The sequence below is a fragment of the Erpetoichthys calabaricus genome, chromosome 8 (genome assembly GCF_900747795.2).
Source record: "Erpetoichthys calabaricus chromosome 8, fErpCal1.3, whole genome shotgun sequence".
Classification (NCBI taxonomy): Eukaryota; Metazoa; Chordata; class Cladistia; order Polypteriformes; family Polypteridae; genus Erpetoichthys; species Erpetoichthys calabaricus.
Window position 1 is genome coordinate 61108959 of NC_041401.2, and position 144179 is coordinate 61253137.

Consider the following 144179-nt stretch of genomic DNA (forward strand, 5'->3'; position numbering starts at 1 on the left):
ACTGGAGCACTGTAATCCTGTCACTACACCATAGTAGCTCTTGGGGATTCCTTCTACATCCCACAGATGTGTAGATAAAATGAAGTGGTAACTGTAAATTGCCCAAATTATGAGTAATTTATGTTAAGTAAAGTGTGACCCCCATTGTTACCAGGGGCCTCATGTATAAACGGTGCGTACGCACAGAAATGTTGCGTACGAACGTTTCCATGCTCAAATCGCGATGTATAAAACCTAAACTTGGCGTAAAGCCAAGCACTTTTCCACGGTACCTCATGCCCTGGCATACGCAATTTCTCCGCTCGGTTTTGCAGACTGGCGGCACACAGCGTCAAAGCAATGCTACTGTTCCTGTGTGGTCACCCTTTCTTTCTTAGATCCACATTCCTGACGCGGCTTTATAAATACACTGAAACTAACTGCATATTGTTTATTAGTATAATGCATCTGATTGTAATTAACCTGCGGCAATATAATGGTCCAGGGAATAGCCATAGTATTCCAAATACCATAACTGCTTTAGCGTTGTTACTCTCAATGCATCTTGTTCTTCTTTCAGCTGCTCCCGTTAAAGGTTGCCACAGCAGATCATCTTTTTCCGTATTACTCTCACTGCACCACTCGGAGTATTTATATCACTGTATCTGAGTGGGGAATCACAGCAGCAGCTGATCGGAAAGAGAATTATCGGTATACAGCATGAAGCAGACGCTGCCTCAGCCATGGCAAAACGTTTCAGAGACTTTCCTGTACGAACTTCGATCCCAAGAACTATAAACGCACTAAATCAGTGCATCAAGTGCTCCTTGTAGAACTGTTTGGACTTACAAGTACAATCACCTCACTGTAAACTTGGGATACAGTTATAATATTACACAACCTGCGCCACTTTATAAAGCGCGTATTTACATATTGATGATATCATTTTTAAGATGAAATGCAGCAAAATATGTTGATTATATTATACAGATAAAACTTTAACTTCATTTAAATAATCTGTATTGTTAATAATTAAACATGTGAGGACACGGTGCCGCAGCGCTCGCTAGTTCATGGATTGTTCCTGCATTGCGTTGTATTCTTGCTCGTGCTGACGTGACACTGGAAGGATAGACAGATAGAATAATTAAACATGTACTACGAAGATATTTCAATGTTCCTTAAAAGTTCTGAAGAATCAGCATTCTAAGCTTACAGATGGTTTCACGTCTATTACAGAGCTGATTGTGTGGCAATTGGGTATTTGGAGAAAGAAAAGTAAGGACAGGAATTGGAGGTTAGTACGTTTGAAAGAGACAGTACTGCTGCAATAAATTATTGCATGGCGCAGCAAGCCTCTTGCGTGAGACATGAACAATCACTGCGCGACTGTGTTCCCATGTTTAATAACATGCTTTCATTCCTATCATCATGAAAAAGATATCATGTATACATCTCAGTATTTTAATTATTCAGAGAGCTGTAATGTAATGAATTATGTGTCCTGTCGGAGAAAAAGAAAGCCCGTTTAAGAAGCAGGTAGTGATTCACACACATTGAAGATCAAATACAGAACAAAGCATTTAATGTGCTACTTTAGTTACAATGGGATTTGAGAAACTAGTAAATTAAATGATTTTAAGATGAAGTTTATGATGTTCTACTTTAATGGCAAAATAAACTACTTGATTAAAGTGGAAATTTCGAGATTAAAGTTGACATTTCGTGCTTTTTTCCCCACTGTGTGCCTATTTTTTTTGTCTGTACCCTAATAAGCTTTCATGTGACACTCAGACGGTGGGCTACGACTTGCCTTTTCACAGAGACTTTGATATGTGATTTCTTTTTTATTTCGGGCACTGTGCAACTTTGTGAACTTGAGCTTTCGAGTTTCTCCGACACTCTGTCACTCGATCAGCTTTCTTTTGTTGATTATACCACTGTTTAAACCAACAAATAGTACGTTTTTCCTTTGCCTCCACTTGGTATTGGCTGAAATTCTTATATTTCCCCCTGTGCTTTTCTCATTGTCTTTTCACAGAAGGCTATTTATATTGATTTGCATATTCAAAGAGGCGTAATTCTGGGAGGAGTTGGGGCGGGACAGAAGGCGCGTGCACGTGCATTACTTTTCACGCTGATCGGGATTTATGTAGTGGAAGAACGTGAAAGTTTGCTTGCACACAGATTCCTGCATCTGGATTTTTCTGTGCGTACGCACATTCCCGCTTTTGTGCTTACGCCATGTTATAGTATGAGTTCTACACACGGCGTTATACATGAGGCCCCAGATGTTGCTCACCTTTGTTCTATTGTCTTTTCTTTTCAGTATCCTGCTGTGTAGTATGACTTAGCTGTTACCCCAGCCAGAATGGTTAAAATGTTAAAGATCAAGAGTAACAACTACAAACACATTTCCAGATTGTTTTGTTTTGCTACATGTACTGTTTCTAGCATATAGATCCATTCATCAGGTATTAAACCTTCTTAATTTAGGCGTGTGTGGTGAATCCAGCAAATTTAGGATGTCCTGGAGGTTTTGGGGATTGCTGGGGCTGAGTTTAACTTTTCTATTTCTTTTTATATGGCCAGATCTTCTGTTAAATCATTACAGACATCATGCTCATCCTCTTTGTATTCTTCATTTAAAGTGAAATGTGCTTACGTCTGTATAAGTTGCATGGTTATTAACACTTGCTAATCTTTTATTTTTAAACCCGTACTCCGGCTACCTTAGCAGCACAGGGCATTGGCCCATCACAGAGCCCACTCATGCACACAGCTACACAAGCACAGGGCCACTTTAGAGCTTCCAGTTGATCAAACTTTTGGGTCTTTTGTGATGTGGAAGGAAAGTTGAAGTATGTGGAAGACACCCATGGAGATGTAGGGAGACTATACACTATCCAAACAGGCAGCAACTGGGTGCAGGACACAAAACCAGGTCACTAGGTCCATGAAGGGGGTGCCTTAAACACTTTGCTTGGCTTATTTTTGAAACATTCCCCTTAATGTGCTAACCAATTTTTATACATCCAGGACTGATACAACAGTTCTTTACTGGTTTATCCTTGACAAAATGTACCAATTTTAACTTTCTGAAGGCATTAACACCTAATTGTCCCAATGCTTATTTTTGCAAAAATGTCACTAGCCCCCACTGCAGGCAAAAACCATAAATAATAATATGCGCATTTGCCTTTAACAGGCACAGTGGGCAACAAGTCTTCCTGTAAGGCCAGCAGCAAGACTGTAAATTTACAGTCTCATGCTTTTAGCCACAAACCTAGTCACTTGTCACTAACGGGCAAAGTGTAAAGTGGTGACCAGGGGTTGTAGTGTGAGTCAGTGACTGAACTGGAATTTAAACTTGCAACATTTCCTTTAGTGTCTCAACCATGTGACCTCCATTAATACTGGGAAACTGCTTTAATTATGCCTGGGGGATTGAAACTGGGCCAGGGTACTCTCTTTATTGAGACCTTAACATAAGTGTTTCCTGCAAGAGAATAAATTAAATCCAAAATCCAATAATGTCTTACCAGTTGCAACTCATTAGTATTCTGATTATTTCCTCTCTCCCACCTTTCACCCATAACCCCCCCAAATTTATAAAACCATTAACAGTAACCCTTTCAGTCACAGAGGGACAGCTGCAGATTATCAGCAGCAAACATTTCCAGTCTTGCTGGATGTAATCTGGCTATCTTAATTAGCTTGTTTTGAGCACAGTTTCCTCTGTTAAATTCATTATGGTAATTATATACTTCTTGTGATTGCTGAATCATCCCAGTTTGGTCAAGCATCAGTTTAGACACTATTCCTGATCAACGGGTGAATCCAGGCAAGTCTGGGATGACCTGTTTTTGGTATAGTACCCTAAGGGTGTGAGTGATTAACTGTACTATAGTGTTATTTTTTAGTTCAAATGCAGTTTGCCTTTCCCTAATTTTAATATATTTTGGCCAGTGATTAGCACTGCTGTTTAGCATTTCCAGCAGCCTTTGTTTGAACCTTGAACCTAATTGTTGCTATCTGTGTGGATTCCCCCCCCCCCCCCCCCCCCCCACATTTCTAAAAGATGTGTGTTTATATTCTAAACTGGCTCTGTGTGAATGCAAGTGTTGATGTGTGAATGAGTGTGCCCTGTGATAGACTAATGCAATCTTAGGTTCTGATTCCTGCTTTGTGCCAAAAGCTTCCAAGCTAGTCTCCACCCCCCACGACACACCCAATTTTGGGTCAAGTATGTTTGAAAATATTGTTATATTATTTTAGTCTGTGAATTATATTTCAGATGGTATTGCTTCATCCCTCCTTCAGAATCCTTGATGCAGATCATTGTCAGTCTGGAGCTAGCATGCTTTCCTTGTGTCTACATGATATTTCCTATAGGTACTCTGAACTTTCCTCCTATATCTCAAAGACTAATGTGTTTTGTTAATTAGTGGCTATCATCTGACCCTGGATGTGAGTGTGACCTATCTAGGGCTGGGTGATGAAGAAACCCCCCAAAAAATAGTTGTCATTCTTTAATTTTGTGTATATTATTCCTCTAAAATCCAGATTGTGTGTATGTGTGGCCAAGAGTGTAGAGTTGACTTCACCTCTTAATAAGTGCATAAATATATTTTGCTGGGATGGATTGGTATTCTATCTACAGTGGATTCCTGTCTTTTGTTCAATGCTGTTCAGATAGGCTCCATCCCTCTTCACCCCTGACCTGGATTAAAACAGGTTTTTGACTGAGAATGTAGCACCTCCTGCCTTTGGTATACAAGTCTGAGGTTCATCCTAAACCAAAAAGGAAGGCCATTTTTTTTAGTGTTTACCTGAGATCAATAACAGGGTTTCTGGACAGCTACAACTTTGTTCTAAATCAATCAACAACGGCTCTAGTAACAATTGTCATATATTCAGTCATGAATTGACAGAGCTGTACTGTAAATGAAGTTGCTGCCTGTATGGTTTAGGTTAGTGTACATTTTCACAGAAAACAAAATTAAATTTATAAATGCTTGTGGATGCTAGAGGCGCTGTTGCCCTGTGAAACCCAACAGACAGACGTCCAAGATGCACATATAAAAGCACTAAGAAGAATTTTTAATATTTTCTTCAATAAAGTGCACAAAGCACCACACATGAAACAATTAACAATAAATCAATAATCACTATTCGACAATCTTCCACTCCCAGCAGCTTCATCACCCAACCTCCCAACTCCGGCCCCCTCGCTGGGTCTTCACCAGTCCTTTAAATAGTCCATGACCCGGAAGTGCTCCTTCTCTTTTTCCGGGTCAAATGCCACATCATCAGTTCTCAAGCATCCCGGAAGTACTGTGGGCTTCCGTCCTCGTGACTACGAAGTACTTCCGGGTTGTAGGGAAAATAGGAGTCCCCAGGTCTTTTATTAGCTCCTACTGGCGGCACCCACGGCACCCAGCAGGGCTGAGAAAATGGACTCCATGTCCCATGATGCCCTGAGGGAAACCGGGGCAGTTACCATCCAGGGGAGCTGCCACCTAGTGCCCTGGGGGAGGCAGTGTCCTAGAAAGGCTGCCCTTCTCCATTCTTCCCATTCTGGGACGTTCCGACCAGATTTAGCTGCCAGCCGTCTATCACATGCTATATTTTACTTTATTGAGGAGTTGCAGAAAGTTTCAAATATTTAGACCATCTTTCACAGTCAGGCCATAAAGTCTGTCTTATTAGCAGAATGGCAAATGCATCTGAGAAGAGGCCATGTGGTTTATACAGGGTCAGCCACTGATTAACCAGTTCAGTCCAACTGGGCATCCATCTGTTCACTATGGTATGGCAAGCACAGGAACAAAAGATAAAATCTAGTTAATCTGGGGGGAAAAAAAACAAACAAAAATATGTGAGCATCATTGAGCACAAAAAAGGACCCAATCCTGGACAGGTCATCAACTACACAAGCACAGGCAATTTAACATCAACTAATCTAAATAATCTAACTAACTCATACTGTGTGAGTGTGGTTTTATATATATATATAAAATGTGTGTGCGTGTGATGGAGTCTTTATGTGCTCATTATGTAATTACTAATTTGTAAAGTCTGTATTTGCATTTTTCATTAGAACTTATCACAGCACTCTGCACCAGCATTCAGTGAAAGTGTTATACAAAAATAAAAAAATCAATTGAATTGAATTGCAAACCAGTGTACCCATGAGAACAACCATAACAAAATGGGGAGAATGTGCCAGTGACCAGGCTTGAATCTGGAGTTGTGAGGCAGCAGTGCTGTCCCCGTGTTATCATGCAGCCCTTCAATAAATCTACCACTTTAAATGTTCCAAGCAAACCCATGTCCATTGTCAAGATGCAGGATTTTGGCATGGCTCCCAGTTTCCCAAATGAAAAACATGAAGATGCTATTTTATTTATACCTTTCATTTTGTGCTCTTTTTTCTAAAGCTATACAGGTTCAGTTTCTCCAGACTTTCATTTATGATCTTACCTTTAATCTACAGATCAGCGGTATTGCTCTGTTTAGGAAGACATTCAAGTGTAACCTGTTTTAATAATGAATACAGCAAATTTACTTCTGTAGTTTCAAGTTGGAAGAATATTCATTTATAATAATCTTTTTTCTCCTAATATCATTTATTATATGTTGTTCTTGGTTCTTTTTCATTGGTAGTATTATATTTTCACTTGAAACATTGCTTACTAAGACAGCTGATTTATTTCCTAAATAACAACATATTTTCATTAGCACGCGGGGGAGGGGTTTGGCTGCTTAAATTACTACATATGGGCCTCATAATATCCCACTAGATTTTTATGTTGGTTGCTCAGACAAGGTTTACTACCAACCCTGCCACTCTGCAGTTCTATTCTTAAGTGCACCTGTGAAATCCTCCTGTCACAACACTCAAGTTTTAAATGCTGCCACTGTGACATTTGATTTGCTTACTTTGCTTCATTCTAGGCTTTTGATGATTTTCAGTGCTGTATGTACTGTTTTAATCCCTATTGAATATACTTGATGAATTTAATAATTAACACTGAACATTTTTTAAATTTCCTTTTAGCACTGCTCACAATGGAAAATCCAACCTTTCCATTATGTTGCAGAACAAAGCCTAACTCAGTTAACACCAGGCCCAAAGCAGGATCCAGTCCAATGAAGTCAAAATAAAATTCATGTGACAAGGTAGTGTTGTGCTGTACATAACAGTGACCCCTTATAGTAATTATCCAATTATATATTCAAATATTTTCAGAATTAGCATAACCCAGTTGGACCCTGAAAGTGCAGCGTTGTTCATAATGGCACTCAGTTTTGTTTTAATTCTTTCCTTTGTTAATACCTCCAGGGGGTCCAGAGTACGTCCCATAGCTAATCCAGTCCATCCTGTCAGCACTGGACAGCAGTCAAGAAGCGTTTTATAGCTGGAGACACCAGAGGTGAGCAATAGCAAAGCTCATGAAGGAGCAGTTATCCAATGACTTTATTTTCGCTGTCATAATTTGTCTTTTTTTTCCTTAGTATCCTGTCAAACTCCTTAATGCCACTGTCTAAAGTATATGTCATTCTTGCTTGATTATTTAACAAAAATATAGCTATTTATTTAAGGGAAAATACGCTTCTAGCTTTTGCATTACTTATTTCAGAGCACTGTAGAGGGCTTCTGTTTACACTCAAATTACAAATGAAAAGCAAAACCTTCCCTTAATTTACAAATAAACAGTTGCCAGTAACAAAAACCTTGATCTTAGTACTGTAAGCAATTTAATAGTCAATAGCTTAGTGCTGCCTCTGTGCACACCTCCATGACTTCCTAAGCTTATATCTATATCTTGTATCTTTCCTCAAGAACCCACCTCTCTCACATCCTAATTATACTATTTCTTTAACATTAGTGAGACAGAAATATTGTCGTTGGAGCTTTGAAATAGTCTATACCATACTATTTAAGATAATTATGAATTAAAGTTTACAGTTAGTAAAGAATATCCCCCACCAATCAATTACATCAGCAATAAATTTATAGTACCAAAACCCAATAACAGATACCAAAAGCCACTTTTAATTTACAGTTCTGATTCATCTATGTCAGGCTAACTGAACTCCTTCAAAAAATGCCATCAAATGAGACTGATGAGGTTACAAGGTTTTAAGTAGGGGATTTCCCACCACATCTATAAATATTGTAAAACTTGTTCCAAACCCAATTGGCATTCATGCTAAACTGCGCCACTTTTCATACCTGTGGCACTGTGCAAAGGTCTTTATGTAGTGGTGGTAGTGGTGAGATCATAGAATAACTTCAGAAAACATTAATGAGAACTTCCATTCATATTATAAACTATCTGGAAGCAGTATTTGGAGAAAAGCAGAAACAATTCTGGAAATGAGGAACAGCCCAGAGCAGGATACAGTTAAACACAACATTTGCTTACTCATATCAGACCAGTGTTGTGTCACCAGATATGCTAAAATGTACATGTTTGGAATGTAACAGGAAATTTGACTTCCTGGAAAAAAAACACACAAAAGCCTAGAATGACAATGTGCAGACTTCACATGTCCTTATAAAATCATAAACACAAATCCTGCTCTCCCACAATGTGAATACCCATTTGTATTTCACACACAAATGGTGCTTAGTTGCATTTTTATGCATTAGTGAAATCCATCCATCCATCTTCTAACTCACTTTTCCAAGTCAGGGTCAGGGTGCTGGTATATGTCTCAGCAGCACTAGTTTCAAGATGAGAACTAACTGTGGATGGCATGCAAGCTCCACTCAGAAAACATTCACACAAACACCCACACTCACTCATATGGAACCAATTTAAAGTCACCAATTAAACTAACAGACATCTTTGGAATGTAGGAGGAAAACTATTTGCTAAATGTAATATTTGTCACGTGTCCCTCACTCTTCATGTGCATCCCGTTTTCTCCATTTTAGCTCATTTCAATAGCAATTTCTGGCTCGGTTTTTCTAGCTATAGATAGATATATTCACTCTTCCCAGACTCCTGCAACATGCTTATAATTGTCTCTTGCAAACATACTGTATTGGTATAGCATACCCTATATTTTAAAATGCACCCTGATAACCTGTTGTGGGTTGGTGCCCTGCCCGGGATTGGTTCCTGCCTTGCACCCAGTGCTGGCTGGGATTGGCTCCAGCAGACCCCCGTGACCCTGTGTTTGGATTCAGGAGGTTGAACATTGGATGGATGGATACTAGACAATTACATTGAAATCTATGACTACGTGTTATATTGTCAAATTTAGAAAAACTCCTTGTTTGCTGTCAGTTGTTATTCATGTGGTGTGGTTTCCCCAAAGATTGGATTGTTGCTGTTTCGATGACTGTAGGATTTCCTTTTGCCACATTTTGTGCTGCTGTGCCTATTATGTTTGGGTGTGTAAATACAGATATGATGATAACTGATTGATTTACCTTGACATTTGCTTAATGTATTCTCTTATTTTCTGCCATTCAGTTTCTTTACTTCATAAATATGCAGTATCAATAAATACTATGACACCGTGCCACTACATTCTCAAACAAAAACATGGTAATTAGTCGATCCTAATTTTGTATACTTCCTCCAAACTAACTAGCACTATCAGAGGGTGTTTTACAAAGCAACAATGAGTTTACTGTTCAAGGCTTAATATTGTGGTGCAAGTGTTTAAATTAGATTATTTAAACCCATCCATGTTTTTAATCTGTTTCTCACAGGGTTGGGTTTCCTTGCACATCCCAAAGGCATAATTGTAAGGTTCATTGATGGATCAAAATATGACTGAATCTCTTTGTGAGTGTACCTTGCAATGGATGGGCACATCATTGAGGATTTGATCATCTCCCTTTAACCCTATAAAAAAGTGGCCTTATGAAAAGATTTTTTTCTTGATCATGGTTTTTAGGCACTGATGCTTACCCTAGCAGTCAGTAGCTCCCCCATGGGATATGCCATTTTACATGTACCCAAAGGTCTATCTTTAAATATTATTCAGTAATATTAACTAGTGTTTGTAAGCCAGAGACATAATATGAATACATTTCACACATGCAGAGATGTAAATGGCACAATGCTGCTTCATTGCTTAAGGGTCCTGGGTTCAAATTTTGACTTGGATGCTGCCTGTAAGGAGTTTGCATTTTCAACCTGTGCCCACATGGGTTACTCTGGTTTTCTCCCACATTTTAAAAACCTGCATGCTAGATTCACATTGTGACATTTAATTAGCTCTTTAGGAGTCAGTGTGCCCTGGTTGATTCCTGTGTTGTTTTGGACGCTGCCAAGATAATTCTCTGAAGGAATTTGGAAAACTAATTCATGAATGTCACACTTACTCAAAAACACTGTGACAACTAAAATAAAGTCACAACGTGTTTGTCTATTACCAGACTCACCTGTTATATGCTTAAGTAGTGTTATTTGCGCACAGAATTTGGAGAAGTTAAGAGACACAAGTCAACTGTAAAAGTGATCTTATCTACACCAGAAATAGTTGGTGTTTATAGAGAAATCAGAGCCCAAGTAGTTTTAGGTTGCAGTACAATTTTCTATGTCATACTGTTCAATTAGATTAGCATACACTGCAAAAACACCTAGTGAGTAAGACTTTGCACTTTGAGCGCAAGATTATCAGATCAGTCCTCACATCTGAATCATGTTTTCGCATAAACTATATATAAACAATTATACAATGGCTATGGCTGGTTAAGATTCAAGCATAGGTCTTTGTTTTAGATGAGAGCAGTCTATATTATAATCTTAACTGATGAAACAGCAAGCTTCACACATTCTGTCATTGCGTGGCCATGCAAAGATTTCAAAGGAAGGAGGATTTAATGAATTAAACATTCAGTTTTTTTCTGTGTTGGAGCCAAAGGGTGTGGAGAAGGGCATGACTCTCAGCTAATAGGAGTCTACTGAATATCTTGAAGCAGTATTAGTGTTGTGATTCACTCCTTTGTAATTCTGTGGTGAGCATTAATATATGATTGTGCCATTTTTTTGTAGGTTCATCTTTCCATCCACCCTTTAGGCAAGAAAGAAATCACCATGGAAACGAAGAATTGCTATCAGAGGCAAGAAGGCTGGAAGCCCCTAACTTCCCAGGTAAAGTGGACCACTACACTTGATAGAGAATGGAAAGAATGTTTTTTGTTTGATCTGACATGTAGTAAACACCCATCTTCAAGGGGTCCTAGAAATATGCGCTACTGCACTTTTGCAAGTATGACCCTCTATAAGTTACTTATTTATACCCCTGAATTCCTAAATAACCATAGTTCAGTGTTCTAACCATCTTCTCAAAGGCTGAACCTCAAAAACCTTCAACCAGGTGGTGATTTGAAGAGTCAATAGTTTCAAACATTAAAAGAATATGTAATGGCACATTCACATACCTGCACTTAATGCTACTACATAGTGTCGGTCTTACCAGGCCACTTAACAGTTCCCAGATTTTTCTTTTTTGCTATACAGCATTTAGAATCTTTCTTTAAGCACAGTTGCATCTTCTCGATTACCAGTATGTGTTCTGTAAACACATGAAGGAATGAACTCCTACAACCATTGTGTGCTTGATAACTGTTTCCAGGAAAAGCATCACATCATATAAATTATATTGTGCTGCAAATACCAAATGTTCTTGGAACTATGAAAGAGTTTTTTTTATAAATATTGATATTCCAAACAATTTTTTAAAAACTACAAAAAAGTGAAAGTGTCTTTGTCATTAAAAAGTGAGTCATGGCAAACCTTATGGTGTAGTGGTCATTGCATCCACTTACATAGTTTAGGACTGTAAGGAGACAGTATCCATCCAGGCAACTATGGGGTCTGTATTTGTGAAGGGCAATAAACATGGAAAAGGTGCTCTATAAATTCATTTTATTGACTTAATCACATTAGACAGATTTAAAAATGGATGGATATGCAGTATATTATTATATCTAGGGTCCACTGCAAAACAACAAAGTTCTGAAACACAAAAACTTTTATTGGAAAACAATTTGACTTTAGCTACAGTTTGTTTCCATGGCCCCATTATATACACAATCATTTAACTACCAAGTGTAGATTGTTCAGTGGGAGTAAATTTGCATGTGTGTGTGACATTTTGATTGTGCAAGACATGGATCCGTGCCTGTAGCTGGCCAGATAGGCTATGGCTCCCTGCAAAGTTACATTGGAAACGAATGGATTAACTTTTAGACACTGGCAACATTTTTACTCCCTCATACCAAAACCACGCATCTGAGGTTAAATGGTGATGCTAAATTAGTCTGGCATGTGTGAGTGTGTGTGTGTGTGAGTGCCCTGGGATGGACTGATAATACATTAAGTGTTATTGTTTTAGACTTACATTGATACTGTCAAGGTAGACTGTCTCCATATCACTCTGTAATTGTAAAAGCTGGCACAGGAGATAAAGAGATTGATATGAAAGGCACTATATGATAAATAGCAAGCAAGCACTTTATTTGCCCCAAGGGAAAACTTGACTTTTTACAAAAACTCAATACGTAAAAAAATATTATATTGTGAAAAACAACAAGCCCCCTCTCAAATACAAACCCAGAATGACTAAAAAGAAAGAAAAACATCTGACCTAGCTAAAGACAGAAAAGGCAGTCAAAGTGAAATATTATAAAAGTGTGTTGCTGTCGGTATTAAGGAGCACCAATAGCATTTCTTTACACACTTCTAGACAGTGTGTCGAGAGTATCTCCCAAAACTGAGCCTGCCCTTTTAAATAGATAGACGAATGAGATTGGGTTTACCCAGAGAGCTCTACCTGACATTTGAGTCATTATGTAATCAAAAGCTATTTTTTCAGTGTTGCTTTACTTTGCATTGTAATACATTTTATATATTGTCTTTTGATGGTGGTTGCTGTGAAGAGTACTATATAAAATATAATAAATAGGTTTAAAATATTCTAATTAGGGTTTAATATACAAAGTAAGCTAAATGCCACAACATACCTGTCCTTCTAGACATGATAAAAACATAAAACTGAAAAAAGATGAACACTGCTTAATGGAGGAACTGTGCCAAATGAAATGGTCATACCTTCACTTGCCATGTCATTAGACCTTTGATTTAAATATTTAAGTCTTACATATCCTTGGAAATGCCTGTATTGCAGTACTTAAATATAAAAAGTAATACTTTCTACACTTGATTCTTAAGAGAGGACCTACAAGCAACACTTGGGACTGTAGAGTTGCTTTTGTCAGCACAGACTTTTGAGCTTGGATGGTTAGCATTAGTATCAAGCCTGCATACTTTGTCCCATGTGTGGAAGAGTTTTTCTTCAGCCACTTCAGTTTTCCTTCCATATCTCAAAGGCCTGTTTGTGGGTTAGTGACACTAAACTGGCCTTGTCTGAGTGTGCTGTGAGTGTGTGCCTGCGTGTGCCCTGTGAGGAATTGGCACTCCCTTTCAGGCTACTAGATTGTACCCATTGCTACCAGGCACTGATGTCCTTTAACCCTGAACTAGATAAGCAGGTAAATACACGAACAGTGAGATGGGAGTAGGTTTTTGGGGGAATTGGGGTTGGATTATGAGAGGTTACATGTATGGGTTCCTTTGTTACCTAGACTACCATTAGGGAAAAAAGCAGAGTGAGACTACAGTGTAATATCTTTATGATATAACCCCTCAAAAGTTAAAGAAAACTATAATCTGAGAGATTTTAATAATCAGCACAATGTTAATTGAAAATTTGAACTTCTTTTGATCTCACCGTGCAGACGTCAGCAGCCATTCAAGCTCTGTTTTGACCCTCCTTTTCCTCCAGCCTCGCGGACATCCCTTGGTGTGGTCAAACATTGTGATGCAAACAACTGACTCGTGTTTATAGCGATGGCAAAACAATGCACAGCAATTGCAGAAACGGAATTATCCTGTCGCAATGCACGAAAATTACAATAAACGATGTGAATAATATGGCAACAGTAAGATAGTTGAAGCAGAAAAAACGGATATGTACTAAAAAAATAGTTTAAGTTCCGTAGTTTTCTAAAAACTTAAATATACTGCTCATATTAAATATTCCTTCTGGATTAACCACTTTAACAAATTCAATTGTAGAACTGCCGTTAAACACCTGCGGAACGCAGGGACTTGGGTTCAAATAGGCAATTTGGGTTTTCTCCGAGCACCCTCTCATCATCAATTCCAGGAAAGTAAGTTAAAGATGAACTGGTGGTTCGTTTAAAGGGTTCTGGGTCTTGACCTGCTGTGCTCCTCAAACGGACTGTATTTAAATCTGGGCTATTTTCTAACTTTCTTCCGATATTGCCGCGATTAGCTCCGGCACCACAGTATCCTTTAATGGAAAAAGCAGCTACGGATATAGTCGGATAACGGCGTATGCCATGTGACTTTGGAAATTTGTATTTGAAATAAATCCCTCGCTGTTACTGGTAGTGAACTGAAGTGGCGAGCACATCAAACGAACAATGCACATCAAACAGATCTGAAGCTGCACTGCGCGTGTTCGATTGTCAAACTGCATTTTCATAAGTGTGTGTTTAATACGTCCACATAATCTGCATGCTCGCTTTATGTTTGTAAATTTTTTTTTTTTTTCCCGGCAGGACACTACTGTATCAAAGTGGCTTCTGAAAGTTCTGCTTTTGATGACTTTGACCACCATGTAGTACAGTTTTCTTCACACGTTCTAAAGATTTGAGTATTCTGCTAAATGGTGACCCTACATTAGCGCTGTGATATGTGGTGTTGCAAAGGTCCGGCGCTCTGTTTAGAGTTGATTGCCACCTTATGTCCAGTGCAGCAGGGACGAACTCCAGCAAGCCGCGTCTATGACCCGAATACACGGTTTAGAAAATGGACGGATGTGCTTATTTAATAGATTGATTTAGACATAGAGCTCCACTGCGATGTGTCTTAAAGTCATAATTACAATTCTAGCCCCGATCGCTGACTATCTGGAGTTTTCGCGTCCTCGCCCTTTTTTTTTTCTTCATTTGCCCTGTCACACCCCAAAGACGTGCGCGCTAAGATATTTACCAGCTTTTATTTGACTCATTGATTGATTCTGAAATTCTGCATTAGTGAGCTTGCACTAGACTGACTAATCCTGTCATACTCTGGTATTTAAACACACAAATTATTCTAGCATGAACACCTTAGGGAGGATCCATGTCACCAGTAGATGCAAGGCAGGCAGCACGTAAAACCACAGTACCATAGTTACGATTATTGCCCTTTTAATCGTGTTAACAATGAGTGGATTTCTCGCGACCCTTAAGCGAAGTAAGGGTGTTCAGGTTAATGAGTGAATGGGGAAGGTCAGGTCAGATTGGGGAGCATGCGCTGGTACAGCGCGTTGCTGCACCCACCACACGATCAAACAGCTAGGGATGCAGGTTGACAACCCCCCAGGAAGACACGAGGTCCAGTCTCACCCCATCTATCTGCCGCAGCCAGGTGTTAGGTGGGCGCCCCCTTGGCCTGGTCTAGCCGCTGGGGTCCTCGACAATGAGGATCACCTTAAGAGAATCGCGCCACATGGCCGTAAGTGACGCTCCCGCACAATGCAGGTAACTCGTGACTCATTCGACACAAAGTCAAATCAGTGGTAACTGGAAAAGGGATTAGTGAATATTCAATATCAGTAAATTAACAATGAACAAAGTATACATTTAATAATTAAACTACGAAGTTTCAAGTGTTAATTACATACTCGTACAGTATATGGATTCTAGAAATTAGGGCAGTGAAACTGGCTTCCAGGAAATATTGGGATTAAATTGGCTGATGCCTCGTAGTGCCCGTCTGTGCAACTTTTAGTTTGTTTAGTCCTTCACAGAAGTCGGAGTTAAATATATGCGCGCAAACCCCATACAATGCAATTGTAAATCGGTCCACGAGGGGGTAGTATTTCTTTGAAAGGTTATGATTATAGATTGTGATTATATGGTTCGCTTTGTTATTAAAATTAATCAATTTTAATGTGCCTGTGGCTTGTAATGAAAACAATTTAAAAAGTGCACAGAGAGACAGAACATTAATTGTCGATGGATTTTAGTCTAAGCATTTCCAAAGATAATAGGGGAATCAGTTTAGTCTGTAGTGTTTTACTTATTGTATCGTCAGCGCCGAGAGCCAGACTGGATGGATTCTCTGCTCTTTACGTGGCTCCTTGAGGTGGCTCGCTATCCTTAACAGGACCACTTGCCTTTTTCCGCACTAGTTGGAAAAAGCGTGTGCAGAGTTGCCGTTTTTATAGGCACTCCTGCTCGTGGTGATGTCATGCCAGCTCATTCTTTTGGTGATTCCAGGCTGGCTGATGTCACTTGTCCAGCGCCATTTTATTTATTATAGGTAACAAACTAACAATCTCTTGTCTTTCTCTCGGCATTCACTTTAAACTAATAAAACCTGTTTTAGCTAACACTACCTTTAAAAAGACAAATATTAACTAAGTTAAAAGATAAGAAAAATCAATATTGAGTTTCTATAATGTTACTGTAGCCTCACTTACATATTAATTCAGATATATTAACTGTTGGTCACATAGCCTCACCTCTCATTTTATTTTTTTGTTTTTTTTTTGGAAACGTTAATATAAAGAGATATATTTTTGGTATTACCAGCCCTGCATACTGTATCATTTTACAGCCACTGGTGTCACTACGCTTCTAAATCACAGCGCTCAAAAGAAATGCTTTCACATTGATAGTCAGCTCAGAGTTGGGCTTGCATGTCGTTATGTCCATGAATGTACTCAGTCCAATGGACTTGTTTAATCACAACCCAGTGCTAATGGGTACCATAAAACCGAACTTCGCTCTTGATGATCAAAGGACAATTAAACCGGGTCACTGTGCGGAGATTGCGTGTTCTTCCAGTGCTTCAGTGGAGGTTACTCCTGGTAATCGGAGTTTCCTCCCACATTACATGTTATATTATTTGGCTACTCCATTAGCTTTGGTCCATGGAACTAAGAGATGGGCTGGTTGGCACATTGGTATATGGATGAACATTACTAGCAGTCTTAAAATCAATGAATTATGTGCTGTTCTTTACCAGAGTTTCCCTAAATTGGTTTAGAAAATAGAATGATGGAGGGATGAATATTGTGTACATAAAACAAAAAAAAATCAAATATGTGTTTTAATGAAAGTTTTGGGTGCTGTGTTTTAGAGGGGCCATTGTCAGTAAATTGCCAGTTGTTAATTTGATGCCCAAGACACTGAGCCGAATTGTGTTATTTTATTTGTTTGTTTTGAAGCTTACTTTTGTCTGGAAATACAAACCATTAAATGTAGTTCGAACTTACATAATTAACGAATGTCATATTGCAAAAACAGGCAGTGGTTATGGGTTTGGACTCCAAAAACACTGAGGTTGTGGGTTCAAATCCCATCACCGACACTTTGTGACCCTGAGCAAGTCACTTCACCCACCTTTGCTCCAAATGAAAAGTAAAAGAATTGTAACCAATAGTATCTCAAATGTTGTAAGTCGCCAAATAAATTAATATAAAGTCATAAAAAACAAGGTAATTTGTGTTAGGCTGGGCAATTCTCCACCCCACTTTCCAACTTTCACTGCAGTCTTGAGCCCCGCCCTTCTGTCTGACTGTCTTGAACTAACGGCTCATCGTGTTAACCGGCTCTCTCTAGGACCTGGCGAAGTAACTGTACGTTCGTGCACGTGAGGAGGAGTCGCTAGTCTCTCGATGCTCTGCCTATTCGGTTTGGGACCGTAGAAGCAGCTTCTGGTTGAATTATTTTGCGCTTGTCTTCTGCTTTAGACTGCCAAGGAGAAAGCATCTCCCCCAAAGCTGGGTTACCCTAACGAGAAGTGACGCGCCTCCACAGCTCGTAGACACTGAGTCGGCGACGGCGCTTCTTTGTTCATTTCGACATTCACCTGAGTACCACATATTGGGATATTAAGGGATCAGGCACTAAACCCGGCGGATCCGCGTCCTGCTGCTGCTATGCCGGGATACGACTACAAGTTTTTGGAGAAACCCAAGAGGAGGTTCCAGTGCCCGCTGTGTAACAAAGCTATGCGGGAACCGGTTCAGGTGTCTACCTGCGGCCACCGGTTCTGTGATACCTGCCTGCAAGAGTTCCTCAGGTGAGCCTCTTGCTTTGCAGCTTCGTCCTACTTGTAAATCGTATCTGAAACAAGTGGGGGGCTGGGACATTTGCTTGCGGGTCGGGATTGTAGATCTACCCCATGAGAAATGACGGAGGTGGAGGGGTTCAGATCTTAAACTGGATGGAAACGGTACGTTTCATGCTTTTGAATATTGTTTTTGGTTTTAGCAAACGGAGGAAGTGGTCAATAGAGTGGGCTTGAAAGCTATATAACCAATTTTAATGTTTTCTCGTTAGTTACGATGGGACCTCTGTCCTCCGTATTGAAAAGGACGTCTTTTTAATGCTACCACAATTTACCAAAGTCCTTAACGCGTTCGGGGTACATTGGCCGCCCATTTATTCCGATCCCAAATAAATATAGCGTCTTTTAAAGATTTGACGTAATCACAAATTTAAACCATGACCTTTGCGGAGATCTGTTATAAACAATTTAAATTACCCCTCGTGCACCAATTCAACCTTGCAGTATCACGCAATATGTAAAGTTTTTTTTTTTTCTATGCACTTACTAGATACTATGCACAGTTTTACTTAGTAAGCTTTGAAACTGTGAGTTTGTTGCCGTTTGGAAGTTTAGAAGGAAGCATGTTTAAACCTAAAGTATGTATGCTTTGTAGTCTCCTTCAGGTATACCATATGAAGATTCCACCACACCCAAAGAATACTCCACAATCCAGACTTGTTACCACCAATATATCAGCTTATATTAACTTTTTAATTTTTACATATCGCCTTTCTAATAGGTGGGTACAAAAGGCACTATATCTGTCTGTGGTTTTTGCCTCTTTACCTGTGTGTTTATTTGGAAATAATATCAGGAAACAGTGCTACAACCAGTGCCCTAAAATCAAAACTCAAAAATAAACAGCAGTCAATACATCCAGTTCCAAGTTCATCACCTTTCTTTTCAATGCTTTGTTTCTTACTCCTGAAAAGACTAACATCTCTGGATTCCAACGTCCACTGTAATCTCGACAGTTTTTCTTCTGTTTAACATTGGGTGACTTGGTTTTCAGTCACGTTAACAGATGCCAAGGCAAAGGAGTATAAACTAATCTTTGCATTTTTTGTGTAGCCATGTTTAATAGTGATCTGAAAAATGCTGCAAGACAACCTAGCAGTGTATTGAGTCTTTCAAAAATTCAGTTGATTATTGAATATAAAATCTGTGATTTACATTCAGGTTTAGACCAATGATATGGCAGTCACAGGGCTCTTCTTACTGTGGCCAGTGGCATACTTATGTTGCATTATGCAGTGGGTTCAGTTTCAATGTAGAAGGTACCAATGAACACACTCTTGGATATTAGAAATGAAATTTTGACATGCATGTTTTCCTTGGTTTGCCTTTTATTATTTTTCCACTTTAAGACCATTCATGGCTCAGATTTCATTTGCTAACATGTTTAATGTTATTGTCCACTGTTTCCACTTGCATATAATTTTTATATACTTTGGAGGATTCTATAGCTATGCCAGTCTTACATTAACTTTTATGAAGTGCCCTAGACACTAGGTCTGAAGTGCAGAGTAAGGTGTATGTGTAAAGTTGGTTTATAATTTTGCAAAACATTTGTATCATTTTTAAGATTAAGCACAACATTCATTCAGAAGTCATATAGTTGTTACTACTACAGTATTTTGTGCTGTTAAAATTAAACAGTTGTTAGGAGCATTGGCAAATGCTGCTTTCACCCTTGTTAGTTTATTTTTATGTAGTGCTTGTCTGCATTGTCAACTTTTAAAGCTGCACAGCCTGTAGTCCAGCTGCTGTTAAAGTCTTTATACCCCATGGCTCTTGCACTTTATCAAATGTTTTTGTATAGAGTTTTCTAAATGACAGTCATTTAAATCTAGACAGAAATCGATATACTGTATGCATATACTGCATGATCCATTTATGTTGTGATAATTTAATCACTGTTTGTGTAGATCTCTGTAGTTAAACAAATACAAATTTGGGAGCTGAATGTGCATGCATTATTTGTATAACAATTATAGTTTCCTTGTGTTTGCACCTTTTGTACTGGTTTTTGTGGATATCCATAATCAAATTTTGTTGCTGCTGTTCACAGTATTTACAATATTGTTTTTTGGATTTTACATAACATGCTCAAACCTACTTAATCCTTTTCAGGACAGTGCAGGGGCTAAAGCCTATCATAGCAGTAATGAGTGCAGGGCAGGAACCAGCCCTGGACAGACAGGGTGCCAGGCCATCACAGAGCCTACTCATGCGCACAACCACACATACCCTCGCAGGGCAGTTTGGGAATACAAGAGTACACAAAGGCAAACTCGCATAGACATGAGTAGAATGTACAAACTCTACATGGGCAAGGGATTAAACCCAGGGTGCTGGATATTTCAAGTTATTATACAAGTTTCTTTCTTGAATTTTGCATAATGCTTCACTGGACAAGAAGCGCTGGTCGCATGCTTTAATAATGTGCTTGCTGCCGTTGATATTTTGCATCACAGAGATTAGGAGTGATATTATCCTAAAGAGGAGTTAAGCCAAGCACTTTAGCAGGGGGTGGGGTGGGGATGTATTGGATTGCATGATCTATGCATGCCTGTGCCAACTGTATTTTAGCCATTAAAATAGATAAAATAGACAATTTATCTTAGTAGTTTTGCTTCTCACCTTTCTTTTGTCGTAAAATTCACTTCCGTGTGTCTTGGAAGATGAAGGTGATAGATTTAAACAAGAGTTTTTTTTGAGGCAACTTCACTTTAGTTTAAAATATGTTCTTTTTTTGTTTTATAAAACACCTTTTGATGGTGTGGTATTTGAAGCAGGCTCTCAATAAATCAAGACTGATTGATCTTAAGCAAACAAAAAACAAAACTGGGATAGATGGTCTCGGGGAACTGGGACATTTTGTCTCACTCTTGAGGAGGAGCAAATGTTTAAACTAGGGTTTGGGTTGTTTTAATGTGCCATTTGTGATAAGGGGGCTTTTAAACTTTGTTGTATAGCAAAGGGCTCAGGATGTTTTGCATTTGGAAATCAGCTATAAAGGATAGGCATGGTGTGTTTAGTATACTAATTTCTAGTAATCTAATACAATCTTAGCTCAGGGTTGTGGTATTGGGAGAAGTCTAATTCTTATTTGTGGTGGGCATGTAGTGTAGTACAGAGATATTTGCTGCTATTGTCTAAACAGGCTGTTTCTGTCCTGTCTTTTTTCAGGTTCTGCTCCTCCCAATTTTTTGTGTTGCTTATTTAAACACTCAAGGAAAAGAATTTGAATTTGCATAAAGTTTCCATAGAAACCACACCAAACTAAAATGTAGCTCACCTGTGAATGGGCCTCCCCTAAGTGGAGGTGTCATGCAAATTAGATCCAAATCTAACACCTCTGTGCATTGGCTGATCTGTGTAGATAAATACACTTTTTGATAGTTTGTTTGTGCCCAAGGCCACCAGGATAAGTTAGTATTCTAAGCTCTTATTCAGTGTTTGTTTATTTATTTTATTTTATTTTATTTATTTATTAAGACGGTGAACAGGTTACCAGTCCACCACAAGACACATTTGGGCACAACCACATTCACTTCCATATGATGCTTTAGAATTGCTTCTTAATCCAATGTGAATATCTTTGGGGTGGATATAGGGACTTGAAAAGTAAGAGTATTTAAAGAAAAGTCCAATGTGCCAATGCCACATATGTAGTACACAAACCAGGACACTAACCAAGGAACTCTATACTGTATTTCTAACATTGGACCCACAGGCAGGTTAAGTGACTTGCTCACATTCCCCACTGTGTGGCCTGGCACAGTAACCTTGTGATTTACAATCTTCTGACTTGGACGCACCGTCTTTTAATCAAATAGTTAAAAGACAGCTTTGTGCTAAGCATTGCTGTCTTGTGTTTGGGGCTCTAAGTATATAGAGGCCTTTCTGTGTCGAGTTTCCTGTTTTTCCTCTATCCATGGCTCCACATGGTGGCTTAACATTCTTAAAAAGTGGTGTGCATCCTGCTGAGGCAGCAGTGACAGCAAACCCCACAAGTAGTGTCATTGACAGCATTTACAACTCTGTCAGTTTGCCAGTCTGATTTAATTTGCATCTCTACAGTTGGAAGAAGCAGCAGTGCTGTCTGTATGTTTGACTCTACTGAAAAGTTTGCTCCACATATGACCTCCTGACCAGAAGTCCTGGGTTCTTTTGAAATTTCTAATTCGAGATGATCAGCGATTAACTTGTTTGAAAAAGTGAATGAAATGTGGGAGGGATGCATCAATGTGTGCTGCTTTGTTTGGTGTTAATGTGCTGGGCCAGCTGCTCTCTGTCAGATGGGCTGCGCTTCCTGATCATGTTCCCTTGTATCTGATAAAAGCCTTGCCATGTTGCCAAAGCGCTCTGTTATGAATGACAAGGTGAAATACTAGGTTGGATTAGCTCTTAGTACGTTAAGTATGCTGGCAAGGCATGTTAGTATTTTTTTTGTGTGTGTAATTTCATTCACAACATGGACTTCCTCAGTTTTTATGCAGAATTGTGATACTCTGGCATTACCTTTTATCTATCTTACTAAACCACAGTTAATTTATGCACGGCGGACGCACCGAGGCGCATGCGTTCTGCCACCGAGGCGCATGCGTACTGCACCGTGGCGCCTGCCCCAGAGTCAAACGCAGCGGCTTCCCAGAGTCAGTAGATGGCGCCCAAACAACACAACCTGTAGGGTCAAGCGCAGCGGCTTCCCAAAACGTGGCGGATTCCCAGAGTCAGTGGGTGGCGCCCAAACAACACCACCTGTAAACTAGACTTAATGAACGAAGGCGCCCACACAAAGAAACCGCTTTAGTTCAAATAGGGTTATTCAATTAAATGGAAACTTTACCATGCCTACGACCTGTGAACTTAACCTGAGGTAACGCGTGCACACCAGGTTGTACAGCCGCCCGGACAATGAACGAGCGCACCCACTACGTACTTTTGACACAGCACAGGCAACGGAGGCACGTGTTCAAATGGAGGGAGCTCATCGATTAGTAGTACAAACACGAGCCCGTATGGATACATACAATGAACGAAGGCACCCACACAAAGAAACCGCTTTAGTTCAAATAGGGTTATTGAATTAAATGGAAATTTTACCATGCCTACGACCTGTGAACTAAACCTGAGGTAAAGCGTGCACGCCACGTTGTACAGCCGCCCGGACGCGACCGCCCACACCACCGCATATACCCTCCATGATATTTCATCACGCAGCAGCTTCCCACCGAGGCGCATATTGCGCCTTGCCGCACACCCCAGAGTCAAACGCAGCGGCTTCCCAGAGTCAGTAGGTGGCGCCCAAACAACACAACCTGTTCACTACACTTGCTCTAATCCACTATGCCAGTAATATAGATCACATAATGGTCACAGACTCAAACCCAGCGGCTTCCCCGACTCGGTGGCTGGCACATGAACGCCACAACCTGTAAACTACACTTGCTGTGCTCCACTCTGCCAGCAGTCGGTGTCAGCAAAGCCAACAGAATCACATCTCCACAAAACGAAACCGCTTTAGTACAGATATGCTTATTTAATTAAATGACATTTCCCCAGACGCACCCACCCTCCATGATATGTCATCCATCCAAATATCGGACGGAACAGAAACTGATTGCCATTCTTGGATTTCCGATTCGCTAGCGAATCGCGGGCTTACTTGTTACAGTTAAAGAGGAGTTTGAGTTGCAGTGTGATATACATATTACATTAGGATTCCAAATGTAACTATTTGAGAAATATTTTATATTTTCCCTGTCCCCATGTTTTCATTTTTTATAGATAGAATTTGACTGTTATTAAATCTGTAGTACTCTTAATGAATTAAAAAATGGTTTGCTGGTTCTCCGTGTAATGGAAAAAAAAGCCTTAATTGTAGAACACAGCTTGTCGTGAGCTCTTTGTTAGTTATGTGTACTAATAATAATTGTATTCTTTATTATATACTGTATCTGACTGGATCAGCTGTCATTCATGAAGAGAGGGCAAAGTTTCAAATATTTTGTTATTTTCCAAGCAAATGACTGTGCGGTGATGTTAAAGAGGCTTTGAACAGGTTTCTGGAGTCGGTCAGTGTTGCAGGCAGTAAAATGCCTCTATTCTTGCAAGTGGTGTTTGTTTCTCCCAGTCCCTTCCAGTTCCAGTCTTCAGGAACACTGGTTGGTATTTATCACGATCAGTTTAACCATTCATCCACTGAGAAATTTGCTTAATTGTGGCTAATGGGATATGCACAAAAGAAAATGTTTCTGGCTTGTATGCCAGTCCGTGCATGGCACTTTCACTAATGTTGGGCCAATTTAGTGTTGTAAATTTAAACTATCAGAACTTTAGGATGTGGAAAAAGACTACAAGAAGTAACATCTTGACCAAACCGCAAGCAATTTTCATCCCATTTTGCATTTTACTATATATGTTCCACCTGTTCTGTTGTTCTGACTGGGTAGCCACCGTCAATAGCATACAGAAAAATTATTAAAATGATTATTTGTCAGGAGTTAAATGATTTTTAGGGTCACTTTAATACATTTATTCGTTAAGAAATAGTGCATGGTTTTTAAAAATATTTCAATCTGCAAAAGAGCCCTGTTTGCATAGGTTTATAAAGTAGTAAAAATTAAAATGTACAGTAGTAGAAAATCCTGACAAATATAGCAGCACTAAGTTATTTGTCTGTTACAAATTATCTGTATTATTCTGATACAACATTTTAGTTGCATGTGTAAATGTTTGTCCGTTATCAGTTGCTTTGTGGAGCATACATGCTTTGTTATGCACATGTAGACTACTTGTCTCTAGTGTTTTGTAAACTATATTGGCAAATTTCACAGTGACATGCCCTTCATCACGTTAGAATGTGGTAGTTTCAGTGGTGCTTTAATGCCCTCAGGTATAACTCTGGGAGTTTCGCTTACTGAAGAGTCAACATCCTTATTTGGTTTTGTAGAGTGTTTTTCCATTTTGGCAATGAACTCCAGTTTAACTCTTTTATATTTAAGAGAGTTTTTTTCCATAAAATATTTATGTGCTTTTTAATTCATCCATTTGCCCATCCATTTTCTGAACCTGCTTATTCCATTAGAAGATCACAGGCAACTGTCCTCTTATCTTGGAAACAGTGGGTACAAGGCAGGAACCTTTACAGATATTGGGTGACAATTCACTTAATGCACTGTAAAATCATTTGTTTTGCAAGAGCTCTTTGGTTGTATTCACATTTTAAGGAGTTTGCTGATGATTGCATACTTCAGTGAACATAGAATGTTAACCTTCTAATTTACTGCAGTATGGTGGAAGATTTACCTCTTGGCAATACCACGTCACTGATCGTGCAGTGGAGGTTAGTATGTAAAAGAAAAGAGGACAATGGAGACCCAAATGTTGTCCCTGTCTAGCAGGTAGGGTAACCTTGAGGATTTAAACCTAAAGCCAGACATTTGCAAGTCTATTGGTATAACACTAAAACCAGCCAATGGGCCATTTGCAAAATATATGATGTAAGCAATTGTACTAAAGCTTTGTACTTTAAAAGCTGTTTGAGGTAGTGCTTATTATGCCATGTTAAATAGAGTTGGTTGCTGTTTTGTATATCATAATTTAAAAAAAAAAAAAAAGTGATTACAAGTAAATGTTCTCTTCTCCATCTCACAGTTGTTTTCTTTTATTGTATACTCGGGGTTCACTCCCTGCTGGCTTTGCTTGCCAACCCCCCTGGCCTGTGCTACGCGCCAGCTACTTCGCATCTTTGCCGCTCAAGTTGTGAAGCGGAGGGCTGAACACATCCCAAGGAGACGCAGTCGCTCCCCTGAAACCCTCTCTTAAACAGTGATACAGTGGGAACCAAATACAGCTTTTTTTACCTCCTCTTTACTCGATCTGCTGCTGATGCATTTCGCACGGCACTTCGAACATTTAAAAGCCTGTACAGCAGCTGTCCTACTCTTTGTCTTTTATTTCTGGCCCTGGGCATGGTTAAATCTCTTGGCACAAAGTCTTGTCTCGTGGGACATGAGTTCTTGATATTCTTTAGATTATAATTTAAAAACAGAATAAGAATCTGAAAATCTCACAACATCACATTAAAGTTTCATAAATTCTGAAAAGAATGATACTAAACATATACAGTATATGTAGGTTATAAAATAAGCCCGATTTAAAGCGTGACAAAAAATGTGACATAAAAACATCACATAAAATCATTGCACAAAATCTTTGCTCTTTTAGGTTTAGGAATATATATATAATTCATGGCATTCGTAGTCTGAATCACAATCTGATTGTATGGATGGTTACCTACCAGGTAACGCTTGTGGTTGGTCTGCAAGTCGGCAAACATCTGCCACGGTGCCCTATTCAATTGCAATATTCTATGATCTGCTTCTCGCAAAGTTTTACTGTTAAATAATGCAAAGAGTACGCGACATGCGTTTCACCCTAATTCTGGGCTCATCAGGCATACACACTCACTGCACCCCCTCTTGGGAATCGGACGTCAGCTTCAGAGGCGAAGCCTCTTATGTTGTGCCACGCCGTGTGGTTTGTTTATTTGACAGTATGTAGACCAAAATTCGGGGGAAACATGTGTTGTGTACTATTTGCATTATTTGACAGTAAAACTTTGCTATATATCTATCTATCTATATCTATATATATATATATATATATATATATATATATATATATAATAAATAAAATAGTAGATTTGACAGTCACTTTCATTAAGAAGGATTTACAAGATCAGATTATATTAGAGTCACACATCGTTTCAAAGGTGGAATTGTAATGGTAACTCCTTACTCACTACACGGGCTACAGAAATTGTCAATGACAAACTTAAGATAGCAGTGTCTGAAGTTGAGCTTAGCAAGAAAATTATAATGGGATTACTGTGTTGGTCTCTAAATAAGGCCTGGTGCAAGTAGGGGTTTTAACCCCTTGATACTTATGCCTGCTATCCGTTAAGCAGGACATGGAGTACTTATTAGATTTTTGTTTATTTAGCTGCATGTATCTGACATGATAAATATGGAAATTGACTCCTGTCCTATATAGAAGTGAAACCTTTGATTGAAGGCCAGGGCATTCTTTCAGGTGTTGCTTTAAATAAAGATAAGCTCCACCACGGCTGTATACAAGTTTCATGAAGAAGTGACTGGAGCCTGTTGATTCTGTTTCCAGCACCTAAACTTTAAAAACTAAGAGTGTTGTTTGCAGGGTGGCACGTTCAGGCATGCAGGAAGGTGTGTACCAGTTCCAGGTTGTTACATAGGATATTCTTTGACCCCTCATCTGCTTGAGGAAAAAAAAAAGAAAAGGAAAAACACCTTTGTCGTTTCTTAGGGCTACTTAAACTGAGAGGAAGCTGCAATCTAGTGTAGCCTACAGAAGCCTTCAGAAACAATAGTTAGAGCGAGGAATATTTTAAATCATACACAGTAAAAGATTAGTACTTTGTCCAGTTTTGTTGCATACATTGTTTTTAACACCATGTCATACTGCACCATTTTCATACAAGTGCTTCTAATATTTGTTTAGGCACACATATATATTTTTCTTTTTGATTTTAATCCAGGCCACCATGAATGTTCTTGTTTGTTGTTTGACTTTAGAGGCAGTGTCGACTTATGTGGAGACGTGTTGATTAGCACATGCAAATAAGAATTTCACTGTACCTTCTACCCATGACAGTAATGACACTATAAACCTATTTAAGTAGTCTAGTGACACATGACTTGAACCAATACTTTTTTGTAGGTTTGAATCCTATAAATGTTTTACTATATGGTTCAGAACAAGTCACTTAACCAACAGAAGAGTGTGCAGTTTGTAAATGTTTCCAGGATGAAGTGCTTTGGAATTGTTTACTGTGAAATAAAACTTTGTTGCTGTACCTAAATGTTGATGTCTATTCTCTGTAATTGCTTTGATAAGCGTTAGATATTGGGGCGTGAACCCCATGTTCTAGTGAGGAAGCTAATGATTAAGGTGATACGCCTTACCTTACGTATTACCTCTAGAATAAAGTTCTGCCTATCAGCATTTAGTTTAACCTCCGATGAAAAATCTGCCAAAGGCCTGGACATGCTTGCCATGACTTGTCCTGAAACTTGTTAGGAGCATTGACAACAAAATCTGTGAAGGTCTCGCATGATACAACGCTGTACCTGACAAGCTCAACCTGTTTAAAAACCCTTGGGCTAAGCAGAGTGTAAATCATGCTTGCAGGTGGAATGCGCCTGTCATCAGTTGTTATTGCCCTTGAATTGTTTACAGCTCTCCAGGTCCCCTGCGGTTCCTTAGAGATGGAGCATAGTTTCTCCATCCTTGTTATCCAAGTTTGAGGTGGTTAAATTGTTTTCCTCATTTTAATAAATGGGTAAATGTGCTGGTATATTTTTTTCTTATGTCTCTTTGTATAGTAATAAGTAGAATATACACCAACTAGTTTTGTTTTCTTAAAATTCAACACTTGAGCCTACATTATGAAATAGAAGTGAAACTTAAAACATTGTGAGTCTAGTACCTTGTTTATTTTACCACTTTTCTTACAGTACTAGGGGGCTCCGCCCCCTGCTCGCTTCGCTCGCCAACCCCATGTGTTGTGAATTTACAAAGAGCGTGATGTATGAATGAGATATAGCATAGTGTGAAGGTGTAGATGACGCATATAGGAAGCAAATAAAGTTGTCTATGTCCAAAAACGGGCTCAGAGAGGTAGATGCTAACTTTGTCTATGGTTTGTCCTTGTGATTTGTTGATGGTCATGGTCAAGGCAGGTCTAATGGGGAACTGTCGCCGTTTAAGTGTAAAAGGTAATTCCAGATCAGAAGTTGTAAGGTAATTGTAGGAATTAGAACAGTATTGTTAGCATGTGATTCTGTAAGAAGTTTTGCTTTAATAACATTGTGTGGCATGGTGTTGACGACTAAACGTGTACCATTGCATAAACCCTGTTTAGTGTTAAGGTTTCTTAATAGCATGATTATTGTTCCATTTTTAAGGCTAAGATTGTGTTGTGTTAATCCGGCTGGGTTAATAGTGTTCAAATATTCTAAGGGGAAATTAAGATGGTCATTGTCGTCATCAGAGTCAACTTTGTCAGAGCTTAGAAAGAGTTGTGCCACTCCAGGAAGTAATGAAATGACCTGGTTATTAATGTGATCAACATTAATATTTTTTGGACAGAATATAGTTCGTTGTGTTAAAAGGTGTATTTGGTGTAATGAGATTGTTGTTCCAAATATCTCTGTAACTCTTTTGAAAGCAATGCGAATTGTCTGCGTATTTTAAGGTGGACTGAAGAATAGCCGAGCGCATGACATGTGAAACAATAGTTAAGCACTGTGTAAAATCTCCTCCTAATAAAAGTACCTTTCCTCCAAAGGGAATATTATTAATCATCAACTTTTGTAGAAGTTTATCAATGGTGTTGAGTAAGTGAGTGGATGCCATTAGATGCAAAAGCAAATGAACTATTGTAGGATGTAATGCAGTTCATAAAGTTTTTACTTTCAGGTACCTCGTCAGTTAGAAGCTTCTGTAGATATGTAGGATTTGAATGTAAAGGAGGCAGTCAAATTTGACCCTTTTGACAATAACGTGTAAATTCATTACTTGTATTGCCAGTTGTTTCTTCAGGGAAGTTAAGTGAATGACAATGATTGCAAATGACATTCATTAATCCCAATGAATTTTCATGAATAGTGGACTCATTATTGAACGCGTTGTCAGCAAACTGGCGCAATCGTTTAGCAGGTGTCTGTCGTTGATGTCCTTGATGTGAATGTTTTGTCTGTGCCGTTTGAGAGGCGCGTCGTTGTATGTGCAGGAATTGGGACGTGCTATTCTTTTGCCGTAATCGATTTGCCTGTGCTGTGTGAGAAGCCCGTTGCATTTTACGGCGGTCATTGTTTGTGTTGAGCCTTGCCTGTTTTTGTATGTCGGTTAGTCGTCCGACATGTATTTTTTTTTTTCATGCGGGTTCGTGTGTTTGGTCCCGTCACTCGAGCCGTATCGTTTTGTACCTGTGAGCGTGAATTCATGACTTGTTTGTTCTTCAGCGTTAGAAATATGGATAAGTAATAAGGAGGATCGTACTCACTGTTAATATTGAGCCTTTTCTGTGGTTGAACGGTTAATAGTGCATCAGTGTAATGAGATCGACCAATGCTGCATAATTTGAATGTGTTCAGATGACGTATATTTAATACGGACGGTTCGTTCAGTAATGGGGCTTTGTGTCTCATTTCTTATTTATGTTAGTGTGGTCGTGGGTCCGAGCTGTGCCACTCCAGGAAGTAATGAAATGACCTGGTTATTAATGTGATCAACATTAATATTTTTTGGACAGAATATAGTTCGTTGTGTTAAAAGGGGTATTTGGTGTAATGAGATTGTTGTTCCAAATATCTCCGTAACTCTTTTGAAAGCAATGCCAATTGTCTGCGTATTTTAAGGTGGACTGAAGAATAGCCGAGCGCATGACATGTGAAACAATAGCTAAGCAGTGTGTAAAATCTCCTCCTAATAAAAGTACCTTTCCTCCAAAGGGAATATTATTAATCATCAACGTTTGTAGAAGTTTATCAATGGTGCTGAGTAAGTGAATGGATGCCATTAGATGCAAAAGCAAATGAACTATTGTAGGATGTAATGCAGTTCATAAAGTTTTTACTTTCAGGTACCTCGTCAGTTAGAAGCTTCTGTAGATATGTAGGATATGAATGTAAAGGAGGCAGTCAAATTTGACCCTTTTGACAATAACGTGTAAATTCATTACTTGTATTGCCAGTTGTTTCTTCAGGGAAGTTAAGTGAATGACAATGATTGCAAATGACATTCATTAATCCCAATGAATTTTCATGAATAGTGGACTCATTATTGAACGCGTTGTCAGCTAACTGGCGCAATCGTTTAGCAGGTGTCTGTCGTTGATGTCCTTGATGTGAATGTTTTGTCTGTGCCGTTTGAGAGGCGCGTCGTTGTATGTGCAGGAATTGGGACGTGCTATTCTGGAGCCGTAATCGATTTGCCTGTGCTGTGTGAGAAGCCCGTTGCATTTTACGGCGGTCATTGTTTGTATTGAGCCTTGCCCGTTTTTGTATGTCGGTTAGTCGACCGACATGTATTGTTTTTTTTCATGCGGGTTCGTGTGTTTGGTCCCGTCACTCGAGCCGTATCGTTTTGTACCCGTGAGCGTGAATTCATGACTTGTTTGTTCTTCAGCGTTATAAATATGGATAAGTAATAAGGAGGATCGCACTCACTGTTAATATTGAGCCTTTTCTGTGGTTGAACGGTTAATAGTGCATCAGTGTAATGAGATCGACCTATGCTGCATAATTTGAATGTGTTCAGATGACGTATATTTAATACGGATGGTTCGTTTAGTAATGTTGCTTTGTGTCTCATTTCTTATTTATGTTAATGTGGTCGTGGGTCCGAATCCTGCTTTTTGTGTATGTTTCATGTGCTATGTCCGTAGTCTGTCCCGTTTTGTGTCCAATGGGTTTGTGTGGCGCTCGCGTCTGACTTCTTTTTTTTTTTTGTGCTAGGGTGCGTTGCCTCATTTGTGTGTCGTGGGTCTCAATTCTCTTCTTTGTATGTGTTTCGTTTCGCGTCTGACTCCTTTTTTCTGTGTGCTATGGGCGCCTCATTTCTTATTTTACGTTGCTTTGCATCCGGTTTCCGTTGCTTGGAAGGAGGATTTTGTGGAGGCGCTTGCGCAGTATGTCTTTTGTGGCTACGGCCCATGGCCGGATGTCACTGCGTCCATCCGGTTTACCATTCTCGGTTAGTAATATGGATGTGTTTGCTTTCAATGTAAACATGGCATATATCTACCAAGAAGCTGGCTGAGGGGTAAGCAGGAAGTTTTTGTGCTCTTTTTTTGACATCCAACACAGAAACAAATACGGAGAGAAGGTGTAATTAGTGATCATTATTTTTTTTTTTTTTTTTTTTTTTTTTTTTTTTTGAAGGGCAGTATTTTTGGGAGTACAACATATAGACAGTGAGTAAAATGTGACTGTTTCTTGTACTCTCAATGGTGCCTAGCAACATTTTGAAACAATTATTGCACAGTTTTGAATGTTAGATATGCTTTCTCACATGTTATGCATAGCATTCAACATGCAAAATACATTTCTACTTGTTTTCTGAGCTGTATGCAACAGTGCTTGGACTTGTTCTGCTCACATAGCCTGTCATTTTGTGTTATCAGTATACACCAAGGATACTCAACTCCGGTCCTGGAGCTCCACGTTGGGTGCAGGTTTTCATTACAACCAGTTTCGTAATTAGAAGCCAGGCCTAACAAAAGAAAATGGTATTTAATTATATGGCTAGTTAGTACTTTTTATGTTTCTTAGAAAAATCTTTTATCAAATTTTTAGATTTTTCATTTTCTGAGAACGTTATCCATGTGTTTTGTGGTCCAGCACAGTAACCTTGTGGTCTTTCCCTTCTCTCCCATTTATTTGAAATCATTTTTTAAAGCAGATATTTCATTATTCATATACATGGTTTTAAATGAAAGCACATTAACTGGAGAGCTCATTAATAACTGATGGATGGTTAAGAAAGCAAAATAGCCAATAATGGGTTCTATAAATGTAACAAGCAAGTAAATTAGAAGTAAGCCAAAATAATATTGCTTAAGTAGTAAATAATGGGTTCTAATTAAAAACTTAGCTAAAGCAAAACCCCCTGTGATCCTCCAGGAACAGAGATGAGTTCCCCGGTATACAATATTCACTTGGACGTTTTAAATTTTGATTTCCTTTGAAATTCAGCATATTGAAAGTGTTTTCTAAGTTTGTGATAAAATAACATCTTGTGCCTAGTTGTAAAGTTGCACTCTTCTTTTAATGTCATTTTTTTTTCTCAAATTGACAAGTGGGGTTAACTTTACATTGGGTTTTCTCTTTATCATTTAAACCACATCTTAGGCAGCACTTGGTGTAAGGCAGGAGGAACAATCCTGGGTCGGAAGTCAGTCCATCTATATTTCATGTATAACTTGTGTATGATCGGATGTGCCTGGAGATTGATTACTATACAGTATGTCTATTAAATTTTGCCGCCCTATGAAAGGAGCAGAGACATTGCTTAGTTCATCCATTCATCCATTTTCCAACCCGCTGAATCCGAACACAGGGTCACGGGGGTCTGCTGGAGCCAATCCCAGCCAACACAGGGCACAAGGCAGGAACCAGTCCTGGGCAGGGTGCCAACCCACCGCAGCATTGCTTAGTTGAGTAATGTACTTTGCATATTTCATGTTTATTTTTGATCTGTCCTCTTAGTTCTCATTTGAATTTTTCAATTTTAGGAAAAGCACATGAGGCCCATACTACGTGATGAGTCCTGAACAAATTATTCAGCTAATCATATTTAAAGGAATTAGATACTTTACACATCCAGGATAAATGGTACTCTTTTTCACAAAGTATGCCAAATGGCAGTATGGTCACTACATAGTTGTCGGGGTTTGGGGGGCCCAAATTGAAAGAAAATAATCTAGCTTGGGCTTTAGGCAGTAAAGGCAAATTATACTGGATTTAGAGGCTTATATTGGGTTTACCGCAAAGTACACCTGTGGCCATTTGGCGTTTTCTTGTTGTCTACTCTACACCAAGGACTGCCGGAAGTAGCAAAGTTCGCTTTTATAAGCAGTACCTTTTGTGTGTGTGTATTTTATTTACTCTCCTGTGAATATTAACATGGGATAATATAGTATATCTGAATAAGGTTCAATGTTCAACTTGTCTTAAATGTCTAAGTGGTTGAAGACATAGATGAGAAAAAGCAGTGAAATCATCTTTAAAGAGGCAAAAATTAAAATGGTAAATGCACTGTGTATGCTTAATACATCTGTCTTTGCATTTTCTTGTGCGTTGTCATTCATTCTGGTCTTGATTCTTTGCAGAATGTATGTATAAATGCATTCAAAGATCTACCATTTTGTTGTTCAAAGGGACAGTTTTCAAAAAGAGAATTATAAGAAAAATTCTGCGCATACAACATTGTCATCTCCGTGTGCCTTCTCTGCTGAATCAGACTTCTCATTCTTCTTAATTTGGTTGCTGACAGACAGCAACCATGTATGCACTTTAATTAGGTCAATTGTAATACAATAGACCAATCTTGAGAGATGACAAGCCACAAAGTAAGGGCACTACACTTTTCAGTGGTTCTGTGGTGGTCTCTTGCTACCAGAATTTCACCCTTTGCATTCTGTTTACAACGTGTCACAATGTACAGCTGCATTTGAGCCGTGTTTTCTTCTGAACAGCTGGGGCGAGAGCAGTGAAAGGGATTGATCCTCAACAGGAGGCATGTCAAGAATTTGAATGCAGCCATGGTTGATTTGAGGGTTAAGGGTGTCTTGTATAGCAGGCCTGAATCCATAACAGGTGTCCAGAGCGCAAAGATATTTGCATATGCTAGACATCACCTGCTACGGACAATTTCACTTCATTCTATAGATAAGATTGCTGTTTTGCTTGTGGCTCCTGACCTCTGCTCTCACTAAAGTATGAGGATTTCTGGGAACCAAAAATAGTTTATAGTGTACTTTTTATATTCACTATTATTGGCCCACTGCTGCCTGTAATTCATGCACCACCAAAAACTGTGCCTGCTATATAATGCTCTGCACTGCTTTCTTGTTTTTATTATGTAACATCTTGTAAGATGTAAGGTAATTGCCGTCTAAAAAATTATATCAAACCCATAGTCTCTAATCCCAAGTCCAATTCTTCAAGCTCTAGAACCTTTGGGCCAATGTACCTATTTTCTCCATCTAATTTACCTCTCTTTCTTCATGAGTGCATTTTAATATGATTTACAGCTAATTAGAAGTGCTGCCTTCAGCTGATTTAAATATCTAGTACTGTATTTGTTTCCTTTCTTAAGCTTGAGATCATCCCAGTGAAAAACAGAGTACATTTTAATGGTTTTCTCAACCAAGAGTTTTTTGCTGATGTCTTCCTAACAAGGTGTGGAGTCACCATGTTAGAGGTTTTTGAAAGGATAATGTAAGATGTATACATCAAGAATAATCTGAATGACTTTTATTGGCATTGGATTATAAACATTGGAAATCAAAAGTGCAATGTAAACTAGTAGTTAAAAAACAACATACGTGCAACCTGAGAAGAAAAATTTTCAAGATGAAAAGTTTAGTCCAGTCCATGTGACTGCCTGTCACGCAGCATGTGTTTCAGTTGTTACATGCATCCTATGTGAATATGCCTAACTATATGTGTATGTACTGTTTGTATAATGTATACTCTAGCTGTGCTGTGAAGCCCAGGAATTGTATATGCTTTGAAGAAAAGGATATAAAATGACATATTCCTAAAAAATATACCCCAAAATATTTAATACTTTATATGTGGCACATTTGAAACACACCTTCAAAGAGAGAATTTGGACTTGTGTTGTGAAGTTGGAGTCCAAGTGTTTTGACATTCAGCAGAAAGTATCTTCTGCATTAGTTAACATACATCTTTGACAAGTGAATGCCAAGTCATGTTGCTAGAAAATAAATCGAGGTCAGTGAAGAGCGGGGGCCTCCTGAGATATAAAAGAATGTTTTTGAATCTGAAGTGATAAAGAAAAATCATCCCAGGGAAGACGCAGTCAGTGATTCATGAGAGATTCAAGCTGTAAAGGGTCCCTGACATTTGGGCAATGAGTAATGAGTGGCGGGGGCTCGGCATTGACGGAACTAGTGCCCTAGCATCTTTTATCGGGGGTTGAAAGATACTTACAATGCTGTCTTTCAGAGAGAAGATAAAAATTCTTCAATGAAAAAGACCTAAAACAAAGTGAGACAAGTACTGTAGATTGGTAGTACTTAGCTCAGTTATTATCAAAGCAGACTTTCTGAGATAATGGAAGAGCCTAGTAATGATTTCAGGCATTCATTTTTCCAGTGCTTTTGATTTTAATTTTTTTTTTGTAATTGTTTTAGATCATTTATATTATTAAAATATAATATTATAACTGGGGCAGCAAAGTTGCAAGATGGTTAGCATTGCTTCACAGCTCCAGGAAACTGCATTTATATCACTGCACACTCAGTTTCTTAAGTTTTTTCTTATTTTCCCTTGTCTGCATGCACTTGTCCAAATCCTAAACACATCTGTGTTAATTGGCAAGTCAAAAGTGACCCATTATGACATAAGTGTGAGACTATGTTGGTTCCTACTTTGTACAATATAAGCATCAGCTCCACAGAATGCTATATTGGATTAGGCAGGCTAAATGATGAATTCAACTTACAAACCTCTAGAATCGAGCTTGGCTCCTGCCTTGCACCTGAGGCTACTGCTGAGATATGTTGTGGCTTCCTATGGCTCTGGATTGTAATACATGGGCTCAAAAGTGGACGAAAGAATATTTGAGATCATGCCATGCTCTTGTGTACTTCATGTGTTGAGATGTGACAGTGAGATAATTTGGGGGAGTGTCACGGAGGGTAATGGACATGTACAATAATCCATTTTAGCTTTCCCCAGTTTCTTTGACTGGGTTACTAATGTTATCTGAGATAGTAATTTAAAGGAATGCTGCACCCAACAATGATCTTTTTTTGTCTTTTACCCTGTGTTTTTTGTAGTGACAGCTGAGAAGGCATATGTATTTATTTAACAGCCTTTTAGGAAAAAATACCTCTGGAAAATCTGAGTAGTGCTCAGAATAGAAGCACATGCAAACATGAATGAGTTTTGAATTGAAGACAGGAGTCTTAACAACTCAATGAAGTAAGAGGCTGGTGTTCCAAAAACTTGATCCTATATGAACGTGCGTCACTTTCAAGCATGTACTTTCCTGTAAGTGCATGTGTTTATAATGCTTCGAGTAAACAACTGGATATGTTGATTGTGCCTCAAGTAACTGGAGTGTTTTTTTCATAGACACCTCTGGCCCAGATTAAGGCCTGTTTTATCATATAACTTTATGTCAGTACACTCTGAAAACATGAGATCAAAACTTCTTTCCATTTGTCACTACAAAAATACAGGATCGGTAGCGTAAAATAATTTTCTTGTTCAACTAGAGTATTCCTTTAAACATGACTTGGCAACTTTTGATCAAAGGATCAAAGGGCAGAATTGAGTCACTGATTTGTCGTATATTTGCATTCTTTTCCAGTTCAAGGGTTTTCCATGTTAAATTATCTAATCTTTTATCTTGTAAAGAAAACATCTGCTTGAAAGCAATACAGTGAAAGTATTGATTTACAGAAACTTCAGGTCTAGCCTGTCAGGTTAAGCCTATGTCACATTAGACAAGTTTCCCAGCGAGTTTCAGTCATAACTTCAATTTACATAATCTTAGCTGGTTGGAAGCAGTTGATGTACTCCCCTGTAGCTGACTGTCTAATGTGACATGCTTAACGACTATGGCCAACTTGTCAGTGATTTGCTAGGATAACATCAAACAAACTTGATTTTCTCATTAGTCGGAGCAGGCGGTGTACGATGGACAGCTGACATCCAAATGAACCAATGAATGCTCATCCAGAAGTACAATGCATAGAATATAGTGACAAGGAGTAAGGAGCACATGTTTTGGACCTCACATACAGAAGAAAAGCTTGTCTGTCTGAATGGAAAAAGAATTAAGGGGTAAAGATTGCTGCAGAACTCCCTGCTGCTGTTAACCCTTTGTAAAGCACTACTCTGTCAGGCAGCATGCTATAGGCTGTCAGAAAATGGGGCACGTACCACTGCACTGTAAGAACGGTGCTCAGTTGTGACATGGGCTTGCATTTTGCAGTAGTGCAATTTGTCACGGAGCAGCGATGAGATCAGCGTCCGAGATCGGCAAATCTGACATGCCCCATAATAAAAAGTTGTGTAATGTCACATCAGCTTTAGTAATTTTGCCGCACTTGTTTAACTCTGTTCACTCTCAGCCTCTGCATTAGATTCCCTTGGAATATCGAGAGACAAATGTAATTTTTATGCTTGACTTGAGTTAAGCTATGAAGCCGCTGTATGACAAATGTCTGATAGAATGGAGATTCTTCAGTATTTGGTGACAATATTTTTGAAATGATATTCTGTCTATTCCAGTACTTCTTAATCTACTGTATTTCATTCAGAGGCTCTCTCCCTCTGAAGGAGAAATTGTTGTTGTTTAGATGACTAGAAGAACATGGCAGAATTCCCCTGGCCAGGAGGAATATGTTCATTCACTAGGTATTTTCATTATTGTGAAAATTGTGTACTTTCAGTATGGTTAAACAAAAAAAAGTTCCTATTTGCTTTACTTATTAGGTGGAATTCTGCTGGCTTGTCTACTGAAATACACTGGCAGCATTTGCTCTAGTTATGTGCCGGCACCAATGAGATATTACACAGCTGAACTCTTTGATAGTGTGGCCAAGCGGCTGAGGCACAGGGCTTAAAATCATAAGGTTGCTGATTTGAGGTTTATTCTGACAGTGCATGTATTGTAGTAATGTGTAAATAACCGTATCACAAGGTGTAACACTGCTGCTTTAAAGATCCTGGACACTGGGTCCAAATCCTTGGCCAGTCAGTATCCATGTGGAGGTTCCACATTCTCCCTGTGTACTTGTGGGTTTTTGTCTGTGTATTGGTTTGGCTTCTTACTCGGAAAGACATACATATTAGGTTATTTAGAAACTCTGAATTGGACTGGTATTGCTATGCCCTATGATGAATTAGCACCCTGTCCATGTTTGGTTTCTGTAGACGGCTGCTGGGGATAGACATTAACCCTCACAAACATGAACTGGATCAAATGCGTTTCAAATCAGAAAAATGGAGGTGCCATGTACTAGTGATATGTTTGATTTGAATATAATTCTTGGTGATTTGTTTTTGTCACTTTGCACTAATAAGGTCTCATAGATACTATAATATACTGTACATATAGGAATGGGCAAGCCTATAATTTTTGACTAGTATGCAAAATTGTCATTTAGAGTAGAATCAAAAAGTAATGTGCAAATCATTTACCAGTCTTTGGGGCAAAGTCCAACTCCTAGGGAAGATGCGAAAGATTCTGAAAAATCTCCCAGAACTGTGTGATAAAGGCGCTATATGAGCGCCAACCCGACACAGACTAACACCAGAGGCACACGTGACATAAATAAATCTTTTATTTTCTTCTTCTGTGGGCTACGTTTTCCCTGTACCCACAGACACAACACAGTCCCCACAAGCACAAAACAAACTTGAACACAAATCTATTCTTTGAATCCTCCACTCCTCTCTGGCAGCTTTGTCCCCTTCATCCCGACTCTGGCTCCTTGAGTGGTGGTTGCTGGTTCCCTTTACAGCCTTCCCAGAAGTGCTCCAGGTGTTTGTTGACCTGCATCCGGCTGCATGTGGCGGAAGAACCACCCATATGGGCTCAGGAAGCCATGCGGCTCCCCCTGGTGGTGGCCATGGAGCCCAACAGAGTTGAGTCCCGAAATCCCATGCCTGTTTCCCCGATACAACCCAGGGGGGCTGCCACCAAGCGTTCCAGGGAAGATGTTGTGTTGCCCATGGTTGTTCCCCCAGATCATGTACAGAATGGGCGTCCCAGCCGGGTGTGGGCCCTGGCCATCTGCCACAACTGTTACACAGCCAGGTTGTTTTTGGGGACTTTATTGTTGACCTATTGGGATTTTTTTGACCTCTGTAGACCCTATACACCACTTCATTAACTCCTACCCTAAGACAATTGAGCTTGGCCTGGTTGATGGGTATACCCTTTTGAACATTCACTCAAATTTATGCTTTACTGGTCTTTTGGCTCATAGTATCGTTTTAGCTGCTGAAAACAATGGTCTCGCTTTCTCAGTACTGTAGTTATGAGAGAGGTTTTGGGAAAATGACATATATGAGTGTATATATGTTTAACTAAATATTTAATTTCAACAAGGTTTTCATTGTGTATGTCAGAAAGGGGTGTTGTTTGGTTACTGCAGTGACAGCCAAGAGCAAGACAGCACTGAATTTATTTGTTAAAAAATGCAGGCAATACATCAGATAAGTGCAGGTGACATTAAAAGAAATGAAGGCCGTGAGCATGAACAGGAGGCAAGGGAATTTTTTATGAAAACAACTGAGACAACAGTTTACATGCTGTTAGTTTTCTTTGGGTGTTTTTAGAGGTGGGCAGCAAAGTTCCATGGGGTATATTTTGAAACTGATCTGTGATTCTAATTTGGCTAATAAATATATTTTTAGTCTAAAGGATTTCTCAAGTCTTCAGTTTTTAGTATTTTACATGCTAAGTATGGCAGAACATACACTGCTTTTCACTTCACCATATGTTCCATTCTGTGTCAGCAGCATCTTTTATCTCCTGCTGCAAATGGAGGAATTCCCTTAAAAACCCACAAAATATATGAAGTGTTACTCATACTAAATGCAGCTAATTGACATTCCTAATCTTTTTAGATAGCAGACTAGTGCATGAGAAGGAGATTACCTTAATCATGCTAAGTTCCCAATTTAAGCATCTTAGGGTTGGTGTCAGCCTCAGACGTTTGCAGTACAAGGTAACAATTACAACTATCCACTAAGACACAGTCATAAACCCCTACTGCAGAATGTGTATGCAAGAAAACCTTAAGCTGCACTTTAAAGTTAAGGTGGCAGTAAGACAGTTGGTTCTGGTTTTCTAGTGGATACTTAACAGACCAGCCTTGAATTTTTATTTAACAAACTGGTGCTGTTATATTACGCTGATCACTTAACTATCCATCCATCCATTATCCAATCCGCTATATCCTAACTACATGGTCACGGGGGTCTGCTGGAGCCAATCCCAGCCAACACAGTGCACAAGGCAGGAAACAAAACCCCGGGCAGGGCACCAGCCCACCGCTGGACACACACACACCCACACACCAAGCACAATTTAGGAATGCCAATCCACCTAACCTGCATGTCTTTGGACTGTGGGAGGAAACCCATGCAGACATGGGGAGAACATGCAAACTCCACACAGGAAGGACCCGGGAAGCAAACCCGGGTCTCCTAACTGTGAGGCAGCAGCGCTAGTGCCGCCCATCACTTAACTAAATATTCTAAATATTTAGTTGATGAGCTTTTCTTTGTAAATCTCCATCACAGGTTCCCATTATCTCAACACAGCCATTATTAGGTCTGCAGTCAGTGGGACACATTTAGGAAGCACCACCTAGGCTTTTTGTTAAACTGCAGTAACCAAGAGCAAAGTCAATGTGAAAAATGAAGAGGATTAATCTTGTTGGGACTTGTCCATGAGACACGAGGAGAAAAAGGACAGGAGTAACATATTTTGTTGACTCTGCAGAGACTGCAAGGATTTGTCCCAGATGTTGGGCGGAGGAAGGTTTTGTTAGGCGCGCTATGGTGCCCCAGGCTGTGGAATCTGGCATCAAGCCTCCAGCGAAGACATGTTGCTTAGCCGCCTGCTAATTAATGAGAGATGCCTCCATTGAGACTCTCCCCTTCTGTTTAACACATGTGACGCTCCCCTCTGCCGTATGTCTGGCTCCTGCCTCCATCAGCTTGGGGGGTCGTTTTGAGCTCAGCAGGTTACCTAATTCAAATCATGGGAGCATGGGGGTTGGGGGTTGTTTCCAGCAACTAGTGTACATATTAATCTTTCAAAAACAAGAATCATCAAGTCTCATTTCTCTCCCTTCTGCTTCAGTCTTTCATTGCTCAGTAAGGATAATGCTTTTAACATCTCCTCTACCACATGTTCTTGCAAAGTTCAAAGATCTGTTTAGGGCTGCTACACTTCATTCTACCTCCTACCTTTAAAATAAGCTTATGGAGTGCCATTCTCTTACAGAAAGTGCAGCATTTTTTAATGCACCTGACACACCTACTGAAGTTTAAATATCTTCTGCCACACAACTAACTCAAGCTGAAGTGTGACCTGTTTGTTTTTGTGAAAAGTATAAACCTTTGTAGATTTTTAAAAGTATCTGCATGTAATATTGAAACGGCTTAGCTATTCACTAACAAAACAAGCTTGGTGGACTGAGTGGTCACTTCTCATTTCTTCTTGTTTTTTTTCCCTGCCTCTCTTAAGGTGTTTGTCATATTTATTGTTAGGTGAGCTGAGCATGTACTGATAGCACATTGCCACACTCAACGAACGACAAACCTCCTGGATTGGGACCCGAGTGCAGCGGGTGACACCTCGCCACTTGTTAGATAAATGATTTATGAATATCCTTGCTGTGTGGTTAATTTTAGAGTTAAACCTAAGTTAATGGCGATTTTTAATACCTCAAACTGGTAACCCCTCTTTCAGAAATATACATTTCTTCAGGTTTTTTTACATTTTTATTGTATTTCTCAACCTGACATTTGTCTTTTATTTTTTCTCAATATCCATAAACACTAATTTCATAAACCATTTCAGACCTGTGTTCAAGTACACTGATGAGGTATGAGACTTACCAGGTTACTTCATTTGTTCAGTATTTTTTAATTATTTGAACACACATTTTAATGAAACACACTCAGCTGGAGAAATATGGGTTAGAGATGCTTCATAAACAATGCAAGAAGAGCTCAGAGTTTAACTAGTGGTTTCTGATCCAGCTCCTTAATCAGTAGACCATTCTGCCTGCGCAGTCTCACTGTGAGTGACATTTCACTTCTATGGCATTGCCACTTCTGTGGACAGTTAGTAACTGTTTGTCATTTTGCCATGTTGTATTTGTATTATACAACATCAATTTAAATACTAAATCGCATATCCGAGGACATTGGTGCAAATTAAGGGAAATTGCATTTAAAAGTGGAACCTACAGTAGGAAACACTTCTTCACACAAAAGATCATGGAAATCTATAACACACTATCAGTGGCAGAAATCTTGACAGCTTCTTCAATGTATCTGAATGAGGGATTGGGACAGCTATCTATTAGTTAACCAGTCCTCCTCAGTGCTTTAAATATTCTCATCCTCTTTGTCAAACTTTTTATGTAATTTGTTTATTGTATCTAAACGTTACTGGGACTCCTTCATACCTGTGCTTGTACGATGCTTCACTGTAACTGTTCTTATTGGTCAAGTCAAAAGTGTTTTTTTTTTTTTTTTTGTTTTTTTTTATGCAATTTGAGTGTGTTTGAAGGAGTGGTGGTTGTTTTTTATATATTCTATATTTTTTCTATAAAAGATAAGATTATTTTTTGGATAAATAAATCACTGTGTATGCATCCATCCATCTTTTTCAACCAATGTCTATAGCATAACCGTAATTTGGCTTTTTAGCTCTTTTCATTATTACCTTCAAACCATTTGATCACAGGTGGTTATGAAATCCTAGCTGATAATTATCTCTGATACGTTCTGTCACAGGCATGTCATTCTGTGCAGCTAATGGCTTGTCCAAAGTGCTTTGACACATAGGTCTTGACAAATGATAGATATCACACTTCCTCACTATTCCTTTCTGTTTAATGAGCTAGAAGAAGGTGTTAAGTGCAGCCGTAAAGTATCACTTCTCGGGCCAGGTGTTGAACCCTTCTCATCAATCTGTTCCTCCTTTGCCGTCCTTTCTTATTTTGTTAGGTAGCTGCTACTAAAGAAGCAAATCAGCAGCTGACTGACATCATTATTGTTATTCACAATAGAGCTGTGCTCTTTTTGGAAAAACACCGATCAGCTTTGCTACAGAGTTAGGCTGCACAGGATATTGCTTGTAATATGTGTTCTGGCTGTAGGTGATCTATTGATGCAACGTTTACCTTTGATCTGTTCAAAGCAGCATGAAGGTTGGTGGAAATGGTCTGCCCACTTTACTGCCATGGACCAAGAAGAATGTGTGCATGAGATTTAGCTGTGGAAATATTTAAGGCTTTGGAACAATATGTAGATTTAAGTGTTAACCTTTCAAAAGAGTAACATCCTGTCCCTGCCACCACCATTTTAAGTTTTAAAATAACTTTTTCACATAGATTTCTTTGCAGATGCTGGTGTACAGTGTGTTGTAAAAACTAGGACTAAAGCTTAAGCTTTATAACTGAAGCACCACCGGGTAATTTTTAGGGTACAAGTACCCTACCATGGATCAGATTAAAACTGTTAACTTGTATACAGCTAGTTCAAAAGTCGAACACAATTTCACCAAGAATGGGCCTGCGCCAGATTTAAAGTAAATAAATGGACAAGCCCAATAATGACAAAGGAATTTACTCCTCTCATTATCATTTGAAGTGCCTAAAAGTACATATTCCATGAAAACAAGAATTGACCACCTGATTCAAACCACATTTGGTCCTTGTTTTTGGCCTGATTCGGTGTGCTTACCACTGTCGGTAAGGTCAAAATGTTAGCATTCTTCTCTGAAAATGTTGGCAGCGAAATTTTTGTATTATGCCTTTTTAGCCCTAAAGCAGTATTTGTATATTTTATGTGAGATTTTCATTATTCTTCTTTCTCTGTTTCTCTCATCTAACTGGTAGGAAACCCAGAGCTATCTATGGATACTATCCCATCCTGGGCCAGACTCTGTCACACCAGGCGAGTTTGCAGTCACTTATTTAATTGGCAAGCATTTCTTAGAGATGGTGGGGTAAAACCAGAGCACCAATTGAAAATGCAAAAAGGAGAAGGGAATGTGCCAGCTCTGCAACATAGTGACTGGGTCTGGGATTCAGACCCAATCTCCAATCACTGCACCCTTGTAAATTTGCTTTGTAAATCCTAAAAGGCAGCTGTATATAATTTTCATGAAATTTGATACATATGTTTCTCATTGGTCGACTAAACATACTGTAGGGTGAAATCAGCCCTAACCCACCCCATTCTGGGTAGGGTGGGGGGTGGTCTTGTGGTCTTGTATGCATGTTATCATCCAGTTGACACTCGGAACGACCACCAGAGGGCAAACTGGGGGTGACTGCCAGCATTCTTTGTTTGAGCGCCACAGCGCCCCTGTTGCTTTTGAAATTAGAGTTGTCTGGTTCTGAGCGTCAACTGGATTATAACATACATACAGGACCGCAAGACGAGCAGATTAGTGAGTCTTCATTGTTTGTTAATTTATTTTTATTTTTAAAGTTGTGTTTTGTTTTTTTTTTTTATTATTCTCAAACAATTAAAAACAAACACTTTATTTTCTTCCCGGGCAACACCAGGTATTTCAGCTAGTTAAATATATTCATTTAATTTAATGGTTCCATTTTAAATTTAGTGTGTTAAAGTGTTGATTGTAATGACAGTCAATGTTACTAATGATTTTTGTGATAATTGTCAGTCCAATTTAATAACCATCCAAGCATTTTTTCCCCTCACAAAATCCTGCCAACCACCAGATACTGTTCTCAATGTTTGACTTTTTGGCAGAAAAGAAATACCCACAACTCTGTTATTTAACATTCCGTAAAACTATTGACTATCTGTTCTACTCTGGGCCAGACACGAATCCTATCTTGAATGCTTGCAGATACAGACAAAATCAAAATCATAGAGCCCTAATTTAGAGGCTCCAGGCTTTTCAGAGAGCATATTATTTGTAGGAATCTTGTTGATCTCCTCAGCGTCCATGAGACCTTGGAGCAGTTGCTCTCTTCTGCTCCTCTGCAGTGTTTAGCAGGAGAAACTCTACCCCAAGAGTGCCACTGCTCCGTACAGGGCACTGTCCCCAACCATTGTGCCCTTCTGTGCTGCATGGGCTCTACTGCAATCCAGAACTCCAAGGTTTCACTTCCAGCCTTTCTTTAATTTGATTCCCTTTTCTGGTACTCCCAGGCACCACACAGCCACTGAAACCTAAATGCACTTTACCTCACACATACACTTATACAGGGCAATTTTATCAAATGATGTACTGTATATTTAAAACCTAGTTGTTGTTCTGCTTCTTCCAGGAAATTTCATAAGACAATGTGCATCAGTTATAGTGCCATCGGTTAAACTCGTGTATCAAAAGTACTGTGTAACAAAGTGCTTTTCTGTATACAATATTTGTAGGGTTTTAACCAAAGGATATTATTATTGTCAGGCAGTATGGTCTAATAGTTAAGGCTATGGACCTAGGACTTCAAACCCTGAGGTTAAGGGTTCAGATCTTGCTACTGACACAGTGTGACTTCTTTTGACAGAGCTCCAATTGTAAAAACAAATGAAATGTAACTAATTTTATCCCAAATTTTAAGTTGCCTTGGATAAAGATGTCAGTCAAATAATAAGTAATAACAATATTAGGTCACTGGAGCTACTTGCTCTTGAACATGCTATATACAATTGCACATGAGTAAAACATCCCTGCAGCAGACCAATTTCTGCTTTTCCTAGTGGCTGACTTTGGCTTTTGTTGGTTTTTTCAAAACACAATTTTACATGAAAGTTTATTCTTTTGCATTGAAATATGTAATCTGTTGGAATAATATGAAATTTGAGTATATTATTACTAGGCCTGGGAAAGTTAACGTGCAGATTTTTGCAATTTATCGTGGTCTGTTTAAAGTGTTAAATATTGTTGTTTCCTAGGCTTGCAACAAAGCAACTGCCTTTGGCAGTGCTTTGGTCAGGGCAACATTTTCATGTGTGTGTGTGTTTTTTTTTTTGTTTTTTTTTTTTTTTAAATTTCATTTCAAAACAATAGTACAAATAAGTGTGTACCTAAAGAATCACATATGTATTCAGTACCGTAATTATATACTACCTTTAAAAAATTTTATGAAATATAATTTTGATTTAAAGTTTTAACATTTCTTATTACGCGGTTCACGATGGTACGCCACATGTCAGAGCATAGCACTGGTGTTCATTTTCTTGATTTATACATACTGTACTGACATAGGTGCAGGGGAGTGTCTGGAAAGGGGGTGGGTTTATAGCAGTCCTGGTGCAATGCTAGGGAAACGTTGCAAAGGTCAAAATTGCTCTTTTTTCATTTCATGTTTCTGTAAGAAGATCGAATCAATGTCATAACTTATTTGGCACTTATATGACATCTTTGAGTGGCACTAAAACCATAAGCCTCTAGTACCTCTGTATTTAACTCGCTGGTCTGCCAGGTAACTTATAGAGCTGACTGTCATAATATAATGACAAAATTCGACGAAATAGAAGTGTAATAATTATCCCTATACCACGATTCAAGTTTGCAGTTTTTTCGCTAATTTATGCAAAAAATACAATGTAGCAATCCAAGCAGTCCCCAGTGTCCGTTTTTAAGTGAGATAAAAACTACAGAGATCTTTTTTCTTTTTTTTGTGTGTGTGTGTGTGTGTGTGTGTGTGTGTGCCAGGTCTAGGTGGAGCAGTGTTTTCCAAGCATTTTTCTGTGGTGGCACACTTTTTGTAATCCAAAAAAAATCACAAGGCACACCACGATTCTATCAACCCAAAAATGCATTAAATCTCTGTGTGCTAGCGAGGGGTCACCAACTCCGGTCCTGGAGGACCACCATGGCTGCAGGTTTTCATTCCAACCCTTTTCTTAATTAAATTCTTTTGAACTAATTTTAATTAACTTGCTCTTGTAGACTCAGATTCCTTAATTGTTTTTTCCTTAATTAGAAGCCAAACAATAATGAGATACAAAATGAGCCAAAGCAACTGGTGTCCATCATACAATATCTGAAAGTAAAGAACCATGAAGGTCTCAGGAATGTTGGTCTGCTCAGGTCCCCAGTGCTCTTAGAAAGAGAAAATCAACAATTTCAGAAATGTCTGCTAATGCACCACGAGAGCAGCAACAAGCCACGGAATTAAAGAATGGGTTTAATTAACAACAAGAATCGGCACCTCATTAAGCAGCTCGTTGGAGTGAAATTGGTTGGAGTTTGAGGCCCTGACTTAGCTGGTCTTCTGTTGGCTCCCTCACTTCACATTTAATTTTTATTTGGGTGCCATTTAAGGAAAGAAATGAAGAAATTCAGGGGAATAAATCTTAAAAAAGCACTTCAATTAAAATTAATTCACAAGATTAGCAGCACCAACAGGGCACTCATTACAAAAAGGGTTAGAATGAAAACCTGCAGCCAAGGTGGTCATCCAAGACTGGAGTTGGCAACCCTGTGCTAGACTGTCCAAAGGGGCAGGACAATTAAATCAGTCTTCAGCACTACCTTTGAAGGTAACAGTTGTTTTGATTGTTTTTTTTTTTACTTTGACATGTCTGTGTCTCATACGCCATATCAATCTGAGAATTAATACATTGGCCTTGTTTTCTTGTTGCCTTTTTTTCAACTTGAGTTTTAGGAAGGCATTCAAATTCAGGTTGTACTTATAGTATTTTGTTAAAAGTTCAGGTTTAAGGTTATTATTTAAGTTTAAACTGTACCATTATTTTTTTTTAAATCCTTTGTGTTCATTCTACATTATATTTCAGTGTGTATTTACTTCATGATTTCTGTATTACTTTTATAATTACATGATTTATTGTTAGATAAGATTAATCACATTCATTTCATACATTTATGCAATTAATTTTTTAAATCTATTTCTAGCCCTAATTATTACCATTATTAGTTGTCTGCATTATTCACCTTTTTTTTTTTTTTATATAAACATTATTCACTAGAGTATTTTCTATCAGTTGTATTTCAAGCTTGTATTTTTTTTGTTTTTTTGCCATGGCCCTAGGTAGACAGTAAAGTACTAACAGGTCATATTTTAGTTTAACTTATCACGGACAGCAGTAACCTTTTCAGGCTGTGCATTTAGGTGGCCCAAGCAATGAACTGAATGTTTTTAGTTTTGGGGCGATGTCCTGTAGTGCTTCAAGTGAAAGAAAATAACTGTCAGCACCTTGTTTTGGAGGTTTCTTAAACATTCGGCAGTCCCTGTTTAAAGTCCATAGATATGATATAGTATGTAAAAATAAATAAATAAATTTAGAGAGTGGTGTGGGAGGGGGCATCCCCATTCAAAGTAAGCAGACATGCATGTAAATGTGAATGATTTCAGAAGGCAAGGTGGGGATACCCCTTTCAAAGTCTATAGATGCAAATATATATTAAAGTGGAGCAATTTGTCGTGGGCAGTTTCAGTTTAAACTTACACTATTTGTCCCTCTTGTCTTGGATCTCAGGACTCCACTTCCGCCTCTGCTCCTCTCTGCCTGCATTTTTGCTTGTGGCGAAGCGCCTGGCACTAACACTCTAGTTTTATCGCGCTTGCTAACCATTTAACTTCACCAAACATTGTCTTTTCTATTTCACACCTCATTTGTAAACAGCGAACGTGACTACATCTGTTTTTTTCCTGTCCGTGACACCACCTGTCCTTCATTCATCTGTCTGTATTGGCTAGTGCTGCAATCAATCGCTTCTGCTGCATCCTTTGGTTACATAAAGTCCCCCCATCAGTGCCATGCAGAGCATGTTAGTTTACATAATAATAAATATCAACATATAAAAAGCTGTCAACAAAAAAATCTATCCGCTGATTTTCTCTTTTCTATAATGTCACCAAATTGATGTATCGAAATATCCTTTCTTAGCGGATACCTAATGACCTAGATGTACAATCCGGTGCGGATTTCAGCTTTTAAGTAAACTGGAAATACAGTAGGTGTTTTTGATGGTGAAAGAGTAAGTCAGTCAGTCAGTGAACTTTGCATTTATTTATATACGCTTTTGCATAGCACAGTGACAAAATAGCCCTATCACTCTCTGGGCTAAGTTTGCATGTTCTTCCTGTGTTTGTTCCTGCTATTCTCAGGATGTTCTGATTTTCCTCTCACATCCCAAAGACATGATGGTTAGTTCTTTTCGAATATGCTTTGGCTTCCATGACCCAGAACTAGACTGAGTGGATTTGAAAATGGATGAATAGGTTTGTCATGTCACTGTTTTAGCTTCTGTGATTGGTGTTTGATCTCTGCTGTCCTCATTCTGGGCTTCAGATATTGAAACAGATGTTGGCATTGCTTTGGATAGATACAGTGTAATATTAAAAACTGACCTCCTCTTTGATAGTAGATTGTTAGTTCCTCATGTGCTTTCACTCTTTTACTGACTGCAAGTGTCACACATTTTTGAATACGATAGTCTCTTAAAGAATACATTTTAAAAAAAGGGTACTGTTTAATGCAAGTTGTGAAGCATTTTGAAGTATCATAACAAATATATTTTCTACTTTGTGTAATTTTTTAACTTTCTTTATAGATGTGTGCAATGTTTTGACCCCCAAAAAAGCACCGCATTCCATCACATCGGACATGTGGCATTTTGCTAACCTTTTGGGTTTGGGTTGATGATGACGAGTCTGTATGTAGGCTCAGAGATGCATGACTTTATGCAAATGTCAGAGCAATGGCTTGGAAGAGATCCATTCTGCTGGCACGGGTGCATTTGGTGGGAAGTGTCCTTTTTGGGCGATTCGCTTTATCATACCCCTTTTTTAGAGCAGGAACTGTTACAGCTGACTGCGTTTAATTTAGTCATCAGAGCACTGCCCTTGTCGCACTTGGTGCCCTCAGATTTGCAGTACACAGAATGCTTCTGTAATATTACAGTCTTGTTTCTCTAGTACATTTTGTGGGTAAAGACTGTGAAATGCCAAATGTAAGAGCCATGAGGGAGGTGACAACATCATCGGTGCCAAAAGGTCAATTCTATTTGTGTGAGCAGCTCATTTATTATTTTAAGTGTTCCATACAAATACTATACCATGTAGATAGACAGTCAATCTAATATCCTGTTACTCACTTGCAATTCTTTATTTGTACCTCATTTTTTTGTACCTCTAGACTGAGTCCATATCACCTGTGTGTGTGTGTGTATGTATTTATATATAAATTTCAAATGAGTGGGATGAAAATATAAATACATAAAAATGCATGCATATTTGTATGTGTCATCTTGTTTCTGTTGCACGCAGACAGAAATAATGCCTAGTTTATAACTTACAAGGTGGCTGGTTCAGTTCTCATCACATATTCCCTGAATGACTTGGATCAAATAATTTCATGGAGATGTCCCAGTTGTACAAAATAAAAATGCTTGTGTTTCACTGTTATGTTTTTAAAGCTACTTTGAATAAAGACACCGGATAAGTAAATAAGAAAAAAAAAATTAAAAACTTAAGTACGGATGTGTATTTTTCACCATGAGAACTGTGCAAAATATAATTGTGCTTCTGTTTGAATGTAGCCCTTTGAATCTTTTGTGTACATTTGCATGCTCCTATTTGCACCCTTGTCATGCTGAACTAATGAGTTACAAACTTGCCACTTGCTGTGTGAGGGAGCTGTGTTTGCTCAGTGGGTGGAGAAAGCAAATGTTTCTTGATAAATCCACTGACGTCTGTGCCTCTGTTTTTATTGCACGCAGGTTTAATAGCAGTCTTTTTATAAGTTTTATAGAAGGATCATTCATCACCTCCAAACAGGCACAACTGACACAAGCAAAAGAGGACTGCTAATGATGCCTTGTTCATTTCGTTATAATGCCTCGATTGTACTGTTACTGGTTGGACCAGGATCATCTTTGACTTGACTCTTTACATTTTTAGTGCTACAGAAAACTGTCAGCTGCCTTTCTTGAGGTTTGAAAATGGTGGGGGGATGGTGGGCAGTTTGTTTACTTATTTTCGAAGCACAAAGGCTCACATGTGTTGCCTCCTCGAATCTCCCGCCCGCCATTAATCTCAACTAAAGAGCTTTCCCGAGGAGTCAAAGGGATTTGGCTTTTTAATTGACCACCTATTACAAGCCAGAGCTGCTTTTGTGTTTTTCAAATCTCTGTAGTGCTTCCATTCACCTGGTGCTTACGCACAATTGCTTTTGTTGCAGTTTGTGGGCTCTTTCTCTGGCATTGCATAGCTCTTTTCATTATGAAAGGGTGAAAAACATGTTGAAACCCTGTAATTGGTGTAGTCCAGTGGTACTTTACACAAATGTCCTAAGCCCACTTCACATAATCTTCATTGCTATTGTGTAGTTCTACCAAAGTGTGTCCTTCTCTACCACTTCAAGTTTCATAACCTTGTAAGGGAGATCACTGCTTTGCAGAAGGTCTGATGATTGTGCTTTGTCTGGTGTTAACACTAGTGTAGTGAATATATGAGAAATGAAGGGAGACCAATTTGGCCAAAATGGAGGTGACAGAATCTCTTACAGACCTCCTTCTAGGGGTGTAAAACAAAAAAAATTACATTTGATACTTCCAAAACAAAGCATCCAAATTGAGTACTACAAATGTATAATAATGAAAATATTATATTAGCAAAAATGTCTAGGAAACTGTTGCACTAATTTGTTAACATTATATAATTTAGTCCTAAAATCTGATGTTGATTGCAATGCTATCACTCATATTTAAAGATGTAGTTCTGAAGTGGCACTTCCGTTGGCATGGCTCCTATTGGTTTTGTGTGTTTTTCCTCTGTCCTTTTTTTCTTTTGCCACATTTCCACACCTGTTCTTTTGTGCAGTACCCCTCAAACTCCTTTAGCAGTAGTTTTAGTGTTGCAAGTTCATTTGATATCTTGGCCCTCTAAAGTGATCTTGCCAGATAAGTGTGTCATTTACATTCAGGCGGTGTGTTTCTTTTGAACTGCTATCTGTATGCATAGTTTGGTATTTAATACTTTATTATAGAACTGCCTTTGTACTTCTTTTCTTCAAATTCTGTGCGGTTATTAGTATTCCCCCAGCTTTTTTATTAGCAAGTCAGAAAATCTGAAAACCTTTCATAACTCATTGATCTAGTCTATGCTTTTGTTGTATAGGTCTATTGATCTTTTATATTTATGCATGATTTATGATCTTAATCACCACTGCCATGTGTAAGAACATCTGTAATAAAAGGTTAACCTTAGGTATGTCCTGTACCTTTAGGATTTGTAATGACACGTGGTCAAGCTTCTTGCTTTGCTTCACGTGTGTCGTATTATCCTGCATCCTCACTTCGGTCACGTATTTGCAGCTCAGCAGTTTAGAGGATTAGTTCTGCTCATTCTGATGAAATGCACTTGCATGATGAGAAAAATGTTTTTTGAGATGGGATGAAACCCCTTTTGTTTGGTTTTTGTCTTTTATTTTGTTGTTGTTGTTTGTTTTTTCTATGATAGACTAAAGACACATGAGCAACATATCAGGGTGGCGTTTTGGATTTTTAATGAATCCTCTGAAGAGCTCACTTTTTTGTTTCTTGTTGATCTCTGCAGAGTTATCACTTCCACCTATATGCCAGATCCATCCAGTCAAAAAAAGGGGGCCAAAGGACTAGGCATTAAGAAGTCTCCAGGATGGAAACAATGAGTCTGTGTGTGCTCAATGGTTTGGGACTTGGGTCATTGTCAGCAGTAAGGCCCCTGGGTTTCTACTTGTGTGTTTAGCACCATTCATTTAGAGTACCATTGGTTGGCTGCAGGCACTAGAAGAACGATCTGCTGTTCATTCATTATTTATCGCTGTGAATATTTCATGACCTCTCCCCTGTGGCAATCGCCTTTCCAGCTGTTGAGACTCTGAGCCTCGAGAATGAACTGAGTAGTTCTGAGTCCAGCTATGGCTGAAAGAGAGGCATCTCCTTCAGCTGACATACTCCGTGCTTTTAATATGACAGAATGTCTTGTGTGCCTGAGCTAATCTCTACTAATTAACCCTGTCATTTTGACAGGATTCAGCACTCGCAAGCAAAGGCCTGTCTGCTCGGCTTGTGTTGAAATTATTTCCAGCCCAAAGTATTTGAAAGGCACTGGCATGCTTTTCACTGTTACCTTTTGTGAACAGTCATTTGTGTTTAACAGGCTGTTTAAAAACTGTTTTTATGGCAAATCATTGAACCTGTCTGTCTGGGACATGTTTTTAACTTGGTGGCCAAATAACAATGGCTTATTAAGGGATAGGATGTGGTGAATTTTATTTATCGCAGGTAGATGTGGGCCTATGTGGACAGTACCAAGAGAGGCAGACAATTAACGAGTGCTTTTTTTTTTTTTTTGTTTGTTTTGTTTTTTGTTTTTTAACACTGCAGTTTATATTGTAATCTGCTATTAATCCAGGTCAGCTGTATGGTTTTACACTACAGTTTACAAAAGAAGCCACTGTGCAAATGCTAAAGAGCATGCAAACCACTTCTTTGTCATAAATGTTCACTTTTTTCTTTTGTTGTTCTAGTAGTAAGTTTGTCGATTGACTATGTTAAGTTCCATTTGAAAATTGGAGACTGTTGACTTTTGGTGTAGGTGACAATTAGGCCATCATGGTCACATTTTAAGTGCCTTTTATGTTCCAAGAAAATGCTGGATTTGGCTGAATGACATCTGCCAACTCGCATGAACTCTCAGACCATCTTGGGCTCTGCTTCACACCACACCATTATCTGGATTACAATGTGTGTTAGAGAGTCTCTATGTGAGGAGTTGCAGTGATGTCATGGCCTGTCTCCTCCTCAAAAAACAACTTCAGAGCAATGGATAAAAAAACAATATAATACTTCGTATCCCCTATAAATATACAGTATATATTATAGGCATGTATTCACAGATGAAGTAATGGGTGGAAAAATTGTGTGTGTGTAGAAGAGCTAAAGTAGTGTTAAAGCAACAGGTAGTTTATTAAGGTTGAGAGACTATAGACTTTAGTTTGTGATAAACTTTCCTTCCATCCAGGGTGGTGTTCCTGCCTTAATACTGCTAATATGGACTTCAGCTCCGCACAACTCTATAATGGTAAACCGGTATTCAGAAAACAGATGGGTTCATGTTTGTAAAGTTGACGAAAGTAGTAGCACAATGCTGTGGTACTTAAGCATTTGTATATAATATCCCACTTCAGAACTGAACATTTTGTAGTTGGGGGAGAAGAGATGGGCAAAGAAAAGTCCTGGTAAATTAAGGGTTAATTACAGTTTTTATTTGTTATTCAGTTTATAAACGGAACTAATGAGTGCACAGTGCAATAGATGGACACAGATGCAGATAAACTCCCCCATTTAATTCTAGCTGTTTTATTCGTAAGCTGATGAACAGCTGGGAGAGGAACAGACAGTGACCTCAGTTAGCCAAGTTTCCCCTCCCTAAATACAAGGGCTTCATCCTAAGTGGGACAGAATGGAGAACAGCTGAGTGGCTTAATAGATAGTGTACCTTTTTATGCAAAGGGAGTGAGGGAAGGGGCCAGATGTCACAGCTGCTTGCTGAGGACTGAACCTCCTGAGCTAGAAGATGCAGTTTGTGTCTGAACAGGGGTGGTTGGGTGTGTGTGAGTGTGTGCAAGTGCGCACAGAAAGATTGGAGAGATCTGTATTTTGTAGTTTGGTTTGTACAAGAGACAGTCTGGGACTGATATGTTTATTCCAGCACCATGTTTCAGTTCTACCTGTTTACTGCTAATTTAAGCAATGCCTTGATGATTGGCAAAAAACAGCTTACAAAGAAGTCAGGAGTTCCACCGCTTTAAGTTACTAATATCTCATGTTTAATTGATCATGTCTGAACTTTTATTCAGCTTTTAAACCGAGGTCTCACTGAACAGCTGCAGCTTCCTCTGAGGTGTTTAATATTTTGCTTGAAAAATCCAACATGTGAAAGCTCATGCATTTAAAGCACAGTAGCTAATCTCTTATCTTGTTACCTAAAGTTTTACCCAGAAATGCCATCTACTCAGATAACATTTCTGAGCTTTTTTCATTGGAACAAATTTTATTTGATGCACATATGTCAAAGCAACGAGGGGATGAATGGGGTTCAAAGCATGGCCCCCTTTTTGATACCAGTTTTTTTCCGTACTGACAACTTCAGCAGTAGTGTGAGCTTTTAAAGTCTGGCCACTTACCAGAGCTGTTAATTCTTTATCTACATCGTTCGGTTTTGTTTAGTGTCTACTGCACTCTTACATTACTTGTTATAAACACAGTGTGTGCAGGGCCTATCATTTATCATTTTACTTTCTTTAGTCCGCTCTACTTTGATACTACTGCAGTTGATTGCCTTGTCCTCCAAGTTGCTTTGCTGTCTCACACTTGGTTGTGCAATGGTAGGCTCAACTCCCACAGCCACGTACTGGATTAAACTGGTTTCTGAATGTTGAGATACATTGATGCTGAAGAACGTAAGGAATTTTATTGTTCAATCGGTCTTAATTTTATATCACCCAATGGACCCTAATACCCAATCCAGCCAAGCCCACTCTCTATGAACAACAGTGAAATAAGCATCAACTTTAATACAATTTGCATTTCTACTTGATAAGCCCAAAAGGGCTTGTAGCAAATTTGAAAGGCAAGAACTGAGTTACAGGTAAAGAGCTGTCCGATTAGTTGCGCTGCATGGGTTGCAAGTCTTGCCCAACCACCTATTCTTGCCATCCTTTAAACCTGTTAAAGAATTTTACAATCAACCTGAGAATCATGGAGGCTTAAGACAGCTTTGGGGGAACACACTCCTGCCCTCGGTTTTCAACTGTGAAAATCTGAATTGTTAAAATAAAGTCACCTAGAACTGGGAAAGGGCAAAATCATAAAAACCAATGGCCTAGAAAATCCATTTAGTCAGCATTTTCCAAAATGTTCAGTTTGCCCTCTCAAGGTGTCTTCCTAAGGAATTCAGTAAGAGTTAAATCTTTTTTTTCTTTTTTAAGGCAGTATAAGAGAATCATTTCTCAGTTCAGTAAATTAATTGTCAATTAAATCCACCCCGTTTTACAGCTTCACGTTTTTTTCTAGGACATCTTTAAAGCTAGTGGAGGTGCCATGCAGGAGCAAAATGAGAAAAATGGAAAACAAAGAATGCTTCTATGATTAGGTGAAGAAGTCGTGGGTATTTGGGGGGTAGTTTTTGGTGATTGCTGCCATTGTCTATGGGTAAAATAGCATTAATTGCACAATGATGTAAGGAACCTTTTTAAATTCCGAGTCACTTGGCATTTGATCAGCTTTCTGTTTCGTAGTCGCTGGATAGTTTACAGCTGCAAACTGGCAGGGGACACTTGATGATGAATAGATGCCTTCATTAGCCTTGTTCCCATCTTCATTACTGCTGTTTTAGTCTGGCCCTCAGGGGTCAGCTACATGAGGCACTTTTATGTTTTTAGGTAATTGATTTGCTCTGCTTTAAAGGACAAGGCACCATTTGAGAATGTCGGCTGGTCTTTACTGCACTGCAGTAGTTTTATCTGCCTGTGTTGCACAGTATTTAGGAGTTCTTCTCTAACAACGGAACCATTAATGGCTGCGTGAACCATGCTGCCCTTTAGACAAAATGTCCCTCCTGCTTCTTGTAATGAGCTTTTCAGCATTTCTGATAGACACCGATTTGAGACTTTCAGTATTTCATTTTGATGGGTGGTATTTAATTAGATGTCTTTCCATAAATGTGACATTTTTTACCAGGCTCTCTGAACTGTATGGCTGACAGAGCACCAACTGTGAGGTATTAGGTCACAGATTCATGTGTTTGTTTCTTTTTTTTATTTTTAACAGTGAAGGAGTATTCAAATGTCCTGAGGATCAGCTACCACTTGACTATGCAAAGGTATGAGACTTTTTTTTTTGACATATTGGATTGGGAGCATTTCTTTCTACTTTTTTGAGATATATATTATATGCATAAGATTTGCTATGTTTACCTTACATTTATATGCAGTCTTTCACTTTTTCATATGTAATCCTAGATCTTATAAATATGTAAAAATATATGTAAATTTTATTTTAAAGTGGAATAATCTTACATTAATGGTGGCAGGGTAACTTAGCAGTATCGCATTCCAACTCCCAATATTTGAGTTTAATTCCTGGCCTATTAATTATCTATTTGCACGTCCTCTTGTGTCCGTATGCTTATGCTATATGCTTATTTTTATTAACTGGTGAATCTAAATTGGTAGTGCATGACAATATGGATATATGCAGGTGAGTGCCCTACACTGAGCCGCAGGTCCATATAGAATTGTTTCCTGCAGCCTTTGCACTTTTGCCAGGATACAAATAGTTTTTTGGTTGTCATCTTGAGCAAATTATGGATGTTCAATAGCATTATTTTATCAGGTTTTTGGACATCTGAGCAAAGCATCCTTTTCTCTTCCCCACATACCCCTCCCAGCCCGAGTGCTGGGCACTTGAAGTTTAAAAAAAAAAAATGAAAAAGTGTTTCTTTAAAAATTCTCTTCACCTCTTTTTGGGGTATTTTAGTTTTTCTCACACTGATCATGTGCATTATTGTGTGTTTATTGTTCTGTACTAGGAAGCACATGAATGTCCTGTCCAGTGCTGTTTTTCTTACTGTCCCTGTGCTAAGAACTGCATGTTTCTATTGCAAATTTGTTTTCATTACCGCTGTTGGTTCTAAAATACCACTCATTCTGTCACTATACGTTCCTGTTACAGATCCGTTTGTCACCATTGTGCTTTCAGTCATTTGACTTTATCAATCAGTGTCAGTATCACAGAGTTGACTGATCAGAACAGCCTGTGCAATGTGCTTCACAGAGTTGTTTGTGGCAGCTCTGCTATTCTTTTCCCATCACCTAAAACCTTTCGTGAGAAGGGCCCAAAGCCATATTCTGTGGCTGTGGTGGCCTGCCTAAGTGGTTCACAGGTGATGTTTCATCATTCACATCATAAGGTCTCGCTTGAGACCAAGATCAATCTTCAAAGCCTAGGAGTGCGTTGGTTTTTATTTGACAAACAATCCTTAGCATTTAATATATATATAATATGCATGTTAGGTGTGAAAATAAAATCATAGAGGAGGTCCAAACTGATATATGAGCCTTACTGGCCTGCCTTTAGAAATGCCTCATATAGCATAGATGAACCCTGCAGTCAACATGTTCTGTCTTCCTGCTTCCATCAATTGCTCTTAGATCAGGTGACTTGAGACTCAGGAAGTGCTTTTCAGAGCAGTTTGTTGACATATCTTCCCAGGTTTTTCAGAAGCTATTATTCATTTGGTCACTTTCTAGTTATATATTGTTTAAGATAAGGAGCTTTTGCACACTTTAAAAAGGAGAAGGCGCAACTAGAGTAACACCAAACAAAACAAACATTTGCCTTTATTTTCTGGAGGTGGTAAAAGGCTTTGTCTTGCATTTACCATCAAATAAAATCTTACCCTGGGTGTATTCATCAGCCTGCACTTTAATTATGTGTAATCTGAAGAGAGAGGGTATTTTATCCATTTCAAAAGGCGTAATGAACATATTTGCCAAACTTCATTATTTTCAGAATTTTAGACAAGATTGTTAGGGGAGGGGATCGAAGAACAAGTGCCCTTTTCATACTAATAAGCATACATTTAGGCTTAAAAGTAAGACAAACATTGCACCTGTTGTTTTGTACAGTTTTCCAATATACAGTTAGGTCCATAAATATTTGGACAGAGACAACTTTTTTTCTAATTTTGGTTCTGTACATTACCACAATGAATTTTAAATGAAACAACTCGGATGCAGTTGAAGTGCAAACTTTCAGCTTTAATTCAGTGGGGTGAAGAAAACGATTGCATAAAAATGTGAGGCAACTAAAGCATTTTTTAACCCAATCCCTTCATTTCAGGGGCTCAAAAGTAATTGGACAATTGACTCAAAGGCTATTTCATGGGCAGGTGTGGGCAAGTCCGTCGTTATGTCATTATCAATTAAGCAGATAAAAGGCCTGGAGTTGATTTGAGGTGTGGTGCTTGCATGTGGAAGATTTTGCTGTGAACAGACAACATGCGGTCAAAGGAGCTCTCCATGCAGGTGAAAGAAGCCATCCTTAAGCTTCGAAAACAGAAAAAACCCATCCGAGAAATTGCTACAATATTACGAGTGGCAAAATCTACAGTTTGGAACATCCTAAGAAAGAAAGCAAGCACTGGTGAACTCAGCAACGCAAAAAGACCTGGACGTCCACGGAAGACAACAGTGGTGGATGATCACAGAATCATTTCCATGGTGAAGAGAAACCCCTTCACAACAGCCAACCAAGTGAACTACACTCTCCAGGGGGTAGGCGTATCGATATCCAAGTCTACCATAAAGAGAAGACTGCATGAAAGTAAATACAGAGGGTGCACTGTAAGGTGCAAGCCACTCATAAGCCTCAAGAATAGAAAGGCTAGATTGGACTTTGCTAAAGAACATCTAAAAAAGCCAGCACAGTTCTGGAAAAACATTCTTTGGACAGATGAAACCAAGATCAACCTCTACCAGAATGATGGCAAGAAAAAAGTATGGAGAAGGCGTGGAACAGCTCATTATCCAAAACATATCACATCATCTGTAAAACACGGTGGAGGCAGTGTGATGGCTTGGGTGTGCATGGCTGCCAGTGGCACTGGGACACTAGTGTTTACTGATGATGTGACACAGGACAGAAGCAGCCGAATGAATTCTGAGGTGTTCAGAGACATACTGTCTGCTCAAATCCAGCTAAATGCAGTCAAATTGATTGGGCGGCGTTTCATGATACAGATGGACAATGACCCAAAACATACAGCCAAAGCAACCCAGGAGTTTATTAAAGCAAAGAAGTGGAAAATTCTTGAATGGCCAAGTCAATCACCTGATCTTAACCCAATTGAGTATGCATTTCACTTGTTGAAGACTAAACTAGACTAAGACAGAAAGGCCCACAAACAAACAGCAACTGAAAGCCGCTGCAGTAAAGGCCTGGCAGAGCATTAAAAAGGAGGAAACCCAGCATCTGGTGATGTCCATGAGTTCAAGACTTCAGGCTGTCATTGTCAGCAAAGGGTTTTCAACCAAGTGTTAGAAATGAACATTTTATTTCCAGTTATTTAATTTGTCCAATTACTTTTGAACCCCTGAAATGAAGGGATTGTGTTAAAAAAATGCTTTAGTTGCCTCACGTTTTTATGCAATTGTTTTGTTCACCCCACTGAATTAAAACTGAAAGTCTGCACTTCAGCTGCATCTGAGTTGTTTCATTTAAAATTCATTGTGGTAATGTACAGAACCAAAATTAGAAAAAAGTTGTCTCTGTCCAAAAGTTTATGGACCTAACTGTAGCAATCTTATCTAAGGATAGATGACATGATGTGTTCCTGTCTTTATTGCTTCTTGATGCTTTGTTTCTTTTTTTTGTTGTTTTTGTTTTTTGGCAGCTTCTGTTTTTTTTTTTTTTTTTTTTTTTTTTTTTTTTTTTACACATGATGTTGGAGATAGTAAAGCTACCTCACCATAGGATATGTGCTTCTTAATTAGGTCTTCTGTGGTTTTTTTTTTTTTTTTTTTTTTTTTGGTTTTTAATATTCTTTTAGTTCTGTTGGTCTCTATAAGACCTTCAGGGGTGCTTCTCCCTCATGTGGCTAACCTAATGAGATACGCTAAGTAACATATTCCATGAAGCTGCAATAGAATAAATACCTTGGAAGGTAGGTTTGTGCATTGTGTCTAAAGTTGGTTACAACTGCAAATCCGTGCAATAAAGAGATGCAAATAACTATAGGATGTGTGCAATACACGGTGTAGATGATAGACAAAGTCTACAAGTTAAATTCCCCAATATCTGTAGTAATCATCATTTATATATCTATATTGCATGTATAATTCATTGAGAATAACTCAAAATCCTTAAACAAATACAAAATGGTAGAGGATATTGGGAAATTTATAGTGTATCACAAAACATTGCTGTATATTAGAACGAATAGTACAGTATAGCACATTTGAAGTGCCATGAGGGCAAGTCAGCCTTTGAAGGAAGGATTTAAAGTATTAGAGTTTAATTAGTGTGTGATCACATGGGAAGTCCACCCTTTTTATTATGATGTGCGGCTGCCAGGTGAATCACCATGTGCACTGCTAATGCTATTTCAGCAGGGAAAGCTTCAAGTATAAAGGTTGCTTGAGATAGTCATTACTTATTTCGTGGAATTGTGGTTAAGGCACCCAGCTTGTTTTTGGTTTTTTTTTTTTTTTTTTTCCTTTTATTTAAATAGTTTAGATTTGGACATACTTGGTTAAATGCCAAATGATCTGTAACTTAAGAAATATGTGGTGACACGTTAACTCCAAGTAAATGATGAACAACCCTTTACAGGTTACAAACTGGAAGACTCCCATTTCAAACTCTGCCTAGGCTGTTAATCCACAAATTGTCAAGGAAGTACTTTATGCAAGCTTGGCTTTGCTAGAGGTTAAATTGAAAAGAAAGGGAGAGAATCATGTGCTAACCATCGGTTTCTTGTTTAATTTAACGAAGACCAGTAGGTTTTTTCATTACCATTCAGAAGTGTTACATTTAAAATAAATGTTTTTAAAAATTGCATTTTTTAAGGTGACCAGCATTTGTATAGTTCAATTGACATAGTTCTACTGAGTGAAATAATAATGGAGTTATCACTCAAAAAGCCTTAGTGATGATGATGATGATCAAGGGTCTAAAATATCCCCAATAACTGAAAAAATGTCTCTTGTTTAAAACAAAATCGATTTGTTATGAGCTGCTTGAAAACTTTGCATTCTGAGTGATGAAAAGCACTCAAGTAAGCCCAACTCATAGTAAAGTTATTAAAAGTTAGCCAGCTGTTAAAGTGTTGTCGTTGTCACTGTGAAAAGGTTTAAATTCAGTTTATTTTATTCTGTTATAAGACTTCTCACTAATACATTTTTAAATTTTCTCCAGGAATTTCTCAATAGGAGTTTTTTGTTTTTCTAATTTCTATTACCTTACAATTTCTTGGATGGAACTTGTTAGCAAACATTTTTTATGTTTGTAACATCTGTATTGTTTTTGATTTTTTTTTTTTTTTTTGCCGATAATTATTGCAGGGTTATGTATTTTGTCACATTCTATTTGAAAAGAAATAGTCTGAAAAGTTACTCAGCAAGAAGCACTGTTTAGGAATTGACTGATTTAATTCAAGGATTGGTTGTACAACAATATGATTTAGCAAATATTATTACACTAATGCGTCAGTAGTCATGCCCCTAATTGGTCTCGAGTCTGCGCTTAAACTCCTGTCCCATTAACTGCCTCTGTGGAGTTTGTACATTTTATTAGTGCCTTCTTGTGCTTTAGTACCTGATTTTCCACCTACACGTGTGTGTTTAGTTTGACTAAATGTGTCTGTGTGTGTGTATGTGTGTGTGTATGCATGTGCCCTGCACTGGGCTAGTGCCTCATCCAGAACTGGTTCCTATCATACAACTGGTACTTTGAGGGTAGGCTTTGTCCTGCCACAGCCCTATAATTGAAATAAGTTTTGAAAATGGCTGAGTGGATTATCACAATGATTGTCTTTATTTATGGTATTTAGGGCTTTTGTTTAACATTTATAGTTAATATTTCATAAGTGGCAGCTTGCACAAAGGGTCCAGTAGAACCGTTATCTAGGGTTCCTGTGTATAAAATTGCACTTTTATTTCATGAACAGTACAACGATGCTGTCTCTATATTATTATTGTATTCTCTAATAAACTGCTTTGCAGAGAAACTATACCTATGTTCCATCTCTACTGCATGTAAAATTGCAATCAACATTGTAGTTAATTTAAAAATTTTCTTAAAATTTAAAATGATTTGTTTAATGGAACTCCTTTGTATTTGAGAAAAAAATCCCTTTTATCCAAGAGTCGCCCTCTCTTCAAAGGGAACGCTTTAAAACCCATCTAAGCTTAAGTATTGTTCAGCTTCAGATTGGACCTGTTTTCATTGAATCTGGAATTTCACACCCAGTTACAAACAAAGTCCCTGGGGTTTTGTGATTCTATAGAAAGTAGGAGAAATTGTGCATATTACTTACTTTTACAGCAGTTACTTGAGGATGTAGCTAAGGAAGGAAATGCAAAAAAAAATTAAAGCAAGTTTCATTCAAACTTGATAGATGTTCTCTGGCAGACTGACAAAAAACAAGACTTTAAGGATGGGTTGTTCCTTTATAGCAAACATCAGATTTGTTCTTTGGGTTAAATTACAATGAAATTCTTATTTTGTGTTCACAAACTGAGCTGGTCTGCCTAGTCATTGCATAAATTACCTCTTATTCATGGCTGTCTTGAACTAAAATTCTCATTAGTCATTCCCAGGTCTGCTACCTAAACCGAGAGAGGACGTGAGGCAGGACGATATTTTTTTTTGAATTAAGGGATTCTTACTGGGTCACAGGACAGGTGTGCAGCCAATGAATTTAAAGCAACAACCAACATTTCAAACAAGTGTCTAAAGATAGGCTTTCAAAACACAGTGAGTGCAGGCCAGCCGCTCTCCCACCTTGAAAGCTGACTCCCAACCTTTTCAGGCATATTTAATAAGGAGGAGTCCTTGGGGATTTATAGCAGCTTCCTTGTCCCTACAAAAACCACTGTTAAGCGTTTCACACAGGACCCTTTATGTGGAGGAATTGCATATATTTACCATTACGCATTAATTACCTAAAGTTAAACTACTTTGAAGATTGTAAATGACTGTAAAACCCAGGAGTTGCGACCAAATCCAATGTATTTAAAAAAAAAAAAAAAAAAAATTAAGTTAAACACAAAGAAAAGAGTGATAGTCCCATGTTGTTTCCTTTCAGCATGAACAACCTAGTGCTAATTAACCAGAATAAATGAGGCCCCTGTTGTTAGCAAAATGACACAATGAACAATACTTTAGCAGCTATTTAAATGCTTGTCATTGCATTAAAAGGGATTGGGTTCTATAAGTCTGCCAAGTTTTGGAACCACAACTGAAGGCATTGCAACTGTAATACACTCTCCCACCCTGGCCATGTGGGACCAGCCTCTGTCGGGAGTCAACCTTTTTTTAAATAGATGCACACACAGAAATAGTGTAATGGAATGAAAAGAGTCTTTCTTCTACAGAGTTCTCTTTTGCAGTTTCTTTGGGTGCTCTTATCAATGCCTTTTTCTTAGGAAATATACGTCATACAAGTCACTCTGATAATTTTATGCTCTGAGAAGCATCTGTACAAGTATCTTCAGCAGATAAGGCACATCTCTCAGCGGAAAGCAACTATTGGCCCTTTTTTTTATTTTTTATTTTTTTTGGTCATTCAAAAACAGAAAATGAAAGTATAATTCATGGACAGGTCAACATGAAGGAATGCATTTTTAGGTCTGTCACATCTAACCTTTTCAGAGCCCAGAAGTGAGTTACAAGAATGAGTTTCAGTTCCTATTGCACATTATACGCACAATGTAATGAGTTTTACACCACTTAATACCCACAACCAACAAAATGGATTCTGAGTCAGCAATTGGAGGTCCTGATTGCTGTCAATCTGACAAAAGTACATTGTAGTGAATTCTTGTAAGGCAGAGCAAACAAATGCTATTTCCAATTTACAGATGTTGAATATTCAGGAATGTGATATAATGTTGAACATTCAAATATGGTTAATACAGACGTACAGTATTTCCATTTATAAGGTAAAAGGAGAACTTGATAATCTGTATCTGTTATTTTAGCAGCAGATTTTTGGTTCGATTACAAGCATAGTCATCCTGAAGTGTTTGCACATTCTTTCTGTACGCATGTGTATGTGAATTTCCTCCAGCAATGTGTGCGTTACATTGATTGGTAACTAAACAGTGGACATTTATGTAAGAATGTCAGAGTGTTTGGCGATGAACTGGCACCATGTCCAGGTTTGCGCCTGTCTTGCCCTTAATTCTTTCAGGATAAGCTTGAGCTCCCTTTCGCTCTGAGTTTGACGACTTGGGTATGAAAATGGATGGATTTCCATTAGGGGTTATTTATACTGATATTTGACAGGTAGATTGCGGGAGCATTGTTTAACACACTTGCACATACAGGTAAGGTGCAATTCATTAGACTGTGGGAAGAAGTTTGGAAATAAAAATAGGATTTAGCTGCCTGCCTACCAACTATATAATGAGTAATATTAGTTATTTAAGTTTCCAAGTACATTATTGCATGAATTGAAGAACTATTGCAGTACATTTTCTAGCATAATTAACCTACTTAAGTATGTGTAGGACTTACTCACTTTGAAAGATATATATATCTCTATATCTCCATCCATCCATTATCCAACCCGCTATATCCCAACCACAGGGTCACAGGGGTCTGCTGGAGCCAATCCAGAGGCGGAGTGGTGGCTCTGAGGCTAGGGATCTGCGCTGGCAATCGGAAGGTTGCCGGTTCGAATCCCGTAAATGCCAATATGGACTCTGCTCTATTGGGCCCTTAAGCAAGGCCCTTAACCTGCAATTGCTAAGCGCTTTGAGTAGTGAGAAAAGCGCTATATAAATGCAAAAAATTATTGTTATTATTAATCCCAACCAACACAGGGCGCAAGGCAGGAAACAAACCCCAGGTAGGGCGCTAGCCCACCATATATATATATATATTATGGCATTCGTAATCTGAATCACAATCTGATTGTATGGGTGGTTACCTACCAGGTAACACTTGTGGTTGGTCAGCAAGTCGGCTAACATCCGCCACGGTGCCCTCTTTCAGTTGCGAGAAGCAGATCATAGAATGTTTTGAAAATGGTTTTACTGTCAAATAATGCAAATGCGACACGTGTTTTGCCGTAATTCTGGGCTCATCAGGCGTACACACTCACTGCATCCCCTCTTGGGAATCGAACATCGAACGTCTGCGCCAGAGGCGAAGCCCCTAACGTTGCACTACGGCGTGTGGTTCATTCATTTGACAGCATGTAGATTGGGGTAATTACATTCATGGCATTCGTAGTCTGAATCACAATCTGATTGTATATGTGGTTACCTACCAGGTAACGCATATAGATAATATATCATTTTAATCCTGAATGAGTTAATGAATCACTGAATATTACTTACTGTAAGAAAACTTGGTGGACAGAAGTTTGTAACTTATTAAATTAACATAAATGTGAATGTTTTTAAGCTATGCACATGAAGAGCAATTGATTACAATTTCACAAAGACCTTGCAAAAATATGGAAGAAAAAGGCTGGTGGCTGTTTATCCAATAATGTTGTAGTACCATGCAGTGTCTTCCATATAGAAGAGCTGAAAAAAAACCTAACATTGTACATATTTTAATTGTTTTGTTTAATGCTAAACTATTAGTCATAAAAATATTTTTTCAGTTATATATATTTCCTCCCAGTTATCTACTGTATTGTCAAGTTCAGAATATAGGAACTGTAAATAAATTTATTTTTAAAATTTAAAAATTTTTAACAGAAATTATTTTAATGTGTTATTACTCAATGAAAAAATAGAATCAAATTCCCTGCATCTACAGAAAGTTCAAGCTTGTAATAAACATTTCAGAATTGCATAGACCAATGCAAAAAATATAATAAAGAGCTCTAACCTTTCACTCTGTGTCAATAATCTAGATACTATTGTGTAGTAAAAGTACATTCATTCTACTTTGATTTCTCTTTTTAAGAGTTGTGCCCAAACATAGATCTGCGTGTTTATCAGCTCTCTCTAGCAGACTTGGCTGTTTCTAAAATGCAAACACATGCTGTACCTGAAGACTAACTGCTGTACTGCTAAGTTAGCAGTTGATTGAGAAATCAGATTTGCCGTTGTACATAAATACAGTAGGCATATATAGTACATCTCCTGTTGCTTAGATCTATCATTTGTGAAAGCATCGTCCATCCTTCAGGGTTAAGTACTTGACTGCAGGCTTGTCTTTCTTCATAAGGTTTTCCCCCACTGCCGAATGGCTCATGTGTGCTTGCTTTCTCTCTTGTAGATCTACCCAGACCCTGACCTAGAACAGCAGATCCTGTCTCTTTCTATCCGTTGTATCCACAGTGAGGAGGGCTGCCGTTGGTCTGGCCAGATGAAGCAATTACAAGTAAGGGGTCTTTGATAGTTTCTGATGGGAAAATTTATAATATCCTTTCATGAATCATACAGGTGTAGAAATTCTTCTTTTAGCCTTCTGATGTGGCAGAGTTGCCAAGAAAAGCTATTTGTCTGTTGTGACCTTCAGCACTTTTCTTAAAAGTGGATATTAAGGTCTGGATAAGCTGTGTGGTGTTGAACTTTTTTTAGGATATATAACATGAACTGTGCACTTCTAGTGACTGAATATATTGCAGTGATCCCTATTTCTAACCCAGATATCAGTCCTTTAAATAAAGGATTTGTCAATGCCACTTTTTAACTGTTTACCTGGTTATAAATTAAGTAGAGCATGTCAGGTTTTCTGATGTTTTTGTCTTTTGTTTTTCTTTGTTTTTTCTCCTATTTTACAGGGTCATTTCTCCACCTGTGCATTCAATGTGATTCCTTGTCCAAATCGCTGTGCCATCAAACTAACAAGACGGGATTTGCCTGACCACTTGCAGCATGACTGTCCAAAAAGGAAGGTGAAGTGCGAGTTCTGTGGCAATGAGTTTTCTGGAGAGGCATATGAGGTGAGATGGTGAATGAATGCTAAATAGATATTTCTTGATTCTTTGGGACAAACACTAGCTTCCATATGCTTTAGGTTTGAAGGAATTGCTGTGACATTTTTGGAAATTTATTTTGTAAAATTCCAGACTTGAGGGTGTAGCTGATATTTGTACAGATATTTGTAACATGGGTACTCAATGATTTGTTTGCCTCCTTGTATATCTTATTTCTACTTTTAATTGAAGGTGTGAGAATTTTGAATAGTGCTTTGTGTTTGTGGCATAAATGTATATACACACACACACACATTAAGAAAGCTGGAGTCTTTTGCAGTGTATTGTAATAGGCATTTTGACTGAAGTTAGGAACTTTCCATAGAATGTAGTTTGCATATTCTCCTAGTGTCTATATGGGTTTTCCTCTCACATGGCAAGAGATGTTAGTTACAATAATTGATGACAATAACCAGTGTAGATGTGTCTGTTTATGTGGGCCCTGTGATGGACTGACACACTGTCTCAGGTTATTTCTTACTTAAGCTGATTGTAGCCAGGTTAAACTCTGATCTCCACAGCCCTGAACTGGATAAAGCAGGTTTGAGTACACCTTGTATTTTTAAAAAAAAAGGAACGTGAGAAGTATTGGGGTCCCAGCTCGAAATACCTCATGAGTAGATGGTCCTTGAGAAAATAATATGTGCAAGCACACCATTGGCAATGCCCATAACACTGTTGATGAGGCCAGCAAGGTGTGCTTACCCTGTGGTCCCAATGTGGATCCCAATGCCCCAGTGCAGTGACTGGGACACTGTGCTATAAGTATGGCGCCGTCCTTCAGATGAGACCTAAAACCGAGGTCCTGACTCTCTGTGGTCATAAAAGATCCCTGGGCATCCTTCGTAAATAGTATGGTGTTTCCTGAGATCCAGGCTAAATTGCCCACCACAGCCTAAGTCATTCTGGCAACTTAATCATCCCCTATCTCTAATTGGCTATTTCTCTAACCACTTCACCACCTAACACCTAATGTATGGTGATTGTACTGGTTCAAAAATGGCTGCCATCACATCATCCAGGTGGATGCTACAGAGTAGCCTCACGAGAGTATTTGGGTTGACCTGGGTTTTCGTACTTCCGGGTCCGTGAGATCTAGTCACAGTGACTGTGACTTTATATCTTGGGCGTCCACAACCATGTCTCCCCATGACTTTTTTAATTTAGTCCTCATAAGCTCACCCAAAAGATCACAATCCTGATAGTATGCATATAATTTGCCCAGGATCATCATTTGGGACTCCCAGTACTTCCTTCTTAATTGCCATGCATTGAGCTCTCATTCTTTTTTTTTTTCTTCTTTTTTTAAGTACTGTATATACCCGTGGATAAGTCGGGACTTTATTTTACCATATAATTTCCGGTATTTTATAATGTTGGTCGTATAATACATTTACATTTGTGAACAGTGTTGTTTTAGCACAAGACGGCAATATAACAAAATCTGAAAAAAGTGAAGGGTCTGAATACCTTTTTGAAGGCAGTGTATATTTAACTTCTGTTTACCGTATATACTTAAGTTCTCTCACAGATAAATCGGCGCTTGATTTTACTGTATAATTTTTTGTATTTTATAATGTCGGTTGTATAAATCAAATGCAGAAAACTCACGCTATTGGTCCAAGAGATTATGATATGCTAACACCCACCTGAGAGTAACCACAGAGCACACTGCCTTTTTTTTCTATGTATTGTGCCTACATGACCACATAGTAATACCCAAACTATTCTGAAGCAACATTTGCACTGATTTGTGTTTTTTGTATCTCACACCCTCGTATACCTTTATCATAAGAGCATCCCTTATCTACGATGGGGCGTTCAATCAGAAAATATGAAGCTGGCTTTAAATTAAACGTTGTTGAAGCAATCGGTAACTGCAACAAAATTCGATGCGTCTTAGAAACTAGTGCGAGATCGGAGGAGGCAAAAAGATGTTAAAAAAAATGTAAGTGTCGCATTTTTGAACGGGCATATAAGTCGGGTCTGATTTTATGATTGATTTTTCGGGTTTCAAGACCCGACTTATATGAGAGTATATATGGTAGAATACTGGATTGGGTATGTTATACAAAGATGATTATGTGCAGTTGGTAAAGCAAATAATAATAATACATTTTATTTATAGGGGCACTTTACATTAGCAGTAAATCTGAAAATGTAACATAAAAAGATTAAACAAACGCAAGGCAAGATAAAAACAGAGATAAAACAACAATAATTATAGCATTCTTGTTAATAAGCTTTCCTAAATAGAAAAGTCTTTAGCTGTTTTTTAAAACAGCCCACAATCTGCTGTGTTCTTAGGCTCTCTGGTAGGGCATTCCAGAGCTGTGGAGCATTTGCACAACATATTTAAGTCCACCAATTACTTTTTAATAAGTACTGCTTCTTAATTTTTTTGCCTTTTATTTCCATAAATGTGCTGAATAAACAACTGTCCATGACCGGCATCCTTTGTTTCATTTCCCAGAATCATCAAGGACTGTGTCCCCAGGAAAGCGTCTACTGTGAAAACAAATGTGGTGCACGAATGATGCGGAGGCTTTTGTCTCAGCATTGCTTGGCAGACTGTCCTAAACGCACACAGCCCTGCAAGTTCTGTGGCAAAGAGTTTGTGTATGATACCATCCAGGTAAGGCACTCCTCCCTCAAAACTGTTTTTTGTTTGACTGACATTTCCTTTTTAAAGTGTTTTTTAATCCTCCTGCAGTCTAGCAATCTTAGAGTCCCACCCAGTCCACCTCTTTAGATGGTCAGTAGTGTTTGATTGTATAGACTGACAGAGGAATTTATAAGGGTGGAGTTTAGAATTAAAGGTGCAATAGATTCTGCAAGGAGTATCAACAACTGTAACTAAGTTACCCACTTTATTTTGGTTCTTTAGCAGATTCAAAGAAAGATGTTTTACTAATTTATTACATTTAATAAGATTATAAAATCACAAATACTGGAAGAAAGGTTTTACAGTAACTTTCATGAAACATCTACTTAGTCCAGTAAATTTCTACCTCATACTATTCTTTGGTTTTGGGGAAGTGGCATGGTGGTTAGCTTAACAGTTCAATAGTATTTGTCTCAAATCAAAGCCTGCTCGCCATGTATGTGGAGCTTATATGTCACTTAATGTAGTATTTTTTTTTTTATGTCTGCTTTTCCTTCAATTATATTTACTGTGGGTTACGTCAATTCTTGACTCTAACGTGACCCTGTATGAATGAGTATTGGTTTGTTAGTGAGTGTCTTCTGTGATGGGCTTGGCACCCTTATCTATTTGGAATTTTCATTCTTTCCTTCAGCATCTCACATGCACTTTAGTTTGTAAGCTTTAAGTCGACCTGATGTGATCAGAAGTGCATGCATTGATGAATGTACCCTGCAGAGGACTAAAGGCACCATTCAGAGGACAGTTCTTCCCCGAAACCCAGTGCTCTCAAAATAGTTTCCATATTTCCATAATACTGTACTATAATTAGATTAAGTGGGTTCAAACATGGATAGCTAATCCCAAAAGCAAGTCTGCTCAAGTTAATTGTGTTTGGCAGTGGAACATTAATCTTTTTAATTGTGTTATGATATTCCTTCCACCCATTTCTCTGCCCGGTCATCTAATTCTTAGTGACTGGGAATTGTGGCCAATCAGTGCAGGTACTTGCCTAAGTGGTACCTTCCTCAGTCAATCCATATAGCTCATTTTTTATGTTTCTTATGGAAACTTTCGTAATAAGCAGTGTTACAATGTACTTCTCAAAACAGCTGAGTCCATTAAGTGCAATTATGTTTGTTATAATGCAGAAAGAATTCAACAACATCAGATTAGATGTAGACTAAAGTTAAGTCGGCGTGTCTGCCAAAGTACAAATATTCCCTTTCCTGCCAACCTGTTCAGGTTCTTTAGATTACAGACGTCCTCTCTCCATGTCAGTGTGTGTCAGCTTGCCGTTTGTCTAGAATTTTCAGCAAGCAGTACTAATCTGAGTTATATTATTGAAAGTCTCTAATGCTGGTAATATATGCAGAAGTACTCGCAATTTGCATCCTCACTGTTGAAAAACTGCCGTAGGTTGAAACAGGACCCTTCTGTTCATTCATGTTAAAGAGGCTTGTGGTTCCTCATGGTGAAGGTGTGCAGTTTATCTCTCCAGATCACCTGATACACACATTTTGAATCTCTAAACACTTCTTTCATACATTGACCCGTCAATGGTGGTTCTGTTACAGTAACACAGAGACTTCCTTGTAAAAGCATCTGTGGAGGATTTCCTGTAACATTGGCTCTTATTCCTGGCAAAGTTTACACAGCAACTTCTGTTAGTCATAATATTTAAGTGTTTATGTTAACGATGGTGTAAATTAAGAATATGTTTTTGTTGTCTTTGTGCCTTGCAGAGTCATCAGTATCACTGTCCACGGTTCCCAGTGCAGTGCCCGAATCAGTGTGGTGCCCCCAATATTGCCCGGGAGGACCTGGGCAGTCATGTGAAAGAGCAGTGTGGCAGTGCCCTTGTGATTTGTCCCTTCAAAGATGCTGGCTGCAAGCACAGGGTAGGTAGCTCCCTCTCGTCTTAAATATGACGATGGAATTTGGGTGTGTGTTTTCATTTTTTTTTTTTATATTAATCTGTACATTTGCTAATTCCGGGTGACAAAGCATCCTGGATTGGACCCACCGCCTATATATTGTCTTTGTGGGTTTTGAAGGTTCTACTTGTGTTTGTGTGGGGCTTTCTTCTGGATTTTGTAGTTTTGTTCCCAAATCCCAAAAAAACGTAAATGTTAAGTAGCTGTTCAGCCGTAAACTGGGTCCATATAAATTAGTGAGTCAAGCCTACGATGTATTGGAACCTAATGCAGGTTAGGTTGCTGCTGGGGCAGGCTCCTGACCCTGTTACATCGAGCTATGTTAAAGTAGCTTGATGGATGGATATATTAGGTGGGTTCTTCTTGAGTGGCACATTTAAATTCATACAATATTACACATTACCAGTAAACTGGATTCTGTAGTCCTTAAAACACCTCAGACTGATCCATTTTTGTGTGCTTGCAATGTCGCACTTTATTTCACCTCCAAACCAGGGAAACTGGAAAGTGCAGTTCAGTGCCTTACATCAAGCTGCCAGAAGCTTTTCACAAAAGAGAGCGTTCCATTCCTGTGAAACAGCCAGGTTCAGAAGGTTCTCATAAGCAAAAGCAGAATGAATCAGCCAGGATGTGGTTGAGTGTCTTTATCAATCTTTCAGGCATTCATAGGCGTGAGGTCTAGAAATTTCTGACATTCTGTGACTTTGTCCAAGCACAACTTTTAACGGATTTCAACTTCTCAAAACTTCAGCTGCCCTCACAGGGTCAAGGTAACTGATGTCACTTCTTTTTTTATTTGCAGTGCCCAAAAATGGGTATGACCCGCCATTTAGAAGAAGCAACTAAAGTTCACCTCACAATGATGTGTACCCTTGTAAGCCGCCAGCGGCAGGAGATTACAGAGCTGCGCCGAGAAGTTGAGGAGATGTCTGTGAGTCACGATGGAGTGCTGATCTGGAAAATTTCCGATTATACTCGAAAACTGCAGGAGGCAAAAGTTCGAAACAACTATGAATTCTTCAGCCCACCATTCTATACCCACAGATATGGATATAAGCTGCAGGTGTCTGCTTTTCTTAACGGGAATGGCAGTGGGGAGGGCACCCACCTATCCATCTACATCCGTGTACTTCCTGGCGAATATGATACCCTACTGGAGTGGCCATTCTCTTACAAGGTAACCTTCTCCATTTTGGACCAAAGCGACCCATCATTGTCCAAACCCCAACACATTACAGAGACCTTCACCCCTGATCCCAACTGGAAGAATTTTCAGAAACCTTCTAATTCTAGGAACTCTCTAGATGAGAGTACACTCGGTTTTGGATACCCCAGGTTTATCTCCCATGAGGAGATCAAAAAGCGCAACTACATCAGAGACAACTGCATTTTTCTGAAAGCGTCTGTTGAAATTCCACAAAAGATTATTGCTTAAACTTTGTATTTTGAACTTAAAAGTTCTTCCAGGTGTTTCACACTGGTGCATAGTAGATTTGGAAATGGAATCCATGGTTTGGTTTTGGTCATCTTATTTCTTCCTATTTAAAAGACCATGGAAAACTGACTGTTCCTGTCTGCCCTTCAGACTTTTAGAGATCCTGAAGAGAGTGGAGGACATGGTTCAGTTTAGAGGAACTCCTTGTGATGGCTTTGAGTAGCTGCGGGGTTGGGTAGGGTGGGTTTCTTTTATAGTGCCTGGACCCAAGTAGCAAGGAAATCTCTTTTAATGTTTCTGAACAGCTCTTTGCTGACTTGGTCTTTTTCTGACAAGTTCATCTTGGGTGCTGATTAATGAGAAGTCTAGTTTAAGAAGATCTCAGGAAAATTGAGGATCAGGAATTCTGGGTGTGCATGCACACACGCTTACGCACATGTCTACTGTAAAAGTTTTAAATGTTAAATCCAAAAGAGGTGTGTTTTTTTGTGATAAATAAGGGCATATAGAAGTGGCCTGGCTGCAGTGAAGAATTTTGTATATGACGTTCCAGGACAGATTATCCAAATGAATAATTCCAAAGGCCCAGTCTAGCAGTAATCAGTTTTTAGAGAGGGCAAACAATTCCCACAATTCCGTTTGGAGGGTGGGGTTGTTAGGTTCCTGTTTTTTTTTTTTTTTTGTTTGGTTTTTTTTTTCCTTTCCACGAGTATACTTAATCTTGTTTGCATGTCTGTATACACACACATCTGTGAAGATTTAGGAGTTAATGTACTGTGGAAAAGTGACCCTTAGTCAGTTGCTTTCCATGGAATTTGGAGTTTGTTGAGCATCTCCTTGGACTGTCTCAGTAGTATTTGTCTCACTACTGCTCTGGTTGTATTGTCACTGTAATATCCGGAGATGGCTCTTCTCACACAGTGTCTAACACATCTTTGGTCAGTTTAAGTGTGTGTGTGCTCACACATTTGTGAATATATATGTTACTTCTTTTTTCATTTGTAGAAAAAAAAAATTTATGTCAAAAAATGGAAACCTTCACCCCGCATTGAGCCAGCAGCTATTACTCGCGAGGTTTGTTTGACCGTAGTGTCGGATCAGAACAAAGCAACAGTGAAGTGCAGGTAGAAAGACTGAACTGTTAAACACAGAATTGTAATTAAAGAATTTATAGTACTGTTAATATATTTCTATGTGTGTGTGTGTGTGTGTGTGTGTGTGTGTATCTATATAAATATGTATACTAATGTATAAAAGGTTAAAGCTTTCTGTATTTTGTACTCTTAATACAATAAATCTTGGTTACACTTTTCTATCTAATAACATTTTTCAACATTTTTTAGACTTTTTTTATTGAAAAAAATTGAAAAGAAAATTTAACTTTAGTTCTAACATGGTCTGTATGTAGGTAGTTTCATATTTATACAATATTTTTCCTTAATGCATGGTTTTTATTTTATATCTGTGTTTTACTGTGAATGTATTTATTTTTAAAATAGTGAGGTCTGTGCAGACTGAAGAATCCAACGTCTTCAGCCTGAATGACGCATGTCATCAATCACTGTTGTGAAATAAAAGGTGAATTTCTGCATTGTTTGAGTGGCCGTATTCTTTGAGGTCGCTGTTGTTGGACCATTTCACCCAGTTGGTCCTGAAATTGGTCTAGTTGCTAGTATAAGACATTTCAAGAAAAAGGTGAGTCTCTGTTCCTAACAGTTAGAGTCTCGAAATGATCAAAGAAAAGAGTAATGTTAAATAAATAAATGAAACTTGTTTGTACTGCCAGGCACAACAATTGGCAAAATAGTCCTTGCTAACCATTGTATTTTTCAGCCTGAATTTGCATTTAAGACCCATGGATTACCAGAGAGACACTGGGACAGAATGCCAGTTGCCAATTTGAATAAATACATTTCTGCTACTGCACAATATGTGCAAAATTTTATATAGTGATTATACTTCTATTCCTTCATGTTGAGTTTGTGGTATGATTTGAGATTTTAAAAAATGATGGGTACTCTGTTTCAGGGAGACAGGGACAGTGTTAAACTTGTGCAGCAAATACACTCACCGGCCATTTTTTTAGTTGCACATTGCTAGTACCAGGTTGGACCCCCTATTTCCGTTAGAACTGCCGGAATTCTTCATGGTATAGTGCAACAAGGTGCTGGAAACATTCCTCCAGGATTTTGGTCCATATTGACATTATAGCATCATGCAGTTGCTGTAGATTTGTTGGCTGCACATCCACAATGCAAGTCTCCCATTCCACTACATTCCAAAGGTTTTCTATTGGATTGAGATCTGGTGACTGTGGAGGCCATTTGAGTGCAGTGAGCTCATTGTCATGTTCAAGAAACCAGTTTCAGATGATTTGAGCTTTGTGACGTGGCACGTTATCCTGCTGGAAGTAGCTATCAGAAGATGGGTATAGGGATGGACATGGTTAGCAACAAGACTCGAGTAGTCTCTGGCATTTAAACAATGCTCATTTGGTACTAAGGGGTCCAAAGTGTATCAAGAAAATATTCCTCACCCTTTTAAACCACCACCAGCAGCCTGAACCATTGATACAAGGCTGGATGGAACCATTCTTTCATGTTGTTGACACCAAATTCTGATCATACCATCTGAATGTGGCAGTAGAAATCGAGACTTATCAGACCAGGTAACATTTTTCCAATGTTCTGTTGCCCAGTTTTGGTGATGCCATGCAAATTGTAGCCTCCTGCTGCTGAAGCCCATCTGCTTCAAGGTTTGAACATGTGCGTTCAGATATGCTCTTCTGCGTGCTTTGGTTGTTGAGTTACTGTTGCCTTTCTATCAGCTCAGACCAGTCTCCTCTGACCTCTGGCATCAACAATTCATTTTTTCCCCAAAGAACTGCCTCTCGCTGGTATTTTCCCTTTTTCAGACCTTTCTCTGTAAACCCTAGAGATGGTTGAGTGAAAATCCCAGTAGATCAGCAGTTTCCGAAACACTCAGACCAGCCCATGTGGCACCAACTACCACACCACGTTCAAAGTTACTTGAATCGCCTTTCTTCCCCATTCTGATGCTCGGTTTGAATCCTAGTAAGTTATCTTGACAACGTCTACATGCCGAAATGCATTGAGTTACAGCCACGCGATTGGCTGATTTAGATATTTGCATTAACAAGCAGTTGAACAGGTGTACCTAATATAGTGGCCGGTGAGTGCCTATCCAATCATTAGTACTTCACTGTGATTTTTCCTTTTAAATAATTATAGAGAGATGTGATTGTTTTTGTACTTACACAGACTTTAAGTAAATGTAGTTTAATTTGCACTCAGATAATCCAATATTATGTGATCTGTGAGGCAAAGCCCTTTTTGAAGTATAAATATCCAGAGGTAAATTTATAAACAATGCAGAGCTTTAAGTTCAAGCAAAAAAAAGCTTTTTCCATAACCATGAACTTGCCAGAATATTCTGGTTAGGTGTAAAAGGGAGTAAGGGAGGAAACAATGTCTGTAACGTTTACTGGATAATTCTTGAAAAGTTGTACAGGTACTCGTCGACTTATGACCGCGATTGGTTCCAGCTGACTGGTTGTAAGTTGATCTGAATGTAAGTCGGTCTATGTTAAATTAAGGTAAGAATATTAGACTGGGTAATGATATTGTAATCATCTTAAAGTAGTATTTTATCAACATTTTCTTACTTTCTAAGTCAAACTCAGCATACTACAGTACAATTGGTTTAATATGTGGAAAACATACAAAAATAAGAAATACTGTACATTTAATTCCTGGCACCATGGTGCTTGGCTGCGGGTTGTCGATATCACCTTCATCAGGCAAGGCTGTGGACGGGTGATGGCAGGAGTTGCTGTTTTCATAAATATAGTGAGCTTTGTCTGAATTGTTTTTTTTTTTTCTCTTCATAAATTTCGCAATAAGGACGAAATGTGTCGCGTGCCATCCGTTCAATCCTTGCGAATCGTTCAATATTTGGGTCTATTTTTTCAAAATGGGCAAGGAGTTTATTCAGTAGAGAGAAACCTTCTGACAATCCCTTTGTGGTGAACATTCGTTGTGGCGCCGCCTCCTGTTCTTCTTTCTCCAATTCTCTTGTTTCTTCTTCCGCCACTTTAATAATAATAATAATAATAATTCATTACATTTATATAGCGCTTTTCTCAGTACTCATTCTTCTTCCAATTCTATCAGCTCTTCATTCGTAAGTTCACCTGATTCCCAGTCTAGCAACTCCTCGACATCTTCCATTTCACATTCCAATGAAAGGTCTTTTGACAGTTTCACTATTTCTTCACGAATCTCATCAAGTTCTTGTTCGCTGTTAAATCCAGCAAAAGTGTTTACATAACACTTAACACACTTCTTCCATACGCCTTTCATACACTTTTCTATCACAGAGTCCCACGCGGTAGCAAGTTTCTTTATACACTTAAGAATATTATACTGTTTCCAAAAGTCGCATAGTGATAGTTCCAGGTCGGCAGCTATGGCTTGGGTGAAGGTGGTTCTGAGATAGTTTGCCTTTAATGTAGCATTCACACCTTGGTCCATCGGTTGAATAAGTGAAGTAGTGTTTGGGGGCAAAAAAAACACTTTCACATTGGGATAGAGATCAGCTAAGTGACGTGGATGTCCAGGCACATTATCGAGCAATAGTAAAATTTTGAAGGGAATTCCTCTCTCCAAACAGTACTCAAGCACTTGATGAATGAAACAATTACTGAACCAATCCTCAAATAAAGCCTGGTTCATCCAGGCATTTCGGTTTGACCTATAATAAACTGGCAAAGTGTGCTTGTTCACATTCTTAAATGCACGTGGATTTTCAGAATGATAAATTAAGAAGGGCTTCAGCTTGAACCCCGCGATATTCCCGCAAAGCAGCAGAGTCAGTCTGTCCTTGTGTGCTTTAAATCCTGGCATGCTTTAGGTTACTTTGTGGATGTAAGTGCATCCTGGCATCTGCTTCCAATATAACCCTGTTTCATCCACATTAAAAATCTGCTCTGCGAGATAACCCTCATCCTTAATTATTTCGTCTAAACTATCGACAAACTTACTAGCTCCTTCCTCAACCGCACTCGCTGCTTCTCCAGTCACTCGAACATTATGCAACTGGAATCATCTCTTAAACCAACCAGTACTTGCCACAAATTCTTGACTGTAGTCTTCTCCGGCGCGTACCTTTAAAGTCCCAAACAGACTTCTAGCCTTCGACTGTACTGTAAAGAGGGTTAACAACGTCTGCTTTTGAATCTGATCTTCCATCCAAATGTTTCACACTTTCTCCATTTCATGGATGGGCCAAGTACGTTGCTTCACAATCACTGTTGATCGCAAAGGTGCAGAACCTTTCACAACTTCACGAATTCTATTTTTGTCCTTTAAAATAGTCGACACAGTAGAGTGTGATAACTTCATATCCCATGCAATCACATTCACTTTCTTTCCTCCTTCATACTGTTTTATTATCATCATTTTGGTGTCTAGATCAATGGCCTTTCTTTCCTTTTTGGCAGGCTGAGGAGTGGACAGACAATTTCCTTTTGGTAGACATGTTAGGGGTATATTATTATCAAATTGCCAAAACAACAAGACACAAACACACGTGGGGCAACACTGCTGCGTATATTATTACTGCTGCGTAGCGAGACTTGGGAGTGCGGGAAACTGGCGCTGCCAACAGCTGGTGGGGGAAACTGTCATACGCGTCGTAAAGTCGAACAGTCGTAACTTGCATAGGTCGTACGTTGACGAGTACCTGTATTTGAGTAAGATGTTAAATGAACAGCTGCCATAATAGTTTAATATAAATAATAAATATACATATAAATAATAACTAAATATTCTGTATGACACCCCCACTTCTCTCACAGTGTGTGAAACAATCAAGCCGAGATGACTGACGAGCATAAACACTTATAAGACGGGCAGAGAGAGGAGGGAATGACCCATACAAGCATGAGAAGTGTAGGGGCCTTGGCATCAGTTTGGAAAGCTATGGGGGCGGAATAAGGAATGGTGAGGATTCTTTTAAGGAATAATTTAGCTACACAACTGAACTGTTTACTCAGTTTATTGAATTGTTTAGTGCTGAATAATGTGCATACTCATTTAGAAGAATGTATTATAATGGTGCAGCTCTTTTGAAAGACTAGGGGGCTTTGCCCCCTGCTCACTTTGCCCGCCAACCCCCGGTTTTGTTTTTCCAGATACACACTTTTAAGATTTTTTTTTTCCTTTGAATTGTTGCTATTTCATTAGTTTCACTTTTATTTCTGAACTTCTGTAAAAACAATTTTTGGAATCTTTTTCGAGTCCCAACATGCTGAATCTTTTTAATGAGGTCTGTGAGACGTGTTTAATGACTTTGTACCCTAATTCAGGATAGCTCTCTCTGTTTGGAATTTCAGCACAGACAAAGCGATCGACATCATCAGCAGTTAATAATTTTATTTGTAAAGTAACCAATAAATGCATGTGAGGTAAACTCCGTTTTTGAAATTCTCTGACTTAAACTCCAAAGCCTTACAATATTTACATACTTCTGACATATCACCTACAGTATGTCCATATATTTGATCTCTATTCGCTTTTTCGTTATTTCTCCGAGTAATAATTTCTCTTTCTTTGCGCTAATGCGATCTTTACTTTCTTTGTTTTGACACTGTCATTTTTTTTCTGCTTTCATATTCTGTATCTTGCTCTGCATGTGTATCGTGCCTACGTTTTTTTTGAGGCTTTTGATTTCCAGTTTTCATTATCTCTAACCTGCTCTGCATGTGTTTGGCCCCCTTTTTTAACTTCTTTATGACGTTTTACTTTGTTTTCTGCTCTGTCTTTTATTTCTGACCTCGCTTTATCCTGCTTTTGTTTCAATGACACCTGGTCCGTGGTGATTATTTTCCCTTTTTCGTGTAATAATTTCTGTTTGCGCTCCTGCGATCTTTACTTTCTCTTTTTTTATACTTTCTAATTTTCCTACTTTCATATTCTTTAACTTTCTCCACATGTGTATCATAATCTCTAACCTGCTCTGCATGTGTATAGCGCTAACATCCGGATTGGACGTGCTTTTTTTCCAATTCCACTTGTTCCGTTCTGATAATTACTTTCCTTATCTTCTGAATTTGCACCTAGATTATTCTTTCTTTTTTGTCTCTCCAACGCTTTTGAGTCTCTTTTCTCTGCGCTGCTTTCTTCTTCGCTTAGTCGTCTATGTTTCATCTATAACGTATTGTCCTTATATGCTTTATATGTGCTCAGTGCCCTGGATCTGTGTGTGCTCAAAGCCAAAACACGACTGAGTGTGTTGCTGCCCGTGCTTTTATTTGGTTATAAGTAGGGCGAGTCTTGCAAGAATCTCATGTTCTGCGTCATCGCGAGACGGTCCTGGGTCAATCTCTTGGCACAAAGTCTCATGTTTATGGCCACGGAGCGTCTCGCGGGGACCTCTCTCTTTAGTCTCACAGGTTTTTTTTAAGTGTCTTCCATGATCTTAATGTGAAGATCACGTCTCGATGCCCTACTGTTTCTCTGCAGGTTTTTTTTTTTTTTATAATGGAGAGATATAATTTTTTAAGACAAGGTGTATAATTGCATCAATTAAATATCTTTTGACAACTTTTTTACTTATTTGGTGCAATGGGTGAAGTGGCTAAGTTAAGAGACCCTTCATACTATTCTTTCAGTTTTAAAAATCCTCGTATCCTCGCTCCGCACTAGTTATGACGGACTAAAGGTTACACTAAACTTTGATAATGGCAGTGATACACTTCAGGAATCTATTGCCTGTTTTGAATGATAATTATTGATTTATTAACAATATGTTGGTTGTTCCTCATTTAGTAATATTCAGGTGAGAAATATGCCTGAATGGAAACAAAAACATTTACTGCTTAATTTTATTATATGGCCATTGTTGTTTGTCCAGTAATGCTGTCATTTATGGTGGTGATCCTTTCCTTGGGTCCCAGTATCATACCAATTTTCTTATTAGGGTCATCAGAGTATAACATTTTTAAAAATCTAAGCTATAAAAAAATAAAATATGCAGTCTTTTTTTTCGCTAAAATATTAAGTGTAGAACAACAAAGACAATGCTGATCTTTCATGGATCAAACCTTTAAAGCAACTCCTGTGTTCCTTCACGTGAACCTATAAGGGGCCGACTCGTATTCATCCCATGTGAATTTTGTATCGACATTATCAAGATGGCTGTGGGATTTGGGTTTGAAGTAAGTGAGCACCGGCGTCTTGTGTCTCTTATTCAGCAGATGCTATCACTATTTGTTCTGCACTTACCAATTTCTCTGCTCCTTCAGGTTATAGTATGGAACTACAATTCCAAGGTGGAGACTACTTGGTGGTCAGTTACCTAATGAAGGGACTGTAATGTGCTTCAAATATTTTGGTTTCATTGGTCTTCAAGGAAACCCAACAAGACCAAAGGTACACAGTGTATATTCTGGTTCCACATCTTTTATGTTTTGAAATGTATCCCATTCTTTTGATCATCATTGAGATGTTTCTACACCTTGTTTGGAGTCCACTTGACTGGACTTGATTAGGAAAGGCACACAGCTGTCTATAGAAGGTCCTGGGGACGCAGGGAGTGAACCCAGGTCTCCTAACTGCGAAGCAGCAGCGCTATCCACTGCGCCACCATGCAGTAGCATGTATTGTGGGTTTGCTTCCCGGTTCCTCCCTGTGTGGATTGCGCTTTGAGTACTGAGAAAAGCGCTATATAAATGTAATGAATTATTATTATTTCCAAAATCAAACCGTTCATACAAGCAAGTCAAGTTTAACAAAACTAGGTTTGAAACGAATCAATCAAATTTTATTTTTCATAAAGGCTCTGCTAAAATGTTTTGGGGACCTGACCAGATCAGCATTCCTGAGACCTTCATATTTCTTTATTTTCACATTTCACACAGTTTACCAGTCATGTTTTGGCTCATTTTGTCATTTTTTATTATTGTTTGGCTGCTAATTAAGGGGAAACAAAACAATTAGCGGACTGAGACTTTGAGAGCAAGTCAATTAAAATGAATTCAAAAGAAGTTAATTAGTAGTAAAAACAGGTCACTATTTAAGAAAAGGGTTAGAATGAAAACCTGCAGCCCTCCAGGACCGGAGCCGGGGACCCCTGGTATAGACCTTTGAAAATGAGACACTGCCATTGTTGCCAAATTTCTTAAATCTTAGATATGGGCAGCCACCATTTCGAGTGACCAAATAAAGGATGTTAAGGAACTAAGGAAGACAAAAAAAATAGATAATTTTAATTATTAAATTATAATTCTAGGTCTATAGTCATGTATAGTCTACAAGGAACGAATGACGACACAAGTACACGACGTATACAAACACATACGATTTAAACACTTGGATTCAGCGGACGGTTACACATTTTCTTCATAAAAGGTGGTATGCCAGGCTGTCTATCTACTTAAAATGGCTGACTAAATTTTTGTAATCAATTAAAAAATGTAATTAAGATTTTTTTTTTTTTCTACATACAATTTTTTTTCAGGGACAATGCGGGACTCGGGATTTGCCTGTTGAACTTGGGACAGTGCCACTCAAATTGGGACACCTGCCCACGTTCGTAATGTCTTACTCATTTGGGACGAGGTTATCGCCCAACTCTGCTAAGAAACTGATTGAATGTTGGTCCTCTTCTTGTATCCGCTTTTGTATTCTGCTTTGTTCTAAAATTAGCTCCTTCTCTATAAATGTCTTACACTGCCAACAAATTGCTGTAGATCTGTGAGGTTACTAAGAGCTTACCACATAAAGCTGGGCACCCCGGCCTACAGTGCACCATTTCCTTGTTATTTTTCATCATAGTCTTCTCATTTTCTATAATTTCTGTTTTTAGTAAACATGTTAACATGTAACGTCTCGCTATCTTTGACTTCCGCCAGATAGTTTTTCCAAATGCCTTGTAATTATAGCTGTCACAGATGCTTTGAACATCTGAAGTGGGACTGCGAGTCCTCATTCTGTGCAAACCACAGAGGCAGAGAAAGAAATGAGTGCAAACTACGTGTGTAACTTTGGTCTTTTGTGAATTGTACTAGGGTGTTGTACTGTGTTAGCCATTATGAATGTAGTGAGAAGTCAAGTAAGATGACACCTTTCATTGGCTAACTAAAAAGATTACAATATGCAAGCTTTTGAGGCAACTCAGGCCCCTTCTTCAGGCACAATGTAATGAAACTGTGTGAGTGCCAGAAGTGCTTTGATCGCCATCAGTACTAAACTTGAATGTGTTCCAAGTGACTCCCTGGCTGCTGCAGCTCCTTCCTCGAGCCATGCCTAGACCACGGTGTTTCATATTTTCCCTGTCGGACTGTATGCCAACATGGAGCCCGCCTGTGCTCACCTAAAGACTGGTCCTGGAATGCAGCCTTCCGTGCTTGTTTGACGCGTCTCTGCCTCTGACTCACACAAATGCAATGGCTCATCTTTTGCAAGCTAATCGGTGAGAATAAAAGCATTTCTGATTTGTGTAAATTGAAAATGGAATCCTCCGTGTCTCCAATGCGCCAGTCTCTGGATTTTGTCAAGATTTTATTATGCATGGAAGAGATGAAAATTGCTGGGGGGGGGGATTGGCTCAGGCTGTGAGCTTTAATCTCTTCAGCAGGTTTACTGGATAAGCTTCACTAAATCCAAGCACCAGCGATGCAGGGTTATAGTCAGAAAACAACTGGCTCTTGTGTCTTTCACATCCTGTGGGGGGGACACTAAACTCGGTACCAATGACAATGACAGTCGGTGAAGGACAGGTGAGAGCGTCTCTCTTCAGTGCCAATTTCAATATGCCACTTGATAAGCACGTCCAGTTTGCATGAGGTACTGCACACGGGTGATTCCAACACAGGCCGTTAGCAGACCTCATCCTATTGCAGATCACCCACGGCTCCGGTGACTCGGACACAGCTTAGGTCATCGGATCCTACTTTGGATATTTGCCATTAGCATGTCCCATTCTGCTTGTTGGTGAGTGACCCGTCTAGTCTGTTAGACCGTAAATTGCTTGGGTGGTTTAACATCCTCCTCTCTACGGGCAGCCCAGATGCATCTCAGTGTGGCAGGTCCTACTCTGTGCTGGATTCTCTTGTAATCTCGTGATCAGGTCCTAATACTTGCTGTGGATGCCATCTTGGCTGAGATAAGCAGGTCTTGCTGTTTGCTTGCTAACTCTGACACATCTCCTGTTCTCTACTTCAAACCCCCGTGTGGCAATTCAGGTGATCAGATCAAATGTCCCTTTCAGTTAAGTAGGCCCATCCTATATTAGAATTGTCATTTAGATCAATCGCATTAGCAGGCTCTGTTCTACTTCTAGATGGATGACACGTGTAGTGTGGTAGACCGTAATTTGCTCATGGAATTTAACTTCCAGGCGGCACGGTGGCGCAGTGGGTAGCGCTGCTGCCTCGCAGTTGGGAGACCTGGGGACCTGGGTTCGCCTCCTGGGTCCTCCCTGCGTGGAGTTTGCATGTTCTCCCCGTGTCTGCGTGGGTTTCCTCCGGGTGCTCCGGTTTCCTCCCACAGTCCAAAGACATGCAGGTTAGGTGGATTGGTGATTCTAAATTGGCCCTAGTGTGTGCTTGGTGTGTGGGTGTGTTTGTGTGTGTCCTGCGGTGGGTTGGCACCCTGCCCAGGATTGGTTCCCTGCCTTGTACCCAGTGTTGGCTGGGATTGGCTCCAGCAGACCCCCGTGACCCTGTGTTCGGATTCAGCGGGTTGGATAATGGATGGATGGATGGATTTAACTTCCTGCTCTCTATGGGTGGCTCGGATGGATCTCAGTTTTGTGGGCCCTGCTCTGTTCTGGATATTCTTGTAAATCTCAGTGACCAGCTCTTGTGGACGTCACTATGACTGCGTTACCCAAGACCAGCTGTTTTCTGGTTAAGTTTGATACATCTCTTGTCCTACACCCATATGGCTTCTCAGATGTTGTTGTAGTACTTGCACTGCCACCTGCACACAGTAGAGTGAAATTCTTAACTTGCACATGTCTTCGGTGATAAGATCTTGTTTCTCATTCGTTTAAGCTGGCCTGTCCCGATTATTAAAATAATTCAGAGAGGTCTCCTTAGCAAGTTCTGTTCTGCCATACTCTGAGATTACAGCACGCTGCTCTGGTTATTTAGCATCATGTTGTTGACAGCAACTCGGATGTTTCAACTTTTGGTAGCTCCAACTCTGGGATGGACATTCTTGTAACTGGTTAACTAAGAGAGGAATGAGATCAGACCACATGAGGCCCATCTGTGTACCCATATGGATCAAAGAGTCGGTCACTTGGAGACATGTTAAGACATAATGCAGTCAATTCAATTCCAGATACCTGCTGTACACACCAATATGGCTGAGTTAAGGAAATCCTTAGTCCATACAGGTTTCTTGATGTACATTAGGTGGCCAGATTCCATTCCTTTCTCAGGTTAAGCAGGCCCTGCATAACAATAAAGCTTTAGGTATATCCCATAAGCAGGCCCTATTCTACTTCAAGGTGACTGACACATCTAGTAAGTTGGAATTTAACATGCTACTTATTCTCTATGGGTAACTCATGTGCATCTCAACTGAGCAAGTCCTGCTATGTCCTGGACATTCTTGTAAATCATAGGTGGTCAGGCCTGTTAGCTGCCGTGGACGTCAAAATGGCTGATTTAAGCAGTATCATCTGTTGTGTTTATGATGCATTGCACACCCGTATAGCAACTCTGATGGTATAGTAGCAGCAGTAGTGCTGTCACATATACAGACTACAGAGTACAGTGGCATTCTAACTTGCATGTGCCTTAGGTGATCCTGTTCCTCTATCATTTCAGCTGGCCTGTCCAACATTAGAATTGTGATTTAGATGCATCTTAATGGCTATCCTCGCTCTAATTCAAGGAGTCTAATCTATCTAGTGTGTTAGGCTGTAAATTGCTAGGATGATTTAGCATCCTACTATCTATGGCTGACCCAGATGCATCTCAAGTTTTAGCATTTCCTACTCTCAGCAGCCTCCCTTTGTGTTCTGACTAGAAGACACACTAAATGCAAAAAGACCAGGAGATGCTTACAAAAAGGAAACTAATAATCAACTTGAAGTTTATTATCTGAGATGACTGCGGATCAGGCAACTAATCTGAATTACAAAATTCATTCATAGTTCAAAAATCTTAAAGACTACTGAATCTTGCACTTAAATCCAACATCTAACCCAAAATTTGAAATAAAAAAAAAATGTAGCAAAGTTCCAATCCCTAAAAAAGGAAACTAAAGGAAACGCCCGTGATTTCTTTGTCCACAATCCTGGACAACCTGTCCATGACAACATTTATTTCTACAGTATATTTGTATACAAAACCTCAAGCTCCAGGTGCTTTACAATAAGCCAAAGAAAAAATTTCAAGTACTTGGACCTTCCAAGATCTCTCCGTGTTTGTCTTTAGCGATTCTATTACATATAAAAAATAATATACAGTGCATCCGGAAAGTATTCACAGCGCATCACTTTTTCCACATTTTGTTATGTTACAGCCTTATTCTAAAATGGATTAAATTCATTTTTTCCCTCAGAATTCTACACACAACACCCCATAATGACAATGTGAAAAAAGTTTACTTGAGATTTTTGCAAATTTATTAAAAATTAAAAAATTGAGGAAGCACATGTACATAAGTATTCACAGCCTTTGCCATGAAGCTCAAAATTGAGCTCCGGTGCATCCTGTTTCCCCTGATCATCCTTGAGATGTTTCTACAGCTTAATTGGAGTCCACCTGTGGTAAATTCAGTTGGTTGGACATGATTTGGAAAGGCACACACCTGTCTATATAAGGTCCCACAGTTGACAGTTCATGTCAGAGCACAAACCAAGCATGAAGTCAAAGGAATTGTCTGTAGACCTCTGAGACAGGATTGTCTCGAGGCACAAATCTGGGGAAGGTTACAGAAAAATTTCTTCTGCTTTGAAGGTCCCAATGAGCACAGTGGCCTCCATCATCCGTAAGTGGAAGAAGTTCGAAACCACCCGGACTCTTCCTAGAGCTGGCCGGCCATCTAAACTGAGCGATCAGGGGAGAAGGGCCTTAGTCAGGGAGGTGACCAAGAACCCGATGGTCACTCTGTCATAGCTCCAGAGGTCCTCTGTGGAGAGAGGAGAACCTTCCAGAAGGACAACCATGTCTGCAGCAATCCACCAATCAGGCCTGTATGGTAGAGTGGCCAGACGGAAGCCACTCCTTAGTAAAAGGCACATGGCAGCCCGCCTGGAGTTTGCCAAGAGGCACTTGAAGGACTCTCAGACCATGAGAAAGAAAATTCTCTGGTCTGATGGGACAAAGATTGAACTCTTTGGTGTGAATGCCAGGCGTCACGTTTGGAGGAAACCAGGCACTGCTCATCACCAGGCCAATACCATCCCTGCAGTGAAGCATGGCGGTAGCAGCATCATGCTGTGGGGATGTTTTTCAGCAGCAGGAACTGGGAGACTAGTCAGGATAAAGGGAAAGATGACTGCAGCAATGTACAGAGATATCCTGGATGAAAACCTGCTCCAGAGAGCTCTTGACCTCAGAATGGGGCGACGGTTCATCTTTCAGCAGGACAACGACCCTAAGCACACAGCCAAGATATCAAAGGAGTGGCTTCAGGACAACTCTGTGTATGTCCTTGAGTGGCCCAGCCAGAGCCCAGACTTGAATCCGATTGAACATCTCTGGGGAGATCTTAAAATGGCTGTGCACCAACGCTTCCCATCCAACCTGATGGAGCTTGAGAGGTGCTGCAAAGAGGAATAAGTGAAACTGGCCAAGGATAGGTGTGCCAAGCTTGTGGCATCATATTCAAAAAGACTTGAGGCTGTAATTGCTGCCAAAGATGCATCGACAAAGTATTGAGCAAAGGTTGTGAATACTTATGTACATGGGATTTCTCAGTTTTTTATTTTTAATAAATTAGCAAAAATCTTAAGTAAACTTTTTTCACGTTGTCATTATGGGGTGTTGTGTGTAGAATTCTGAGGAAAAAAATGAATTTAATCCATTTTGGAATAAGGCTGTAACATAACAAAATGTGGAAAAAGTGATGCGCTGTGAATACTTTCCAGATGCACTGTATGCTGTAAATTATAAAAACAACTAAAACAATAATTACTGTGTATACTCCCGTATAAGTCGGGTTTTGAAACCCACAAAATCGGTTATAAGATTAGACCCCGACTTATATACCTGTTCAAAACTACAACACTTATTTATTTTTTACATCTTCTTTCCTCCTCTAATCTTTCACCAGTTTCTCAGATGCATCACATTTTGTTACAGCAGCTCAGTTACCAATTTCTTCTGCCACTTCAACAACTTTTAATCTAAAACCAGCTTCATATTCTCTTCTGATTGAACGCTCCATCGTAGATAAGGGATGCTTTTACGATAAAGGTAAGATACAAGATACAAAAAACACAAAACAGTGCAAACGTCGATTCAGAATAGTTCAGGTATTACCGTGTGGTCACGTAGGTACAATACATAAAAAAAAGGCAGTGTGCTCCGTGGTTACTCTCTCAGGTGGGCGTTAGCATATCATAATCTCTTTGGACCAATAGTGTGAGTTTTCCGCATTCGACTTATGTGACCGACATTATAAAATTCCAGAAATTATACGGTAAAATCAAGTCTCGACTTATCTTCGGGAGAACTTAAAACGCAAGTATATACGGTAAATAGAAGTTAAAGATACACTGCCTTCTAAAGGTATTCAGACCCTTCACTGTTTTCAGATTTTGTTATATTGCCATCTTGTGCTAAAACAACACTGTTAACAAACTTATTAATCATAAACTGAAATATTATATTAACACAGGTATTCAAACCCTTTATTCACTTTCGTAGTGATTGCAGCCTGGAGTCTTCTGGGTCGTGACATGACAAGCTTCGCACATCTGTATTTGGGGATTTTCTGCCATTCCCCTTTTCAGATCTTCTCAAGCTCTGTCAGGCTGAGTGGAGACCGTTCGTGGACACCTATTTTCAGGTCTCTCCAGAGATATTCATTTGGGTACAAGTTTGGGCTCTGGCTGAGCCAGTCAGGAACATTCATGGAGTTGAACGTAAGCCACTCCTGCTGTCTTTACTTTGTGCTTAGGGTCATTGTCTTGTTGGAAGGTTAGCCTTCCACCCAGTCCAATGTTCAGAATGTTCTGGAGAAGGTTTTCATTAAGGATATCCTTGTACTTTGCTCTGTTCAGCTTTCCCTCAACCTTGACTAGTCTCCTAGTTCCAGCTGGTGAAACGTTATGTCACAGCATAGTACTTTCATCACTATGATTCTCTGTTGGAATGGTATTGCACAGGTGATAAGTGGTGACATGTTTCCTCGGGACATGACTCTTAGACCACAGTGTTATATTTCTCACAGCCTGAGAGTCCTTTCGGTGCCTTTTTCAAACTTCAAGCGAGCTTCCATGTGTCGTATGGCCACTCTGCCATAAGGCCCAGATTAGTGGAGTGTTGCAGTGGTGAATGTCCTTCTGGAAGTTCTTCCCATTGCCACACAGGTTCTCTGAAGCTGAGCCAGACTGACCATTGGGTCCTTGGTCACCTCTCCTACCAAAGCTGCTTTTGGTCAGGTCCCCAGCTGTAGAAGGAATCATGATTGCTCCAAACTTCTTACATTTAAGAATTATGGTGACCACTGTGCTGTGCTATTGGAACCTTTAATGCTACAAGAATATTTTGTAACCTTCTCCAGCTCTGTGTCTCAACACCATCCTGTCTCTAAGCTCTAAAGACAATTCCTTTGACCTCCTGACTTGGTTTTTTTCTCTGATACACATTGTCAACTGTGGGACCTCCTATAGACAGCAGTGTGTCTTTCCTAATCAAGTCCAGTCAATTGAATTGAGCACAAGTGGACTCCAAACAAGGCATAGAAACATCTCAATGATGATCAATAAATTCATATACACTTGTGCCCAGTTTCAAGTGTTAGGACAAAGTGTCTGAATATTTGTGTCAATGTGGTATTTCAGATTTTTATTTACAGTATTTATTTTTTTATTATTTTAAACATTTTATTAATTTTATTAGAATCTAACAACAGTCCATACAAGCAAGTCAAGTTTAACAAAACTAGGTTTGAAATGAATCAATCAGATTTTTATTTTTAATAAAGGCTCAAACATCTAAAATCCTGTTTTTGCTTTGTCATTCTGAGTTATTGAGTGTTGTTTGATGAAGGAAAATGAATTTAAGCATTTTTTGAACAAGGCCGGTAAATACAAAAATTAGGACGGCAGAACAATCTAGACGAGAACAGGCCATTCAGCCCAACGCCAGTCCTATCCACTGTGATAGACGGCCGGGACACCCTTTTGAGGAGAGGACCAGGGGAGTGGACATATCACCAGTAGTACCTCCCCTGGTTTACATAGGGGCCACGGGACTGGAGCTTAGCTCAACCCTGCACGGGCCCATGGCCACCACCAGGGGGCAGCTGGACAATTCCGGCGCCGTTGTCTGCAGTACTTCCACCACACCCGGAAGTGCTGCCAGAACTTGATCGAGGAGCACCTGGAGCACTTCCGGGTGCGGTATAAAAGAGGACGCCTCACTCCAGCAAGCGAGCCGGAGTCGAGAGGAAGAAGACAGAGCTTGTGAGAGGAACAGTGAGGGCGATAGACTTGGAGAAAAGAGAAGAAAAGACTGTGAGCATTTGGGATGTACAAGGCAAAGGAAATTAAACGTGTGTTTTAGACATCTGCGGTGGGCTGGCACCCTGCCCAGGGTTTGTTTCCTGCCTTGTGCCCTGTGTTGGCTGGGATTGACACCATCAGACCCCCGTGACCCTGTAGTTAGGATATAGCAGGTTGGATAAGGGATGGATGTTTTGGACATTTGGTGTCTGTCTGTGTGTGTACGGGGGGCTGTTATTCCACACCACCTATTTCTTCCAAAAAAACATCAAGTCGAGTTTTGAAAGTCCCTAAAGTCTTAAATGTTTAAAAAGTGAAGGGTTCTGAATACTTTATGAAGACACTGTACTGTAAAATAAAAATAAAATTGAAAACAATTGTAATTGGATGACGTATTGGCTGGGTGGAGTGGGTCCTGCTATGTGCTGGTTTTGTAACGTACATCTCCAGGGATGATCCCCTACTCACATTTGATCAGGTTCCATTGCAGTCTTGGGTAAGTAGGCCCAGCGTTGGAGTAATGATTTAATTAGCCGGCCACATTCAGCAGTACAAGAAGACAAGAGCACACTATTCTGGTTATTTAACATTCTACTCTCCATAGCCACTCCGATGAAGGTAAATTTAACGACTCCAACTCTGGTCTGGACACTCTTGGAAACCTCATGCAGTCCTTTCCAGCTACCTGCTTTGGACGCTAATATGGCCGAGTTAAGCAAATGTGCTGCTTAACAGCAACAACACCAACAACATTTATTTATTTAGCACATTTTCATACAAGAGATGCAGCTCAAAGTGCTTTACAGGATGAAGAAAGAGAAAAAAGACAATATAAAAAATAAAATTAGGCAATACTAATTAACATAGAATAAAAGTAAGGTGTGATGGCCAGGAGGACTGAAAAAAAAAATCTGCAGGGTTTCCGAGGCCACGAGACCACCCAGCCCCCTCTAGGCATTCTACCTAACATAAATGACCTCAATCAGTCCTCGTGGTATTCAGGGTTCACATGGAAGAACTTGATGATGACGGTCATGTGGACCTCTGGCCTTTAGTCCATCAGTGTAGGGACATCACGGTGCTTTGATCAGGTGGTGATGGCGCAGATCGACACCACAGAAAACTGGACAAAGAACAGCAGAGAAAGTAGGGGTTGGTATGGATTTGGGAGCCACCATGAATGATAATGATAATTAAATGCATATACAGAATATCAGGATTAAGCTAAAATGAGGCTATGAGAAAAGGCCGTGTTAAAATAACGAGTTTTTAAGGCTCACTATGTGTGCAGTGACCGACTCCATGGTCCATATGGATCCTCAGGTGTGCCTCTTGTGGTCAAACCTCATTCTTCTCTCAGTTAAGCTGTCTTTATGTTTCAATAATGTCGTAAATAGATCCCATTAGCAGGCTCCATTTTATTTCAAGGTGACTGACACATCCTGTGGGTTAGACCGTAAATTGCTCTGATGATTTAACGTGCTACTTATTCTCTGCAGGCAACTTGGATGCATCACAGCTTAGCAATTGCTGCTCTGAGCTGGACATTCTTGTACTCTGACATTTCCAGGCCCAGCTACCTGCAGTAGACTGGTTAAGTCTCATACCTCTCTCACGATCAACTCCTACGCCCGTTTGGTGAGGCGGACGTGTCTCAGGTGACTCTAACACATGTGTAGCCTGCTGGCGACTCTGATGTGACATATTTGCTGGCAGTTGGTATAAATCAGGAACAGATCTCATGCTGCTAGAGAGTTTTTGTTGATCACACTCTTCAGTTGCTCTGCTGGGGCCTCGTTTATGAAGCACTTATACTCTTGAGAGAGACCTGAACCTAATTTTAGAACCTAATTTAGCCAACAAACATTCTCCTTTGTAGTTTAACCTGTACATGGAATAATAAATCTTAATAATCAAAGGCAATGTGACCGAATACATTTTTTTTTACAAAATTAATATAAAAGCCTACTCTCATTGTAGACAGTACAGAAAGAGTATCTTTATTAGGATTCATATTTCTTTGTGGAAACTGGGGGGTAAAGAAAAACATAGCCTAATTAAAATGTACAGAATAAAAAATAGTTTTCTGTGGTTTCACAAGGTATACCAAGGTTAAGAGTACTTAAACTTACACCAGTACTTAAAAGTGAGTTCTGGATTAGATCAAACCCTAAAGGAATCATCGTGGGTCAGATTGAAGCTTGAATCGAGTAACTACCTCCACAGATTACAGCATCCTAAAATGTCTGAAATTATACAAGATCTTGTTTCGATTCAGCATTTCAGTGCACCCGCTGATGAAGTGAGCTTGGAGGCCAGGCGGTGGTTGCAGGCAGGAGGTGAGCTATTGCAGAAAAGGTGAAGTGAGGACCCAAAGAGATTCTTTCAATATCCACCTTAATAAAAGGATAAGTGTCTGTGCATCTGTCTGTGTGTCCGTTCAGTTGCCATGTCTCTGTTATTCCAAAATACGGAACATCACAAACGTTTGTGGCAATAAAACACATTGCATTTGTCGTCCCAATAGATGGCGCAGCCCAAACATTATGTGAATTCCGTACCAAATGGTATATAACAGAGACATATGCATTGCATGATGCACTGCAAACGTAAACACTGACATCTACATTGATTACTTAGATTTCAAACTATCGTAGACAGGTAGCACAGCTAGTTTTAGTAGTAAAGGAATGGTCAAGGAAATGGTGTCATGTATCAGGAACTTCTAAAGTAAGCTGGGATATACAGACAGTACAACAGCAATCACGTTGAAGTTACACTTTATTCAAGTTTATACCTGTGAAGGAGTCGATAACTTTCTCAAAGTAACATCAGCTACTAATAAGGTACTTAATGATTTGGAGATCATAGAGGGAGAAGTGCTGCTTAGATTAAATAGGCTAAAATCTAACAAATCACCAGGACCAGATAACACTCACCTTTGAGAGCTTATGGAAGTTATTGAGTACATACAGTATATTGATCCTTGACACCGGAGTAGAACCTTTTCAGTTTAATCTAATCTTCTTCTATAATACGCTACCGTGGCTGTTCATTTGTCTGTCCAGGATTTTAAATCACCTGTAGTTCCCAAACCGTTTCACCTATTGACTTGAAATTTGGTACACATATACTACGTGACGTCTACTATCCGCTTTCGGGGTGATGATTTTATTACTCTTTTTATTTTTATTTTATTTTATTGTAGAATCAAGTCTTGGTAGCGCGTGTAGCAGGGCGGCCATGCGGCACATGCATACGGGCGCCGTTCTCATTCACTACCACCTTCGCTAATCATTCTTGAGGCAGATTGAAGACTTAAGTGCCAAATTAAGTGAAAAATTAAAGAAAACGTACTAAGTAATTGCAACACAAAAACTAACTTAATCAGTTTTAACGCGAAAAGATGCTGACGAAAGGAGAGAAGCAGTGAGCCGCTAGGGTGGAGAAAAGAAGAGCTGCTCAGGAAGCGGCAAGCACATCAACCTCTGAGCAAACGAATGATAAACGTACAGAGAAAGAGGATGAAAACTAGGAATGCTCAAGTCAAGTGTATTCACTGCACGTTATCGTGCAGTACGCCGTTACTGGTAAAGAATAAGAGTTGACATAACTGAAGTGTTTAAAATTACGAAGGGAATTAGTACAGGAGATCGCAGTTGTTACGTTAAAATAAACTCTGCAATAAAAACACAGGGAGGTGTTTGGAATCTTGTTAAGGGGAGATTTTGCATAAACGTTAGAAACTTTTTGGATAGGATTAGAAATGAGTACATTAGAGGGTCAGCTCATGTTGGACAGTTGGGAGACAAAGTCAGAGAGGTGAGATTGCGTTGGTTTGGACATGTGCAGAGGAGAGATGCTGGGTATATTGGGAGAAGGATGCTAAGGATAGAGCTGCCAGGCAAGAGGAAAAGAGGAAGGCCTAAGAGAAGGTTTATGGATGTGGTGAGAGAAGACAAGCAGGTGATGGGTGTGACAAAGCAAGATGCAGAGGACAGAAAGATATGGAAGAAGATGATCCGCTGTGGCAACCCCTAACAGGAGTAGCCAAAAGAAGAAGATGAAGAATACAAAGTACCACAGACAATTGCCAAGTAGTGTGGTGGAAAGGAGGACTTTTGAGATCTTCAAATCTTGACTAAGTGTTATTTTGGAAAATCCATGTGAATAGGATGGACACAGAGGTGGATCTACCTCCAAGGTGTTGTGGGTGCCCAGGGGTCTATAATTTTTTAATAACTTTTTGCATTTATATACCACTTTTCTCACTACTCAAAGCGCTTAGCAATTGCAGGTTAAGGGCCTTGCTCAAGGGCCCAACAGAGCTGAGTCCCTTTTGGCATTTTACGGGATTCAAACCAGCAACCTTCCGATTGCCAGTGCAGATCCCTAGCCTCAGAGCCACCACTCTGCCTACAGCAAGGGGCCTGATCAATGAAACGAGCAAAGGTCTGTGGACCAAAGTGACCACTAGAGGAAAGCAAAACAATGAAGTCTCTGCATGCCAAAATGTTCAAGGTCCAGTCAATGAAGCAATTGTACCTTTGCATGCCGAAATGACCAATGGGAGTGCTTGATGAAATGATTAAGCAAAAGCATAAGTGGGATATACCATGCTGGATCGAACAACCGGATATCCACATTCTGCATTGGTAAAACTGGTCAACTCTCTAGTACAGTCAGGGACCTGTTGGGGTCTTAATCCAGGCTAATGTTCTACTGAAGGTTAACCTTGTCATGGTTACATATTAAGATTCTCAAATGTGTTACAGTTAGTTCAGGGTCATTGGAGGCTAGAACCTTTCTTGGCAGGACTGTGGACAACTGAATGGGGCATGCAAGCCCATTATAATTATTTACAATGTTATCAATCTGTCAGTCCTCTGTGTGTCCAAGGTGGGTCAAACTAGGCTGAAACAACAAAACAAGGCTTACTGATACTTAAGACAAAAAAAAAATAGAGGACGGCAGAAAACAAGACGCTAAACTGAATCAACATGCATTGAAATTCATCAGCAATGACAGAAATGCTTGGTAAACTTTTGTCCACCAGCAAGCTAAAAGTCATAATAAACTAAATGGATGATATACATTGTAACTCTTATTTGTCAAGGGTTTCCAGATAGTTCATAATGGTTCAAATGCAGTCTGTGACAGTGCGGGTCGGCCCACGCTACCAGGTCCCTCTGGGAGCCTTTTGAACCCGACACTTTTGATAGTCATAACCGGGTTGAACTTGGCAGATGAGGACAAACACACACAAAGCAAGGGGACTGTGTAAAAGTGCTCTAGAGCTTTTATTAAAAATCAGGCAGTGCCTTCAATTGTCAATAAATAAGTAATCCAATAAAAAAGTGTAAATCTGTGAGATTAAAAACAAGACTTAACACAAGAATAAAAAAGCCATCACCGTCACTGGGTGACTATTGCTTTCACTCCTGGACGAGGCCCTCACAACTCCCTCTCAGTCTCCTCAGTTCACCCATTGCTCACTCAGCTGGCAGACTTCACCACCCGCGGTCTTCTCCAACCCGACCCCCATCTTGGATACCTCAAGTGGCATCGGCCAGAACGCTCGGGGTTGGTTGCCCTCTCCTTTCTTCTCACTCGCTCCGGGGCACCTCGGATCCCTGGAGAGGACGCCACCTCGATTGTACCCACTCCTCTGAACAATCAGTGGGGACGATCCATCCCTAGAGCCCCTAGAGAGCCGATCCTTTGCTCTGTCATGGGACCAACGACCGTTCTGCCTTTCCTCATATTAGCTGGCTGTCTCGTTCTTCTCGTTCTCTCTCTCCACCTCAATGCCGTTCTTTCTCTCATCTCGGTTTGCGGTCTCTTTTTTTTTTTCTCCATCCTTGTTTTTTTCTTTCTTTCTACATTCCTGCACCCCCCTTTTATGCACTGCAGAGAGCTGCAGATGCGATCATCTAATTGCTGCACCAGGCTGATAACAAGACAATCGGACTACCTGCACATGCTGGCAAGGCAACACACGGTGGGCTGACCGCCTCGCACCAACCTGGAGACGAGCTGTCTTTGCAGACAATCGCTCGCACGGGCTCCACTCCCCAGCAGGAGCGCATCCATGATTTATTTATTCAAAAAGCTGCCCAGCACCACAGACCGCTCTTCACACAGTCACCAGAAAGGCATTCCAGCAATAGGGTAAAAAAAACTACACTGTCCAAGTGTCCTCATTGTTAAGATTTTAGTGAAATTCAAAGCAAACAGTTCACACAAAAAAAAAGGAAAAAGCTGGATAATACATGAAGAAAAGGGAAACGTCTTGTCTATGGTAAGTTACATTTCTTAAGATTTCTATCTGTTATCATATACCTTGTGTCGGATGGCCGAGACGCCCCTGCAACATATGTACCAGGGTTACAAGGATGGGAAACCCAGTATCTCCCCCTGGACACTAGATGGCAGCCTCCCTGGGTCGCAGCAGTGCCTCAGACTCCCCCAGGTCTTCATGGGGGTTGGAGTTCTGTGCAGCCCTGTTGGGTTCTGCAGGCGCCGCCAGGGGGTGATGCAGCCCCTTTTGGGCACTGGTTTTGCCACACCCAGATGTGCAGCTATTCCGGGTACCCTATAAAAGGAGCCAGCAACCACCACTCAGTGGCCAGAGTCGAGTTGAGGAGGACAAGGTTGCCTGGGAGGAGGTGGAGTGGTGGTGCCAGAGAGACGTGTTTAGTGCTTGAGTTTGCGTTTAGGACTGTGTACTGCCTGTGGGACACAAGGAAGACGTGCACCGACAGGTGAAGAGAAAAATAAATATTTGTTTTATTTTACACGTGCCTCCGTGTGAATCTGTGTCGGGTTGGGCACATATATAGCAGCTTTCTTACAACCTGTACAATAGGACCAATATTTCACGTACGTGCACACCAGTCAGAAAGCTAGACGCTCTTAATGCCTATCTGACTAACAGTTCATGTTACGTTGTAGCCGTCTAACTTCAGCCGAAGAGCTCTTCTATTGTTAAATTGAGCTAACATTAAGAACATTCCATTATGTTTAACTCATACGGGGTGGATCAGAATCTTCCATAATCTATGTTAAAGCTACATTATCTTCAAAGTCAAACTAATCAAAAGCTAAGCTAAACTTAGCATTAGTATTAACTTAAAGGATTTGACACTTGCAAAAGTGTAAGAGTGAAACCAAACCAGTACATCAAGCTACCTCACCACATCACAGTTTCTAGAACCCCATTTTGATTCCCATCTTCTACTGTATGTGGGCCTTGCAAGTTTTCTCTGTGTTTGTCCTTAGAGGGGGCGGCACGGTGGTGCAGTGGGTAGCGCTGCTGCCTTGCAGTTTGGAGACCTGAGTCCACTACCTGGGTCCTCCCTGCGTGGAGTTTGCATGTTCTCCCCGTGTCTGTGAGGGTTTCCTCCCACAGTCCAAAGACATGCAGGTTAGGTGCATTGGCGATTCTAAATTGTGCTTGGTGTGTGTGTGTGTGTGCCCTGTGGTGGGCTGGCGCCCTGCCCAGGGTTTGTTTCCTGCCTTGCAGCCTGTGTTGGCTCCAGCGGACCCCCGTGACCCTGTAGTTAGGATATAGCAGGTTGGATAATGGATGGACAGTCCTTAGAGATGCCATTCGGTAGGTTGACAACGCTGCATTTGCCCCAAATCAGTACATGTTGGTGTGTGAATGAGTGAGCCTGACAATCACCTAGGAGAGTGTTTCATGAAACTGAAGCTGAAATGCATTTTTACCTTCAATCTCGAAACACAAAATAATTTTTTTTTAGAGTGGGTTTAAAGTGTTTTTGGGGTATAAACCAAAGAGTGCTGCTCCCTAAAATCCACTACATTTTTCCCCAGGGATGTGTAACACAGCTAATCCTTGGAAGGCCAGTCACGTCAACTCTGCAAGTACAATTTTATACCTCTTGTTCATATCCCTGCATTGGAGCACGGTGGGTTTTTAGAAATAGGATGATGTTGAAGATTTTCCAGACAAACCCACCATTACACACATGAATGCATTTTACTTTTGCAGGAAAAAGCATGACACTGGAACTCTTGATTTGTACAGATGAGCACAAGTACACTCCAAACGCCATGGAGGAATCTACTGAGGATCATTTATATCTCATCTCTAACAAAATGGCGACACGTGAAGGGAAATGAATGTTCAGTCAGATTAATGTAGGAGGACGTTTTTAGGCAGAGACTAAACGTCGTTTTTCTCTGTGGTAATGCTGTGAATTTTACTGGTCGCTAAACACCATTGGATTTGCAAAAACTTCTGCAAAGCTAAACCGTTAACTTTTGCTGCAAATTCAACTTTCTGTGAAGCGCTGGCTCTTCAATAGTTTGCACTTACTGTGCCTTGTACCCCTAACAGCTCGCTCATCGCGACTTCGTTCAGTCCAATGTAAATTGGATGGATGGATCAAAAGGTCAAAGCATTTAGGCAAACAGCTTTGTAGATTGTGAGCTGCTGTTCATGCGATAGGCCATCGAACAAGCAGCCTGGTGGTTTGTTTCAAAGCCGAATGCTTGCATGTGTGTGTTGATGTAAAATTAATAAACAAAACTGAAACACTTTAACTAAAACAACTGACAAATCTGTAAACTCACTGAGCACCCTTTATGGCAAGTGCCACCATCATGTTTTGTATAATGACTTCACTGTTGGGTAATTCAGAGTTGGCACCGATTGCTCTGTAAAATGCATCATTGTTGTGCTAATTATGCCTCTCCACAGCTCAGCTGCCCTGCTATTGCCCGCTAAATGCAGTATGGCTTCATGTGAAGACGATTTGATGTGCTTACTGGCAGTGATATTTGCTTAGTGATATCTAAATCAACAAATCACCCACCTTGTCTGTCATGAGAACTTACCCTGGAATGTTTACATTTATCTCCTAAATATTTTCAACTTAAAAGATTTATTTTTAATACCAGTAATGGCGTACTGCACGATAACGTGCAGTGAATACACTTGACTTGAGCATTCATAGTTTTCATCCTCTTTCTCTGTACGTTTAGCATTCGTTTGCTCCCATTGGTCATTTCGGCATGCAAAGGTACAATTGCTTCATCGACTGGACCTTGAACATTTTGGCATGCAGAGACTTCATTGTTTTGCTTTCCTCTAGTGGTCACTTTGGTCCACAGACCTTTGCACGTTTCATTGATCAGGCCCCTTGCTGTAGGTGGAGTGGTGGCTCTGTGGCTAGGGATCTGCACTGGCAATCGGAAGGTTGCTGGTTCGAATCCCATAAAATGCCAAAAGGGACTCGGCTCTGTTGGGCCCTTGAGCAAGGCCCTTAACCTGCAATTGCTAAGCGCTTTGAGTAGTTAGAAAAGCGCTATATAAATGCAAAAAATTATTATTAAAAAATTATAGACCCCTGGGCACCCACAACACCTTGGAGGTAGATCCACCTCTGTGTCCATCCTATTCACATGGATTTTCCAAAATAACACTTAGTCAAGATTTGAAGATCTCAAAAGTCCTCCTTTCCACCACACTACCTGGCAATTGTCTGTGGTACTTTGTATTCTTCATCTTCTTCTTTTGGCTACTCCTGTTAGGGGTTGCCACAGTGGATCATCTTCTTCCATATCTTTCTGTCCTCTGCATCTTGTTCTGTTACACCCATCACCTGCATATCTTCTCTCACCACATCCATAAACCTTCTCTTAGGCCTTCCTCTTTTCCTCTTCCCTGGCAGCTCTATCCTTAGCATCCTTCTCCCAATATACCTAGCATCTCTCCTCTGCACATGTCCAAACCAACGCAATCTCACCTCTCTGACTTTGTCTCCCAACTGTCCAACATGAGCTGACCCTCTAATGTACTCATTTCTAATCCTATCCAAAAAGTTTCTAACATTTATGCAAAATCTCCCCTTAACAAGATTCCAAACAATAAACCTCCCTGTGTTTTTATTGCAGAATTTATTTTAACGTAACAACTGCGATCTCCTGTACTAATTCCCTTCGTAATTTTAAACACTTCAATTATGTCAACTCTTATTCTTTACCAGTAGATAGATAGATAGATAGATAGATAGATAGATAGATAGATAGATAGATAGATAGACAGACAGACAGACAGACAGACAGACAGACAGACAGACAGATAGATAGATAGATAGATAGATAGATAGATAGATAGATAGATAGATAGATAGATAGATAGATAGATAGATAGATAGATAGATAGATAGATAGATACTTTATTAATCCCAACGGCGCACTGCACGATAACGTGCAGTGAATACACTTGACTTGAGCATTCCTAGTTTTCATCCTCTTTCTCTGTCTCTGTTTAGCATTCGTTTGCTCAGAGGTTGATGCAGTTGCTGCTTCCTGAGCAGCTCTTCTTTTCTCCACCCTAGCTGCTCACTTCTTCTCTTCTTTCGTTGGCATCTTTTCGCATTAAAACTGATTAAGTCAGTGTTTGTGTTGCAATTACTTAGTATGTTTTCCTTAATTTTTCACTTAAGTTGGCACTCAAGTCTTCAATCTGCCTCAAGAATGATTTAAGATATGAAGAGGTAAGGGAAGTGACGGCGAAGGTGGTAGGGCTGAGAACAGCGCCCATAGGCACATGCTGCACGGCCACTGCTGAGAGTTGATTCAACAAAAAAATAAAAAGAGGAATAACCTTGTAGGTCAATCATCACCCCAAAAGCAGATAGTAGACGTCACGTTGTACATGTTTACTAAATTTCAGGTCAATAGGTCAAACGGTTTGTGAGCTACACGTGATTTAAAATCCAGGACAGACAAACGCACAGCCACAGCAGCGCATTATATAAGAAGATAAACTGAAGTAATAAAACCTGTTCATTTACCGTGAACTGCAGAATGGTTAACATTTCTGCCTCACAGATTCAGTGTTCTGGGCTCAAAGTCCATGGCTGATCAAGGCCAAAGTTCTCTGCTAAAAAAAAAATAGCAGGTAAAATTTTAATCAGGAATAAATGAAGAAACATAACTCAGAATATAAGCTGAAGCTGCTAACCAGAAAGGGCACACAATCTGATATCAAACAGCAAATGAAACACCAAACTTGTAGACATTATTTCGAAGTAAAGTTCTACAAAGCTGTTATTTGAGGTTTTTGGCCGAATTACAGATAACATGGAAATGCGTGGCTCTGATCTTTCATGCCGTCACAGAGATGACATCAGAAGGCCCACAGGTCTGAAGATCTTTCCTTAGCAACATGCCTACAACCAAACAAGATAACATCGAAAAAGAAGGCAAATAATCTTAACATTACTTAAACCACTCAGAAACAAACAGAAACATTTGAATTGGATCCAACGACCCTAAAACCACAACAACAACTGATTCCAGTAAGAGAAAACTGTTTAAACTTGAGAAAAACTTAACATAAAATAAATAAAGCACAGAGAACTTCCATCTCTTTGGTCCTTCGAAAAGCACCTGGATGGTATGATGATGTAGAAAAATGCTCTGACATCCTAGCTGCAGCTCCATGACACCAGTTTTTCCTGGGTGAGAGTTTAGTCTTGGTAGAGTATTACATTACTCTGCTTTCTCCTTTTGTACTCTTTATTGTGCAGACTTTATCAGAATTCCTCAAATCCCATAGACTTGCCACTGTTTATAAGGTATTGTAGTATATAACTTCTCCCACCTTCCCTTCTACATGTATAACCTCAGGTAATTACATAGAGTAAAAGACAAGTAGGAGTTAAGTTACAGCTTCTCATAATGTATTATTGATCATATTCATAAAATAATAATAATAAAGTAAACTACATGTGAATTTTGGCATGCGTACAACCTGATAAACGCTAGATGTGTAGTTTCAGGTGGAACACAGACTTGTAGTTACTCAAATGTCTCTGGTCAAATTATCATTTCTAGTCAGCTTTCTTCAGGACAGACCACCTGCCTATCTCAATATGGTTGCCGAGTTGTGCTCATCATTATGGTCTTCTCTTCATGGCCATGGTGTTCGAGAAAGGTAGGACGGGGTAAAGTGAGCAAATGTATGCATTCTTTGCCCAAATTCTTAGGCCAATAGAGCATCATGATACAGAATGGCCTCTGATTCAAAATCAATTCCAAACAGCCATCCTTCAGACCAACGAGTGTCGTCAAATGATCAAAGGATGGTCGAACTCAACGAAAGTACAAGTATTGGGTGCACACACTGCCTTTTCACACTTGCCACCCAGACCATCTGGTCGAGAGCATGTCCTGCAAAGAATCACTTGCCAAACCTGTTTGAGGCAGCTCCCCCAACCCTGCAATAAAATTCATACCCTGATTCAGTCCTGAAGACTCAGGGGTTGGTTAGACACGAAAGCATAGCATGAAATAAAACATTCGTCCTCAAACACTATTATATTGTATTTGCTTTGTCTGATTTACAAATAAAGACATATAAAATATGAATCAACTTATATACAAAATATCACTCCACCACAGTGAGGATGGCTGCCTTAGGCCACGGACCAGTGGAGAAAGTACCTGGACAAGTTTGGTGGATACGATTAGTAAGTTTTTGTTTTGTTGATAAAACACAAACCCTTGAATGACAGTATGAGCACACAAGGCCATGTTAGCTGTCTGAAATATTTAAGTGGCATCCACAGCCTTTAGAAGGTTTCAGTGTGCCAGCACTGGCATTAAAAGAAGATGCCTGACCACAAGTGGGCCAGTATCAGCTGAGAATGTTTCAGAGCAGCTCCACTAATGTTGTTCATTGTTCTTTTATTAGAACATTAGAACAATCTAGGCGAGAACAGGCCATTCAGCCCAACAAAGCTCGCCAGTCCTATCCACTTATTTCTCTCCATTATAAAAAAAAATTTTGGGATGAGACGAGACTTTCTTTCCGTTAACGAGACGTGATCTTTTGAAGAGAGACAGAGAGACACTTGCATGTCCTGCGAGACGGTCAAGTCACGTCATACTTACAACAATTTTCAAACAAGACCACTGTCATCTAACCTCTCAGCTGTTGGAATGCTTTTGGCAGACACACTTCCTGTGCTCTCAGCTCTTAAAAATTTTATACGTTCTAGATGACACGTCAACAACTAAGCGAAGAAGAAAGAGCAGCGAATCGAAAAGAGACCAAAAGCGTTGGAGAGAAAAGAATGCAAAAAAGAAAGCCGGGCCCGGAAAAAGACAAAGCAGAACGTCATAAAGAATTCAAAAACGTTGGTGCGATAAACATGCAGAGCAGATTAGAGATAATGAAAGTAAATAGTAAAGATCATATTAGCGCAAAAAAGCAGAAAATATTACTCAGTGAAATAACGGAACAACAAAAAGAGATTGAATAGTGTTTGAGGATGTCTGGGGGAGAAGAGAGACAAGGCAGTGAGAGAAAAGGACGGCTGTTGTACAGGCTGTTAAATGTTCAAAGCGCGAGATGCAGATCACGTGGCACGGCAGCAGCTGCAAGCCAGCAGATGATTGAGCAAAGAGGAGGGTGAGATCAGCCTCTATCTTCACAACGGCGTGTAGTCCAGGCATGGGTTGGCGAGCAAAGCGAGCAGGAGGCACTGCCCCTTAGTCTTCCAAAAAAACATCAAGTCAAGTTTTGAAAGTCCCTGAAGTCTTACTGTCTACCACTCTACTTGGTAGCTTATTCCAAATGTCTATAGTTCTTTGTGTAAAGAAAAACTTCCTAATGTTTGTGCAAAATTTACCCTCAACAAGTTTCCAACTGTTATGGGTCAACACCCTGCCCATGTAAGCTTTGTCTAGCCAGTTGACCCATTAAAATGAAGAACTTTTTAGCGACCAGTAAAGGACTACAGGATGTAGAGTTTGGGGTCAAGCAGTCACCGTAGGTTTCCTCTGTTATAAATTTGTTACTGCGTCACAAGTTTCAGGCTTGGTATGAATCACTTACGTTTGAAGGACTCAGCATAGGTGAGATGACTTTACAATGTGCAGTTTCTAACTTACTTTTAATAATAATACATGTTCTTTATTTTTGTCTTTTAATTCGTTCAATTTCTTTATGCCATGAGCTTTAAAATGGACTCCTTCGTGCTTATTTTTCTCCTTGACTCACAATGGCAGTTACGCGTGTATCACATATGCTTTTTTTCAAAGCAGCTCCATAATCTTGTCCAGGGGGCTTTTGCCTGTCAACCTCAGTTTTTCACTGACATTTAAAGCATAGTTTTCATATTTTGGACATTTTTGTTATCACGTTAACACTATGAGCCTGCTAAACAAGTTTAGGATCACAAAAGTCAATGCTGACCGTGGTGGAACTGGGTACCAGTTACAAACTGACCCTGGACATTGCGTCAGACCACCACAGAGTAGACTCCTTCATGGGCACACTGGGTCTGTTTAGAGCTGCCAAGTAATCTGCTCTGTGTATCTTCACGTCATGGCTCCGCCAGGGCAACTCATGTTTGTTCTTTCCTGATTTGATATTTTTGTTGTCTTTTGAAGTTATTTAACTTGCTATGGTATTAATTCTGTTTTTTGATTTTGTTTTTTTTTCTTTTTTTTTACTTAATATTGCATTGTTTATGAATGCATTGTATTTTTTTTTTAAATCTAGATTCTTGCTTCTTGACATTTTTATGTTTTTATGGGATTCACTAGTTTTAATCCCTACTTGTCTTAAAGGCACACTTCCCCGTTTTTACAATTTTACGACTTTAGGTTTCCCCTTTTGGACAAAACCTATTTCTGCTCCTTTCTCTTGCCTTGCCTTTTGCTACTCTTTTAGAGTTTTTAAATTTATATTTAAATATGCTTGTCTTTACTTGTCCTTGACCAGAGGTTTTTCAATGAGTTTCCTCTTCACCATTATGAATTTTGTTTAAGTATTGCTGTTTTTAAAGCCTGGACCTAATTCTTTGGCCTGTGCTGGCCAGAAGCCTGCCTGCCTTTTGAGTTTGGGGTTAGGTTGTTTGTTGGGAAGCCTATTCAGTGGGTGCAGACCTAAATGGAGGGCAGTCTGACCTTTCAATGTTTTTGAGCGCTGCTCTCTCTTTTTTTCTGTTTTGCTGTGGCACAGTATGTTGGGATATGACAAGTTAAGAGAAAAAGCATACTCTACACAACACAGTATCTGTAGAAATCTAGAGAGTTCCTAAAAACAAAAAGTCACGAAATGCCCACTATGGTGGGAGGGGTGACTATGAAACCCTGGCTAGTTACATAAGAGCAACTCTATACTGTAAATGAAAAGATTTATTTTAACAAAATGCTCTGTTAAGTAAAAATAAACTTTATGGGGCACAAAGGCACAGAAGTCAATGTCAGAAACGGCAACGGCAATCCAAGGCAAACAAGTCCATTTCACAGTTTCCAGAGTTCAAAGTCAAAAACAGAGCATTAGGTCAAAAATGCAGTAAACTTCAGAAGCACTGAATAATCACAAAAGATACTCACCAATGTCAATGCATTCAATAAACCGCAAGGGACTGTCAGTTTTCCTGAGTCTTAATAGGGCTGAGAGAAGTCTTTTGTGACCACCCACAAAAACACATGGACTATGACACAAGATACATAAACTTAAAGACACCACATGATTAAGAATGTTAACATAAAAAATGAAAAAATCGATCAAATAGACATTTGAAACCCAGCTGGGAGGGGAACTCTAGCTGAATCTCACCAAGTAACTCTGGGCCACAAAGCACTACAACGGGTGAAGAAGTCGGCACAGAATATTACTGCCACTGGGCTCCTTTCTCTTAAGGTCATGTACAAGACATGCTACCTTCAAAGTGTTATTAAATACCTCAGATGTCTTTTCCAGTCACTTTTCACCCACCTCTGTTGTGGTTAATGATTCAAGACTATTAACAGTTGGACCATTAAATTCAGGGACGGTTTTTATCTTCAGATTGCAAGGCTGCTCAGCAGACACTCTTACTGGCAACTGCATGAGTGTACCAGTTGCATTTTTTTTGTATATATTATCTGATTTTGTCTGTAATGTGTTGTATTCACTTCCGTATTTACATTTGAATTTGAATTTAAGGTTGCCAGTTGCAACCCAAACACCTCCCTCCGGGCTCTCCTATCAGCTGCATTAAACTCTCGAGCCTGCTCTCGTTCTCGCTCTCTCTCTTCTGCACCGGCTTTCCTCTACCTGCTTCCTTCTCCATTAATTTCTGTTTCTTTCTTTCCTGTCCTCCTAGCCACCTCGTGCTTCTATTCATTACAGGGACGTGGATCAGATGTGGCAATTAGCAGCTCCTGGCACCAATTATGGATGTGGACGACTCCTTACCTGTTAACTTAAGTGATGACCATCCACATCACGCATCACCCAGAAACTGCTCCTACCACACATACCATGCCGTGAGTGCGGCGATTATTTATTTAAAAAGTGGCCCTGTTGACTTGTAGACAGCAGTAAGCCACCTCCACAGATAGCCTTAACACTGAGAACTCAACTCCGTCTGCTCGCTGTGTGAATCACCAGATAATTCATGAATATAGAGACATTGGACAGCAAAGGCACAACATAAGTTAAACCCAGAGAGAAGGGATCTCTCGGAGACTGAACTACCATGAACCACTGTGCCAAGTCGCCGCTCTCACTAGGGGTCTTGGCAGACGTAAATGAACGGCTCGAATGAAGTCATGCAGCAGATGATTGTTTCTGTAAGTAATTTGTAAGCATCTATTATTCAAGAAAGTCTCTTAAATAATCTGCAGATGTAATTACAATGCATAAAGCTGCTGTAGGAAATCCAGCCATAGTCACTGGAGAGTCCAAAATAGGCCCACCAGAAAAACCTGAACGCATCCAGTCGAAATGTGAAGGTTTATCAACCCAAAGCCCTGACATATTTGTTAGTCAGTTGTTGCTTTATTGCCATATGTCACAAACATAATGAAATTAGTTTCACTGCAAAATACTGCATACCCACTTAAGCCAAATTGGGGAAAAAAATATGTCCAAATGCAACAGCGAATACTGGGAATGTGCAGTTGTAAAAGATTATTAAATATGTACTGAAATAGCTCATTTTCAAAACACTACATATCCGCTTAAGTAATAAATACAATTAATAAATGTAAACTGTCATTTTTCAGAAAAAAGTATGCTTTTTCACAAATCAGTACATATCCATTGTCAAATAAACAGACAAATGCCACAGAAAAAGTTTGAGACAGCCACCCGTATACTTAATCAGGCAATTAAAATAGGCAATTAAATGTGAGTTGTTTACAGATTCGAGTCCAAAACAGAACTGACTGGATGAAACAAAATGGCGGTTTTATAGTTAGGCACAGGTAGTAAGGTCAGCAGAGTCGGAACCGGAAGTGACAGGCCCACAACTGGAAGTGATGTCATTGACCCCGGAACCGGAAGTGGTGTCATTGTGCCCAGAGCCGGAAGTGACGTCATCGGCCCCACAACTGGACGTGACACCATCGGGTCCATGACGTCATCGGGCCCACAACTGGAAGTGACGTCATTGGGCCCAGAGCCGGAAGTGACATCATCGGCCCCACAACCGGACGTGACATCATCGGGTCCAGAACCAGAAGTGACGTCATCGGGCCCACAACTGGAAGTGATGTCATTGGCCCCAGAACCGGACGTGACTTCATTGGTCCCACGGTCGGAAGTGATGACATCAGGTCCACCTAAACGGAAGTGATGTCATCAGGTCCAGAACTGGAAGTGATGTCATCGGGGCCAGGAGGAATTTCCCATAACTGGCCTGCAGAGGAAAGAGAGAAGGGGTTAGTGCACTCCACCACCCCCTGGTCTGGCATGAGATGACCCTCATTTGAGCCCTTTGCTGCCTCTCATGCACACGTGTGTGACACAACATAAATAATAAACACAGGTAATACATGCAAAAGGTATAATAATGATTAAAGTAAATTAAAATAAGTTAAATACAATAAAATAAATGAAATCATAACATTTCAGACTTCAGACATGAAGGAGGCACAAACAAGAGCAAGAATTTGTTTAGAAACACACAGCAAACAGCGCCATGTAGACGGAGTCAAACAGTTCCACAAATAGATCTGAAAAAGGGTCCATTTAGGACATAAATCATACTGAGGTGCTGCCCCAGAGAAACTTACAGCGCACTAGGCACAAACTAACAACCACCTCGATTTTAAATGAGGTCATTTTAAGCACATCACAAGTCTGTAACTGTAAATGTATACACATACAGTGTATGAGACACAATCTCAAAGCGATCAGCAACGAGTGAGAAGTGACGAGCAGCAAGTGATACGTAAGAAGTGAAAAAAAAAAGATACTTAACATTGAGGAGTTCTAATGTTTGGTTACAAGAGAAATTCAAAGTGAAGATATCCTGAAATAGTCAACATAAGTATAAAGTCTATGCTTTTTCACTATACACTGTATAAAATAAAACCTCAATATGCAGTGTGTGCGTTTTAGTATACAACATTTTAACATTCCTTACATTCTTATGTTCTAATGTCATGGTGGGCCCGATTCTTGGGGTACTACCCACAAAATACAAGGAACATAGGAAATACATACACAATATATAAATACAACACAATGAATAAGCACAACAATATTAACAAACTTTATATAATAGCCAAAAAACATAGGAAAAATAATAATTCAAAACAACAAACCTAACCACAGAACAGAAAATAAATAGAATCCTGACAGGAGCACAACTCCCAGAGGCAGACGGGTTCTACCTCTATCAGCGTTTCAAGGAGAGAAGATCAGCACACACACCTACTTCATAGCTGCTTCAACAGTCAGGCAGGATTTCTAAATTAATTCACATCAACCTTTGAGTCACCAGAAAGTAAGATAGGAGCCTGACATAGATTTAAAAATGTTTATCAAGGAACAAGAAGTGCATCTAATTCTGTTTTGAATTTCAAAACACTGGTAATAGACTGCAGGAGGAATACTCACCACAGCACAAGATTCTCAAACCCACTTAGCCAAATTCAGCCATAGCCTATTAAGGTGGCTCTGGACACAAAATAGGAACCAGCCCTGGACAGGCGGATGGTCCAACGCAGGGCACATTCACACACACCCAGGGGAGCAATTAGGCCTAGGAAATAAACCTGACAAGGATGTCTTCGGGGAGATGAGAGGAAACTCCATACAGACACAGGAGAAAAGTACAAACAACACACAACCAAAGAACAGGCAAGAGATATGAGCCCAGGTTTATTATCATTGCGACAACTGTCCTACCATGCCACCCCTCAGGTAGAACAAAGAAGAATTAATTTCATTTTCAGTTACCTCGTTTCAGAATGTGAAGTGACTTGCTGAGATTTTGAGAGTTTGAAGAAAAGGATGCCAAGTTGCAGAGGAAGTTTGAGGAGTTTCTGATAACTCATCCTTCTGAGCCACATGCAACCCTTGTCTTACTTCAAGTCAGGATCAGCCCGGACTAACAAGCTTCATGCATTAGTTTGGGTTAAAGCTGCATTTTCAGGTCTGGGCCTATAGAGTCTTTATAATGTAACTGCTTGTGTTAAGTTCTTAATCCTGGTTTTCTTTTTTCCCTCCTTTACCATTTTACAAAAGTTGAGCACCCTGAACCAGCTACACCAGAATACATTTATTACAAAATTATTTATTACAGAATTACATTTATTACATATTTATTATACGATCACACATCAAACCAATTCTTGATTTCTTGCCTAGTTGCTCAGCACTAATCATCGTGATTAGTAATCCATAGGTAGGCTAAGCATGTACTAAAACAAACTCCCATTTCCTTTTAGGCCACTTTTAATTGCTGTTGTTAATTACGAGGTCCCCTGTGGCCCTCTTGAGTGTTGTATAATTGTTCAGCAGTGATGCAACTTGAATAACAATTATGGGGAAGATTTCAGTTCTCTTGATTTCAGCAATACAGAAAAGTAGATGTGGGGATGAGGAATGGAACAATTGATTTTTAACCAGTCGATACATTTTTGGCTTTCCTTTTAGCAATACCAATAATTAATGAGGTGCTTTCCTAACTGTTCTCTGTAGATAGGATTTGCAAGATTTCAGTTGTTGATTTTTAATAAATTTGCAAACCTTTCTGAGAATGTTTTCACTATCATTATGGGCTATTGAGTGCAGATTGATGGACAAAAATGGCAAATTTATCCATTTTTAATTAAATCTCCAATACACTGAAGGGTGCTGAAAGTGAAGGGGGTCTGAATGTTTTCTAAATCTACCGTACATGATAATTGCTTATGTATTGATGATGCTCAAAACAGATAATAAAGGTGAATATTTAACTCAGGTTTACAGGTTTTGTTGATTTTTACAAGATTTTAATTCATATGGTTATGGGGTCATTATTGTCGCATCTAGTATATCACTGTTGGAATCTGCATGACATCCCAGTCATCTCACCATTGCGGGTAAGAGATTGTTAAGCAGTCAAGCTGTGATTCAGAGCTCCTTTATGTCTAGATTTGTTAACAACTTGAAAATGTTATACAGTTATTCGTGATCTTGTTAACACAGTAAACAAATTATGAGAAATCAGATCTTTCCCTAGCTGTTTACTAGCTTCTTAGAGTTCTAATTTAGCTTTTGTCATGGTACGTGGGATACTCACCTCATGTTCATGGAAAGACACATCCACAATATTATTACCTGTTCAGGTTGCCTCATTAGTTCCTTTTCTGCCAACAATTCATTAAAAGAGAATTTACTAGTGGGTAGGAGCGATGTCTCAGTATGGTGTCTCAGCTTTCTACAGAGGTTCATGGGAAGTGTAGTATTAGCATAAGCCTCTGTGGGAAGAGGGCTGACTCAGAATTGCTTACTGGGCAGCTACAATGGCACTGGAAGTGCTTTATGAAAGGGGGCCTCTGCTTCCTCAGACAGGTAAGCATGGAGTCTGTAAGGGAGCAAAGGCAAGAACTAACCAAATATAATAATAATTATAATAATAACAGGGGTAAGAACAAGCACACTATTTATGTACTTTGCTAGATAGCCTGAATGTGTGTAGGCTTAGTTTTGCTATTGGTTTTGTTGATCCTTCAATTTTTACACTCCCTTGTATGTTTTATTTAGGAGTAATAAATTATCCTTCCAACCCTGTGCTCAACAAAGTCAGTGTCTTCCTCCCATTCATCACACCTGGCACAAATAAAGTAGTTTCACAATATCCACCGTTTAAGACATATGATGGCATGTGCAGCTGCGTATTGAAGCTCCAGGCAGAAGTGAAGAACTTTGCTTGTGTTGGAGTGTTTGTGTTGTCTTTGATATGTTGCTACTAGTGTGGATGGACTTCCTCAGCCTGTATTGAGTGTTAAGAGTGTCTGCTGTGCTCTCTGCAACTTCAAAGTGAAAAAAAGGCACGACTCTTTCTGGCAGATGAGTTTAGGTACTGAGATTACCCTCCTAAAGTAGGGCATTAAGGATTTTTCTCTGAGGTTGAATTCAGCTGCCTTTGAAGAGTGGATCTTAGTGCTGTTGCATCCCACAGGATGTTCAGGGCGATTTCGGCGTCCAGCTCCAAGATGTCTTTGTCTTGCAACTTTTAGGCTCAAAGAAAATGCTTTCAAACACCAAAGAGATTGGTGGATGAGTTCCTTGGCTTCAAAAAGAGTGAAGAAATACACACACCTACTATCAGGCATGCAAATCAGAGGGTCACCATCCAGATTCCTCCCAGGTATGTAATACCACCGCGGACCAAGACGGGGTGCTGACGCTAACTGTGTCATCTCCCTTTGCCTTAACAGTGCCGAGAATCCGCCCAGTAAGGTCAACAGACTCCCCCCCTTCAAGTCACAGGACCTTTTAAGCTGCCTGGAGGGTGTTGTCAGCGGTTGAATGGACAGCAGAGGAGACGGAGCTCCTACAATCCCAATGAAAGAACCCAAAAGAAACCTTGACAGGCAATGTCATAATATGTTTAAATGCCAGACAGCAATATTTACCACATGAACTTCAGAGCAGGTCATCCACCTGAAGCTAAGCACATTTGGGCCTGGTCATCAAGGAAAAGCTTAGGTTGCTGCTGGAGATGTTAGTGAGGCCAGCAGGGGGTGCTAACCCTGTGGTCTGAATGTGGATCTCAATCCCCCAAGGCTATGATGGGGACACTGTGCTTTAAATATGGCGCCATCCTTCAGATGAGATGTAAAACTGAGGTCCTGGCACTCTGTGGTCATTAAATATCCCTGGGCATCCTTTGTAAAGAGTATGGCGTGTCCTGAGGTCTAGGCTAAATTGCAATCCATGGCCTAGACTTTTGGTTCCCTAATCATCGCCTGTCTCTAATTGGCTAACTGTCTCTCACCCCTTTACTACCTAACAGCTAATGTGTGGTGAGCGTATTGGCGCAAAATGTCTGCCATCGCGTCATCCAGGTGGATGCTACACATTATTGGTGGATGAAGTGGCTCCACACTCACTATGAAAAAAGAACTTTGAGTAGTAAGAAAAGCACTATATAAATGTAAAGAATTATTATTATTATTACTATTATTGTTTGTACTCGTGCCATCGAGTACTGTTTCATTTTGTTTGTCAAAGAAATTGGGAGAGCCAGGTTGACAGCCCAACATTTATTTTACCTTTTCGAGCCACTGCTGGCTGGATTTAGGTCCACTTATAGTTAGAAAATCCATACCTGCTCATTGGCTATGAGTACATCTGTCAGATTAAGCAAGAGGTCAGCTTATGGTTACAACTTTAAAGTGCCCTTTATTTCCTAATATTTGTGTCTACCAGATGAAATGTTAAAACAATCTGTGAAAATTTGGCTAATTTTATGGTCTACAGAATTGCTGAGATGCTCAGTTTAAGGTCCTGTAGTAATGCAGGTGATAAAAGGGTGGTCAGTCTTCTGTATATCTGTCAAATTCACTTTTTTAGCAGAGAAGGTCTTGTGTGCCACTGAAAGCCTAACAAAATGGAGCAATGCCTGCTTTGCCTTACATAGATCAGTGTAAATGAGAGAATAATATCTTAATGTTTTCCAAAACACTTCTCAAATCTTCTGTATGATTAAATGGATATTTGAAGGATTTACAGTTGTGTCACATAATGAACATGATGTGCCTGCAAAATACAGATGACACATTGCATTTAGTGACTACAGTTGTATCGATTAGCGGATGAGGGTTCAAAGATTCAGAATCGGTTCTTGGCCACATCACAGATCATCACATCATCTAATTCAAAAGAAAGAACAGAAAGCATTCAACTACCACAGTAGTAACAGGCTTACTGATTTTATTTTTACTGATCAGTTCATTTAACTTAGCATAGATCAAAAAATCTATTCATTTATCTCAATTACATTTTTTCATGATTTATTTCCCATCTTTTGTGGTGCTTGTTTGTGGCCATTTGACTGCAAAATGAAAAGTGGAGGAGATCTTGACATTCATTATAAAGCACCTTTTGTGCTGGAATTGCATAAGGGAAAAATTCCTGACTTTATATAGCAGTAAATTCTCCAGGAAAGTCTACGTGACATCAACAACCTTCCTCAACCAACCTTGTCTCCAGATCTATCTCTGATAGAACATGTATGTGTGATATTTAGGGAACTCAATTGAAGTTCTCTCCATACCCTCTGAGGACCACTGCATCACTGGAGAACCACCACCACCATCACTGCCGCCATTCAGTAAGTGAATGACACCAATGTTCAGCCAAATGAGATGACTTCTTCTGAGAGAAACTTTATTTTTGTCATATAGTGTATCTGCTGAAATGTAAACCTGTGCCAAACTATCTGAAAGCTTTACTTTTTAGGTTCCATTTAGGAAGAAATGATAATCAAATGTTTATGAAGAAAAATGGTTGAAGTTCCACACTAGACAGATTTAATTGAATTCTATACTCTGTTTTTAGCAAAGACCTTGACTGACTCACACAACAGTAATTAGAGCAAGGAATAGCCCTGGGCACTTGCATTAAAATACTAAAACAATTTAACATTGTGAATCCGCAGAAATGCTTTGATGATTCAAAACACAAATTGTTTATTTTACTTCTAGTCTCCATGCAGAGAAATTAAAATTCATCAGCTCCATGAGTCCCTTGCCCAGCTGACAGACTTTGAGGATTTAGTCAGCTCATATGAGAGGGCAGCGATCCTTAGTGCTTGATGGTGGTGGCATCTTGGCTTACATGAGGGTAGGAACTGAGCTTTGATTTAATTCCTGTTTCTGTAAAGAACTGTACAAAGCGGTCTCACAAACATTCATGTTCCTGGCACCAAGAAAAACACAAATGGCAAATACTGGACTTAGTAGATATGACTTAATTAAGGAACACACCAAACAGCATCTTTATAAAGACATGGCAGAGCATCACAAAGACAAACATCAGTTACGCCCAAAATCTTTTAAAGCTCTTCAATATATAAAGGATGAAAAAGTACAAAAAAACTGAACTCCAGTAAGGATACTGCTGAAATGCCCCTGCCATTGTAAATATATAAATAAACAGAGAGATTAAAAAGCAAAAAGTTTTACTTATTTAAATCAGTATGTTTGTTCTGTGTGCCACAGCGTTACAGTTCTCTCGCTATATTAGATGAACACCAGTGAGGAAAGGAGAAGTTGGTAATTATAAGGACAGCATAATGTGAAAAGGATCTTTAACAAGCTGCTCACCACATGTCAGAATTTACTGACTACCCCTCACATAGCCCTTAAGTTTTTCCAGGGTTAAAAGACCAAGAACTTTAAGGTACCATCTGCCTGCATCCACTGAACTTTGAGGTGACAGAAGCAGTCTCATGGAGGGAAACTTTACATTCAGGAAATGTATAATGGTTAGCCCTGCTGCCTCGCAGCTTCAAGTTCAAATACATGTAGAGTTTCTGTTTTTGTCACATATAAGCTGTTGTGTTTTTTTTCTCTCTCAAAGTTGTCCAGTTACTTGAATTGTCAACATTAACCCTTTGCGGTCGTTAGGCCAGAAAACTGGCCTTAGTAAAAAGTGCGCTATAGGTCGTCAGGCCACCGCTGGTGGCCCTGCAAGTTTCTGACCGATTTGCACAGTCGCCTGGTCGAGAAAAGTGGCCTGTGTTATTCCTACGTGCTTGAAAAAAATAACTGCTGTAATTATTGGCGTTTTTTCAATAATTAATTACGACTAATGTAGCGTGACGTTGAAAATTAAATACGACTGCAAAGGGTTAAATATCTCACAACTTATTTGTTTTGATTCTTTCATTATTTTGAACTGTTTGAATAATTTTGGTTAAAGGAAGCAGACCCCCGTGACCCTGTGGTTAGGATATAGCGGGTTGGATAATGAATGGATGGATGGAATGCTCCACTCAAAAATGATATTTTGTATCTGGTTCTTACCTTGTGTTGTTTGTAGTGATGGCCAAGAACATTTTTGATCTCATGCTTCACGGAGAATGGAGATAATAATGTTTCCGATACAATTTTGTTCAGTGGGGGCCAGCAGGGGCCAATGCTGAACAAACAGCAAACGATATTTAAACGTTCACGAAAAAATCTCAAGTTACTTGAGATAATAATATCCACAATAATTACATATTACATAATCCATTATGCTCACAACATCCAAAACATGTGTATATTTTGCTAAAATGGCTTTGTATTTTATTTATTTACTAGGGGGCTTACACCCTGCTCGCCAACCCCCCTTTCTGCGCTATGCGCCAGCCACTTTGCGTCTCTGTTGCTCGTGTTGTGAAGGGGGGAGCTGAATGCACCCCAAGGAGACGCGGTCGCTCCTCCAAAACCCCCTCCTAAACGGTGATACAATGGGAAACAAATAAAGGTTTTTTTTTTTACCTCCTCTTTGCTCGATCAGCGGCTGACTTGCTGCTGCTGTCATGCCGTGTGATGTGCATCTCGTGCAGCACTTTGAACATTTAAAAGCCTGTACAGCAGCTGTCTTTGTCATCTATTCTTTGTCTTTTATTTCCAGCCTCGGGCGTGGTTAAATATCTTGGCACAAATTCTTGCCTTGCGGGACATGAGTTCTTGATATTTTTTAATTTATAATTTAAAAATGGCACAAGAATCTAAAAATCTAACAACATCACATTAAAGTTCGATAAATTCTGAAAAGAATGATACCAAACATATATATGTAGGTTTTAAAATAAGCCCGATTTAAAGCGTGACAAAAAATGTGACATAAAAAGTCACATAAAATCCATCCATCCATTTTCCAACCCGCTGAATCCGAACACAGGGTCACAGGGGTCTGCTGGAGCCAATCCCAGCCAACACAGGGCACAAGGCAAGAACAAATCCCTGGGCAGGGTGCCAACCCACCACAGGACACACACACACACCAAGCACAAACTAGGGACAATTTAGAATCGCCAATGCACCTAATCTGCATGTCTTTGGACTGTGGGAGGAAATCCACGCAGACACGGGAAGAACATGTAAACTCCACGCAGGGAGGACCCGGGAAGCGAAGCCAGGTCTCCTAACTGCGAGGTAGCAGCACTACCACTGCGCCACCATGCTGCCCGTCAAATAAATTCATTGCGCAAAATTGTTGCACTTTTAGGCTTAGGATTATATATATATATAAAGTAGATTTATTTTTTGTGCATGCCTATTATCTTAGTCTCTTAGTTTATTTAATACTAGCATAGCTGTAATACCCAGCATTGCCTGGGAGGAAAATAAAGTGGTTTTTTTTAATTGTTTGAGAAAAATATAATAAAATAAAACACAACTTTAAAAATAAAAATAAATTAACAAACAATGCAGACTCATTAATGTGCTTGTCTTGCGGCCTTGTATGTATGTTATCATTCAATTGACGCTTGGAATAGACCAACTCTATTTAATTTGAAAAGCAACAGGGGCGCGGTGGTGCTCAATCCAGTTCGCCCTCTGGTGGTCGTTCCGAGTGTCAACTGGATGATAGCATGCATACAAGAGCGTAAGATCCCCTCCCACACTACCCAGAAGGGGGTGGGTTAGGGTTGATTTCACCCTACAGTATTATTAGTCAACCAAAGAGAAACATGTGTACCAAGTTTCATGAAAATTACTCCAGCCGTTCGGAAGTGATGCTGAAACATACATACATACACACACACATACATTGACTTTTATATGTATAGATTAATGTCTTTTAACTGTATCTCTAATTTCCTACTTTGCATTCTGTTGCTTTTTTCTTGTTTGATTTTACTCTATATGTAGAGTATATATGTGAGCTGCATTCCATTATGAAATATGCTATACAAATAAAGTTTGATTAATTGACCGATTGAGTAAAAGATTGTTAAATAAATTCTTCTGGAAAATTAGAGTAATGCATGAAAGTGAACAACTTTAAAGCAACTTCACGCTTTAGAACTGAATACCCACTTCCCCTCTCATCCCCCTTAAAAGCTTGAATTCACAGCCATATTGTTTATTAGTTACTGTTGTGCCTAAATTGGAAAAAGGTTTATGATTAAAAGGACAAAAAGAAAAAAGGATAGGAAGACAAAAAGAGGTAGTGGAAAACAAAAATGAATTGCTGTTAGAATTGTGGGAGTTTATAATTAGGAACACTGAATCGTGCTGATAGATTAACCTAAAGAAAAAGCCAGAAAATCAAAATCAGAAATGTCCTTGCCAAAGCTAATTTCCAAAACTAGAAACTCGTGTTTCTAACAAGAAAATAAACCATGAGAAATATATTTAGGAGACACAAACAGGTGTTAGACATTTCGAAATAGGCAAATTTTAAAAATACTAGTAACTAGGAGCCTCTTGTATAAACAGTGTGTATGCACAAAAATGCTGCGTACGCCCGCTCTCCACGCCCACTTCAAGATATATAAAAACTAAACTTGGCATAAAGCCACACACATTTTTACAGCAGCCTCACGCCATACGTACGCACATTTCTGCTCAGTTTTGCATACAGGAGGCACCCAGAATCAAATCAGTGTTACTGTTTCTGTATGGTGTCCCTTTCTTTTTTAGATTTGCATCCATGTCACAGGATTTATCAAATACATTGAAATTAACTACATATCATTTACAAATTTAATTCACTTCATTGTAATCATTCTGTAACAATATAATGTTGCACGGAATGGCCAAACTAGTCCAACTATCACAGTTAGAAGACATTGCAAATGGAAGAATTTGAAAAAAGTGCATATTTACAAATGATGATGACTGGCTTCTAAGTCAATTTCAATTTCTAAAAGCTATCCTCTTGGAGCTGTGTGCTGAACCAGTGCTGGCTTTACAAAGTCAGACTTTGAGGAATTGTGCTCTACCTGCTTGCAAGTTCAGTCCACCCTCAGGTTTTTAGCCACTGGAGCTTTTCAACGTACACTTGCTGATGATTGGGTATTTCACAAACATTACTGAGTCATGACAGCTGTATGGGATGGTATTATCCCCTTGTCATCCAGATAGATAAGATTTTCTCACACTGTGGTTGGACTGGCAAACATGAAAGTACAATTCACAGCAAGTCTGTTTTTCCAAATGTAATTGGAGCGGTCAACTGTAATGGCGCTGGACAAGTTAAATCAGCCAGGGATGAATCACCAAAAGAATGATCTATAGAAGGGGAGCCTATAAAAACGCCAGCTCCGTACAGTCGCAGGTGCTTCTTCCAACTAGTATGGTCAAAGGCAAGCAGCCCTTTTAAAGATAGTGAGTCACCTCAAAGAGCCATGTAAAGAGCAGAGAATCTATCCATTGTGGCACCTTTCCCCTTGGGATTAATAAAGTATCTATCTATCTATCTATCTATCTATCTATCTATCTATCTATCTATCTATCTATCTATCTATCTATCTATCTATCTATCTATCTATCTATCTATCTATCTATCTATCTATCTATCTATCTATCCTGCATCGAAGCTACACTATAAAGGTGCCTTCAGAGAATGAATTTGCTTATGTATATAGAAAGCATCTCCACTCTATTAATGTGCTGCTCTGTAGTCCACAGAAAGCGTGTCGCATTGTGCAAGCATGTAGCATGCTGCATAATGTGGCACACAATTGCGGCTTGCCTGTACCTGAAGAGATGCAGTATGATGAACCTAACCCTGACTCACCAAATGATCAGCCAAATCAGACAGCATAACGACTTTGTTTGAATGTAATTAGCAGAATGTAAAAACAGGTAATCAGATGCAGCATTTATTTTTTAACCACTTCGTTTAATTTCTGGTCAGTATCACATAGTTACAGCCCTTATATTCCTTAGTTTACTGGCCACATCTCTTACAGTATCCACTATTTCATTTGTGACTCCAGAACAACATTCGTCAGCACACAGCCAAATAGTTGCCCAGCAGTTTCCAAGACAAAGGTGTGTGCATAGCCAGCACCCAAAGATGTGCTGAGCACAGCAGCACCATCACCACCTGCAGTTGCGTCCTCTGCACGGTTGTCAGCTTTTGTAATATTGTCTGAAACAGAATGAACACACGGTGAGCTGCAACTCACTTTTCATGTTGACTTTGATATATGACCATTTCACTGTGCGACTTTCTGATCTTGAACTTTCGAGTGTCTCCACCAAGCTGTATTACTCCATGAATGTCCTTTTGTTGCTTATACCACTGTTTGAGCCAAGAAAGAGTACATGTTTTCTTGCCTCCACTTCACATTTGCTGAAACAAAACACTGAACAGAAGTGGCTATTTAAATTGATTTGCATATTTAGCAAGACTAGATACAGAACCATTAATAGGATCAAAAAGAGAATTACTACGATTTGAGAATCAAAAGAAGTTCATCACCGAGAACACACACTGAAGTTGTTTCCTGTCTATATCCATTATTTTGAACGCTGCTCTCAAAGTTGCCTTCTGGGAGTAACACCCTTAGCAACAGCGCAGCACATATTGACAACACCAAAATGTTACAAAATGACAATGTGGTAAAATCAAAAAATAATGATAACAAAATTCTACTTACTTATAGTAAAATTATTAATACAAAACACCCATTAATACAAACATTCCCTAATATCTAAAGTTTTCAAGAAATCACAATAGAGCATCTGAAAAAACTGGGATGAAATATAAAAGTACTATCTTTTATATTGTGTTCTCATTATCAGTTTCAAAGCTATTTAATAATTCATTACACAAATCAAACTTGACACCACACTGTGATACACTCTACACTACAAAGTTGAGCCCTGCGGCTTTGAGGGATGATGACACTAAATTCAAAGTTAACCTTTTTGTTTGTACTTACCAATACAAAATGATACATTACCTACAGGAAAGGAGCTGAAATTACAGAAACAAACTGGGGTTGAAAGCTTTGTGTCACAAATCCAAATACAATTTTATAACTGAGCATATTTTAGTGACTTTGAGGCCATAACAATCATTTGGGCTCATTGTGATCCAGTATTGCCCCCTGGAGTGTGCAGTAATATCCTTATAAATATGTACAACTTACAGTTCACACTTTAGATTTCACAAATTTGAATCTCACACATATATTCCCAGGCAGAGCATAAAGCTACACAACACTCTAAAATGATTTCCATGCCCAACATGCAAAAAGAAATGCATTGAATACGTAGGTAGTGATAAGCACACACCAGATATTCCAATTTGGACACCTCATTCTAAGAATACAGATGTTAAGCCTGATTCAGATGTGTGAGTTTCTAACTGTATTACTCAATACATTTTCATACTACATATCAGCGTGCAAACACATGGGATATTTCCTTTATCTTCATTGCTCAGAAACTCTACGGACGACAGGACATGCTTTGACGACTAGTTCTGCACATAGGTGCCAATTTACCAACACAACCTAATGAAATTTCAGATTGTCTGACTGGCATCCCGTCCAGGGTTAGTTCCTGCCTTTCATTAATGCTGCCATCAGCTATTACTAACACTAAGTTAAGTAAGTGTATTGGAAAGTGGATAGCTAGATAAATGGGTGAAAACATGGATGGAGGGATGTGTGCATTTCAATCAGAAAAACCTAAACATTAGGTAAGCAGTTTGGAAAAGGGATAGATGAATGGATAAAGAGGTGGATGAATATCTGCATCCTAATCACTAAAATATTTCTGGTCTGTAAATATAAGCAAATTGTTCAATGTAGGTCTCCAGCAATTAAAAACAAACCCACATTCTGTTTCCACCCTCCAAGAATAAACTGTTAAGGGGCTTCATCATGTAGCCTGGGATGGCATAGCATTATACTTGTAAGAACCATATTACAAAACAGTCTGGGTTTTAATATGTTACAAGAGAGACACCCTATAATCACCACCCACCCTCATGCAGAAGAAGATCAATAGCAGCCTTACAGGCTAATGGAACACTCCATTAACTCAGTAAGCTAGGTCACTACTCTTTATGCTCCACAAATGAGCTATGAATCAAAGCTTCATGGATTCAGGTCCTGGAGGTGGGTGAGCTGTGGTAGGCAAACACATTACACTGTTCTCAGTTACTGGTATCCTTTGCCACAGCGAGAAACTTTTTTAGAAGTTTTTTGTAAAACCCAGGAATGCTCAAATATGTTTTCCATTTAAATTAATGTTAATTAGGCATTCATTTTCTTCAATACAAAGGGGTGTTAATAGAGTTAAAGGGAGAAATGGTGGTAAAGTGACATCATTACTCTCAAAATGAAGAAACATAATGGTGTCCAGTGCTGAAAGAATGACTCTTTACCACCCAACATCAGAGCTAATGTATGCTTTTCATGGTCCAGTGTGCATGACTACATGCTGGACTCCCCTCCAATCCTATATTTATCACTGACAGAGTTTTGCCATATTTTGCATTATGTGGTCTCCTCTAGGGTGGCACGGTGGTGGCACTGCTCCCTTGCAGTAAGGAGACCATGGTTTGTGTCCTAGGTCCTCCCTATGTGGGGTTTGATTGTGCATCTGTGGGGGTTGCTTCTGGGTGCTTCGGTTTCCTCCTACAGTTCAAAAGACATGCATTTGCATTGGTGATGCTAAATTGTATGTGTGAGTGTGTGCATGTGGAATGGCGCCCAGTCTAGGGAATTGTTGCTGCCTAATGCCCTGTGCTTACTGGGATGGGCTGCAGCCCCTGGCAACCTTGCTCAGGAGTAAGTGGGCTTAGAAAATTATATGGTATGATCTCCTCTAAATCTGTTTGCAGCAAAAAAGGGAGTAGATAGATAGATAGATAGATAGATAGATAGATAGATAGATAGATAGATAGATAGATAGATAGATAGATAGATAGATAGATAGATAGATAGATAGATACTGCTAAGACCCTATCATCTTTGCAGTCATTCCATGTACGCCTCACTATATCCTGTGGAACTGAGCATGGCTGGAGTTTTGGGGCGGGAATGGATGACGGTGATGCACAACCTCAGTCTTAGTCATTCTAACAGCTGATGCTGTCCTCAGAGACGATCCTCACGGCATAGCATTCACATGGAATGATTCTCTCACCTTGTCACACATCATATTCCATTATCCTGAGCATCACACCTACAAAAAAGATTGGAAAACAGTTGGAAAAGCCTAGGAAACATTGAAAACATATTCCTTTTAATTTGAAACTTGCAATGACAAAAGTGTTTGTAAACAACTGCATTAAACAAAGGGCAATGTCATATTCTGTTTTGATTACTAATGCATTTTGTAAGCCCCACTTGCTGGAGTCCATCCCAGGTTATTATCAAACTAATTTTGTCAATTAAATGTATTTCAGTGTTATTTAGGCAAAAATTTGAGGTCATTTTGGGGGTCAGGGAATGTTTAAGCATATTTTTCAATTAAATTAAAGGTAATTTGGTGTTCATGTTATGAAAAATCACTATAAATGGTTTTCAGGAATCAATTAGCTTTATAAAGGTAATGTGTTAAAGTGAAGTTTGTGCAGCGTCTGGTTATAGAGAATAGGTTAGGAATCAGAAATATGCTGTTGTTGTGGAGGTGGTGGTATTACTGCTCCAAGTTTTTGCTCTTAGTTCTGTTCTCAGTTTTGTGTCTGCTTCAGCTTCAAAGCAGGTACTGTTGATGACCTATTCAGGTAAGATCAAGGGCTTAGTTATCTCTATCCACTGCCCAGGTTAATGATTAGCTGTTAAGCTGGGCTAGTTGGCAGAAAAGTGATTTAGCTATTTAAGCAGCTTGTCTACTAATATCTGTGTTCCTTCTTTGTCAGGCAGTCAATACCTTTTTGATGCAAATAGTTTTCAGTTGCCTATTGATCGTAGTGATAGTTCTCAATATCCAACTCATCTGCAGTTCTTTACACTGACATTTGTCTTCATCCCTTACACTATTTCTGTTATTTCTTCCCGCTGCCGTGTCCACATTCCACACCTACAGGTCTCCATTCCTACTAACCTAATCTCTCTTCCCTCGAGGTCTTTGATTTCTGCTTGACTTTGAAACCGTTGCTCACCTTGCAACAAGGCCAATTTCATCACTGCCTATGCCTCTCACCTCTCTCTTTACTTCCTAGCTCAGACCGAAATGTGGATCATTTCATGCAACTCTGTAACTCCTGCTGGATGTTCCTCCTCTTGCAGGTTTCTTCAAACTTAACATGCCTCTAGACGAGGTAATGGTATTGGTTTTCTCTTATTGAATATTTACTGCTCCCGATTATCTTAGTACCTTCTCATTTTCTTTTTTCGAATTTTATGCTGTTCAGGTTATCTTGCCCAACAACCTGCTTCTCTTTGAGACATATCAGGTGCACATGTGAATTTTCTGGATGAACCTGATTTCTTGAGCATGGGAAATGTGCCACATAAATAAAATGTATTATTCTTTCGCTCTTTTCTATCGCTATGTTCAGATCCCATTATCCATCTAGGAGACTTCAACATCAACCTTGACTCTCCCAGCTTTTCTGGTTTCCTTACCCTCTTCTCTGTCTCCATCCTCTTCTATTCATTCGGAGGGTCATCAACTTAATCTCAGTTTCACACACAAACTCTCCTCTCCTGCCTTCCCCATCCATCACTCCCTTGAATAGCTCAGACCATATTTTCATGTCATTTCTGTTGTTCTACGTTCTTCCCCACCTCCACCTTCATGTCCAGTTGTCAAAATTCAAACAAAATGCAACTTCTCTGTGTCCTACCACCTTTTTCTACTGATTTAACACTTTCTTCTTCCAATTACTTTGTCCATCTCTCCATAGACTTTGCAACAAGCACTCTTTGTTTTTAAATGTCTTCCTCTCTTGATTCCATCTTGTTCTCTGTTGCTTTGATGCTTGAACCTTTATTCTTGTAGGTATTATAACTTGCTAAATAATAATAATAATAAAATGAGGGAAGCCTAAAAACTGAAAAAATGGAATGTCACCATGGCCTGGTTAAAATATTGGCTTCCACTTTTCTATTACAGATAACAGGATAGGCCTGATTCCCATTTATTCACTTCTTTTTTCCAATAAAATGAAAATGAGCTTCCGCAGCTTGGTTCATTCTTGTATAGTATGAAGGAACCATAGTTTGTCTTCACTTATGGTGAAGTTATAATCACCAGTTCCAGTTCTCCTCCTTTAGAGTTCTTCCATTTAATGAAAAACCACCAGCCTTGTTTAGGTTTCTAGTGTTAGTGAAAAAATAGCAATATTAAGCAAAAACTAACCAATCTTTAAATATATTGTGATTAGTTCCACAAATAGAGTGGGCTCTACCACTTATGCAAACTAGGCAGCTGCCTAGGTTAGGTCAGGTTGGGAAGCATGCACCAGTGTAGCATGTTGCTGCACCCACCACAAAATGAAACACCTTGGGAACCGTGGTTGACAACAATGGGCAGACACACAGCCCAGTCCCACCCTCTAAAAATAACCATCTATCCGCCACAGCCAGGTGTTTTGTCGGTGTCCCCTTGGCTTGGTCCAGCCGCTCAGGACCTCAGCAATGAGGATCTTGTGAGATGAATCACCCTCGGGGAATCGCGCCACATGGCCACAAGTGCTGTAACTGACGCTCTCTCACAATGCAGGTAATGTGCCTCATTCAGGACTCCACAAGCAACCGCTCATTTGTCACAAAGTCAAACCAGTGGTACCCAAGGATTCTCCAAAGAGACATAGTACCAAAAGAGTCCAGTCTTCGTCTCTGGTCACTGGATAGCATCCATGTCTTACAACCATATAGCAAGACAGGAAGCATCAGGACTCTAAAGTCCTGGACCTTCGTCCTTTTGCAGAGATATCGGGAGCACCACACACCTATTTCCAGAGACCTCATGACCCCATGCTCTCCCAATCCATCTACTGACTTCACAGGAAGAATCACCAGAGATATGAATGTCGCTGACAAGGTAAGTAAACCTCTAGACAAGGTTGACATTCTCTCCACAGACAAACACACTGCTGATGGCTGTGCCCAAGAGGGTGGCAACATTTTTGGGCAGCATTTTTTTAAACAGCACAGACCCTGACTTATGAACACTTTGACAATACAGCTGACCAATTTCCACTAAGCCAACTGGAGTCAGGCACATGCATACACAGACAGCACACAGGATGTGCAAGTTTGAGCCCTTAGACAGCTGGGTACGTTATTCATGGTTGAATATCAAAACAAGAACAGGCAAATTAATAAGCTGCCACACTGTTAGGGGTCATGGGGCATACCACCCAAAACAAATATGCTGCTAAATGCCAGGTTAGTATGAGGCCCACTCTATTGGTGTCATGATCTGGTCTTTAAGCAGCCCTTTGCTGTGGAAACCAACTGGAGGCTCAGGATGTTCAATGTGCCTAGTGTGAATAATCAAAAACCCCATAGGCAACCTCAGTCGAAGGTTTTTTCCTTCATCTGAACTGGATGATAGATTGCATATAAATTTTTTTTGTTTGTTTTTTGCTGAGAAGGCAATGATTGAAACAACCATTGGTGCCTTAGTTCCAGCCCGAGGTTAACCCACCCATTGTTAGTGAAGTGCTGGCTAAGTTAAAAGTTTTAATATAATTTGTACACCTCCATAACTGCTGCTCATCACAAATTAAAACAAAAGTAGCATTCAGTTTTTGTATGTTGAAAAAGTGGAAAACCTACCACGGGCCACAACATCCAGAATGTTCGTTCACATGTCGCTGAAACTGTACTTGTTTTGAGACACCGCTCTTAAATAACGTGAAATACAACCAGTGCTAGGTCTAAACTGTGAATGACGTAATATAACACACAGCTTGTTCGATGTAACAATATTTGTGTTGCATTTAAGCTACGTGCGTGTGACTAACATTTTTAGTGAATTTAATTCGCGTCACCAGAGCAGGCCGATGCTTGCTAAATCGCAGTTTCAGGAGTGAAAAGCGAATACATTAAAACAATCTAAGCTTCCTTGGAATCCCGGGGGAGCCTCGCCCAGCCGTTAATCCTGCGCTCATCGACGGGTTGCAGATTGATCTGCCCGAAGCGATACTAACCCGCAAGTCACTTTCAACTCATGCTAATGAGAGGCCGCTTTGCCGTTTCGTTTACATCGGCACAGGTTGCCGGGTAGAAGTCGCAGGCTAAAGTCGCCAAGACTTTGTCGTTAGCGAGGATTGGCCAGAATTGGAATAAGCGGTAGCCAATGGCAGCTACCCGAATGCGCTGTTGCTAAGACGCGGCCGCGCAAAGGTGTTGGGGCTGCTTGCGTCACCGGCGTTATCGCTGGAGAACCGCGAGTGGTGCTGTGTGAGCCGCTGGTTGTTAATAAGCTCACGCGGGAGTAAACGGCGCATGGCATCAAAGGAGGGCGCGTTTTCACTGATTTGCGTGAGTTTATGGTTTTAGAATCTCACCCCGGTAACCAGTTTACAGCGTGTATTTAAAAAAAATAAGGCATTTTAGCGCAGATTGGGGCCCGGCAGCATTATAAGAGCCCTCTTTTTACAGCACGACACGTTTTTTTTTATTCCTCTTGCGTCATGCTTTGTTATTTTACAACAGGTGCACCTTCTCAGCCTGCCACTGGAGAACCGTAGAGGCCTCAGGTGTCCGTGCTAAATCATCTCCTATAAAGAGACAATTTCAAGCTTTTAAACTGGTTACCTTATTTAAGAATTGCAGGTCCTGTAGTCAGTTTACTTCAAAGCAGATCTGCATCGTGAAATTTTCAATGAAATATGCTACATTGCTTCTTTTTCGAGAGCAATACTCTTCTTGACTGACAGATTTTTAAAGCAGCTGTTTGCTAAGCATAATTAATAATCCAGTGTGATATATACCCATGTCATATCCAGAATGTTAAATCAGAAAAAGGGTATTAATAGGATAACCACATGTCCAAGTATTACAGAGGCTGTTTCAGAACTGTAAAGGATATCACACTTAATAATTTTACATTGTTACTTCTCACTATGCAGAATTGTTAATGGCGTCAAGACATATCGAATACAGTATATATTTACCTACTATCTGTGTATAACGAACTGTACTTATACTGTACTGTACTTAACTGTTCAGAAGGAAGCAACCTCTGAAAAGGATTTAGAGGTTTTAATGACACATTTTCATCATCTAAGCAATATTTAGTGCCTATTAAAAAACGCAAATAAAATGTTACGTTATACTGTAAAAATTGTTTAATATAAACAAGCTACCAAGACATGTAGTTGACACAAAAACCTCGACAACCTTTAAGAAGTAGATGTGATACTGGAACAGATGAGCTATTAGCTAAACTTAATTGTCAAAGTTTTTTATGCTTCTTATGTTTCTATGCGTTTTGCTAATTTATTTTACAAATGGCATTGCCATGGGAAGCAGTGCCTTTTCCTAACAATGCCCTGAGTTAAGACTGGAACCAGCCATGGATAGACTGACAATGAAATGCAGGGTCCATTCATACACAACATCTAGTCTTAACTAATGCCATGCAAATTCCACACATGCAATCAAACTAAGTGTATCAGTCATTGTAGATTAAAAAAGCAGTTACTGCAAGAGTACAGTGCAGTTTCCTGAGCTACTTATCCACCTTAATAAAAAGGATAAATGACTGTATCGTATATATGTGTGTCCATCCAGTTGCTATGCCTCTGACATTCCAAAAAATGGCACATCACAAACATTTGTAGTAATAAAATGCATTGCATTTGCCATTTCAACAGATGGCACAAACATTAACACTGCTTTTATGAATCTTGTACCAAATGGCATACAAGACATATACGTTGCAATTGTCATTCCAACAGATGGAGCATCATAAACATTTGTAATATTATATTTTATTACTACAAATGTTTGTAATGCATTATCTGTTGTAATGACAAATGCAATTCATATATTTCTATTATATGCCATTTGGTACGAGATTCATAAAAGCAGTGTTAATGTTTATGATGCGCCATCTGTTGAAATGACACATGCAATACTTTTTATTACTACATGCATTACAAAATACATTCCAACAGATGGTGCACTGTAAACATTAACACTAATGTCTAAATAGATTGCTTAGATTTGTGCCCACAAGGGGAGCCACTGGGCCCCATATCTTAGACACTATTGAACCTGACATAGTTCCAAGTTCAAATAAAAGTTTATTGATAGCACAATACCGGATTAATAAAGTATCTATCTATCTATCTATCTATCTATCTATCTATCTATCTATCTATCTATCTATCTATCTATCTATCTATCTATCTATCTATCTATCTATCTTCTCCAGAAGACACAGCTACAATAGCACAAATACAAGTAATGCTTGGTTCTTTCCTTTTCCTTCTGCTCCCCCAGATGAGTGTGGTCTGCTTCCTCCCAACTCTGACTCGACTGGATGAGGTTGAGCAGCTACTTTCATGCAATACCCTGCAGTAATTCTGGTGTCAAACAATTACACCCAGGAAATACTTCTAGATCAGAACTTCCTTAAAGTATGGAAGACATCTCCCCACATCTCCCTCTTGCAGCACCCAAATACCCCTACAAGGCTGTCCATCAAGACTACAACTCCCAAGATGTTTTGCTGGTGTACAGTTAGGAACTTCACCAGAGGTATGCTGCCACCTGGCATACTGGGGAATTATGTGACCTCCAAGAGACAGTTCTTCCCTGTCCTTCATTTATACCTTCTGGGCCTGGAAAGGTACTAGGAACCAGCTGGGATATGTGTCCATCCCAATCCCTCCCTTATGGCCTCCTTTCCAGGTAAGGGACCATCCTCTCTCCTGGGCTGGATGCCAGTCCATCCACTTTGGCACAATCACTGTCTCAGAGGGGTAGCACAGCTAGTAATATATAATAAAGTAATCATTTAATGAGGAGTTATTAAGACAGTTTTAGTTTCTGAATAAAATTTGGAGCCATGCGGGACTGTGGTGCAACATATACTTAAGCACATGACAAGTGCAAGACAGGTAAAGAACTATACCATACCATACCATACCATACCATACCATACCATACCATACTATACTATACTATACTATACTATACTATACTATACTAAAAATAAGTAAATAATAGGTAAATCATTTGATAGTAATTATTTGAATTGGATAGTAATAAATAAATAATAACAACAGCTAATAATAAAAAACAACAGTAGTAACATGTGTAACAAATGTACCCTATGTAAATAAGCTACTAGGTACAGATATGATAGCGGGGGGCAGCACAGTCAGGGGGGGGGGGGGGGGTCAGGACTGTTCAACTGGTGAAAGAACCAGACTAAGGTAGTCCTTCTGCCTCCATGTCACTTGAGCTCCCTCCAATCTCTGGGTCAAATTGATGAAGGGAGTTGACATTGCTCCAGATCATTTAATCACAGAGGTCATCACTTTTCCCCGACAATACTGCCTCAATAACAGGGTTTTCTATTATGTGCTTTTAGGAGTTTCCACAGAACCAGCTTTGGATCAGGTTCAGCAAGTCCTGCACCTGCCTCAGGCAGGGCAATTAGGATCGATCTGCCACAGATGGAACTTACACCCCTTGGCCAGGGAGCTCATAGCAGGACGTAGAAGAACTTGCTGCTTCAGAAAGTCATAATCATCAAATCTCTCAAGAGGGAGGTTTTGCATAACATGTAGAGCTTCCTGGTCAAAAAAGGGGCCACAATGGCAGCCTAGTCTCGCCTGTCCCTATGCATCAATGTGGCTGTTTGTTCAAAGCAGAAGAGGAAACACTCATGGTAGTCCAAAGGAGCGATCTTCATGAGCACATCCCTGGGACGGGTTCCAGGTTGAGCTGGAGCCTGTGCAGGAACATCCTCTGGGCCAGGTGGAAGGGGAATGTGCTGAGGCTGAACATGCCCACTTCTGGTACTACTTGTCAAGCTTGGGCCACAGAGTTGCACCAGAGAATGGAAGACAAGTCTAGTAAAAATACTTAATTGTTGAAAGGGCAGAAGCAATCCCAAGACTTTATTCAAAATTTTTCTTCAGCACACTGCACAAGTGGTGCAGCAATCGTCCTGCTTTCTTCAGGTTGAAAGAACACAAAATTTTCCTCATCAAGTAGATTCAGTGGCTGGGAAGCATCGGCTGGGTCAGACACAGTCCGAAGAAGAGAGGACAGGAGAAAGAGCAAAAGCATAAGTGAAAGCTCATCTTTAAATGTTCTAAGCATCGTATAACAAGCACATTATGCGGTGTGGGTGCCACTGATCCCACACAACACTTCTTAGAAGTATGTTTGTTTCTTAGTGAAATACTGTTTAACAGTTTCTGCGAGCAGCTGCTTGTGATGAATGGCAGGAATGCGCATCAGCCACTGTCTCAGTCACAATATTAAAGAAAGAAATCTTGTACTCAAACTAGGACCTCTTTGAGTCAAGAACCAGACATGAGGAAGCTCGTCCATTGCATCTTTTATTTCTGCATCCCTTTACAGCAATCAACTAAGGGAAAGTGCCCTGGGCAGAGTTTGTCAGCAGATGGGCAAAGAATAAAGGCAGACAGTCATTGTTATAGATAACTGAATTGGCATAATAGTGCTGAAATAATGATATTTACTCTGATTGATTCATTGACTTGCAGACCCAAATAAGTTATCCAAATAAAAGTCTTATTCCACTACACTCTTGTTCTTCTAATATATCTCATGTTCAGCTCTTACACTTGAAATTAACGTGTACTTGGGGACTTTGCCCTCTGCTCGCTTCGCTCAGCAACCCCCGCGCGTGCCCAACGCACTAATTTTTTCCCGGATCTGCCGCTTGTGACAAATCGTGCTGTGCTTTTGGATAAACATGAATATCAACTCTATCTTTGATATCCTTTCGAAACTATTATTGCTGACAATTCATCACATGTTGGTTTATTATATATGCGAGCGTGATTTTTTGGATTCATATAGAAATCCAAGAAAATTTCTTTGTCCGTGTATTTTAGATAAATTTTGTGTAAAGTGCGATACTTTTGGACGTATGGATTTGTATCCATTATTGGCTGTAGAATTTCTAATATGTCCGGTCGTTTAACTCTTTCGATTCTATGTTGCATCGCTTCTCCATGATCATAAATATAAACCTGACCGAACTGTGGTTTCTTTGAAATGAAACTTGTAGTAGCTCTGTCATATCATCTATGTCTATATATTCAATCTCTTTTTGCTGTTCTGTTATTTCACCGACTAATAATTTCCGCTTGTTAGTGCTAATGCGATTTTTACAATCAGTTTTTTGAGACTTTCGAATTTTAGTACTTTCATAATCTCTAACCTGCTTTGCATGTGTATCGAACCAACGTTTTTAAACCTCTTTTCGATGTTCTACTTTGTCTTCTTGTCTTTGTCTTTTCTTCTTCTATTGTTTGTCTTTTATTTCTGCCCCCTCTTGGACCTGTTAGGTTTTCAGTTCATCTCTTGGCACAAAGTCTCATCTCATGGGACGTGAAATTATTTCTCTGAAAATGTCTCGTTCTCATCTCTCTGAAAAAGTCTTGTCTCGTTCCAAGATTTTTTTCTATAATAGAGAGATGTGACAACTGTCCAGTCTTTCCTGAGTGCAGAACATCTGCTGATTTCTTAATACTACTAGAACATGTGTATGATATTAACCTTCTCCTGGTACATTTTTGTCTTTGTTCACTTGACCTTTATCTGGTTTCCTGATATGCTTGAACAAGTTTCTGACATGTATTAACACTTTTATAGTACTTCTAGGATAGATACTATTTTTTAGTGTGGAAAGCATACCAAAACATTCTATGCACCCTAAGTCTCATTTGCAGTATACTCATTACATTCACTGTACGTAAATGCTATCTACGGTACTGTATATGCAGTACTATCCATCCATCCATTTTCCAACCCGCTGAATCCGAACACAGGGTCACGGGGGTCTGCTGGAGCCAATCCCAGCCAACACAGGGCACAAGGCAGGAACCAATCCTGGGAAGGGTGCCAACCCACCGCAGGACACACACAAACACACCCACACACCAGGGCCAATTTAGAATCGCCAATCCACCTAACCTGCATGTCTTTGGACTGTGGGAGGTGTGGGGAACAGCCCGGACACAGACAGGTAGACATGATGGTTTCACTACACACGTTTATTATACAATATTTACAAGTTCAAGGTGCACAAATCCCAGTGCTGCAGCACCAATCACCCCTTCAGTCCTGGCCACACAACACAATGCCTTCTCAGTCTCTGGTCTGCCTCCACTCCTCTCCACCGAGCTTTGTCCTCTTCCACCCAACTCTTGCCATTGAATGGAGGGAGGTGGCCCCTTTTATACACCCCCGGATGGACTCCAGGTGCTTCCCGAGGAGCCTCCGTTGACACACCCCTGTGTGGCGGAAGCTCTGGCTGTGTACCCGGAAGTCCTCCGGGTGTCCCCAATCCTCTTCCCCCCAGCACTTCCGGGTGTGGTGGAAGTGCTGAGGTCCAGGGCACCCTGGCGGTGACCACGGGCCCCTACAGGGTTGAGCTTCCAAGCTTTGTACCCGTGGCCTCCAATAGAACCAGGGCGGTCGCCCCCTGTAGCATTTTGCCCCTTCTGGAGGAGGCACAAGCCCTCTTCTGGTCCTCCTGGGCATCCCGGCCGGGTATGAACCCCAGCCGGGTGCCACAGAGGAAACCGGAGTGCCCAGAGGAAACCCACGCAGACACAGGGAGAACATGCAAACTCCATGCAGGGAGGACCCGGGAAGCGAACCCAGGTCCCCAGGTCTCCCAACTGCGAGGCAGCAGCGCTACCCACTGCGCCACCGTGCTGCCCTATGCAGTACTAGCACAGCGTTATATATTTGTCATTTCTGCAATCAAGTATCTTTTCAGCTCAATGCTGTGGCATCTTCAGTTTTGAATCAATATTTTAATATTCACTATAGTGTATAGTTGGAATGGCTTGGGGACTTTTTTAAACTAACTTTGTTCAATTACTGGGAGTCCCCAGGATTTATTTTTACGTGGAATTTTACCTGGAACATTGATGGTTTGAAATTTTAAATTGGCTTCCTACACTGCCTATAATATATAATCTTACTTTAGTTTTCTTTGCTTTATATAGGTTTATATACATTAACATTCACTTTTATTATGGTCATTAAAGCATGGGATAGACGCTATATAAATAAAATGTATTATTATTATTATTATTAGGTGCTATAATAAAAAATGATTCTGTGTATTACTGGAAACCATGTCCCACCTATCTAATAGCTTAAGCTGGGTTTTAATTCTCAGTCACTGCTATTGTGGAGTTTTCCCATTGTCTTTGTATTCACATGGGTTTCTTTGAGAGCTCTTTAACTTTGTCTCCTATATCAAAGCAATGTATGTTGGAAAAATTGTTAAGATCGATTTTATTTGAATTGAGTAAGTGTGCATGTGTTTGTGTGTGTGTGTGGGTGTGTGCATGTGTGTTAAGTGTTCCCTGTTATGTACTGTCCTATCCAGAATTAGCCCTGTGCATGATTCTTCTAGGTTAGGATTAATGGGAGTCCCTGTGACCCTTTAATGGAATAAGCTGGTTCAGGAAATGATAAGACAAAATGGATAGATGCATGTTTTTTGAGTATATACTCTATATTACTCAACTTAGTTTCTTTCTCTATATATTTTAAATTGATAAATGTGTGTATATGGCACTTTGAAGTTGTCCAGTATGAAGTTTGACAGATAGATAGATAGATAGATAGATTGATAGATAGATAGATAGATAGATAGATAGATAGATAGATAGATAGATAGATAGATAGATAGATAGATAGATAGATAGATAGATAGATAGATAGATAGATAGATAGATAGATACTTTATTAATCCCAAGGGGAAATTCACAGTTACATTTTAATGAAATTAATAGCTGAAATATGGGTGACAGTGTGACCCGGTTATTGACACTGCTTCTTCACATCTGCAGTGACCTAAATTTTTGTGTTGATTTTATTCATTTTTTATTTTCATTTCAATGAATAAGACCAAGATCATCAAAAATACCATCAGTCCTACATCCCATACATTTGTGTTGGCTATCATACTCAACATGTCTTTAATATCAGGTTTGGAGAGCCACATGATCAGAGAGCTCAGTATGAGGTAGCCCATCATAGTTACAATATTGAGACATTAAAAAGGCTAACAACGAATCCTCTTCTTTATTTTAGAACAGCATTAGAACGTTTTTGCCAAATGCTGAAAAAGGTTAGGGCCACTCCAGAAAATGTATGTTATTTCTTATTTTAAGTAAAGCAAGACATCCTTTTGCAACTGAGTTATTGGAGATAGGCGAGGATTTTAAGAATTCATCCAAATGTGTAAAGTATAACAATGAGCAAGTAATTTAGTTTAAGATATCACAACAGATTTTTTTGTAACAGAATGTTATCCCATCTGCCATTATCTCTTATATATATTTCTCTTCTGGTTCGTCCTGCTTCCACTTCAAAACCGGTCCCGCCCACACGCAGCCGACACGGCATTTCTCGATTCCTATTCGTTTTCTTCCATGTCATGCACTATACTGCCCTGCTGAGCGTAATACATCCAACAAGTACTCGAGGTGCAGTCACAACGGCAAAGGTAGTTTTACCACCTTTGCGGGAGCCACCTGTGTCTTTACAACAGCTTCTTACACAGCAAACATCAGAAGCTAAAAATTATCGTGAACACATTTGAGAATACAACTCTTCTCTAGTGTTTGCTTCCATGGGTGCACAGATAACTCAACATCCTGGCCACGGACCATATTGTTTTAAAATACATGGGCAAATTTATCACCAAATCTCTCAACTATACGCTAACACTTCTACCTCTCCAGGATATGGAGAGTTGTATGTTTTTGACACAGTGCAAGCTACTGAAGTACGCTTACAAAATAAAGCAAACTCTGCATACAGCGAAAATGTACTTCTCCAGCTAGATTCCATGCTCGGAACCATCAACCCCTTCGCTAAATCATATGAACACATGCATGAAATCGCTCAGTCCAATCCAACAGCATCTGTACGAATGGTTTTCAAGGAAAACCCTGGGCAGGATTTACGACAATACAATGCTCCAACATTGCAGCGATTTTTGTCGGAGAAGATGGCGAAACACCTGCCAAAAGGGACATTTGCCTCTATCCTATACGCAACTTCTGTAAACAGATTTCCACGCTCAATATGAATTGCGATCCTATGGTTCACCCTCTTTTATTCCCTTACGGAGACATTGGCTGGCACAAAGATTTACAACATGTTCCCGATAAAAGAACCACCAAGCGAATAAGGCTTACTCAATGCCAATTTTACACATACAGATTAGCAATGAGGAATACATTTAGTATTTTGCACTCCAGCGGCAAACTATTCCAACAGTACGTCGTAGATGCATATGTTAAAACAGAGGGCGCGCGTCTCAACTATCTCAGATTACATCAACAAGATCTGCGCATGGAACAATACAATGTTTGAATACAGACGCACTGCAAGCAAACGCTGAAAATAACAACATACGTGTAGGCAAAATGATCATATTACCATCCACATTTCCAGGACGTCCAAGATACATGCAACAAAACTATCAGGATGCCATGGCCATAGTACGTAAATTCGGAAAGCCTGATTTATTTATCACTTTCACATGTAATCCTACTTGGCCGGAAATTCTACATGCACACTGCATCTTTCAAGAAGTATTTATTTCTACTTGATTTCTGAATTCCTTTCTCACTGTTTTCCGTTCCTATTCTTACACCGCCGTACGGCAGGCATCGGCTAGTTAGGAATAATGCTGTTAGAGGATTTGGAGTAATTATGTATACAAAACTATCTGACAAATAAGCAATGGTTTTTCCCCCACATGTTCTGAGGATGAGACATTCCCAAAACATTTGACTTAGTGACATAGACACTTAAGACATTATTCACTATTCATATCTTGTCTCTAATATATTTTCAATAAATATAGTCAAGTTATGTTTTAGCAGTGTATAATTTTTAATTGAACTGCACCATGCTTCTCACAGGTTGATAAGGAGTATATCTTGTCAAAGGCCAAATTCCGTTCATTATATGGAACTCCACTGAGAAGGCCCTAACATTGTCTAAAGGATACACTCTTTGAAATAAAGTGGTATAGTCTGGAAGTGCAATTTTGTACCTATTGTAGAACATTTTGTTAACTATAAGTATGAATGGAAGATGAAGAATGTTGGGGGATTCTATTGACAGAGTTTCTAACTTGCAGAAAGTAAAAGAAGTGTGTGGCTGGAAGATTGTATTTGAGGCCTAATTGTTTAAAGTATTCAGACATATTACTAATCTAGTGATCTGAGATACAGAGATACCAAATAATTTATTTGAAAAACTATTATATATGTTAAGGTTGGCTTTAATTACCCCACACACAAGACCAATTGACAATTAGCCTTAAATTGTCTCCCGACCTGGATTTCATAACTGTCTGGTCAGTGTGTGCAGTTTGTACATTCTGCCTTTGACTATATTAGTTATGTGCAGGGGCACCTGTTTTACTTTAATAGTTCAAAGATAAGCATCTTAGGTTAACTGACAGTAATAGACTGAGTATGAACTGGACTGGCATTTATGGTTAAATTCTAATTTGCAACTATTACTGCTTGAGCAGGCTCCTTTTACCAACTATATTGGAATAAATGGGGTAAAAAATAAAATGGATGGTCTGCAAGTATTTATGGGTTTTGATGCAGATAGATTCATCGTGATAAGACATTGCTGCAAGTGGAAATAAGAATGGAAGGAATGACAGATTCTCCAATGACTACTAGAATAATCTTAAGAAGCCAGTGACTTTCAGCTTGTCAGTCCAATGTTCAAAGAGAATAAGTAAGGGGAGCTTTATGTCACCCACAGCTTTTTTGCACTTTTCTTGAATATGAATTTTTTGATAAGTAAACCTGGCATTTTTGTTATTGTAAGATTCTTTCAATATTTTTATTGACATTTGTTAGGTAGAAATTTAATCCTTTCAAACAGTAGAAATGAAAGTGGCTTCCTATTATACTTTTTATTTAGAATAACTGGAGAGGATGATGAGAGATAAGCAAATTGTGCATTCATTTTTATTTATTAAATATATTTTTCTCTCAATTATACTTGTATGTATATATAAGTGTACTTATATACTGTATGTTGCATCTTACCTTAAATTTAGAATGTGAAATGTTAAGCATTTCAGCTGAAACTGTACAATGTGAAAGTAGCACTAGCGACCCTAAGGGACCTGCCACAAGTTAAAGATTGATTCGTTGAGCTAGTTCATTCAACAGGGCCCCTCAGAGAAACCACAGGATCTTATGACCTCATATACCAAGCAAAAATGGGGCTAAATTATTAACAATCTGTTTGAGGAGAACAGTGCTAGGCTCTGCCAACAAACAAAGGCAGCAGTATCCTCAGCTTGGACTTGTGTCCTTGTCAGCCAGTACTCAATATTAGGAAGAAACAAATCTGTTCTGCATTAAAGCTCTCAAATATCAACATTCTGTAATCAAGAACATTACCTCAACACATTTGTAAAACTGCAATAATGTATTAATGCCCCTGAGGCATTGCTGGCTTTACTGTATACAGTATATCATAACAGGTTCCCTTGCTAGTGATGAGTTGCTATGGCTAGAAGCAATAGAAGCATGTCACAGGGGACACGTCCAACTTGGTCCATGCTTTGAAAAAAGAATGCACACTGGGGATTGGTACATTCTTAATTGTGGGTAAATTTGTCCACCAAGAAGCAGTATGTCATAGTTAGATAAATGTGCGCCTTTAAAATTTTACTCCAAGTGCACCAAATGGCAAGAAGGTTTCAGGGGACTGGTGGAATAATTGGATAATTACATAAGAGCAATAGAGGTCAAGAAAGTGTTTCGTAATGGGATGGATAGAGCTCTGTTACATGCTATAGATCAGTGGTCCCCAACCTTTTTGACACCAAGGACTACCAAATTGGGGGGGGGGGGGGAGAGATTCGGGTGGGTTTGTAGGGCAGTTTTATACACAGTTTACATTACATTTCTATTATTATTAAGTAACAATAACATAATAGAAATTATACAACTTACCATAATGCAGAATCAGTAGGAGCCCTGAGCTTGTTTTCCTGCAACCAGACGATCCCATCTGGGGATGATGGAAGACAGTGACACAGAAGTGTGTTGCTTATGTTCAGTCTACTCCGTAATCTCGTTTTGGTTGCTGTCACTGCAGAAAACGCTGCTTCACAAAGATAGAATGTTGGAAATGGAAGCAGACTTTTCAGTGCTTTTGTGGCAACCTCAGGATATTCCACCTTGACTTTAATTCAAAACATATGGAGATTTGAAGTTGTCAAACATACTTTTAAGGCCACCATCATTTGCAACCTCAGGCAGTTGATCCTTTTCAAGCACAGATAAAGTTGATTCACCTGACTTATTCACAAATGGGTCACATATCCATTCCTTCCCTTTTCGGGGGTCTTTTGTGGTTGGGAATAATGCTCAAACTCTATTGAAAGCTAAGATGGATGATCATACTGGGAGAAAGAAGGCCCTGGCTTGGTATCTTTAACAACCTCTGGTAACATTTGAAGCATATCAAAAATCCCATTGTTCACTCGTCTGCTCCATAAATCAAGTTTGGCTTTGAGTGCAGCCACTTTATCTGCCAACTTGAACAACGGGTATCTTCTGCCTCTGTCCCATGTGCTGCTGCTCCACCGCTGCCTCAGATTTTCCTCTTCAAGCTCTTCCAGCACTCCTCCAGCCTGGCTGGATACTGAGTCTGCAGAGTGGGTAAAGTTGGGGTGTCCAATAGTGCCTGTATGCCTGTAGTGCAAATACCGGTACAATTCTGTTACAACAAACTGCCAGGGACCTAAAAAATATTTCGTTGTAATGAAAATTTTGTTGTAATGAGATTCTGTATTTGTTGCTATAGTGCTTTCTTTAACTTGCGTCCAGGCATTTGCAATCATTTCAATAGTTTCTTTCGCGTTAATTTTAATCTTCTCCTGTCTACAAGTTATGCTGACGAGAATTTTTCTCAACATTTCCTTGTGATAATACACTTTCAGGGTGCAAAGGATGCCCAAACCCAATGGCTGAAGCACTGCTGTGCAATTGGGTGGGAGGAATTCAACACGAACATTATCTAAGTGCGGTAGCATGTTGTGGACAGCATAATTATCAACCAGAAGCCGAATCATCCTTTTCTTCTTCTTCATATTGTGAGGTTTCTGAACTCTTTTGTGTCTGCCGTTTCTACAGGGGCGTGACAATGAGTTAAATTCCAATGGATGTTTTTCAAATGTTGACGAGTAATAAGCAAAAGGTATCACTGAAAACCACAGAAAACAAAAACAGCAAAAAAAAAAACAGTACGAGAAAGTTCGAAAAAAGAAATTTTTTTTACAGTGTTTCTGTTTTGGGATCGTTGTGCAAATGTGCACAACTGAGCTGTGACCATAGAACTAACTTCTCTGTGGATGATTCATTCAAGCATTTCAAGGTCACTTCGTTGTAATGAAAGTATCTCCTGAATGTACTTCGTAGTAACGAGATTTCTATAGACTCGTGTCATATGGGGAAACTGTCGGATCATAAAAATACTTTGTTGTAATACTCTCTCACCTTGGTCTCTCTCCTCTCTCTGCGCCGCAACAAAGCCCCATCCGCCTAGCGTTCTGAAGTGTCCTCAGTAAAGGGGGCAGCCATTTTGCTGTAGCCCTTCACTGTGTGAGTCTCCGTTGCTAGCAGTTCTGCTATAGAAGACGTAGAAGTAGGGCCTCACCAATAGTGCCTGACCACTTATACAGTAATGGGGCCACAGAAGTGTTGTCTCATGCTACTGGCAGGACATACAGAAGGTGTTCCTTGTTCCTATCCACAGAAATTATTTCAAGTACTGCCTCTAAAATAATTCAAGGATGTAGTTTAAATTCTGCTTTCTGACAAGCCCACGGAATTTGAAGTGGGAAATGAATTGTTGTAAAGACTTGACTGGCAGAGAGGTAATTTGGCCAAAAATAATGACATAATATTGAGAAGGAGCAGGAGGAGAACGGAGGATTTTTTTTTTGGCTTGATTGACTATGTTGCTAGTGGGGAAAATGTATACGCTGTGTCATCAAATTTATAATAAAAGATTTTTAATACCTCTGTGCACAATGGCACCTCTTGTTCCTTGTCAAGGTGGCACATAAAGTTGGCATGAACACCCCAACTCATCTTTGAGTGGAACCACTTAACTCAGCAGAACCAGGAAGTTGATCTCCAGGCTCACATGCATAACAGTACATATATACAGTATATATGATATCTATATATATATATGCACAGTATAGATAGATAGATTTGTACTGTACATGCATAAATCTTTTTCTGAAACATATACTGGATATATCTTTTTCAGGCATCATCAAAAGGTGCATGGAACACAGGAGAACATTCTAGTTCAGTTTTAAAAAGACATTGGGTTCTCCTCTAAAATATATTGCATTTCCATTTTGCATTTATCTAAAATATATTGCCTTATTACTGTAAAGGAGCATGGGTTATCGAATTGAAAGCAGCCTTCACAGATTCATCACTTTCTATGTAATGTAGTGGTCAAGGTAAGCATCCATTCTACCAGATAGCCTTTGCTATTATTGATGAACATTAGACATGATGAAACTCAGCTGTTAAGCCAACGTCCATTGGGATTTGACAGGAGAGGGCAGTAATATATTATGGCTGCAGGCTATAGTGATCTGACAGGATCCAACCATCAAATGGCAAACATGAAATTAAAAGGACAGTAGTGGAAATGCAAAAGGAAAACAAATCTGACCCCTAACAGTTAAGTATGTTATGAAACAATATAAAGAAAGAACAGCCTTTCAGGGATTTGAATCACAGCCAGGTTGAGAGCAAAAGGTTTGTGCAGCTGCTTTGGCTATTTGGCTGAAGCAGTTTTACTCTTTGTCTGCTTGGTAGGCTTTCTGACTGTCAAGCATTGTTACTACAAGCATTTCAGCTGCTTTTTAAACACACTATGAAAACTGGACTTGCTTTTGGTTGGAGCCAAATTGTTGAACTCCATTTGAAACACAGCAAAATCTTGGAATGTTAACTGAATTTTAAGAGGGCTTAAATAAAACTCTTCAGAGATGCTTCCTTCCCAAGCCACATGACCAGCTTTCTGTGTCACCAGCTGGGAATTATTTTTTCTTTCATGAACTGATTGCACTATTTTGCTTGAAAGCTGCAATGTACAGACTATTTAAGTTTTGTCACCTGTTTTTCATTTAGTCTTGGTTTTAATCTTTGGATTAAAATATTTTTTATTTTAGTCACATTTAATTATACCATCTGCATTAATTTAACTCAAAATAAAAATGACTAAAATTTATTTTAATTTTTGTTGTACAGTTTATGATTTTTTTGCAATTTAACATTAAGTTTTATTTTCTCTAGTTATGACATAATATAGAGAATTGCTAAATTATCTGGAGACCCTAAAGTTACCTTTTAGGGGAGAATATGTTTGTGTGAATGAACATGTTCTATAATGGACCAGAATCCCATTTAAATTGCATACTACCTTGTGTAGCCCTCACAACCTTGTAGTGGATAAATACGTTTTTGATAAATGATGAAAAATGCATATTAAAATTTTTGGAAAGATGTTCATACAAAACATTTTTAATAGTTTCTATCAAAGTTAAAAGTATCAAAATT

General features: G+C 39.5%; 1 protein-coding gene across 1 annotated transcript; it reads left to right on the top strand.

The window, feature by feature from the left end:
- The first annotated feature begins 17711 nt into the window (after positions 1 to 17711).
- Positions 17712 to 75032, top strand: traf4a (tnf receptor-associated factor 4a). The gene is made up of 7 exons (XM_028806595.2): positions 17712 to 18119; positions 57537 to 57588; positions 67731 to 67835; positions 68239 to 68400; positions 70907 to 71068; positions 72823 to 72978; positions 73817 to 75032. The coding sequence occupies exons 1-7, from the start codon at positions 17977 to 17979 to the stop codon at positions 74447 to 74449; spliced, it is 1413 nt and encodes a 470-aa protein (XP_028662428.1). The 5' UTR covers positions 17712 to 17976; the 3' UTR covers positions 74450 to 75032.
- Positions 75033 to 144179: the final 69147 nt, after the last annotated feature.

Coding starts and splice junctions, on each gene's coding strand:
- traf4a (XM_028806595.2), top strand. CDS start 17,977: ATGCCGGGATACGACTACAAGTTTTTGGAGAAACCCAAGAGGAGGTTC. Junction 68,401..70,906: donor TTTCTGGAGAGGCATATGAG/GTGAGATGGTGA, acceptor TTCATTTCCCAG/AATCATCAAGGACTGTGTCC. Junction 72,979..73,816: donor ATGCTGGCTGCAAGCACAGG/GTAGGTAGCTCC, acceptor TTTTATTTGCAG/TGCCCAAAAATGGGTATGAC.